Source organism: Macaca mulatta, chromosome 7 (genome assembly GCF_049350105.2).
Source record: "Macaca mulatta isolate MMU2019108-1 chromosome 7, T2T-MMU8v2.0, whole genome shotgun sequence".
In the NCBI taxonomy this organism is placed as follows: Eukaryota; Metazoa; Chordata; class Mammalia; order Primates; family Cercopithecidae; genus Macaca; species Macaca mulatta.
The window spans coordinates 7798442-7940609 of record NC_133412.1 but is presented as its reverse complement, the minus strand read 5'-3'; the positions used below and the strand labels follow the sequence as shown (position 1 = coordinate 7940609).

At 51.1% G+C, this 142168-nt stretch overlaps 2 protein-coding genes and 1 long non-coding RNA gene across 4 annotated transcripts; 1 reads left to right on the top strand and 2 right to left on the bottom strand.

Moving 5' to 3' along the window:
* Positions 1–74754: 74754 nt before the first annotated feature.
* LOC144329828 (uncharacterized) lies at positions 74755–83952 on the bottom strand. Its single transcript, XR_013395476.1, has 2 exons — positions 78607–83952; positions 74755–78278 (listed from the first exon to the last, which is right to left on the bottom strand). It is a non-coding gene; the product is annotated as an uncharacterized LOC144329828 (long non-coding RNA).
* A 7401-nt stretch (positions 83953–91353) lies between these two features.
* KLF13 (KLF transcription factor 13) lies at positions 91354–141958 on the top strand. The gene is made up of 2 exons (XM_028850658.2): positions 91354–92446; positions 136156–141958. Exons 1-2 carry the CDS (start codon positions 91870–91872, stop codon positions 136443–136445), a joined length of 867 nt encoding a protein of 288 aa, XP_028706491.1. The 5' UTR covers positions 91354–91869; the 3' UTR covers positions 136446–141958.
* Positions 127794–132987, bottom strand: LOC144329826 (uncharacterized). 2 transcript variants are annotated; one of them, XR_013395471.1, is made up of 3 exons: positions 130650–132987; positions 129515–130032; positions 127794–129276 (listed from the first exon to the last, which is right to left on the bottom strand). XR_013395471.1 is itself a non-coding variant. In XM_077939015.1 (2 exons), exon 2 carries the CDS (start codon positions 129560–129562, stop codon positions 129086–129088), a length of 477 nt encoding a protein of 158 aa, XP_077795141.1. In that variant the 5' UTR covers positions 129563–130032; positions 130650–132987; the 3' UTR covers positions 127794–129085. The 2 variants fall into 2 exon arrangements, 1 of the variants encoding a protein (XP_077795141.1); XM_077939015.1 differs by having other exon boundaries at positions 127794–130032.
* Positions 141959–142168: the final 210 nt, after the last annotated feature.

Below are 142168 nucleotides of genomic sequence, written 5' to 3'. Positions count from 1 at the left end.
CTATATAGAACATTTGTGTGAATAAAAAATAAAAATAAATTTAAAAAAAGAGACCTAACCTAATCTAGTGTAGGGCATGCACTAGATTTCAGAATCCACTTGCCTCCTGACTCAAGGGAGTCTTTGACTAGTATGCAACCTGTACAACTGTTCATGGCGCCCTGTGGTTGCCATAGTCATGAGAATTCATGTATGCCCCACAGCACCAAGGGCCTCTTCCCCAAGCCAGAAGAGCCTCTGCTTCAGACTCAGCAACTCTTTTCCCTGAGCAGAGCAGGCTGGACGCATTCAACACTGCGCTTCGGATTTCCTTAGGGTATGGGCAATAGTGAATTCATGTTGGTTAGTAAGTTCTCAGGGTAATGATTTTCAAGCTGTGTTCTGGGACTCCCGAGTGTTTCCAGGAGGAGCTCAAGGCTGATGGGGTAGGGGAGGTAGGCTGAGCAAAGAGAGTCCTGGGCCCTCACCCCTGCTTCACCGTGGAGAGCTCGCTTTTTCTTTCTGCCTACTTGTTGGACTGCTAAGTTAGAGCTACTTTGGAAGACAAGATGCAACAGAAAAACTGCCCTTAAAGGGCCACGTCCAAAATGTTCATCATGAGATAGGGACTAAATCATGTGTCCAGATGTGTCCATAGAAAAGTAACAGGAAATACAAGGTGACATCATCCGGACCCCAGTCTGGGAAAAGGAGCTGGTTAATTCAGACAAACCTGCCTACTGGAAACAACTAGAAATGTTAGAACATATTTAAAATATTCTTTAAAAATTTTGTATTTTGTTTATCTTTTAACTGACGTATAATAATTTTAAATATTTATGGGATACATAGTGATGTTTTAATACATGTAAGGTATGGTGATCAAATCAGGGTAATTAGCATATCCATCATCTCAAATATTTATCATTTCTTTGTCTTAGGAACATTCAATATCTTCCTTCTAGCTACTTGAAACTATATATTATGTTATTGTTAACTATAGTCATCTTACAGTGCTAGAGACCACTAGAATTTATTCCTCCTATCCAGATGTAGTTTTTTGTTTTGTTTTGTTTTGTTTTGAGACAGTCTCACTCTGTCACCCAGGCTGGTGGGCAGTGGTGTAATGTCAGCTCACTGCAACCTTCCCTCCCAGGTTCAAGCCATTCTTCTGTCTCAGCCTCCGGAGTAGCTGGGATTATAGGCACACACCAACATGCTGGCTAATTTTTATATTTTAGATAGAGAGGAGATTTCACCATATTGGCCAGGCTGGTCTTGAACTCCTAACCTCGGGTGATCCACCCTCCTTGGCCTCCCAAAGTGCTGGGATTACAGGAGTGAGCCACTGAGCCCAGCCCAGATACAGTGTTTTAATCCTTTAACAAATCTCTTCCCAGCCCCTCCTTCCCCTACCCTTCCCAGCCTCCAGTATGCTCTGTTCCACTCTTTACTTCTATGAGATCAACTTTTTTAAGCTTCCACATATGAGTGAGAGCGTGTGGTGTTTAACTTGCTGTGCCTGGCTTATTTCTCTTAATATCATGTCCTCCAGTTCCCTCCATGTTGCATGAATGACAGGATTTGCTTCTTTTTATGGCTGAATAGTATTCCATTGTGTATATACATCACATTTTCCTCATCCAGTCCTTGGTTGTTGGACAGATAGGTTGATTTCATACCTTGGCTGTTGTGAATAGTGCTGCAATAAACATGGGGGTGCAGATGTACCCTCAATATCCTGATTTCCTTTCCTTTGGGTAAATGCCCAGTAGTGGAATTGCTGGATATATGGCAATGCTATTTGTAGTTTCTGAGGAACCCCCGTACTGTTCTCTATAGTGGCTGTACAAGTTTACATTCCCACGAATACTGTATAAGAGTTTCCTTTTCTCCATAGCCTCACCAGCATTTGCTATAAAAATACTATCTTAAAAGTGCCAAAGAACCAGCAAGATAATGAAGAACTGCCAGGCCAGCTTCCGGGGAAAGTATGCATTAAAAGGGATAAGAATATTGGGGCCTTTGAAGCCCCTTTGGCTTTAAGGGACAGAGTTGAGGCTCAGGGGCCACCCAAGGTGGGGAGTCCGGGTGGAGGCCCTTCCCACACTGAAGGCCAACACCCTTGGGGTAAGGGTGAAGCGGCAGGCAGCCACCTCAGGCAGCAGTCAGGGGCACCTGCACCAGGTGCTTCAATCGAAGGTAACTGAAGACGGGGAAGCGGGAAGCAGGTTTCAGAGGGCTGAATTTTCTACCCAGGGAAAAATTTTTTCAAGAATAAGAAAAGTACAAAGACTGAGGGAGTTCATCACCAGCTGACTCTTCTTGCATTTCAGTGAGAAGGAAAGTGATCTCAGAGGAGGGTTTGAGGAGGAAGAAAGAGTGAAGAACAGGAAGTACTGAGAGGGTGAATAAAAGCAACCATTGATTGCATAAAGCAGTGTCTTAGTTTTCCATTGCTTAGAACAGAATACTTGAAACTAGATCATTTATATGGAAAAGTAATTTATTTCTTTCAGCTATGGAGGCTGAAAAGTCCAAGGTTGGGGACGGCATCTGGCAAGGGCCTTCTTGCTGGTGGGGACCCGTGGCAGAGTCCCAAAACAGCTCAGGGCATCACATGGAGAGGGGACTAAGCGCACTAGCTCAGGTCTCTCTTCTTCTTATAAAGCCACCAGTCCCACTCCCATGATAACCCATTAATCCATTAATTCATGAATAGACTAATTCTTTTATTGGAGCAGAACCTGCATGACCCAGGCACCTCTTAAAGGCCCCGCCTCCCAACACTGCCACACTGGGGATTAAATTCTAACATGAATTTTGGAGGGGACAAGTATTCAAACTATAGCAAGCAGTATTAATAATGTCTAGTGGAATTAAGAAAACCAAAAGAGAATTAAAGTTCTAGATAAGAAAACATATATTCCTGGCCGGTGACTCACGCCTGTAAGCCCAGCACTTTGGGAGGCCGAGATGGGTGGATCACGAGGTCAGGAGATCGAGACCATCCTGGCTAACATGGTGAAACCCCGTCTCTACTAAAAATACAAAAAAAAATTAGCCAGGCATAGTGGCGGGCGCCTGTAGTACCAGCTACTCGGGAGGCTGAGGCAGGAGAATGGCGTGAACCCGGGAGGCGGAGCTTGCAGTGAGCTGAGATAGCACCACTGCACTCCAGCCTGGGCAACTGAGCAAGACTCCATCTCAGAAAAAAAAAAAAAAAGAAAGAAAGAAAACATATATTCCAAGCACAAGTTACATGGAGTTCATGGGTTCCAAGGCCCTTCTACTATCTGAGTGGAGGGTAAAAAGGTATTAAGTTCAGCGTCTTATATATTAAGAATTCATAGTATATGTTAATACGTTATTGTAATTCTTAATTTTATATTTGGAATTCTAGCGTATTCACTAAAAGATTGGAGCAAGGGTATGGAGAAAAAAAAATAAGTATACTTAAAGAAGGGAGAAAAGATAAGCATACAAAGCAAGTATACAATTACAGGTTAGATTAAAATCCAAATATATAAACAATTACTTTATATACATGGACGAATATTCCAGCTAAAAGACTAAGTTGATCAAACTAGATTTTAAAAATTATAGCTATACACTTTTTTTTTTTTTGAGACAGAGTCTCTCTCTGTAGCCCAGGCCGGAATGCAGTAGTGCGATTTCGGCTCACTGCAACCTCCACCTACTGGGTTCAAGTGATTCTCCCACCTCAGCCTCCCACACAGCTGGGATTACAGGCGCCTACCATCACATCTGGCTAATTTTTGTATTTTTAGTAGAGACAGGGTTTCACCATGTTGGCTAGGCTGGTCTCGAACTCCTGACCTCAAGTGATCCTCCTGCCTTGGCCTCCCAAAGTGCTGGGATTACAGGCATGAGCCACCTCACCTGGTCAGCTATGAGAGACTTGTAAAACACAAGATTACAGGAGAGTTGAAAGTGAAAGGTTGGAAAAAACATATATGGGTTCAAAGAAAGGGGGTGTCATATTAATATCAGACAAAAGACTATTTTGGCATAAGCATTTTATTAGAGGCAAAGAGCCTCAAGTAATAACAATAAAAGACCCTGTTAAAATCGAAGCTCAGACGTGCACAGCCCCCACCATGACTCCATCCTCTATTGCACTAACACTCGGGTGGCAAACTTAGAGGAGGACTGGCATCTACTGGCCAAGTAACCTTGCCCATTTGATTACTCAGTGCCTCCCCCGGGTGGATTCAAAGATCCTCATACCCTGTGCCCACCCTCATACGTCTATCCACTGCCTCTTTCCTGAGCCTTTCTGTCCCCGAACTTCTGGTCTCCTCCCAAGCTCTTGACCATAAGCCCAGCCACTCCCCACTACCCATGAATCCGTGGATGTTTTTACCTTAGGCCTTGGACACATGAAGCGGATGACCACGTGCACCGCAGAATGCTCTGCCCATTAGGAAGATGTTCATCGTCAGTGGATGGTGACTATGCAGCAACCCTGCATGGTGCTGTGGTGCAGGTACTATCCATCTTTGTCTTGCCGTGACATACTGGATTGATCCATCCACGAACTGAGCTCAGGCTTTTTCCTCCTCTGTTGCCTGGTCACGGAAAGCTCACCACGAGGTGTGAGGCATGAAGTGCGAGATGAGGGAAGAGATGGCAATACCCAGAGTTGGATGACAGGATCTGGAGCCTGCCTGTGGTTCATCTAGCCCAAGAATCAAAGCACAGCTACAGAACAGGGCTCTGGCCTGCAGAGTCCCTTGTGGATCTGGGAGCCACTCAAAACTAGCCCAAACTAGCAACCTTCTGTGTCAACTGAAAAATGGGTCAGAGCAGTTCCCACATGCAGAGTATTATGTCTCTGAAACCAAAAAGCCCCACTACTGATTGCTTTTTCTCTTCTTAGACTTAGAAGCCCGAGGTGGAACAACTCACCCTTTATTTGCAAGTGTAACCCATCATGCCCTAGACTACTGGGCTCCTAGAAACACTACAAATGGGACAGGCCCCTGAATCCTTCTAGGGTTTATCTCCTACCCTCAAGAGATTGTGTCTTCCGTGGTATGAAGAGAACTTGTCACTTCCTGCTCTTCAGGTCTGGTTACCGTGGTATCACCAACACAATGGACCAGGGAGCTGCTCTGCGGAAAGCTCCTACAGCCCCATTCCCTTCCTGAAGACCATATTATATCAGAAGACAGCAGAATCAACCTAGCCCATGGGTAAAGCTCTGAATGTTTACTTTTGTCCACCACACGTGAATGCGAGCTGCTTCTGACCCTCCTTCTGATGGGTATGGAACAGACTGCGTTCACCAGATCAACAGCTACATACCCATACCAATGTCTGTGTTCATCTGCTCCGATGAAGAAGCTCCATGTGGCACAGCAGCTGCAACTGAGCTACTGCATGGGAAAGTTTATGGTAGTCCACTGTCATCCGCCATGATCGGTGCGGTCTCTGCAGGGAAGATACTAATGATTCAAATTCTAGTGAATTAAATGGGGGATAGGATGGGGACCACCACCTTGGCACTCTTGAAGTCTTTGATGGTGGTCCGACTTGCTGATAGTCCTCCATTCCACCCTCCCTGGGCATAATATCATTTTTTAAATTTTTTACTTTATTTTTGTGGAGATGGAGTCTTTCTTTATTTGTTGTTTTGGGTTTTGTTGATTTTTTTTTTTTTTTTTTTTTTTTAAAGATAGGGTCTTACTTTGTCACCCGGCTAGAGTGCAGTGATGCAATCTCGGCTCACTGCAGCCTCGGCCTCCCAGGCTCAAGCGATTCTTCTGCCTCAGCACCCCCAATTAGCTGGGACTACAGGTACGTGCCATGACACCCAGATAATTTTTGTACTTGTTTTTTTCCTTTCTTTTTTTGAGATGGAGTTTTGCTCTTGTTGCCCAGGCTGGAGTACAATGGTGCGATCTCAGCTCACTGCAACCTCTGCCTCCCAGGTTCAAGCAATTCTCCTGCTTCAGCCTCCTGAGTAGCTGGGATTATGGGCATGTGCCACCACTCCCAGCTAATTTTGTATTTTCAGTAGAGACTGCGTTTCTCCATGTTGGTCAGGCTGGTCTTGGACTCCCAACCTCAGGTGATCTGCCCATCTCGGCCTCCCAAAGTGCTGGGATTACAGGCATGAGACACCATGCCCAGCAATTTTTATACTTTTTGTAGAGACAGGGTCTTACCATGTTGCCTAGGCTGGTCTCGACTCCTGAGCTCAAGTGATCTGCCCACCTTGGCATCCCAAAGTGCTGGGATTACAGGTGTGAGCTACTGTGCCTGGCCTGAGAGATAGTCTTTTTATGTTGTCCAGGCTGGTCTTGAACTACTGGCCTCAAGCAATCCTCCTGCTTCCACCTCCCAAAGGTCTGGGATTACAGGTAGGAGCCACTGCGCCTGGCCCCATCATTTTTTATTTACCCTCTGTGTTCTCATCGATGTACGTGACGTTTCATGTGACAGATCAGTGCTTGTCACACGGATGCCACAGTACCCTGACTAGCCGGGGGGCAGCGATGAGGGCTTCCATGACCACTTGCCTTCTGCTCCCTCATCTCAGGGTGGCCTCTGAAGGCCCCTGCTCAGGTTGGGGGCTGCGTCCCCTGCAGCTCAGCGAAGGCACCTGTGTGCTGCTGAACGCCTAAGATGTCATGAACCAGGCTTTGTGGGGAAAGTGTCAGCGGGATGGTGGTGCAGTCCTGGATCTTGGAGGATGCTTTCCGTGAAATCCCCTCATTTTGCAGCTGAGAACCCTGCACTTTGGAGAACCCCAGAGCTGCTTTCCGTGAAGCATGGAGAAAATGAGAATGTGAACACAGGCCCTTGGACTCCCTCCAGAGCCTCAGTTTCCCTCCCCACTTCACTGAGAAAGAAAATATGAGGTTGACCGGGTGCGGTGACTCGCGCCTGTAATTCCAGCACTTTGGGAGGCTGAGGTGGGAGGATCACCTGAGGTCAGGAGTTTGAGACCAGCCCGGCCAACATGGCGAAACCCCGTCTCTACTAAAAATACAAAAAATAAGCCTGGCGTGGTGGCAGGCGCCTGTAATCTGAGCTACTTGGGAGGCTGAGACAGGAGAATTGCTTGAATCGGGGAGGCAGAGGCTGCAGTGAGCCAAGAACATGCCATTGCACTCCAGCCTGGGCAACAAAGCGAGACTCTCAAAAAAAAAAAAAATGAGGTCGGTTTGTGTAGATCTTTGTAAATGATAAATACAAATTTTAAACACATAGCTGCATTTAACAGCTGAAACAAGCCATTCTGAGGTTGAGAACACAGCCTGCCCAGGTCCAGTTGAACTTGATGTGGCCTCATGCCAGGGTCTGCTCTGAACAGCGGCCTTCATGGAGTTGCCTTGTCTGTGTCAGGTGTCCGCTTGGGCCTTTCCAAAGCCAAGGGGACTGATGGCGGCACCAATGGGCTGACAGAGGCAGACTGGGAAGCCTGGTGGCTGCACACGTCCCACAGACACCCACTCGTCTAATGACAATGCTTTGGGCTGACTAAAGCAGCTACCAAGAGGGACCCTGAGAGGCGGGAGGAGAAGCAGAGCAAGGTGGAGATGGGGGACCGCGTCTTCCAGGAGGCAGGGCCAGCCCAGCATGAGAACTGGGGGCTGGGGGAGGAAGGGCAGAAACCGGCCTAGGCCTGGCACACAGCAGATGCCATGCTGTCAACTCCAGGCTGGTGTGGACAGGCTCGGCCACTCTCTGGGGTCTCTCTCTGAGCCTCTGAGCAGGTGGGCCCTGCAGAGGCCCCCGGAGGCCACTGGGGTCCATGAACATTCTCCAGGGCCAGAGAAGACCATAGATTCAGCAGAAGCAGGAATGCCCTCCTTCCACCGGACGCCCAGCGCTCTGCAGGGCCAGAGGGCCATTATCGTGGTGTGGTGGTGGTGATGGTGACGATGATGACACCCAAATCCATGGGCTAGGAGGAGACTGTCACCTCACATACCCCCGACACCCAGCTGCAAGCCCACGCTTGAGATATGATGACAAAAGCTCTGCACTTGGGCTCCACAACCTTTTGCTCCCGCTAAGGGACAGCTCTCCCTGGGATGGGGACTTGTCTCATTGGGCTGGGCTCAGGGAGTTTCCTGAGGTGTGTTTTGCTGGGGAAGATGGCAAAGAGCAGGTCCCTGGGGTAAAACAAGGAGAGGGGCTGCAGAAAGCTTCTTACTGTGCCTCAACAACCTCCACCCCTCCCTGCAGCCAGCGAGGGCGGGCGGGAGGCCGTCGGCCGCCGGAGCCTGGCCTGTGCCTCTAACACTGCACTGTTCACTCTGCCTGGGCCGGGGCACACTCAGAGGGTGTGCCCAGCAGAAAGCTTCAGGAACACTTTACCTGCCCCGGGCCATTCCAGGCTGTCCTTTAGAGGCCAGGCAGACACAGGCGGCCCTGGGCCACTCTTGGGTAGCCCCTGCAGACTTTGAATTAAACGTTTGAGGATTTCACATAGCAGAAAACCTGTTTTTTACCTGCCAGGAGAACTGGATGATTTGGCATTCCCACAGGCTGCCACTGGTGGGAGTGGTGGGCTCAGGTCCAGGTTTAGCCCCTACAGCTGGCCTCGCTCACCCACCACACCCCTGCAGGCCTCTGAGTAAGGGCCCTCCACTGTGGCTCCATGCAGAGAAGTGTATTTTTTATTTATTGTTATTTTTATTTTTTTGAGACAGAGTCTCGCTCTGCTGCCCAGGCTGGAGTGTAGCTGTACCATCTTGGCTCACTGCAATCTCCACCTCCCGGGTTCAAGCAATTCTCCTCTCTCAGCCTCCAGAGAATAGCTGGGATTACAGGCGCCTGCCACCATGCCTGGTTAATTTTTGTCTTTTTAGTAGAGATGGGGTTTTGCCATGTTGGCCAGGCTGGTCTCGAACTCCCGACCTCAAGTGATCCGAGAAGTGTAGTTTTAAAATAAAGGAGTTGAAGCGAAGTTGTGCTCCTTTTTCAGCCCTCATGTTCATTCCTAAGGGCTGCATCACTATAGTGATGCTAGGACTCATTTAATAATGACAACATCAGACCCTAGATAGCACTTACCCTCTGCTGGGCATCACTGTCTCAGGAAACTGAGGCTCGGCGAACTTGAGATCCCTCACCTGAGCCCTGCATCTGGTGAGTGGTGGAGCTGAGACTCACACCCATGCCGAGGAACGCCAGAGCCTGAGCCCTCCAAGTTCAGGCAGATATTTTTCCAAACATTCTCCTCCACTCGGTCACTTCATGAGCACAAGGACAGGGTCCTCTGCCTGGGAACCCCGGGTGCCTGATCGTTCTCACGGCTCACAGCCTGCCCCTCTTTGTAGCTTTTGGGCTGGGGTCCCCCTGTGATCTGAGGCCGGTCACCTCTGCATCTCCGGGTTTCTGTCTGATTCCAGTCCCTTCCGGGGCAGAGGTGGTCCCCATGTTGAGGGGCAGGGCAGGGGGCAGCCTGGAGCCCGTGCTTTCTGCTGTCTCCATCTGCAGCCTGTGTGAAGGCCAGCAGCCTCACGGTCCAGTCACGGCACAGTGTGACAGTCACAGACAGAGAGGCCGAAAAGACACACAGAACAGACAGCTATCTTTGTTTGGGCTGCCTCCTTTCCAGCCCTGATTACTGCAGGAGGACTCTTGGATTGATCTGACATAACAGAGTGGTCTCCTTCTCTGCACATTCCAGTGGCAAGACAGAGTTCAGGCGATGCCAAGAGGCCAGCACCATCCATGACTCACTCCTATTTTCATGTAAAGACTAGTGTGCCAAGTATCGCCTAGATGTGAGTTGTGCTGTCCAGCATGAAGGTGAGACTCTCTAACCCCTAGCACCACCCCATGCCCAAGACTGGAGTCACTGACCCAGCCTGGGGCCAATGGCAGAAGGGCTGCCTGTACCCACACTTGACTTCTGGGGTCCTGAGAGAGAGGAGTGTCCCAACCTCTTTTTGCCCCCTTTGGGCAGAGGTTGGGCCCCAAGGTGACAGACAACCTCAAATCCTAGGCTCACTTGGGGTCCTGAGACGTGGGCTTCTCTCCATTCTGTTTTAGAAACAATAAAAGCAAAAAGGCATGATTTCAAGGCAGAGAGGAAGTCTTTGACTATTCCATGTTCTTTTCCCTTGTCTCAGGCATGCAGCCTTGCCTGGAAAGGGGCCTGCAGATCTTAGATGACTTGCTCAGTGCAATGGACAAGCAGCCCTGTTGTCGAACGCTCCCCATAGGAAGGTAAAATCAGAACCCATGGATTACCAGAGGGTCAAGCCTCTCCAGCGGGGCCTTGCCCTAGGAGCTGTGAGTGCAACCGCACATCCTTGCAGGCAGTTTCTTGCATATTTCCAGTTTCCAGCAGCACCCTGCATTACAGAGCCTGCTTCAGAGCAAGCCCCTAGACCCAGAGTTGGCTCCCAGAGGAACAGGACCACTAGAACTCATCAGAGCCCCAATAGAACATCCTGCCACTGACATGCCACTCCCTATCCAGAAAAACTTGAAGATCCTCAGCGAGTCGGTGCCCAGAAATCATGGGTTAAAATTGATTTTGGACTTCACAGAAGTTTGATTCTGAGCCTGCAGGACCCAGTCCTGAGCTGAGCATTCTCCAGGCTGGGACTCCAGTCTCCGTGTGCTCCATGTGCACTCTGAAAGGTGGCTTCCAGAGTGTTCCAAACCACCAAGGTTTGAGCAGAGCCATATGACCACATTTGTTTGCGTGTATCCCCAAGCAGTGAGAGATCACAGTGAAGGGTGTCTTTGGCTTCAGTCTGGGGGTGATGCTTTTAATCCCAGGAGCAGCTGAATTCTTCCCCCAGATCCAAAATTTTGGTCATGTCCCCAGAAGGCAGCCCAGCTGGGGAAAGTGATGAAGGTGGACGCTGGCTTCCTCTGGGGTCACAAGAACCTGCAGGTGACTGGGGGGAGGTCTCCTCCAGCCTGCCTTTCCACTGGTCACATTACATGCCAAATGCGTTCTCAACACCCTTTGTCTTCTCCATCAAATAGATGTCTCTGGGCTGGCTCAGTTTAGACTCAGTCAAGACCAGCTGTCTACACATACTTGCCTCAAGTTATTTCTCCACAACCCTGGCATGTAGGTAATGGTACAGATGAGGAAACTGAGGCTCAGAGACATGAAGTGGTGGGGGCAGGGATTTGATTCCAAAGCCCACGCGCTTGACTCAATTGCTATCTGCCTCCCTGCAGTGTTGAGCAACTGGCCCTGTGACAGATACAGCAGCAGCATCTCCAAACTGCACGACAGAGACTGAGCCCAGGGAGTTAGCTAATCAATTGGGATCACAGGGCTTATTAGGGATGGATCAGGATCCACCAGCTGTTAGCTGGCCCCGTGTTTGGTCCCCCATCCCCACTGTGATGGTTTTAAAATAGTCCACAAATGCTTTGCTGTTCCTCCCATCAAATCTCCTCTCCATGAGTGTGGGTTGTACTTAGTGACTCATTTCTAATGAATAGTATGGAGAGAAATGATAGTGCGGAAAAAATAGTTACTTACGTTTAAGGATTGTTCTCTCGCACAACGTGTGTCTATCTGCAAATAACTCGGAGCTCCCGGAGGACAGTAGTCGCGTCATAGTCATTTCTTTTATTCCCAGTACCTTACGCTCTGCCTAGCACACAATAGCTGCTTGATAATTATTTTAATACACAAATGAATTGAAAGAAATCATGCAAAATGTTGTCACTGTCATTTCTCCAAAGATGTTTATGGGTTCAGATAATCGGCGACTTAGAAAGGTTAAAGCTTAGATTTCACCGAGAGAAATCATTAGCAACTCTCTACCATGGTATGGTCAAAACTGGGGGCTTACAGAATACAATGTTCATTGTGAATCCTCTAGCTTTTCCACCTAAATCTGTGACAATTCCGGATGCTATCTTAAGCCAGAATTATTTTCTTCTTTTTCAGGAAAATCAAAAGATTTTTAGACTCACAAATACTATGAATTCAGAGTAAGAGATAAGTTTCCTATGAAGAGCTATTCCAAAATTTTTCTTTTTCTTTCTTTTCTTTTTTTTTTTTTTTAGACCGAGTTTCACTCTTGTCGCCCAGGCTGGAGTGCAATGGTGTGATGTCAGCTCACTGAAACCTCCACCTCCCAGGTTCAAGTGATTCTCCTGCCTCAGTCTCCCAAGTAGCTGGGATTACAGGCATGCACCACCACACCTGGCTAATTTTTGTATTTTTAGTAGAGACAGGATTTTGCCATGTTAGCCAGGCTGGCCCCAAACTCCTGACCTCAGGTGATCTGCCTGCCTCAACCTCCCAAAGTGCTGGAATTACAGGCCTGAGCCACCTCCCCCAGTCTTTTTTTTTTTTTTTTTTTTGAGACGGAGTCTTGCTCTGTCGCCCAGGCTGGAGTGCAGTGGCTGGATCTTAGCTCACTGCAAGCTTCGCCTCCCGGGTTCACGCCATTCTCCTGCCTCAGCCTCCTGAGTACCTGGGACTACAGGCACCTGCCACCTCGCCCGGCTAGTTTTTTGTATTTTTTTAGTAGAGATGGGGTTTCACCGTGTTAGCCAGGATGGTCTCGATCTCCTGACCTCATGATCTGCCCGTCTCAGCCTCCCAAAGTGCTGGGATTACAGGCTTGAGCCACCACGCCCTGCCTTTTTTCTTTTCTTTTTTTTTTGGTAGGGATGGGGTCTTGCTATGTTGCCCAGGCTGGTCTTAAATTTCTGACTTCAAGCTATCCACCTCAGCCTTCCAAAGTGCTGAGATTACAGGCATGAGCCACTGCACCTATCCTCAAATGTTTTAATAAACAATAAAGCATTTAGGCCAGGTGCAGTGGCTTACGCCACTTATCCCAGCACTTTGGGAGGACAAGGTGGGCAGATCATGAGGTCAGGAGTTCAAGACCAGCCTGGCCAGCATGGTGAAACCTTGTCTCTACTAAAAATATAAAAATTAGCCAGGCATGGTGGCTCGCGTGTGTAGTCCCAGTTACTCGGGAGGCTGAGGCAGGAGAATTGCTTGAACCCAGGAGACAGAGGTTGCAGTGAGCCAAGATCATGCCACTGCACTCCAGCCTGGGCGACAGAGCAAGACTCCGTCTCAAAATAAATAAATAAATAAATAAATAAAGCAAGCATTTAATAAAATGCTCTTTTAAGGGGGGGATTTCTTTTGTTATTTGCCAGAGAATGCTGTATATTAAATATTTTAAGCAAACATACTAACTTTAAAATTGTATAATAAAATATATATAGGCCGGGCGCGGTGGCTCAAGCCTGTAATCCCAGCACTTTGGGAGGCCGAGGCGGGCGGATCACGAGGCCAGGAGATCGAGACCATCCTGGCTAACATGGTGAAACCCCGTCTCTACTAAAAATACAAAAAGAAATTAGCCGGGCGTGGTGGCGGGCGCCTGTAGTCCCAGCTACTCAGGAGGCTGAGGCAGGAGAATGGCGCGAACCCAGGAGGCGGAGCTTGCAGTGAGCCGAGATCGCGCCACTGCACTCCAGTCTGGGCAACAGAGCGAGACTCCGTCTCAAAAAAAAAAAAAATAATAAAATAAAATATATATAATAAAATTATGCTAATGCAAAAACTTCTTATGAAAAGCCTGAAAACTAATTCTTATAATTAATGCACAATAATATATTTAGCTATATTTTGAGTTCATAAAACAAAATGAATCATTATAGCACTTTCATACTATATGCAGAAAATCACATTATGTGGAGAATATATGTATATATACATAATATAAATATGTCTGTGTCACTGATCCTTCATTGAAATTGAATTATCTTAGGCAGAAAATTCACTATGAAGTTGGTGTCAGTGACAATACACAAATTATGTTATGATATATTATTTATAAACAATAAAGTTCAATAAAACAACTTTAAAAAAAAGAATATGGCAGAAGTGACGGAGTGTGACCCTGGAGACTGAGTCCTGAAAGGCACTGTGGCTTTTCCTCCTCACTTGCCCTCTCTCGCCTCTCTTGCTCTGGAGGAAGCCAGCTACCATGTCTTGAGCACGCTCAATGGCCCATGGAGACCTCCAGCCAATAGCCCCCTGGGTAAGCTTGGATGTAGACCTCCAGCCCCAGTCAAGCCTTAGGATGCCTGCAACCCTGGCCGGTGTCTGGACTGCAACTTCATGCGATGCTGAGACTGAACCGCAGAGCTGAGCGACTCCCAAATTCCTGACCCTCAGAAACTTCATGAGATGATAAACGTTTGTTATTTCAGCTGCGAGGCTTGGGAGTAACTGGTTACACAACAGCAAATAGCTAATAAACCCATTCCACTTCCCCTTTTTATGATCTTCCGTCACCATGTGCTTGGCACCACTCCCACCCCACTCCAGAGAAAGTCCGTTCCATGAAGAAGTGAGGATGCTTCTGGACGTTCTTCTGCACAAGAGCATGGTACAACTGCTCAAGCCGTTTCTGCAGTATTTTCCAAGAAACTCACCTTCTTCCAAAGGAGGACGAGATCCCAAGGCTCCTCCAGGCCACAGCCTAGAGCTATTCCTGATCTTTTTCATCCCAGAGGACACTCCAAGGCTGTAAACTAACTGCAGTGAGTCATAAATGAGAGGGAGCCATGCCCAGGGTACTGGTCCCTCTGCCTTACTGCCCAGGGCCCAGGAGCCCCCTGTGAGGAGCAACAGCAGCACCTCCAGGTTCTGAAAAAGTGGACGAAACGGGGTAGTGTGGGCCGAAAGCTGGACAGAGAGCAGCGGCGGCCAACATAGCAGGCTCATCTGTGAGAGGAGCAGGGGCAGCTAGAAGCAGCCACAGCCCTCCTGGAAGCCTCCATCTTGGGTGACAAGTTGTGCCCCATTTCTGAGAAGAAACGCATGCTGCTACTGACAGCGGTTGCCTCTGGGGTGGGGGACTGGGTGGCTGGCTGGGAAGGAAGACACATTTTTTATTCTGTGTACCTGAGTGTGTCTACTGAGTGTTGTTCTGTGTGCGTGTGTTACCTCTTTAAAGATAGATCAATTACATATATTTAAAGTTATACCTAATCAATTACTAAACTCTGCTTAGGTGTTCCTAAAAAGGAGGAGTTTGTGGTTCCGTAAGTTTGGGGAACTGAGCTAATGGGCCCCTTCATGGAGTGACACCTTAGTGTATTCAGGAGCTGAGAAATTCTGTACTCGAGGATCATGTTTAATCTGCTTAAACCTGAATTTTCCAAGTTTGTTCTACCGCATAACTATTTTTTCATAAACTCTGTATAAATAGCCCTGACTATAAATAGCTAGTTGTGTGTTTTATGCCACAAAGCTCAGGTCTGGGCCGCTGACAACATAGTCCCAGTTACACACCCTTGGACACCAGATGCAGGGCCAGAAGGAAGGACCTGAGGGAGGGCAGCGTGTTGTGGCCAGATGTCGGGACGGGAACTTGAAGCAATCGAGCAATTGGGAGCTTGGAAAGGGGATCTCCAGAGAGAAAAGCCCCCAACCTACTCCACAATTTTCCCAAGGGCAGGCCTGTGAGTTTTCGTGCTGCCGCCCAGGCTGGAGTGCAGTGGTGCAATTTATGCTCTCTGCAACCTCCACCTCCTGGGTTCAAGTGATTCTCCCCCATCAGCCTCTTGAGTAGTTGGGATTACAGGCACCTGCCACCAAGCCCAGCTAGTTTTTTGTGTTTTAAATACAGAGTTTCACCATGTTGACCAAGTTGGTCTCGAACTCCTGACCTCAAGTGATCTGCCCGCCTCAGCCTCCCAAAGTGCTGGAATTACAGGCGTAAGCCACATTCCTTCATTCTTAATTCACGAATTCACTCAACATACACCATGTTTATGGCCTGGGCGGAAGTGAGCTTTGCTGTCTGCCCTCAGGAAACTCACCTCTAGCGAGGAAGATGTGCAGAAAATCAGCAGGCGGAGACAGTGCAGCCCCTGTGGGCCTAGGAAAGCCTCTTCCAGAAATGGCCTGTGTGCCACACACAGAGTGTGAGCTGCACTCAGTCCAGGGAAGAAGTGTGGAGGGCGTGCCAGCCACCCTAGGGAGCCCAGGGCTTCAAGGAGCCGAGAGCAGGCAAGTGGGGCTGCAGCCTGGTTGGGGCTGTGCTGGTGGCTGCCAGGGTTCCTGCCCACACCGGCCTCCTGTGCTCTGCTCTGGGGCTCCGGGTTCTCTGCATGTGCCAGGTGCCTCACCTGCCGGCTTCTGGTTAGGCCCTGTGGTAGCAACTAGCATAGGAGGTGTGGCAGGAGCTCCAAAGGCAGGAGAAGAGAGGAATGTCCATATCACAGCATGGCAGTTGTAGCAGCAGGAACTGGATGATTATGAACCCCAGAAGCCCGAGCACAGGCGGCACCTTTATCAGCAGTCACAGCTCTGGCTAAAAAGCTGCCTTCTCCTTGATACACAACAGCAGTGCCAGCTTCTCCCACAGCCCCGGCCTCTCCGCTGGGGCGGCAGCAGGTGCTGACTCTGGGCTCTAGCCCAGGGGTGCAATGGGTTGAGTGTTTATGTCCTTCCCAATTTCATATGTTGAAATCCTAACGCCTGTAGTGATGGTGTTGGGAGGTGAAGCCTTTGCCGGGGGTGATTAGGCCCTGAGAGCGGAGCCCTCATGAAGGGGATGAGTGCTCTTATACAAGATGCCCAAGAGAGACCTCTCGTCCCTTCTACTATGTAAGGATGCAGCAAGAAGTCACCGACTATGAGCCAGGAAGCCCTCACCAGACACTGATTCTGCTGGTACCTTGATTTTGGGTTTCTAGCCTGTTTGTAGACCACTCAGTTTATGGTATTTTGTTATAGCAGCCAGAATGGACCAAGACAAAGGGAACTAGTGATTCTCATCTGTGGGTACCTGCCCTTCTTCCTCTTGTTCTCTGGCCTGCTCCCTCCTTCTACTCCTTTATCCTTCCAACACCTTTGTAATCGGTTCTCTGCATGATGTGTGAAGTACCTCGCATGGTTTCTGTCTTTCTGGCTGAGTCGGCACTGCTTCAGGAAACAGACCCTCCAACTTGGGTCTTTGTGGGACGGTTGTTGACCTGTGTGAGTATGAGAATTTGAAGGCAGAGATAAACTCATTGCCCATGGAAAATAGGACACTGGTGACCTGTGGCACTGCAATTACTTCGTTGTCACCTGTGGTTGCTTGGAAGGGAGCATCTACTGAAGATAAGACTTGGGGACAGTGGCCGGGCACAGTGGCTCACACCTGTAATCCCAACACTTTGGGAGGCCAAGAAGGGAGGATCACGAGGTCAGGAGATCGAGACCATCCTGGCCAACATGGTGAAACCCTGTCTTTACTAAAAGTCCAAAAATCAGCCAGGCGTGGTGGCGGTCGCCTGTAGTCCCAGCTACTCAGGAGGCTGAGACAGGTGAATGGCGTGAACCCAGGAGGTGGAGCTTGCAGTGAGCCAAGATGGCACCACTACACTCTAGCCTGGGCGACAGAGCAAGACTCCATCTCAAAAAAAAAAAAAGACTTGGGGACAGCAAGTTGCCACCATACTTGACCCTTATGGCAAAATTGCTGTCCACAAGGACTGTAGGTGGATGGCTTCTGAGGTCACTGAAGGGATTACAAATAGGACAATAAAGACGAGGAAGAAGAACAGAATGAGGAAGAGGAGAGGAAGAAAATGGATAAAGTGGACTATATTAAAATGAATAACTAATTTCAAAAGATTTATTAAGAGAATAAAAAGAAAAACCAAACTGGGAGAATGTGACACATATATTGGATAAAGGACTTATGTCCACAATATATAAAGAGCTTCTAGAAATCAACAAGAAGAGAGAAGACAATCCAACAGAAAAAGTGGTTAAAGAGCAGTTCACAAGAGAGCATGCCCTAGTGGCCAACAAACATATGAGAAGGTGCTCAACCTCATTAGTCGTCAAGGAAACACCTATCAAAACTACAGTGTGTCAAAACCACAACGAGATATCCCCTCACACACAAAAGAATGGTTATACTTTTTTAAAAAGGAAACAAGTGTTGGTGAAAATGTGGAGGAATCAGAACCTTTATACATTGCTAGTAGGAATATTAAATGATGCAGAGACACTTTGGAAAGCAATCTGGTAGTTCCTCAAAAGTCTAACCTAGAGTTACCATTTGACCCAGCAATTCCACTCCTAGGTAGAGTTACCAAGAGAAACGAAAACATATGTTCACTCAAGAAGCTGGGCATGAATGTTCATAGCACCATTAGTCATGTGCTGCAATGTTCATTGGCTGCAAGGAGCCAAAAAGTGAAAACAATCCAAATATCTACCAACTGATGAGTGGATTAACAAAATGTGATGTGTCTGTACAACAAAATGGCATTTGACCATTAAGAGGAATGAAGTACTGTACACAGGCCACAACAGGAATGAACCTTGAAAACATCATGCTAATTAAAAGAAACCAGTCACAGAAGACCACATATGACCTGATTCCATACATATGAAATGTCCAGAATAGACCAGGTGCTGTGTCTCACACCTGTAATCCAAGCACTTTGGGAGACGGTGGTAGGTGGATGGCTTGAGCTCAGGAGCTTGAGACCAGCCTGGGCAACATGGCAAAACCTCATCTCTAAAAAAATACAAAAAAAAAAAAAAAAAAAAAAAAGCCAGGTGTGGTGGGGTGCACCTGTTGTCCCAGCTACTCAGGAGGTGGGAGGATTGCTTGAGCCTAGGAGGCAGAGGTTGCAGTGAGCCGGGATCATGCCACTGCACACCAGCCTAGGTGACAGAGTGAGACCCTGTATGAAAAAAAGAAAAGAAAAGAAAACAAGAGTCCAGAATAGGCAAATCTATGGAGACAGAAAATAGATTAGTGGTGCCTGGGATAGGGAGAATGGGGTGTTGGAGGTGATAGCTAAAGGTTATGAGGTTACTTTTGGGGGTGATGAAAATGCTCTAAAATAGATTGTGATGATAGCTGTATGACTCTGCATATACTAAAATCCATTGAATTGTATGCTTCAGATGGGTGTTAGAGCTTACCTGTAATAAAGAAAAATAAAGAGAAAAGGAAAGGGAAAGAAAGAAAGAAAAGGAAGGAAGGAAGGAAGGGAAAGAGAGAGAGAGAAGGAAAGGAAGAAAGAAAGAAAAAGAAAGAAAGAAAGAGAAAGAAAGAGAGAGAAAGAAAGGATGGAAGAAATAATAAAAAGAAAGAGAGAAAAAGAGAAAGCAAAGAAAGAGAAAAAAGAAAGGAAAGAAAGAAAGGAAAAGGGAGGGAGGGAAGGAAGGAGGAGGGGAGGGACAGAGAGAGAGAGAAGGAGAGAGAAAGAGAAAAGAAAGGAAGCAAGCAAGCAAGCAAGAAAGGAGGGGAGGAGAGGAAGGGAGGGGAGGGGAGAGGAGAGGAGAAGAGGGAGGGGAGGGGAGGGGAAGGGAGGGGAGGGGAGGGGAAGGGAGGGGAGGGGAGGGGAGGGGAGGGGAGGGAAAGGAGAAAATGCAATGCTGGCAGGCGCGGTGACTCACACCTGTAATCTCAGCACTTTGGGAGGCGGAGGCAGGCGGATCACGAGGTCAGGAGATCAAGACCATCCTGGCTAACACCGTGAAACCCCGTCTCTACTAAAAATACAAAAAATTAGCTGGGCATGGTCGCGGGCGCCTGTAGTCCCAGCTACTTGGGAGGCTGAGGCAGGAGAATGGCGTGAACCCGGGAGGCGGAGCTTACAGTGAGCCAAGATCAGGCCACTGCACTCCAGCCTAGGTGACAGAGCCAGACTCCGTCTCAAAAAAAAAAAAAAAAAAAAAGAAAGAAAATGCAATGCTACCGCCTACCCACTAGAAAGGCTAAAATGTAAAAGACTAAATCCCAAACATAGTTGAGGATGGGGAGAAACCATACTGCAGTGGGGAGAGTAGCTTGGCGTTATCACTTTGGAAGACAGGTGTATGACCAAAGTTGAACATGTGCTTGCCTATGACCCAGCAATTCCACCCTTACGAATATAACCAACAGAAATAAGTGTGTGTGTGTGTGTGCGTGTGTGTGTTCACCAAAAGATAGGTCCTAAGAATGATCAAAGCAGGCCGGGCGCAGTGGGTCATGCCTATAATCCCAGCACTTTGGGAGGGTGAGGTGGGTAGATCACGAGGTCAGGAGTTCGAGACCAACCTGGCCAATATGGTGAAACCCTGTCTCTACTGAAAAAAAAAAATACAAAAATCAGCTGGGCTAGTGGCGTGCACCTGTAGTCCCAGCTACTTGGGAGGCTAAGGCAGGAGAATCACTTGAACCTGGGAGGCAGAGGTTGTGATGAGCCGAGATTGTGCCACTGTACTCCAGCCTGGGTGACAGAGTGAGATTCTATCTCAAAAAAAAAAAAAAAAAAAAAGATCAAAGCAACACTTTGTAGTAGACAAACATTGGAAACTACCCAAATATTCATCAACAGTAGAATAGACAAATAATTGCTTTTATCCTCGTACGTGAAAACTTCATAGCTGTGAGTATCAACCATGCACAATCACACAGAACCACAGAGATGACTCTTAGACACAGAGAGCTGAGAGAAAGAAGCCAGGCCCTAAAGTACAGACTACATGAGTCCATTCATACAAAGTTAAATAGGCAGAACTGCTAGCTGGTGTTAGGGTCAGAGTGATGGCCACTCTAGGGGGTGGAGGGTAGGCCTTGGAGGGGCCCAGAGGAAACTGTAGGGTGCTGGCCATGTGCTTTTGGCCTGGACACTGTTACACAGATGTGTGCTTTATGTCCGGTTGTACACTTACAATTTGTGTACTTTTTCATTTTTTTAGGCAGAGTCTTGCTCCGTCACCCAGGCTGGAGTGCAGTGGCGCCATCTCAGTTCACTGCAGCCTTCGCCTCCTGGCCTCAAGCTATTCTCGTGCCTCAGCCTCCTGAGTAGCTGGGATTATAGGCATGCGCCACCATGCCTGGCTCATTTTTTTGTATTTTTAGTAGATGGAGTCTTACTAGATTGTCCAGCCTGGTCTTGAACTCCCGGCCTCAAGTGATCCTCCCACCTCAGCCTCCCAAAGCACTGGAATTTTAGGTATGAACCACGGAACCAAGCCCCTATAAGTAGTCCTGAGACCTGGTGGCACCTACAGCTTCGTGTGCCCTCCAGCCAATGCAGCTCTCCTTCGCCTTCTGCCTGCATCTCGGCTACTCGGGGCTCTTTACTTGGTGGGATCATTGAGGCTTCATTTGTGCCTTTGGTTGTTGCTGCACTTCCTCACTGACCTTTATGACTGGACAGCAGGTAATTGGAGGAACCCCAGAGGCCCCCTGGCTTCTAGACATTGCTTCTGCCTTGCTGTATAGCAGCACCCAGCTTCCCCTTGGTAATCAGGGTGGACCACCCCGGACAGTAAAGGGCCTCCCTTTTGGCCTCATGAGATTCTCAAGATGGCCAAGCGTCAGTCTCAACTTCCAATTCAGGGAACATTGGCTGTGTGTGCTGGTGGAGCAGTCCCTCCCTAGGGACTTCAACCTTCAAACAAATACAGCTCCAAGTTGCAGAGGTGGGAAGGAAAAGCTGGGCAAGGGAGCTATTAGATCTTACAATGAGAGGAGCCCCTACCACACATACCCCTTGATTCCTGGAGCTGTGTATTCAGCCATGGGAAAAACACCATCCACCTCTCGTGGGTTCAGAGACAGCACTGGCCCCACAGATAGAGTTAAACAGCAGAACTGTATTGTCTGGAGGCTGGAAGTCAGAGATCAAGGCGCTGGCAGGTTTGGTTTCTAGAGAGGCCTCTCTCCTTGGCCTGCGGGCAGCCACCTTTTTATGGCCTTTCCTTGTGTGTGTGAGCCCCCAGTTCTCTGCGTGTCCTAATCTCCTCCTCTTATAAGGACACCCAGTCAAATTGGAGTTGGGCCTACCCTAGAGACCTTATTTTAGCTTAGTTATCTCTTTAAATATTTTATTTCCAAATATAGCCACGTTCTGGGGGCCTGGGGGGTTAGGACTTCAGCATATCAATTTTGGGGGGACACACTCAGCCTGTAACAACCTGTTTGGCCCGCCGAAGGCCTAAATACCATGCTAGCCCAGGAAAGCACAGGACATAGCTGGGGTTGCAGAGGGGGACAGTAGAAATGGGAAGACGGTGCAGGCCCCGGAAGGCGTGGGGAGGTACAGTCTCTGCGGGGGGTCTGCTAGGTAGAGAATCGGAGAGGGCACTCAAGGCAGCAGGAACAGCACGTTTCAGGGCATGGAGCAGCAAAAGGCATGCACCTTTGGGGTAAGTCAGTGCAGCTGAAAGACAGAGCTTTGCAAGCAGCAGCGCCTGTGGCTGGCAGGGACCCAACCTCCCAGCTGTTGTTTGATGGGCACTGGGTCCTTGTCAGGATTCTAAGTCAGGAGGGACAAGGTGAGAAGTCACTATGTTCTGTCAAAGATGCATGGATGGGAGATGGGGCCTGGGATTTGTGTCCCACGCTTGCCACTGGCAACCCGTGCTCCTTTGTTGCAGAGGGAGGGCTTTGGAACCTCAGGGATCTGGTCTAAACTTCCTGCTCTGCCATACCAGTTGTGTGAGCTTGGGGACATGACTGAGCTCAGACTCCAGATTATTCAGGTGTAAAGACACAGGTTATTGTGGGGATTAATAAGATAATGTAAGTGACATATGGCAGAGTAGACACGGTTCGCCTTAGCTTCCTTTGGCTTATCTGGAAGTTGTTTTCTCTGTAAAATGAGGTAGGCACATAGATTTTCTAGGGGGTGCAAGAGGACTCGGATGGGCCAGTCCAGTGGGGAATCATGGGCTGGCTGTGGTCTCAGGGGCTGCCCACAGGAGTCCAGGCAGAGGAGGGTCTGGAGTTGAGAGCTGCAGGAGCCCTGAGCCAGCACCATGGGGCATCTTCACCAGCTCATCCCCAGCCTCTCCATGTATGGCCCAAAGCTGGCATTTCTGATTTCCAGGCTCTGCTTCCTGGCACCAAAGGTCTTTGCGGATCCCAGAGAGGCTCACCCTGGGACTCAAAAGAGGTGTGCTGTGGAGAGGAAGGAGGCAGAGGGAGCCTGGGGGAGGAGGGAAAACCCGGCATGGGGGGTATGAAGACCTGTTTATTTTTCAAACTGGTTCCAAAGATTTGTTCAGGAATTACTCCAGGGGAGGAGTCCCCCCTGTCTTTGGCGATGTCTCTGGAATGTTAAGCGTTTCAGGTAGGATTTTGCTTGGGGAAAAATATTCTGCAATAAACACACACACACAAACACACATACAGACACACACACACACGCAAAAACAACCAGGGACAAATTAATATCTAAGCTCTCTACTGCACATAACAGTGGCCTGTCCACAGTTCCCCCCAGATCCCGGGTAATCCCTTATGGACAGGGACTTTATTTTACATTGTACCCTCAGGGCACAGCCTGGTGTGGCAAGCAAGCCCTTGATAACTGTTTACTGTCCAAGCTGAACATCTGAAGGGGTCACACTACAGGCCAGCCTGGTGGACATTTGACAGAAATCAAGAATTTTATTTGGCCCTAAATCTGTTGCTGTTCATCCGTGTCACACTTATCACATATAAACAAGGCTGCATTGAGATTCTGGAAGGCAAACACACGGCCATATGCCATCTTCTCTGGGCATAGTAAATCGGGTTCTGGGGTGCGTGTATATGAGCCCCACACCTTCAGCACCTCTCAGCACTTTCCTGGGGTCTGCTCTGTCGGATCCACATGAGGTGACTTTGTCCCAGCCACACTGGATTAGCGCAGGGATGTGCACTTGACCCAAGCCAGGTCAACCAAAGCCCCCTCCTCAGGAGTGTGGAACTGGCCCCAGGAGATCCTAGCTCACTTTATGGAGACATAAACTTGGGGGGATTTGGGGCAGTCATTTTCCATGGCAGGGTCTGGGCAGCACAGGGCACCTGTCTGCAGAGGAAGGAGCTCCAAGCCAATGCAGAGGGAGTTTGAGGTGATTCTGCCGCACCCTCCCCCGGGCTCCTTGGAGCTCCAGTGCAGCTTCCTTGCCCCAAGTTCCTCTTTCGGTGTAAAGTCAGCTAGAATTGGTGACTTGCAAAAGACCTGAATCATGCACTGACTTTTTTGCAGGCCCTCTCTTGCTCTAGAGAATCAGGCCTAAGCACGCAGACCCTGGAAACTGAAAATGCTTTATCCCATAGCACGTGCATAGTTTTCGATGCATCATTTACCCAATGAGGCTGAACCCGGAATTGGACTTCTACCTGCCCGTCCTTTCCAGGTTTTAACTATGTCCTAGCTCTCTTGACTTGAGCTGGGAAATTCCCTATGCCACTTGGACTCTACAGCTCTGCTCAAAGGCCCTGACGTAATGCCCCCCTGAAAGCCAGGGCAATCCCACCTCCGCAGTGCTGCCGCCTCCACCGCGCTATCTTCCCGAACCTCTGCTCTCAGCTTGTCTCTCCCCAGCTTGGGTCCTGAAAAGGTTCTACTGAGCACAGTGCCTGCTCCCAGCCATCTGTCTTGGCCTCAGCCATGTGCCAGCCACACACTAGCCAGGCCCGGCCTGTCCTGCTCTCACCCTGTTCCCTCCCTAGCCGACTGGAACCCCACTCTCCCCTCCCCACCCAGCCGACATCTGCTGCTTCTGGGACCAGCCCCACTGTGTCTGGTCTGACCGTCACGTGCTTCTGCGGCAGCCCTTTCCTAGGTGACCCGTCTGCTGAGAGCAGAAACTGAGGTGGGCAGGCCTGCGCCACCTTCCCCTTGGCCCCTTTCCAGTGCTGAGTGTTCTGTCTGGCACAAAGCCAGGGTTCCGCAAATGCTGGTTGAACCGAAACCCACTGTGGTTGCCGGTTCCTGAGCTGGTCTTTCTTCCCGTTCCCATGCCCAGCTCCCAGCCACGAACTGCAGGCCAAGCCTGTGGCCAGGATCCCTCTCCTGTGGCCCAGAGAGTGTCTTTTGGCTGGGGGTGCTGCTGTCGGGACCCTGCTGTGCCTGCTGCCAGGCCCTCACCAGCCTGCTCTGAGCAGCTGGGCCACACTGACCACCTGCCCTGCCCTGCTTGGCAGTCAGGAAGCACTTCCTGTTTCTGCTTCTGAAATGGACTGCCAGCTCCCGGGGGCAGCAGGGAACTGGCCCCAACACCCCTGCCATCCACCTGAGTGGCATCTAGGCTGCCCTGCAGACCTCCCTCACCCCTTCTTGTGTCTCCTGCTATGGGTGGCCTTCAGGAAACATGCACTTAGCAGGCTGAGGCCTAAACTCAGCTATGGGCTTAGGGTCCAGAGGAGGAGCCCTGGGGAGCAGCACCTAGAACTTTTTGGCTTTGAGGAGGGGGATGAGGGGCAGGGGACAGAGGCGGCTGTGAGGTCCTGGGCTTGGGGACCCTAGGGAAGGAGTGAGGCAGCTTTAGGGACCCCATACAAAGGTCCCCAGGCCTCACACGAACCCTCCCCAGCACCCCCCATGACCCCCACCTCTCCATCCTGGACTGAGCACTGGGAGGGGCCTACTGGGAGGAGAGGCCCCACTGTGGGACATGGGGGAGTAGGGAGTGTCAAAGGGGCACAGAGAGAAGGCATTGCAGGAAGCACCTTCACCAGGGCTGGCCATAAATAACCCCCGGGCAGAGTCCATTCCAGTGGTTCTCACCTGCAGACCTGCCCCTGCCTCCTGCCTTTCCCTGTGCATGCTCTGAGCCAGAGAGGACGACTAAGAGAGTGTAACAGAGGGGCTTCAGGATGCCGCCTCCGTGGGCAGCGGGTGGGCTGTGGCATCCCTTAGGGGGTAACCCCACTTCCCAGACTGCTGGGCTCCAGGGAGTGGGGCGGCCAGAGGACACCCGCCCCCACCTCTGCACTCGGTGGTCCTAGGGTCCCCGGTCTGCAGGGTCCATTGGGACAGCAGCTAGAAAAATGTCTGGCTGCAAGGGACAGCGGCCTACCCCAGAGGCTTAGGGCACCAGCTCGTTTTCTGCCACAGCAAGAGGTTTGGGGCAGGCAGCTGTGCACGTTCAGCTCTGCTATTCGAGGGCCTTCCGGGGGGCCTCCCTCCTGGTGTGGTGCTCTAGACACTGGGCCACCAGCAAGGGGTGAGGAAGGCAAAGGCCTTGCCTGCTGCGGCACTGCTGATGTCAGGGAAGGAATAGACTTTCCCAGCCGGCCTTGGTTAGGGTCTCAGGCCACCCAAGCTGTGAGCGAGGCTGGGAGAGTGAAAGGGACTGTCGACATGGACTTTGACCATGGCCGCTGAACAACGCTCAGGGGTAGGCGGGATGTTAGGATATAGGAGGGCTCTACACAGTGGGGGCTCTTGGTGGCTGCCAAACAGGGCAGGGTCTGGTGGTGGGGCAGGAGGCTCAGGGACCTGGAGACTGGCGTGGGGTGGCCTGTCTGGGTGGAAGCTCTGAGGAGTCCCTGGGAAGGTCCCAAGCCCCAGGTCCAGGAGTCCCTTCTTAGGCTGAGGGGGTGTCCACACCGGGTGTGGGAGGCTGCTCAGGTTGGCTGGGCACACAGCTGTGAGGGCAGCCCTTTGACGCGCCTCGATGGTGCAAGGAGAGAGCTGGGTGGTCTTGCAGTCACCAGGCTGGGGCTCCAGCCCCACGTTACAGCCTTGCTGTTGCCCTCCAGTGACCCCTCGCATCTTGGAAGTGAGACAACATGTGGTAAACACCTGACACCTGGGTAGTCCTCAGAGGGGGCCACAGGGTCAGCTGGGGACGCGGAGGGGTGAGACGGAAGAGAAACTGGGATGGGGCTGACTTCCAGGAAGCCGGGACATCATGGGGCCCCAGCTCAGCCTGGCCCAGCTGTCAGAGGGGCTGCTGGTTCAGAGCCTGGGGCCTTCTCCAGTTGAGATGCCAGTGCCGGGCGGCTGGTGATAAACGTGGCCCCTGTCCCAGAGCAGTGCACGCTTCCTTAGGCATTGGCTGTGTCCTAATCTTACTAGAACACTCCTGGGCCAGCCTCTCCCTCCACCCAGCACCTCTGGGGAACACTGGGGCTTCCTAATGAGTTAATCGGCTCAGAAGGAGCCCAGGGAGTCCAGAGGCAGGCACAGCGCAGCACCCCCCACGCCCCACCCCAGCCCCCTCCACTGATGACACTGTTGACGCCGCGGAGAGAGAGGCCTGCTCAGTGGGTCGTTGTGCTGAGAAACGAAACATTGCCTAACCCCAGGGAGAAACCACAAAAAGACAAAAACACGCACTGTAGCTGCAGCTGGGCCTGAGGGCTCAGCCCGGATCCTGCTGTCTGCAAGGCGGGTGCAGCTGTTGTGTTGTTTGTGTTAAAGGCAAGAAAGAGAAGGTTTGCAGAGTGGGATCGTGTTCAAATCCCCAAAAGATACCCCTCTGCCAGAGGACGAGTGGCATTTGTTTAGGGACAGTGGGGCCTGGTTTCTTTGTCATTGAGTGGGTGAATTCCACTCTCTGAGCAGCCCTGACCGAGCTTCGCACCTGCGCTGGGGTCCCCGCTTGTTCAGAGCTGGGGCTGGAGAAGCAGTGCGTCCCTGTCCCCTTGCACGCTCTCCCATACCCTGCCCCTCCCCCTCCAGTCGTGGGACACTGCTATATTGCCGAAGGGATCTCAGGGTGCACTGGGACCTGCTCCGAGCAGCCCCCACAGGCATCAGGGCAGAACTGGGCGGTGAGGTAAACACAGCGACGTGCCAAGGCAGATGGCAGGGCAGAGGCAAAGGTGGCTCCAGAAATCAGGAGGGCTGGAAAGGAACTGCTCTCATCCCGCAGAGGTGCATGTCATGAGTTTGCAGCTCAGGTTGGAGTCCACCATTCCTTATCCTTTATGCACAGGTCCCCCACGGGCGTCCAGGGCCGGGGCTACTGACCGGAGGCCTGCTCTGGCTCCCCTCCCTCCAGAAGGTGCTCTGGTCAGGCCTACCCACTCCCACCCTCAGCCCAGGCTCAGATCTGTCTGTTCTCCTCAGAAGGCAAAGTTCTGGGGACTTGGGGCCACTCATGGGTTGGGGGCTGGGTTGGGGGCTAGAGGTACGCTTAGGGCCCAGCCTCCATGGCAGGGCCAGGAAGTGAACCCCAGCTATCACTGGGGCGGGAGCCAGGTGCCTCCCAGCAAAACCGCAGCCCCAAGGGCTCCTCCTGTCCCCTGCTGCCCTCTCAGGGGCTGCCAGACCAGCTGCCCCACTCCCATGCTGCCACCTGCCTGCACATCTCCTTTCTAGGCCCCGCCCAAACCCCTGAGTCTTGGAGCCCACCTGCCATGCAGAAGCTGCACTGCAAACAAACACACACACACGCAAACACACACACACAAATATACAAGCACAAATATACACCCACGTACAAATACACACACGCAAACACACACACACAAATATACAAGCACAAATATACACCCACGCACAAATACACACACACGCAAACACACACAAATACACAAGCACAAATATACACCCACGTACAAATACACACACACGCAAACACACACACACAAATACACACGCACAAATATACACTCACGTACAAATACACACACACGCAAACACACACAAATACACAAGCACAAATATACACTCACGTACAAATACACACACATGCAAACACACACACACAAGTACGCACAAATATACACTCACATACAAATACACACACACAAAAACACACACAAATACACACGCATAAATATACACTCACGTACAAATACACACAAACACACACACAAATACACACGCACAAATATACACTCACGTACAAATACACACACACGCAAACACACACACACAAATATACAAGCACAACTATACACTCACGTACAAATACACACACACGCAAACACACACACAAATACACAAGCACAAATATACACTCACGTACAAATACACACACATGCAAACACACACAAGTATGCACAAATATACACTCACATACAAATACACACACACACAAACACACACAAATACACACGCATAAATATACACTCACGTACAAATACACACACACAAACACACACACAAATACACACGCACAAATATACACTCACGTACAAATACACACACACGCAAACACACACACACAAATATACAAGCACAAATATACACCCACGTACAAATACACACACACGCAAACACACACACACAAATATACAAGCACAAATATACACACACGTACAAATACACACACACGCAAACACACACACACACAAATACACATGCACAAATATACACCCACGTACAAATACACACACACGCACACACACAAATACACAAGCACAAATATACACTCACGTACAAATACACACACATGCAAACACACACAAGTATGCACAAATATACACTCACATACAAATACACACACACACAAACACACACAAATACACACGCATAAATATACACTCACGTACAAATACACACACACAAACACACACACAAATACACACGCACAAATATACACTCACGTACAAATACACACGCAAACACACACACACAAATATACAAGCACAAATATACACCCACGTACAAATACACACACACGCAAACACACACACACAAATATACAAGCACAAATATACACCCACGCACAAATACACACACACGCAAACACACACAAATACACAAGCACAAATATACACCCACGTACAAATACACACACACGCAAACACACACACACAAATCCACACGCACAAATATATACTCACGTGCAAATACACACGCAAACGCACACACACAAATATACAAGCACAAATATACACTCACATACAAATACACACACACGCAAACACACACACACAAGTACACACGCACAAATATACACTCACGTACAAATACACACACACGCAAACACACACACAAATACACAAGCACAAATATACACTCACGTACAAATACACACACACGCAAACACACACACAAATACACAAGCACAAATATACACTCACGTACAAATACACACACATGCAAACACACACACACAAGTACGCACAAATATACACTCACATACAAATACACACACACACAAACACACACAAATACACACGCATAAATATACACTCACGTACAAATACACACACACAAACACACACACAAATACACACGCATAAATATACACTCACGTACAAATACACACACACGCAAACACACACACAAATATACAAGCACAAATATACACCCACGTACAAATACACACACACGCAAACACACACACACACAAATACACACGCACAAATATACACTCACGTACAAATACACACACGCAAACACACACACAAATATACAAGCACAAATATACACCCACGTACAAATACACACACACGCAAACACACACACACAAATATACAAGCACAAATATACACCCACGTACAAATACACACACACGCAAACACACACACACAAATATACAAGCACAAATATACACCCACGTACAAATACACACACACGCAAACACACACACACACAAATACACATGCACAAATATACACTCACGTACAAATACACACACACGCAAACACACACACAAATACACATGCACAAATATACACCCACGTACAAATACACACACACGCAAACACACACACACAAATATACAAGCACAAATATACACCCACGTACAAATACACACACACGCAAACACACACACAAATATACAAGCACAAATATACACCCACGTACAAATACACACACACGCAAACACACACACAAATACACACGCACAAATATACACTCACGTACAAATACACACACACACAAACACACACACACAAATACACACGCACAAATATACACTCACATACAAATACACACACATGCACAAACACACACATGCACACACACGTATGCACACAAGCACATACACATGCAGGCACACACACACACATGCACACACCCACACCAGGATCTCCATCCCTGGAGCCTCCCCTTCACATGGTCTCATCCTGCTTGTGCCAGCAAAGTCCTTTAAGGCCACACCTTAGTGATATATTCTGTGTCCCTGAGGGTGGTGGCCCTGTGGTTCCTGGCTCCAGTCTGGTCTGACTGACGCCCCTGCCCCCGCTCTGCTCCCTTCAACACTTGGCACCTTACGCTGAAGGCCCCTGTGGAGACAGCGGCAGCCCATCCACCCAAATAAGGGTAGCGATTGAGTCTGGCTGCTGTACCTATGACCTTAATCTTAACACATGCCGCCAGTCGCAGACCGGGGGAACAACGCCAGTGCAGCAGGAGAATGTCACCAAATGCCTGCTTCATGACAGAGGAGGTCCTGAGGAGCTGAGTTAGGTCCTGGAAAAGTTTTGTCCCACCACTGGGGACAAAATGGCATTGCTTTATGTATCACTAATCCTTGGAGAGGCTCCTTGAAGATAGAAGAGACGAGGGGATCTAAACACGGCCTGGGATGCCCAGGCCTCACTGGGACGCACCGTGGTAGGAATGAGGGTGAGATGCCAGTGCTGGCCTCTTGCCTCTCTCCAAGATCAACGAAGCTGGGCACTATTAAAGGGGTGAGGACAGGCTTTATTGAGTAAGAATGACTGCAATCGGGAAGAGGCGCCAGGGTGAACTGAGCTCAACTTCCCTGAAACAGAAGGCAGGGGGTAAAGGCTGCGTGTGCTCAGAAGACACTGGGGGTGTTAAGGAGGGTTGGTCCATGAGACTCAGCCACCTGGGTGTGATAGTGACTGGCTACCTGGGTGTGATAACTGGGCTCATCTGGAGGAGAAGCAAATTCCTTGTGTCTTTAGTGTCTTTTTTTTTTTTTTTTTTTTGAGACAGGGTCTCACTTTGTGGCCAGGCTAGAGTGCAGTGGCATGATCTCGGCTCCCTGCAACCTCCACCTCCCGGGTTCAAGCAATTCTCCTGCCTCAGCCTGCCAAGTAGCTGAGATTACAGGCACCTGCCACCATGCCTAGCTAATTTTTTATTTTTTTTGTTTGTTTGTTTTTCGTGTAGACGGGGTTGCACCATGTTGGCCAGGATGGTCTCAATCTCTTGACCTCACGATCCGCCTGCCTCGGCCTCCCAAAGTGCTGGGATTATAGGCGTGAGCCACCGCGCCCGGCCTTGAGTGTCTTTATGACAATGGTACAGGTTAGAGCAAGAAGCCCACCCAAGTCAGCCCTGTGGCCTCCCACAGGGACTGGGAGCAAAGCCAGAGTGAGAGCCTCTGGAAGTTCGCATTGCAGAGGCAGCTCCCAGGTCCTTGTGGAGACAGTTCTGGGTGGTGGCAGATTCTCAAGGGGCAGCGGAAGGATTCACAGCTGCCAGCTTTCTGAAGTGACTGCTCAATGAGAGGGTCCAGGGGCCTATCCGCCCATCACCAGGTTGTGGCTGTGACAAACAGTAAATTCTCCTGGCAGCACTGCACTCTCTCAGGCAGGCCCCTAAGGGTGACTGGGGGCATCATCCTAGGGACGTGGCTGTTAACAGCTATGCTGGTATTTTTATAAGTCTCTTAGTGATGGTTGGGGGGTGCAGGGGGAAAAAGTCATTTGCACTGAGTCGGCAGTTTTTATAGACCAGAGGTGATGCTGAGTGGAGAAGAGGGCTCAATAGAGGCTGACTGGTTTGGTCAAGGAGAGACTCTGCCAGCTCCTGCTGCTGCTGTATCTGTAGACTCCTTCCCTCCAGGGGACATCACCCCGGCTCTGCTGGTCACCTTCTAGGCACAGCTGTGCCTAACAATGCCTAATCAGACATTGTTAACATGCACAGGAGCCCATAGTGGTCAAGGGAGAGCTAAGAGAGCGTATCCTGGGCACATGCATTGGATGGGCCCCCAAAGAATGCAGTCTGGGCCCTGATGCTGGGTCATGGTTTCTCAAGAAGTCCTGAACCCTTTCACCGTTTTCCTGAAGCCCTGCCCTCTCCTTCAGCTCTGCAGGGCACACAGACCCACGTTTCTACCCCATGTGAGAAGTCATATTGCCTTGGGGCCACCATGCTGTGAGGAATCCCAAGGTAACCACATAGAAAGGTGATGTGGAGGACCACCAAGGCACTAAGCAGGTGAGGGACACCTTTGGGGACCTTCCAACCCAGCCTGGTAGCCAAGTGAACACAGCAAAAAATGTGTCTCTAGTCAATGCCGTGTGACAATAGTAGCCAAGATAAGCATGAGAAATAATAGATCACTGTTTGGGGAGGTGCAGCAATGTGTCCTCTGAACCCCAGCGAACGTCATCTTCCAGAGACGTTCTCATCATCATGAGGATGATGTGGCAGCTTTCGGGACCACATTGTGATCTTGTTTTCTGGATATTATCATCAGAAATAAGCTGTGAGGGAGAAGAGTAAGCTGGGGAAAGAGAAGGAGAGTGAGCAGGGGAATGGAAGTCGTGTTCCCTGGAAGCTAGGACCCCGAGCTCCTAGGGAAAAAGATTGGAATGACAGCAGCTCACTCCATGTAGAAGCCAAGAGAACCCTGGAGTCCACAGGAAACTGAAAAGGTGTAAACATGGAGGCCTCAGGCCCAGAGTGGCTCAGGGAAACTGTCCTAGAAGGTCCTGAAGCATTGTGTGTTCTTCCCCACTGACCAGGACCCCCAGGAAGGCAGGAGTCTGTGCTTCAAGAAGGGTAAAGGTGAGCTAAGAGAAAGTGATTCCAACTGCGGGGAGAGAGGAGGGCTTTGGATGCAAGTCCAGGAGGAATAGGAGAGAGGAAAGGCTCAGGATATGGTGGCCTCTGGAAGAGCCAGGGGAGCACTGGTTTAATGCCCAGATCTGGAAACATCTGTTTGGCAAACAACTCTATAACCAGTTAATTTCTAGCCAGGAAGACAGAAACCATCCCAGGCATTTTAAGCAGAAGGTATTTAGTGCTGGAATCGATGACAAAGATGTTGTAAAAGCCGGAGGAGCAAATGGGCCAAGAGGGTGTTACACAGAGATCTGAGGCTGCTCCTGCTCTACGCCTGGTTCAGGCTGATGTTTAGTGTAGGGGCCAAAGGTGACCTCAGAAAGCACCCAGCAGGCAGAGTTTGAGGCAACCCCATGGGCAGAGCTGGTGCTGAGGCTCAGGCCATGGGGCTGTGGAAGGGATGCAGGAGAGAAGGTTCTAGACCGGGGCTTGATACTTCACTCTCTGGAGCCACATGGGCTGAGGCTCGGGCATGCGTCCCTGGTGCTGATCTGCCCTATGGATATTAAGGTGCCTACTGTGTGCTGGCTGTGGCATCTGTTGTTCTGGGAGGTGATGGTGTCTTCTCTGGAGCCCCTTGCCCTGCCCTCTGCCCAGTGGCTCTGCCTCTGCCACGTATAGGCCTTCAGCTCCCAACAGGGGTGGAGGACCACAGCTGCCCATCTCTGCTGCCCCAGCCCCAGCCCAGAGTCTGGCAGGGAGTGATGAATGCTGGCATGCTGACCCTTGTTTGTGAAGCTTGATCAGGAGGCCCAAGTGGAATCTGGGCCAGCTTGGGACAAAGGGACATGATGGACACCTCAGGGGATCCTAGGCCACCGGAAAGGCTCTGGGTAGCCTAAGGTTTCAGTCCCAGCTCCTGCCTTTTTGGCTTTGGCTTCAAAATCCTCAGTTGCAAAAGGGAGCTCATGAAAACACCAAACCCAGGTTGGAGGACGAAATGGCATATGGCCCTGGTGGGGACTTCACCGGGGGGAGGCGTGGCCCAAAAGGCTTGGGTTGCGTCAATGATACCCGTTCTGTTTGCAGGAGCCTGGCATGAGCAGAAGTTCTGAACCCACTGGGCTGTGCAGTGGAGGAGAAGGTGGGCTTTCACACAGAGACTGGCCAGCTCGGAGCAGGGGCAGAGGGAGACTCAGGCTCTTCATTCCAGGGACTGCAGACAGCTTGGCAGAGGCCAGGCAGGCCCAGATGGGACGAGATCTGGCTGCCAGGCTGAGGAGTTTGGACTTGGAAATTTAAAAGCCCTTCAGGAAGCCTCTGCAAAAGACTGGCCTGTCATTGGTAATTAAAAGAAAAAAAATCGACCACAATGCAAGGCAAGGAGTGGCCTTTGGTAGAGGCCGGGCAGGATCCAGGGGGGTGTGGCCGGGCTCAGGCATGGGCAGGCCCAGATCCTGTGCGTCCTGCTCTCACTGCCTCCCACCTCTTTCCCCTTGACACCCGCCTCACCCTGGTCGTTTCCAAAGAAGGCCCAAGACCCCCACCGTGGCCCTGCCCTGACAGGTGGAGGAGCTCTGAGCCTCCTGTGGGAGCTAGAGCTTAGCTTGGGCCAAGGAACCTGCACCCGTGGAGGATAGTGGGCAAGCCGCTCTGCCCTAAGCGGGGAGGCTATTTTGGGTTCAGAACCAGGCTGGATGAATTCTGTCCTTCTGCCGGCAGCCCTGGGAGCTCCATCTGCTCCAGGGAACAGGTTGAGAGCTTCATCAGATGGTCCTTAAAACCCAGGCGCTCTGCGGAGGCCTGCCTGGGCCTGAGCCACTTCTGACCACGTCCTCCTGAGGAGAGAGGCCATTTCTTTTACTGTCTCCTGTCTCTGAAGAGAAGGAGGAAGTAAAAGTTGAAACACAACAGGAATGAAGTCAGTGGCAAAACCAGCCGGTGCCACTGATGACCAGGCCTGAGGTTAAAAGATTAACCCCCACTCTAACCACAAGTGCTCTCAATCTATCATGACCCTTTCACGTGCAACCCCTTAGAGTTGTAAGCCCTTAAAAGGGCCAGGAACGCTGCCTTCGGGTGGGGGAGTTCGGTTCTTGAGATGCGAGTCTGCTGGAGCTCCCGGCCAAATAAAGCCAAATCCTTCCTTAACCGGGTGTCTGAGGGCTTTTGTCTGCAGCTTGTCCTGCTACACTCCAGCTGGAATTGGAGAGAAATTCCAATTCTGGCATGGCCCAGACCCTCTCCGACCCGGGCTGCGCCACCCAGACAGCGTCTCCCGCCTCCTGTGCAGTGGCCAATACCAGGCCAAGAGCTTCACCTTCGTTACCTTGCTTCATCGTCACAAGACCCTGGGGGCAGCAGGTGCGATTTTAATCCCATCTTATAAATCTGGAAACTTCCATTTACAGAAGTGACAGGATCCTCTCAGAGGATGTGGCCAGCAGGCAGTGGAACAGGGATTTTGACATGAACTGTGACTCCCAGACGCCATGCAGTTGACCAGGCTGCCATCCGGAGCTTCCCTGGGGCCAGGAACTGCCTCTCAGGCCTGACGGGATTCAGATATGCACCAATGCACACATTGGAGGAGAGGTGAGCGAAGGGGGACCCCACGACCCTGAAGCCTGCAGTCTCAAAGGGAAAGAGGACCCTCCACCCACGTGTGGATTGGCGGGCCTGAGTGGGGCACCCTTCTCTGTTACAAGTGCTGCTCTACCCCCACAGCCATGGGCTGCACTTCCGTCCTTTGGGCAGCCTCGAAGGCTCTGGAACTCTCCCTAAAGACGCTAATTTCAGCCCCAGGGCCATCCAGGCTGGGGGAGCCTCTTGACAGAAACTTCCCATGTATGCGGTGTCTCTCACCCAGGCATCTTCCTCCTCCTGCACAGAGCCCTGTTCTCAGGGTTGCTCAGGCACACAGGTGACCTGGATGTTCTCTCCTGGATGTGACCCATTGTGTGTCTTAAGTGTCTGGGGCACAATCAAGAAGACAGCATGAGCCGGGCACAGTGGCTCATGCCTGTAATCCCAGCACTTTGGGAAGCCGAAGCGGGTGGATCACGAGGTCAGGAGATCGAGACCATCCTGGCCAACATGGTGAAACCCGGTCTCTACTAAAAAAAATAAATAAAATTAGCTGGGCGGGGTGGCATGTGCCTATAGTCCCAGCTACTCGGGAGGCTGAGGCCAGAGAATGGCCTGAACCTAGGAGGCGGAGCTTGCAGTGAGCCCAGATTGTGCCACTGCACTCCAGCCTGGGCGACAGAGCGAGACTGTCTCAAAAGAAAATAGAAGAGGAAAAAAAAAAAAAAAAAAAAGCATGGCTTAGCCTCCTAAACCTTTTGGACAAATAAACTTCACACCAACACTTAGAAGGGCAACAGCTGATGTTGAGGAAACATGACTCTATTTGTTCTCATAATCTTTATTCACAATTTCAATAAGATCTCCTTTGAAAACAAACAACAGAATGCTGTCCTGGGTGCGCGGCACAGTCAAGGGTTGCGAGAACCTGGAGTCCTCCACTTGCAGGGCAGCTGTTAAGGGCTTGGGACCCGCCCTCGTTCACCCCTGCTGCATGTCCCTTGGTTCCTGGTGCCTGTGAGGCTCCAGCAGACCCTAACCCAGCCTTGAGCATGTGAGGCCCTTTCTGAGGCCCTCATGGGCCAGAGGCAAAAGGGCTGTTCCTTTCTTCAGGCGGGGTTCCAGTCAGGGCCCCACAGGAAGCAGGTGGGCACATGTGGGAGGGGCACCCCTCCTCCCCAGGCACCCCCCATATCGAGGGGCATTTCCTGAGCTCCCAGAACAGCTGGAGAAGGGGATGATGCATCTGTTGGGGAAGGTGGAGGAGCCTGTCCACCGTCGGCCTCATTACCCACACTTCCCAGAGACCACGAGGCCTAAGGGGGGCGACTGGCTGGTTATGGATGCGGGGAGAACAGGCTCATGCCTCTGCCCGCTGGCCAGTTCACAGCGCCACAGGCTCCTTCCCTGCTCTTGGTTGGTTCTCAAAGGAAAAAGTGGAAGCATTTTTATGATCCTGCTATTTGGCTCTGGAATTCCCCTTTGGAAGGAGCAATGGCGGGATAAGGCCCCATGGTGGAAGGAGGATCCCGGGCACCTGGTTAGAATCGACTGCTCTGCTGCCCTGAGCTGCTCACAGAGTAGAATGGAGAGGATCGAGCACAGGGCAGGATTGAGGTGGGCACCTGCGTGTCTGAAGGTGTGCGGCTGGCCCATCCATAGCATCTGCTCCACTTGGGGACAGCACATGAGGGTCTGTGGCGGAGAGGGGCAGTGGCTCATGCCTGGACATTTATAGGGCAGAAGAGGGGCTGGAGGAACGTAAGCCTCAGAGTCAGTTGCAGTCTCCAGGCCATGCCCCGGGTACCTGTCGGCTCTTGGGTGCTTGGCACAGGCTCTGCTGCTGTGCAGGCTGAGTCCCACTCAGAGTCCTGCCCTTCAGTCTACAGGCAGGGGCTGTTTCTGATTGGATCGCAGAGTGGCCACATGGGCTGTGGGAGCTCCGCCAGGCTATCGCGTGCAGTGCTCCACTACTCCAGCCTGTCTCGGAGACCCTCCGGCATCTGCCCAGTTGCTGCCTAAAGTGATCCCATCTCCTAGGCCTGGAACAGTGCCTGCCCCGCTCCCGTGTCAAACACAAGCCCCACCCCGCTCCAGGTGCCCTGTCCTCTGACACGCATGGTGATACTCTCCAGCACCCCTTCCTTTGCCAGGTTCCCCTGACCTGGGGCTGGCCTCCAGTCCCTGAGTCTAGGGACCATGCCTGCCAGACTTGTCACCCTTCAGCTGGCTCCCACCATGACCATGGCACGAGTGATTCTTATTTTATTTTTTGGACTTGCCAAAAAACCACCACATCAGTGTGTGGTGAGCCTGGAGGACAAGCCATCTGCGGGTAGAACCCAATAGACATGAATCATCCATTCATGGAATGACCAGTCGGTCCAGGCTCCACTGGATAAAGGTGTGTTGTCCACCCAATGGGAGTACAAATTGCTTCTGGTCCCCTTCTTATGGGAATGGAAAGGACGACAGTCCCAGATGGATGGGCGCATGCCACGCTCCTGAGCTGCATTCTTCTGCTCTACCCTAGACACTGCCTCCGATGCCTCAGCTGCAATGGGCAGTACTTGCTTCAGTTTGGATGGTTCACTGACACCCTGTATCTGGTTTTTGTAGAAACTAGGCTTGTAAATTAAATGGGAATATGACAGGGACCACCAGCCCTGAACTACTGAATTTGTTTAGGGTGGCACTAATCTCTGCCGCATCCCCCCTGCCATGTGATACCATTTTTGATTTGCTATCCTGGCCAGGGGAGGGGAGACCCAGAGGCTTCCACTTAGCCCTCTTGCTCTCATAGCTCTTCCCCCACAGGTGGAGGAATCCATGTGGGTTCTACTGACTGCTGGGAATCTCCATCCTAAGCATATGTGCAGGTGGTGGAGAGGTGATCCCGACCACAGTGAGCCAGACCCAAGACCGGTCCCTCATGCTCCTCCCCACCAGGGGTCTGTGGAGATACTGGGACCTCCACTCATCAGTGTCAACTCAGATCCTGCGCCCAGCAGTCCCACAAATGTCTGGATGTCTCCCTTTCCCCTGTGCATGGAGATGTAATCCATGGCTGAGAAGCCCCTTGGGGAAGGCCTGGAGGAGTCATTCCTGCCCACACTTGCCATGGGTTTGCAGCTCAGTCTTCACAGATCTGGTATCTCCTTCAGTCTGGGTTCTGGGTCTGAGGACTGGCTCGCGGCCGGAAACCAGCCACGGGATTATGATTTGGGGGTGGGAGGTGGCTGCCCTCAGCCTCCTGGTCATCCATCCTGGGTACTGTTGATCACACAATTAAGCCATGCCCTTGGTAACCGCCTACCCAGCTTGCCTCTGTGGACTCTGGGTTTGAGGAAGCCCCTCTGCGGCTCTCTGCACAATAGGCCCCAGCTGCTACTCAGAGTGGCCACCTGCTGAGATCATTGCATCCACCTTGCTTCTGAAGGTTAAGCAGCACCATCTGTTCTCTATCCCATCGAGATCTTGTCATCATCCCTGTTGCTATTAAGATCCCTCTAGAAACCTCTACTGTCAGCCCTGACCCTCAGAGGACAGCACCACTGAGCTTCTCAACCACGAGCCACCCTCTCCCCAGTGCTCTTTGTCACATTGGTGTAGGGGGGGAATCCATCAGCCCTCCTGGGTTTTCCAGCCTTACTCAGAGCCTTTGGTCCTGAGCTGACCCCTCCTGGGCATTCCAAGAATCATTCTAGCTCACGGTAGCACCATCTCCTGGGGTCCTGGCTGGGCTGTGAAGTTCCGCATCAGGGATCTCCTGGGGTCCTGGCTGGCAGTGAAATTCTGCCTCCAGGCGGGTGTGCCCACACTGACAGGCTCTCCCTCATCCTGTGCTCTGGCATCCTCAGGCCCAGGCCCAGGCACACTCTACTGGTCTTCCTGGTCCAGCCTGGGCCTGCAGCTTCTTTGGCATAAAAGTCTTCCCTGCCCATGACCCAATTTGGATGAAACTTGAGGACATTATGTTGAGTGAGATAAGCCAGTAGCCAAAGGACAAATCTTGTATGAATCTACTTACATAAGGAGCCAGAGTAGCCAAATCCACAGAGACAGAGAGTAGAATGGTGGCTGCCAGGGCTGGGTGGGGAGGGGGTGATGAGGACTTAGTGATGAATGGGGAAGAGTTTCAGTTTGCGAAGATGAAAAAGTTCTGGAGATGGATGTGGTGACAGGTGTCAATGTACTTACTGCCACGGAGCTCTACATCCAGAAATAAGAACTTTTATGTTACATGTATTTCACTTCAAATTCTTTTAAAAAGCAAAACCAGGCCTCTACTCCCTTAGCAGGTCCAGCCCTCTCCAGTTGGGCTGCAGTGGGGTTTGACCCTTCCCATCAGTCTGGCTGCCTGGAGGAATGGTGGAGGTGGGTCTGAAGGAAGCACTGTCTTGTCAGACACCACCAGCTTGGGGCCATTGTGCAGTCTTCAAGCTGGCTAGGGGAAGGGACACTATTGCCTAAGGGGGAGTGTTCACTTCCACAGGCCCTGCATGTACATAGGAATCTGAAACTCTAGGTCCTCACTTGTACCTCCCCAGACTCTCCATCCGAGGTCTCGGGATCCCTTCCCTACTGAGGTCCTGACCTAGCTTGGGACACCCCTGGAGGCTGAGAGCTCCCCCACGCCTAGCAGTAACTTCTGAGCCTCGGCGTGATCCACCTCTCGCTTCCATCCTCCAAATCCCCCAAATGCCGGAGATCGGTTTCTCTGAATGCTCCAGGGAGGCTATCTGACTTTCCCATTTTGATTTCATTGGTTGTCATTCTCCGTCATCTTCCGAGTGGTGCTCAGAGCAGCCCCGTCCTCCGGTTCCAGGTCCCTCGCCCACCAGGATGTTGCGTCAGCTGGTGGGACCCCTTGCCCTGGGTAAAGTCCCCCTGGTTCACCGCCCATGCTCCATACAGTGAGGAGGGCGGTGAGAGAGAGACAGAGAGAGATAGGCTCATGATGCCCTCGCACCCTGAAGGGGCTGGGCCTCTGTACCAACAACATTGGCGGGTCACTGTCCCACTGGTGGCAGCATTGTCTCAGGAGGGACTTTCCCTGAGGCAAAGGACAATTACTGGGGAGGGACAGGCTGTGAACCAGTCTCTGCCCAGTGGGTGGGGTGGGCACGAGGGCTCTGAGGAAGGCATGGGGCGGAGCGCCTGGTGTCCACTCCCACCCTCCATTCAGCAGCCCTGGCTGTCTCCCCTCTCCTCTGCACTGTGGCTGCCTTGGGCTGCCTGGGGCTAAGGCTTGTCCCAAACCTCCAGTCCCGCAATGGTGCCCCGTCCCTGGCATGGTCCCCACTCCACCCTGCCCCAGCAGGAGGCTGGTTTGCCCTGGATGGGAAGAAGGCCTCACAGGCCTCACGGGCAGGGAAGGCTCCCATGCGTGCCACCCCTTCGGCCATGCCCTGGGGTTCCGCTCTTGGGATTCTTAATGGGTTTATCCTTGAATGTGTGTTTGTAAGTGAAGTCAATGGGACAATGGAGCGTCCTCCAAGACTCCTTTTCCTGCTTCCTTCCCACCCCCTGTTAGGCATTCTGGGCTGCCCCCTGCCCTGCCGCAGGCCCAGGCTGTCCAGCACGGGCACTCCACGGATGAGATAGAGCCCTGGGCACCTGGGAGGTCTGCACAGGCCCCACAGGGATCCCTGAGCCCAGGGCTGATTTTAAATAGCAGAAGAAAACACGCCTCCTGCTTTCTGAACAAGGGCCCACACTTTCATTTGCTGCCTGCCCTGCTCTCAGAGTGTCTTCTCAGTAGACACACCAGGAGGGCCTGTAAGCTGCTGACTGTGGCCCACACAGCCCACACACTGGTCCCCAAATCTCACCTTCTTCTCCCATCTTCCCTTCATCAGGAAGAGGCTCAGCCCCTTTCTCCCCGCCCAAACCTAAAAACACACTCCAGGGCCCAGCCCTGTGAACTTGGGGAGGGTGGGAGTGTTAAACTTGAGCTCATCAAAGATTTCTGTGATTTTCCGAGATTGCATATATGACCGATTTAGGAAAACTTGCAGGGAACACAAGCCACATCCTGCCCGCAGGCCCGGTTTCCGTAGCGCCTATGGTGACCAGGTTGGCACCAACACCCCTGTGCCACTGCCCTGTCCTGGCCCAGACATGCTGTCATGGCCTCGGGTGCCAGGCTAAATGAGGTCTGTCACCTGTCCCCTGCTCATGGAGCTGAGTGTGTTTGAAGTTCATTTACTGTGTATGTTCCCCTGGGGTGTGACTAATGAGCCCTACCCCCAGACAACAGTGCCAGAAATCCAAACACAGCTGGGCTCAATCCCATCTGCCTGGGGCTCAGGGAGTCCCTCTGCTGTCCCCAACACCCACTCCTCATGTCCCACACCCTAGCACATGGAACTGGAGCTGGGAGCTCACAGGCCCCTGGGGACCCATCTGCGCAGTTTGTTTGGGTGAGAGCTCTGTATTGACAGCAGCTCTGCCGGCAGCCCTTGGCAGAGAGAAGGCCGTGCCAAGTGGGTATCAAGCAACGGTTGGGCACACGCTCCAGATGACATGCGGGGGTGGGGGCACAGCCCTCCCCTACCCTGGGGAGCCACCTCCCGATAATCCCTCCCATGGCTCCCCGGGGAGGGACGGGAGAACACAGGATGATTGTCACAGATCATGTGCTGGGAGGAGAGCCGCGCAGACCTGAGGCCGGGAAAGGGGGCAATGAAACCAGCTCTTTGTCCAGGGCCTCATCTGCCGCACACTGGGCTTGTGTTTCTTGCTTTATGACAATTGGGCGAAACATTAGACTGGGCATCAATTATTCAGATTTCACTGTGAGGTCAGAACACAGCAGCTCCGTCCTGTCCCCACCCAGAGAGAAGGAGAATGCCAGGGGAGTCAGTTCCAGGCTGTGGGAATTTAGACAGACTCCTGGGTGGGGCGCCTGAGCCCCCTGCCCCCACGCTTGCGCCCTCAGATTTCAGCTGCCCAACCCCCACCAGGTCTAACCCTCCTCCACCCGCACTGACCAAACTGCTTTCCAGGTATTTGGGTGGCGTTGAACACCAGAAGGCATTTCTCCATTTTCAGGCAGAAAGTGCAATTGAAGGAATCCTCTGGTACTCAGCGACCTTCCACCCAAACCTGAAACACACACACACACGCACACACACACGTGACACACACACACACACGTGTGTGTGTGCATGTGCAAAAGGCACTGACATTTCTCTGGCTCTGTTTGCTTAGGACCCTGAGCCTGATCCCTTGCCTGGCCAGTTGCCCCTCATGTGCTGTCCTGGAGCTCCTCCCAAAGCGTCATTCACACACGGCTGTGGTCCTGGCTGCCACCCACCTTTCTCCTTTCTAATGTAAGTGTTTCGAGCCACACGTTTCCCTCCAAGCGCTGTTTAACTGTATCCAGAGATTTTGACAGGTTGTATTTTCACTACCATTCAATTCGAAAGACTTTGTAATTCTTCTTGTTATTTCTGCTTTGGCCTGTGGAATTTTCAGAAGTATTCGTTTGACTTCCAAATATTTGGGGGATATCCAGACATCTTATGTGATTTATTTCTACTTTGATTCCACGGCGGTCAGAGGATATTCTTGGTATATTTTCCAGCCATTTAAAATGTATTGAGACTTGTTTTATGATCCAGCATGGAAATAATGTGTCGTCTGCAGTGGGAGATAAAATATTGTGTAAATGTCAATTCGGTCAAGCTGGTTGATGGTGTTGTTCAATTCTTCTGGATCCTTGCTGATTTTCTGTCTGTTGGGTGTTGAAATCTCCCACTGTAATAGTGGAGTTGTCTGTTTCTCCTTTCAGTTCTATCCATTTTTGCCTCATATATTTTGAAGCTCTCTTATTATGTGCATGCACGTTTAACATGGTTAAACGTAACCGCCATAACAAAATCCCATAGGCTGCGTGGCTTAAATAACAGAAAAGTATTCTCAGAGTTCTGGAGGCTGGAAGTCCAAGATCAGGGTGGCAGCATGGTCAGGTCCTGGTAAGGGCTCTCTTCCTGGCTTGCAGACAGCTGCCTTCTCACTGTGTGCTCAAGTGGCCTCTCCTCAGTGCATGCATGCATGCACAACCCAAGGAGACTCCCTCTCTCTTCTTCTTTTTTTTTTTTTTTTTTTTTGAGATGGTGTCTCACTTTGTCGCCCAGGCTGGAGTGCAATGGCATGATCTCGGCTCACTGCAACCTCCGTCTCCCAGGATCAAGCAATTCTCCTGCCTCAGTCTCCCAAGTAGTTGGAACTGCAGGTGTGCGCCACCATGCCCAGCTAATTTTTTTATTTTTAGTAGAGACGGGGTTTCACCGTGTTGGCCCGGCTGATTTTGAACTCCCGATCTCAGGTGATCTGCCCCACTCAGCCTCCCAAAGTGCTGGGATTACAGGTGTGAGCCACTGCGCCCAGCCTCTCTCTTCCTCTTCTTACAAATACACTAATCCTTTCAGAGCAGGGCCCCATTTTTACAACCTCATTTAACTTTAATCAATTCCTAAAGGCCCTTCAAATAGAGTCACCTTAGGGGTTAGGGCTTCAACATATAAATTTGTAGGGGACACAGTTCAATCTACAGCAGATGGTTATACCTTTGGATGAATGGATACTTTTACTAATATGAATACTCCTCCTTATTTCTAGCAGTATTCCTTTTTCTGAAGTCTATTTTATTCGATATAAATGAAGTAATTTTTACTATGATTAGAGTTTACATTATACATTTTTTTTTTATCCTTTTACTGTTTATCTCCCTGGGATTTACATTGAAAGTGTATTTCCTATAGATAACATGCATTTGGGAGTTGTTTTTTTTTTTAATTCAGTATGGCCATTGCTGTTTTTAGTTTAGTTTTTCTTTTTTTAGATATTGAAATAGTTGGCTTTACATTTGCCATCTTGCTACTTGTCTACTTTTTGTCTATCTGTTCCTTTTTCTCTTTTTGTTTTTTTGAATTGTGTATTTTTCAATATTCCATTTTTATTTCCTCCATTGGCTTATTAGCTATATGTATTATCTTTATTCTTTTACTAGTTAATTTAGAGTTTACAAGATCTGTCATTAACTAATCGAATAATAGTATACTTGCTTACATAAGGTGGAAAACCTTGAAGTGATATACTTTCATTTCTTTCATCCTTTGTTTTCCCATTGTTAGCCTTCCATCCCACTGTTATAGGATATATTATGTCCATATATGTAATAAATTCCACAGCATATTAATATTATTATTGTTGTAAATAATTATATTTTTTTTGAATGAGAAAAATTAACAGGTTTTCTTCCACAGCACTTGAAAAATATCCACTTGACTGTCTCCTGCCCTGCATTGTTTCTGATGGTCGTTATTATTTTTGTTCTCTATACATAAGGTACCTTTTTTAAAAAGAAACATTACTTTTTGGGGTCACAGCAAAATGGAGTGAAAGGCACGGAGATTTCCCAAATGCTCCCTGCCTTTACATACGCATCACCTCCTCCCCATACACATCCCCTGCCAGAGCGGTGCATATGTTACAACTGATCAACCTACACTGACACATCACTATCACCCAGAGTCCACAGTTTACATTAGTTTTTATTCTAGACATCATTAATTCTCTGGGTTTAGACAAATGTATAATGATAGTATCATGCAGAGTAGTTTTACTGCCCTACAAAAATTATCTGTGCTCTGCCTATCTATCCCTCCCTCCCTGAAACCCTTGACAACCACTGATCTTTTTACTGTTTCCATAGTTTTGCTTTTCCAGAGTATCATATAGTTGGAGTCACAGTCTGTAGCCTTTCACATCAGCTTCTTTCACTTGGTAATATGCATTTAAGTTGCTTCCGTGTCTTTTCATGGCTTGATATCTCATTTATTTTCATCACCAAATGATGTTTCATTGTTGGGATATACCACATTTTATTAATTCACCTACTGAAGAGCATCATGATTGCTGCTAAGAATAAAGCTGTTATAAACATCCACATGCAGGTATTTCACACACTAATGAACATCCATGTGAACTAAAGTTTTCAATTCCTTTGGGTAAATACCAAGAAGCACAGTGCTGTATTGTACGGTAAGAGTATGTTTAGTTTTGTGGGAAACCACAAACTGTCTTCCAAAACGGTTGTAGCATTTAGCATTCCCACCAACAATAAATGAGAGTTCCTGTTGCTCCCCCTCTTCATCAGCATTTGGTGGTGTCAGTTCCTGGGTTGTGGCCATTCGAATAGGTGTGCAGTGGTGGTAGCTCACTGTTGTTGTAATTTGCATTTCCCTGACGACATGTGGTGTGGAGCATCTTTTTGTATGCCTATTTGCCACCTGTACCTCTTCCTTGGTGAGGGACGTAATGTGTCTCTTATTGCTGGCTGATTTTGAGATCTTCTCTTTAGCACAGGTTTTTAGCAATTTGAATATAATGATCTTGGCCATGATGCTTTTTGCATTAATTCTTCTTAGATTTCAACGCGTTCTTTAGAATAGTGTGTTTATATTTTTCATCAAATGTTAGAACATTTTCAGTTATCGTTTCTTCATCCATTTTCTCTGCCCTTGACCACTTCCAGGACTGCAATTGCAGATAAGTTACACCCCTTGACATTGTTCATCTTTAGAGGTACTATGCTCCCTAACAAGTTCATTTTTTTTCCAGCCATTTTTCTCTCTGTGCTTTAGTTTGGATAGTTCGAGTACCTCATCTTCCATTTTACTGCCTTTTCTTTTGTCATGTCACATCTTCTGTTAAGCCTATCTGGTGTTTTTTCAGACTTACATTTTTTTTTAAATTAATGTACACTACAATAAACTTTTATTTTTTTGATGTACCATCAAAATTGACAAGCTGATCCTAAAATTCATAGGAAAATGTAAGAAACCCAAAATAGCCAACGCATTCTTGATAAATAACAAATTTGGGGATTCACAATTCCCAGTTTCAAAACTTACTATAAAGTCATGGTAATCAACACTATGTGGAAGTAAAATAGTGATAGACATATAGATCAATGTAACAGAAATGAGAGTCCACAGATAAATCCATATATTTATGGGCAATTGGTCTTCAACAAGCATGCCAAGACAATTCAATGGAGGAAGAAATAGTTTCTTTAGTAAGTGATACTGGGACAACTGGCTACCCACATGGCGTAAGAATGAAGATGGGGCCGGGCGAGGTGGCTCAAGCCTGTAATCCCAGCACTTAGGGAGGCTGAGACGGGCGGATCACGAGGTCAGGAGATCGAGACCATCCTGGCTAACATGGTGAAACCCCGTCTCTACTAAAATACAAAAAAAATTAGCCAGGCGAGGTGGTGGGCGCCTGTAGTCCCAGCTACTCGGGAGGCTGAGGCAGGAGAATGGCGTCAACCTGGGAGGCGGGGCTTGCAGTGAGCTGAGATCCGGCCACTGCACTCCAGCCTGGGCGACAGAGCGAGACTCCGTCTCAAAAATAAAAAATAAAAAATAAAAAGAATGAAGATGGATCCTTAGCTCATACTATTTACAAAAATTAACTAAAAATGTTTCAAAAACCTAAATATAAGAGCTAAAACTATGATATTTTAGAAAAAAGCATAGGCATAAATCTCCATCGTTTTAGATTAGACAGTGGTTTCTTAGATATTACACCTAAGGCTTAAAAAGAAAAATAGATAAATTGGCATCAAAATTTAAAACCTATGTGTTTTATTTTTTATTTTTATTTTATTTATGTATTTATTTATTTCAGACAGAGTTTCATTCTGTTGCCCAGGCTGGAGTGCAATGGCATAATCTCGGCTCACCGCAACCTCTGCTTCCTGGGTTCAAGCGATTCTCCTGCCTCAGCCTCCCGAATAGCTGGGACTACAGGCCTGCACCATCATGCCTGGCTAATTTTGTATTTTTAGTAGAGATAGGGTTTCTCCATGTTGGTCAGGCTGGTCTCGAACTCCCAATCTCAGGTGATCTGCCCACTTCAGCCTCCCAAAGTGCTAGAATTACAGGCATGAGCCACCGCGCCCGGCCCTAAAACCTATGTGTTTTAAAGGGTACTATCGCAAAGAAAAAACAGCCCAATGGAATGGGAGAAAATACTTGTAAACAATATATTTGACAAGTGTCAAATATCCAGGAAAATAATATACATATACAACTCTTATAGCACAATAATTTAAAAAACTAAATTATGAGCAAGGATTCGAATAAACATCTCTCCAGAGAAAATATACAAATGATCAATAAGAACATGAAAAGATTCTCAATGTCATTACCCATCAGGAGAAATGCAAATCAAAATGATGAGATAACAGTTCACACCCACCAGGGTGGCTATAATCAAATATCTCAGACAGATAAGAGCAAGTGGTGGCAAGGATGCAGAGGTATTAGCACCTTCATACACTGCTAGTGGGGCTGTAAAATGGTACAGCTGCTTTAGAAAACAGGCTAGCAGTTCCTTAAACAGTTAAATATAGAGTTACCACATGACCCAGTAATTCCACTCCTAGGTATAGTCCCAAGAGAAATAAAAACATATGGCCACACAAAAACTTGTACACAAATGTTCCCAGTAGCATTATTCGAATAGCCAAAAGTGGAAACAGCTCATGAATGGATAAACACAATGTGGTATACCCATATAACAAAACATTCTGCAGCCATGAAAGGAAGTACTGAAACGTGACAACATGGCTGAGCCTTGAAAATATTTAGCTAAGTGAAAGAAACCACACACAGAAAGCCACATATTGTATGATTCCACTTATACAAAATGTTCAGAAGAGGTGAATCCCCACAGACAGAAAGCAAATTGGTGGTTTCCAAGGGCTAGAGGAAGGGACAATGAGAATCACTGGTAATAAATACAGGTTGTTTTTTTTTTAATCTCAGGAATGACGGAAATGATCTGGAACTAGGCAGTGGGAATGTTTGCATGTCTTCTGAACATACTAAAAACAACTAAACTGGGCACTTTGGAATAGTTTTATGGTGTCAAATTGATGTTATTTCTTCTGTAAGTGTTCGGTGGAATTCACCAATGAGCCTAGAAATTTCTGTTCCAAAACAATTTTAACTGCAAATTTAATTTCTTCAAATGACATAGGACCATTCAGGTTGTCTGTTTCTTCCTGGGTGGGTTTTGGTAGTTTGTAGCTTTTAAAGAGTTGGTTTGGCCAGGTGCGGTGGCTCACACCTGTAATCCCAGCACTTTGGGAGGCCGAGGAGAGCAGATCATGAGGTCAGGAGTTCGAGACCAGCGTCACCAATATAGTGAAACCTGTCTCTACTAAACATACAAAAATTAGCCAGGTGTGGTGGCATGAGCCTGTAGTCTCAGCTACTCGGGAGGCTGAGGCAGGAGAATCACTTGAACCCAGAGGCGGAGGTTGCAGTGAACTGAGAGCACGCCACTGCACTCCAGCCTGGGTGACAGAGTGAGACTCCATCTCAAAAAAAAAAAAAAAATAAAAAAAAGTTGGTTCATCTAAAATTTAAAATATAGGTATATAAAGTTGTACATGGAACTCCCTTATTATCTGTTTAATGTTTATGGTGTGTAGTGATATCCCCTCTTTGCTGATATAGGTAATTTGTATCTTTTCTATTTTTCCTTCATCAGTCTGACTAGAAGTTAATTGTACTGATCTTTTCAAAGAACAATTATTCTGTTTCATTTATTTTCTCTATTATTTTTCTGGTTCTGCTGATTTCTTCTCTCATTTTTATTGTTTACTTCCTTCTCCTTGCTTTGGGTGTATTATGCTTTCCTTTGTTTACTTTATTAAGGTAGAAGTTTAGATTGAATAATTTTGAATTTTTTTCTAATAAAAACATTAAGTGATAAAAAAATTTTCTAATCAATGCTTTATCTATACCCTCAAATTTGGATATATTTTCAATTATATTTAGTTAAAAATATTTTCTAATTTCCCTTGAGACTTCTTGTCCAATGAGTTATTTAGATGTGTTAATTTACAAGTGTTTGCTGATTTCCCACTTATCTTTCTGTTACTGATTTCTAATTTAACTTCATTATTGTCAGAGAACATACTTTGAATTATTTAAATTTTTAAAAATTAGTTAGGGTTGTTTTATGACACAAGATATAATCCAGCTTGTTGAATATTCCACATGTACTTGAAAAGAAAAAATCTGTGCTCTGCTATTGTCAGATCGAATATTCTAAAAGTGTCATTTGGATTCTTTTGGTAGATGGTGTTTTGTTCAGGTCTTCCAAATCCTTACTGATTTTCAGTCTGCTTGTTCTATTGGTAATTGAGAAAAAAGTATTAAAGTTTCAAATTATAATTGTGAGTTTTTCCATTTTTTCTTACAGTTTTATGAGCTTTCGCTTCATTTATTTTGAAGCTCTGTTGTTAGTTGTATATTTAGGACTTTTATGTGTTCTTAGTGAATTGACCTTTATATCATTGCTCTGATGTCTACTTTTTCTAATATTTATATACCCACTCCAACCTGTTTATATGGTATATCATTTTGCATCCTTTTACTTTTATCTTATCCATATAATAATATTCTAAATAGGTTTCTTATAGACAGCATATAATTGGTTCTTGTTTTCTAATTCCATTCTTATAATCTCTCTCCTTTAATTTGTATGTTTAAACCACTTACATTTAATGTAATTTTTGAAGTTTGGGTTTAGATCTACAGTTTCTCTGTTGGTTTCCTATTTGTTCCTTGATTTTTTATTCTGGTATTTTCCCCTCCCTTCCTTTATTTGGATTACTTAAATACATTTAGTATTTCATTTGTATTTAATTCTTGAGATTTTTTTTATAATATCTCTGTACTTTTTTAAGTGGTTACACTGTGGATTACAATATTCATTGTTAGATATATATTTTTTGTAGTCTACATAGAATTAGTATTTTACCACTTCAGGTGGAATTTTAAAATCTTTTTTTTTTTTTTTTTTTTTTTTTTTTTTTTTGAGATAGAGTCTCACTCTGTGGCCCAGTCTACAGTGCAGTGGCACAATCTCAGGTCTCTGCAACCTTCACCTCCTGGGTTCAAGTGATTCTGCTGCCTTTGCATCCCAAGTAGCTGGGACTACAGGCACATGCCACCATGCCCAGCTAATTTTTGTATTTTTAGTAGAGAAATACATTTCTACAATGTTGTAGGGTGAAACATGGTTTCACCAACAGGGTTTCACCATGTTGGCCAGACTGGTCTTGAACTCCTGACCTCAAGCGATCTGCCCGCCTCAGCCTCCCAAAGTGCTGGGATTACAGGCATGAGCGACCATACCTGGCTGAAATTTTAAAATCTTACTGTCATTTCCCTTTATCACTTTTCCCTTTATCATATAGTTGCCGTATATATTACATCTACCCACAGTGAAAACCACATCAGTGTTATACTTTGTACATTTAATGGTCATACATATTTTAATGAATTTAAGAGGATAAAGGTAGTGTGTTATATTTACCCATATATTTGCCATTTCTGTTTTTCTTCTTTAATTCCCAATGTTTCAAGTTTGCCTCTGGCATCATTTTCCTCCTATCTAAAAAAACTTCCTTCAGATTTTTTTTCTTAAAGGAGGTCTACTGGCAATGAATTGCCTTAATTTTCCTTCATCTTACAATGTATTTATACCATTTTCATTTCTGAAGAATATTTTCACCGGACAGAAAACTCTGGGCAGACAGTTTTGGGAGTTTTTTCAGTTTTTTTTAAATGCTGTGCCACTTTCTTCTATCCTCCATAATTTCTGATGAGAAATCCATCATCATACAAATCCTTGATCCTCTATTTAATGTTTCATTTCTCTTTGGCTGCTTTCAAGATTCTTTTCTTTGTCGTTGTATTTAACAATTTGATTATCCTGTGTCTGGTCATTAATTTGTTTAAGTTTATCTTGTTTGAGATGCACTGAGCTTCTTGAATGTATAAGTTTATGTCTTTCACCAAATTGGGAAATTCTCAGCCAGCAGACTCAGAAGGACTTCCTTCCTTCCTTCTTTCCTTCCTACATACATATCTTTCTTTTCTTTCTTTTCTTCCTCCCCTCCCCTTCCCTTTCTTCCTTCCTTTCCTTTCCTTCCTTCCTTCTTTCCTTCCTTCCTTTCTTTCCTTCTTTTCTTTTCATTCTTTTTCTTTCTTTGTTTCTTTGTTTCCTTCTTTCTTCTCTTTTCTTTTTTCTTTTCCTTCCTTCCTTCCTCCCTCCCTCCCTCCCTCCCTTCCTTCCTTCCTCCCTCCCTCCCTCCCTCCCTTCCTTCCTTCCTTCCTTCCTTCCTTCCTTCCTTCCTTCCTTCTCCTTCCTTCCTTTCTTTTTCTTTCTTTCTCTCTTTCTCTCTTTTTCTCTTTCTCTCCTTTTTCTTTTTCTTTCCTTTTCTTTTTTCTTTCTTGAGACAGGGTCTTTCTCTGTTGCCCAGGCTGGAGTGCAGTGGTGTGATCTCAGCTCACTGCAACCTCTGCCTCCCTGGTTCAAGCAATTCTCATGCCTCAGTCTCCTGAGTAGCTGGGATGACAGGCATGAGTCACCATACTTGGCTAATTTTTGTATTTTTAGTAGAGACGGGGTTTCACCATGTTGTCTAGGCTGCTTTTGAACTCCTGACCTCATGTGATCCGCCTGCACTGGTTTCCTAAAGTACTGGGATTACAGGTGTGAGACACCACACCCAGCCTCAGCCAGTATTTCTTCACATATTATACCAGTACCACAGTCTTTCTCTTCTTCTTCTATGTTTCAATAATACAAATATTAGATCATTTCATGTTATTCCATAGGTTCCTGATGCTCTGTACATTGATTTTCTGTCTTTCTACTATTCAATTTCTATTGCTCTAGCTTCATGTTTACTCACTCTTTCCTCTGCTCTCCATTCTGTTATTGAGTTTATCCAGGGAATTTTTAATTTCATTTGTTGCAGCTTTCAGTTCTAAAATTTTCATTTGGTTCTTGTTTGTATTTTCTATTTCTTTTTTAAGATTTTGAATCCTTTCATCTCAAAAGTTTCCCCTTACATATTGCAGCATGGCTACAATAGCTGCTTTAAGTCTTTAAAAATTCCAACATGTGTCATTTCAGGGTTGATGCCTTTTGATTATCTTTTTCCTTTTAGTTTGAGATTTTTCTGGTTCTTTAACTACAAGGCATTTGGGGTTGTACCTGGACCTTTTGGATATTATAAGGCTCTGTGTCTTATTTAAATCCCAAAGAGAATGTTGACATTGTTGTTTTAATACACAATTGACCTGATTAGGTTCGGGCTACGGGTTCTGACCCACCATCTGTGGGCTGTGGTTCCAATGTCAATTCAGTTTTCAAAGGCTTTGCAATACTATGTGAATCTGCTCTGCCTGTACATTCTCCATGGGCTTGTCTGGGACCTGGGGTTGTGGTCTACCTTTAAGCTCAATTCTCAAAGCTTGTGGTGTGCTATGAGGAACAGATCCATGCAAACGCAGCTCAGAAGTGAGCCTAGAAATTCATACACAATTCTATGGGATTACTCTCTTGAGACCTTTTCTTTCCATTATCTCCTGCTCTCTGGAGCCTCCCTTTCTCATCCTGTGGCCAGAGAGCCCAGGCTTTAGTTTCTCACTCTGCTGCACACTTTCCACAACTGTGACTGCATCCAGGGTCAATCTGTGGGAGAATCCAGGGAGAGAAAAAACAATGAAACATTGTCTCACACTCCTGGTACCGTGACTCTTCTGGTCAGAGAGAAGGATTCCTGTCCATTAGAGTTTCAGGCACCCTGCCAACAGCCACTGCCCTTGTCACCCCTGCTGCTGTGGGATTGCTTGAGGCTGGGAGGGAGAGGATGGAAAAATAACCAGGGCATTCCTCTCACTCTCTGACTCTCAGGAGTCCCCTTTCCTGCTCTTCAAGCAGAAAGAGAGGGCTTCTCTTGGAGTGCTCTTTGTCCACACCCATTGTACCCTCGCAGGTTTTAGGGGAAGAGGCTTTGAGTCCAGGCTGGGTAATACTGGAGGAAAGGTAAACGGGAAATACACCACTAATCTGGTGGCCCCTCAGCTTCTGGCCTCATTCCCCCTGTCAGCTTACCATTGCATTTTTAGAGTTCTCAGGCGGCTGCCCCTTGACTTCTGTCCACGAAGCATCATTTCACTCAGCGGAAAGGCAGGTAAAAGGTGCTTATTTCATCTCGCCCGGATCAGGAACCTACCTCCATCTAGTGAATTTTTATTTCAGATGGGGTATTTTTCCAGCTCTAGAGTTTCCATTTGTTTTTTGTTTTTGTTTTTGTTTTTTTCTTTTTGTGATTTTAGTGTCTCCCCTTGTTATGTTTGCATTTTTTAAAAAAATCCTTGAATATATCTATAATAGTTGTTTTAAAGTCCATGAGTACTAGTTCTATCACCTCTGCTTTTTCTTGGTCTGTTATTACTGACTCTTTTTGTTTGTTTGTTTTGGGTTACATTTTCCTGCCTTTTGCATGTCTAATAATTTTTATGGAATGCTAGACTTGAATGTATCTATAATAGTTGTTTTAAAGTCCATGATTACTAGTTCTATCACCTCTGCTTTTTCTTGGTCTGTTATTACTGACTCTTTTTGTTTATTTGTTTTGGGTTACATTTTCCTGCCTTTTGCATGTCTAATAATTTTTATGGAATGCTGGACTTGAGAATATTGCATTGTTGAATATCTGGATTTGGTTGTCTTCCTTTAGAAAGTGTTGCATTTTGTTCTGATAGGCACTTAATTTCTTTGTGCATCAACTTGAAACTCTCAAGACTTGTTTTAAAACTTTGTTAGGGCTTTATCTAGGGTCATTTCTTTCTGTGTTCTCTATTGGACTACAGGCACATGCCACTATAGAAGGGGGATACATTGTGAGAAATGTATTATTAGGCAATTGTGTTGTACAAACAACAGAGAGTGTTGAGTGTGCTTACGCAAACCTAGATGGCATAGCTTGCTACACGCCTAGGTTATGTGGTACAGCCTATTGCTCTCAGGCTACAAACCTGTGCAACGTGCTACTGAATACTGTAGGCAACTGTGACACAATGGTATTTGTGTATCTAGACATATCTAAACATAGGAAAGGTAATGTGTTGTATTATAATGTTACATGGCTACGATGTCACTAGGTGAGAGGAATTTTTTAGCTCCACTACAATCTTGTGGGACCCCTGTCATACACGTGATCCATCGTTGACCAAAAACATCTTCATGTAGTGCATGACTGTAATTTGGTATTCAGTGAGGACTCTCCCCTCTGGCTGACCAGAACACGAAGGCCTCCCAACCTGTGCAAGTTCTGGTCACCGCAATGCCTACAGCTGCCTCTACCTGTGCATTGTGGTTGTGTGTCCAGCCCCATGGACTCTTGCCCTATATAGGTACACATCTGTTTTCATCTGAGACTCAGGGTGACCCTGTGCAGATTCATGAACCCCCTTTTTTTTCTTTTTCTTTTCTTTTCTTTTTTTTTTTTTTCTTTCTTTTTTCTTTTTCTGAGGTGGAGTCTAGCTCTGTTGCCAAGGCTGGAGTGGAGTGCAATTGGTGTGATCCAGCTCACTGCAACCTCCGCCTCCTGAGTTCAAGCAATTCTCCTGCCTCAGCCTTCCAAGTAGCTGGGACTACAGGCACTCACCACCACGCCTGGCTAATTTTTGTAATTTTAGTAGAGATGGGGTTTCACCATGTTGGCCAGGCTGGTCTTGAACTCCTGACTTCAAGTGATTCACCCACCTTGGCCTCCCAGAGTGCTGGGATTACAGGTGTAAGCCACCATGCCTGGCCTATGAACCCATTTTTCTGCCTCCCCAAACTCCAGTTGCTGTTTCCTCAGCTTGGCAAGACCACTGTTCTCTGCTGGATCCTCTCTCTGCACCAGGGCTGGGAAATGCCTGCAGGCAAGAAGCCAGGTCGATTGGAGGGCTCATGCTTTCTGCCTAGCTGCTCTGAGGGATCATGTGCCTGCACTACCTGTTATTTGCAAATAGTTTTTTTTCATATATTTTGTCTGGTTTCCAACTTGTTTGCAGCAGGAAGGCTAGTCTGATGCCAGTGCTCTGTCTTAACTAGAAGTGAAAGTCTGCTTATTTTAATCAGAATTATTGAATTATTGGACTGCTTTGACATCATGTAGACAAAGCTCTAAGTAGCTTTTTAAATATGTTACCTGGTGGAGCATGATGGCTCATACCTGTAATCCCAGCACTTTGGGGGGCTGAGCAGGGAGGATTGCTTGAGCCCAGGAGTTCAAGGTTAGAGTGAGCTATGATTGCACCGCTGCACTCTAATCTGGGGGGCAGAGTGAGACCCTGTCTCTCAAAAAATACATAAAATTAAAATGTTACCTGATAAAAGAGATAGCCTCAGAAATTTAATTGAAGTAAATATTGTACAGCCTGATTGCATTTTCAGATTTCTGACACATTCCCGTGAAAGTGTCTTAGGGAGATCCAGGGAAGCCTGTTTCTTAGAAAAGGGCTGCCATACTCTAAGAAACAGCTCTATAATAGTATTTGCAAAGCAATTAAATACAAACTTGCACTCCTGATTGTTACTGCAAAAGTAATACTTATCCATCATTGAGAATTTAGAATGTAATGGCAAGTCCCCCAAAAGAATCACCATAGTCCCCATCAGTTAGTGCTTGTCACTCTTTTTATTGTAGCAGCTAAACATTTGTACTCTGTTATCAATATATCCACACAAATAGTCTTGTATGAAAAAATTAACTCATAATGTATGACTTCTACAAATGCTATATTTGAGTCTCCCTAGCAGGGTGGATCTGATGGAAGAATTAGGGAGGTTGTTAATGATGCAAATTTGCAAGCCAGTTATTTGCTGCACTGACCTGAAGTAGGCGTGTTGTTGCATGTGGATGGTGGCAGGATGGCTGTGGGATGGACGAGTTCACGAGAAGCCACCGAGGGCTGTGGCTGCTGGGATGGCAAGGGAGTGTCGCTTGTTTCCCCTGGACATGCAGTGAGGCACAGGGAGAATCGATGAACAGGGAGAATCGATGCACAGGGAGAATCGATCCATGATCCGACCAGCCCTGCCCCTCCTTCCCCCTAGGAGGTGGGATGGCAGACAGAGACATTTATGGGCCATCTGTCCCAATAGTCCATAGAAGCCTCCTGGAGTCATAAATTTGCTGTAAGTTTATCTTCATCTCATTTAAAAAATAATGTTGTAAACCAGAATTAAATAAAAGACACCAATTCAAGAAAGCTATATTGTGGAAATAATTTTTTTAAAGGCAAGTTATAAAAAGACAGGATAATTGTATTAAGAAACTTGAGACAAAGGCTTGTTGCTGTGAATAAGCTTAATTATTTAAATTTGACCTTCTTGGCAGTCAAGGCAAAAAAAAAAAAAAAAAAGAAAATAGCATTACAAAGCGCTTGCTATCTAACACAGTTCCATGATTCTTCATTAGAAACTCTTGGGGGTGGATGCTTTTCTGATTCAGAACATTTGGATTTTAGACCAGTAATCAACTACGTATGTATGTTAAGTAACGCCCTAATAGGATTAGGGTGGCAACTCGTTGCCAAGTGCATTCATACATTTTTGCAGTGAAACATGCAAATATTCACATTAAGACTTTAACTATCCTTATATCTGACCAAGTCAGGTTTTGCCACCAAATGAGTTTGCCACGAACTTATGGAAAAAGTGTTGGTTTTCAGGATTGTTTAGAATTTGGAACTGTGTGTTAGAGACTGCAGACCTGTAATAGAAGCTGTTAATTAATCTCTAGGGAGGGAGAAATGTTTTCCTACTTCACAAATGTTAATACCATGTGGACTTTAAAGATATTGCACAACAAAATGAGCAGGTTCACAGTGGATGTTTTACCAGAAAAAATGCATTGTGTCAACAAACTCTACTGAACTCTATTGGACAGGCATCTGGCCTGTCACCAGGATGCCGGGAGGGGCAGGAGAGGGCAGGACGCAGCCCTGGATGCGGGATGACCTTTGCTCTTCAGGTACACATTGGCGGGTGGTGTGCTGCCTCAGGAGGCCAGAGCACAAAGGCAGCGGGGACTGAGTCCTGGAAGGAGGCCAGCGACTGAATCAGAGGAGACGCTGCAGGGCAGCGCCAGGTGTAGGGGGTTTGTTTGGCTACAAGTGACAAAGACCCAGGATCAAGCTGAAGGAGCAATAGGGACTGAGGCTCTTGTAGCAGAAAGTACAGATGCGGGGTGGCAGTGGGCACCCTATGCCAGGCTCCAGGGTGTCTCCCTGGGTGTAGCCCTCCTCAGGGTGTGGCCTCACACTTGGCTGGTAAAAGATGTGATATCCTGACAATGGCAGACGTCCCGTGGAACATGCTAGACTATTTCTTCCTGTGGGTCTCTTTTATCAGAGAGGAAACCTTAGCCAGGAATTCCCAGCCAACTTTTGTTTATGTCTTATCAGCAGGACAGGGTCCTCAGTCCCCCAGCAAGTGGGGAGAGAGTCAAACAGCTGGTAGTGGCCAGCCAGGACAGTCCCCACGTCACTGGCAGGGAGGAGGGGGGCACATCGAGGTGAGCCTCAAACAGCGGGGAAAGGAGGGTCACAGCCAATGGACCAGCCACCCATTGAGCTCACCAGGGTTGGGGAGAAGGGTATGGGGGGACAAGACAGAGCTAGTGGGAGGTCAGCCTTAAAACCCTGGGATGGGTTGAAGGGCGTGGGTGATGACAATCAAGAGAAGTCCTGGACCTTGAGCTTGTGGGGAAAGGGGCCAAAAGGGGCTGGGTGAGTCTGGTCAGGGCTGCTTCTTCAGCATGGAAAGGCTTGGGAAAGCAGTGGGTTTGGGACTAGCAGAACTGAGGGGCCGAGCCCCAGCTCAGGCAGTGATGCAAGGGCCAGATCAAGGCACCTTTCAGGGCTGCAGGGCTGAGCACACCCCAAAGCCCACCGGCTCCACACCTGTGAAGGAAGGGCAAGCGGTGTGTGTTCTGTACCTGTGTGCACCACTCCAGTCCCTGGAAGTGTGGGCTGCTTCTCCCACACCAAGCAATGCAGTTCTCCAGTTCCCTGGATGCCAAACAGGTGTCCTACAGTGTAACTCAATTCTGACTCAATCTACCTAGATAGCATCAGACCCCACAGGTTAAGGGCTGAGCTCAGTCCCACAGAGCTGCCCTGCCCTGTCACATGCTGACTGCAGGTCCAGGTTGTCACCTGTGCTTCTGACAAAGAAGCTGTAAATCAGGGGTTCCCACGACTCCCTCCCTGGGTTCAATCATTTACTAGAATGGCTCACAGAACTTAGGGAAACCCTTTACTTATGTTTAGCGGTTTATTTTAAAGGATCTTATAAAAGATACAGATACACAGCCAGATGGAAGAGATGCGCAGGCAGGCAACGTGGAAAGGGGTCGGGGCTTCCAGGCCTCTCTGGGTGCCGCCCTCCCAGCCCCTCTGTGCGTTCAGCGCGGGGTTCTCCCAACCTGTCATTTCGGGTTTTTATGGAGGCTCCATTACAAAGACTGATTGATTACATCATTGGCCTTTGGAGATCAACTTGACTTTCAGATCTTCTCCCCTCTCTGTAGTGGGGTAGTGGAGCTGAAATCCCAACCCTCCAATTACTGGTTGGTTCTCCTGGCAACCAACCCCATTCCTGAATCTACCCAGGAGCCCCCAGCCACCAGTTGCTCTCATGAGCACGCACAGACACTTATGGCTTTGGAGATTCAAGAGTTTTCGAAGCTGTGTGCCAGGAAAGAGGGTGGGGAGACTACAAAAGGCCAAATGCATATTCTTCATGATAGCACAAAATCACAATGTCCTAACGTAGGAAAGTGATGGGTTCAGCTAAGGCACTGCTGATGGGATACCTTCTATCCATTTACCTTGACAGCTAAGTCTTCACAATGACTGGAAGGCCAGGCTCAAGTGTAGGATCCTGGAATCCATTCTGCACAGAAATGTGGCCAAGGCCCCACCTGTTCCCCTCGACTCCCACTCCTTGCCCGTCCCACAGCCCCGCCAGCCCAGACCAGCCCAGCCCATATGGGGATTATCACTGGAAACAGCTGTCCCTTGTGGCGCAAGGCCCACAGCTGTGCACCCCTATCAGGAAGAGATGCGGGGAGGCCCACGAGGCCCAGGTGGAGGGGTCTGGGGGGAATGCTAGGCCCCAGGGCCAGCTGCATGGTCTAGCAGGGGCACAGGTCTGGGTGGGCAGATCTCCTGGGCCCACAGGCTCTTCACCTGTGGGGAGGGCACCACCAGAGGAGGGCCCGGAATAGCGGCTCTGAAGGTGGCACTGGCCTCTGTACAGGGGGTGACAGGGGAATGCAGGGAAGCAGGAGAGGGAGGACTCTAGAGGGATACCGCAGCACCTGGCCTGGGCCAGGAGGAGCATGGTACCCCCTTCACCAACATGGGGCCTGCCAGGGAAATGGCTGGGCACGCATTCTTTTCATGTTTGTGTGGAGTCTTGGTATTTTTTTAATGGCATAATATTCCACAGTGTAGATGGTGCCCCATCACACCCGGGCATCCTTTTTACCCCAGGGTGCAGGCCGTGCTGTTGGGAGGTTTGGAAAGGAGAGGAACCCAAGGGTAGGCTCCAAATGGAGGGCTGTCTCTTCTCCATTTGGGGTGTTTCTTGTTGATTCGTATCCTTGTTTGTGGGAGCCCTGAGCAGGACGGGGTCTTACAGGAAGGCATGGGTGGCATGGGCAGAGCAGTCTTGCAATTTTTGTTTGCGTGAAAGCTGTGCTCCTGGAGACAGACCTCCGGGTGGCTGGAGGCCCTGAGTTCAGGGGCTCCCTTTTCTCCTTGCAGCCGAGTTGGCCCAGGCTGAGGCTGTAAGTCAGAGCCGTCCATCCATCACCTGCAAGAGAAAGGGAGAGTGTGGGGGCGCTGGGCTGGAGCAGAGACAGAAGGACCAAGGTCTGGGTAAAGTTGTGGCCTGGGTGCTGGCCGCCCCTGGAAGGAGTGCAGTTGGGGGCCCCTGGATGATAGCCCTCCTCCAGGGCACTATGACTACAACTCGGCGTTTGTTCGTGCCTCTGCCAGGCCCCAGAGCCTGCCTGGCCTGGCTCCTGCTATGTGGGGTCAGATGTGAGGATGCTGAGCCCTGACCAGGAGGAAGGCGGTGGGGCACACCCGCCCAGCCCACCACCCACCCTCTGCTGTCACATGTCTGCCTGCCAGGAGGAGGTCCACAATGCGGCTTTGTGTGGCAGCTGGCTCTGAGCACACGCAGAGTGTCTGGGGCAGTCCTGGCCAGCAGTGCCAGCCCTGGAAGCCAGAGATGCCAGGCTGGGGAGGGAGGATCCACCCTGCCCAACCCCTCCAGGGCCTGGGGCCAGGCGCTCTCCAGGAAACACCTGGGCTGGCCAGGCTTCTTCAGGGGACACCCAGGACCCCTGGAGGCTGTGTCTGGGGAACAGGAAACTTTCAACAGAGGCTTGGCTGTTAGTCCCCAACTAGCAGGGCCTGTGGGGTACCCTGGGACCACCAGGCCACCGGTTGGACCAACTCAGCCTGCCTTGGGATTCCCAACAGAGCTCCCTGGTCCCGGGTGAAATGAGAAAAAAGAGGACAGCTTTGCCCATGTCTGTAATGCTGAATGTTTCTATTATTTTTAATATGAGTTTTTTGAAATGTTAAAAAATTCTTTTTAAATGAAATTATTATAGTGCATAGAGATTGTTTTTATGACAACCTCCTTAATCAGCAAAACTAAAAGTCACCAACGCTATTTTTAGCCTTTATAAAAATGTGGCTCCTGAGGCCCCCAAACATTGACCCCTCGGTGCTGGCCGGGCTGGCTGGGCGCCTCGCGCAGGCGCAGCTGGGCAGCTGTGGGGAACAGTTGGTGTGCGGCAGCCGGGAAGGCACGTCTGGAGGGCTCTGTGTGGGTGCCCCAGAGTTTCCCAGAGCTGGGTGGGGGTGGGGGCTCTCCTGAGCTGGGACCTTCTCCCCTCTGGACCAGGGATGGCGTTGACCCTCCCTTCCCTGCCCTTCCCCACCCCACTGCCTTTGTCCACTTTAAGAACCCACACCTGTGCAACCCTGCATGGCTCCCCTCCAGCCCGTGTGGGACAAGGGCCGGTCCCTGGTGTCCAGCCCAGCTCTCAGGAACACCCTTGGCGATGCTGGGCAAGAAGCTCCTCCTCAGCTCTTCCCTTGGCAGATGAGGGTGGTGTCAATGGGCTCCCTACAGAGTCTGTCCTCTTTGGGTTGCCCTAGCATTGCTACAAACAGAGCATTCTGTAGGAAGGAACAGACCTTTTGCCCGAGTCACTTGGCCTGGATCTGAGAAAAACAGCCGTCCTTCAGCCAGCAGGGACCATCCCCTGCCTTGTGGGGATGGCTGCTGTGTGTGGGCAGGCGGGGACAGCCCATCTGCCACGGCTGCCCAGTGGCGAGGTCCCTTGGGGACCCTGCCGCCAAGTGAGTGCAGGGCCTTACTGTGACCAGCCCACCAGGAGATGTTATCGGGCCTGAAGCAGGTCACCAGGGGTTGGGCCATCTGGAGTGGGGCGGTGGCAGGGAAATTGCTTCTCTTTCACAGAAATGTTTAAGAAACAAATCCAGGGAAGGCCTGTTTTTTGAATGACACAGTAATGTGTCGAACTTAATTTAAGAAACACCCTCAGATATTTTTATTTCCTTTTTGCATTGAATTTGCATTGAGGTTTTCAAAAAATGCAAAAGGGCCTTTCTACTGGGCCTGAATCTTGCAAGATTTCTAACCCATTTCAGTCCTGTAAATAATTAGGTGCCATTGGTTGCTGAGACTGACTTTCCCAGACCAGTGGAGAAAGGCCCCGGCCCTGAGGGGCTCTGGGAACTTAGGGGACAGCACCTTATGGACACCCCTACTCAGGGAGGGATCAGTGAATTCATGCTTCTGGGCTTGGAACATTCCCCGCCATCTGGGCCTTTCTGTATGCATAGAGGGGACAGTGGGAACTGCGGGACAGAGGGTGGTCTGCACGCCCTCCCTGGACTCCATGAAGCCCATCTGGGTCCCCTGAGTCCAGACCAGCGCCCCAAGAAGCTCACAGTCTGGTAGGAAGCCGAGGAGGCAAACGAACAGGAACAGCCCTAAATAACTGCACAGTGCCCAGGCTGCCAGGAGAGTGTGTGGGCAGAGAAGGCTCCCAGAGCAGAAAAAGGATGCTCAGGGATGTATTCCAGGCCAGGGAGCAGCGTGTGCGGGGGCCGTGCGGAACGGCGCATTCTGCAAAATGCAGCGTCTGGCTGGAGGGCCACTCCGCGCTCCCTGGCCCAGCTCTGAGTCCAAGTCACCCAGGGATGAGCTTCTGGCTCTTCCCTGAGATGGGACGTCATGGCCCCAGGTGTGGCTGGCAGAGGACCTGCAGGCTAGGGAAGAGGGCATGAGGTCGGCAGGTTAGAAGTGGCTGGGGAAACACGCGCAGGTCGCCTCTCTGAGGCAGTTGTCTCTTCTGTGGAGTTGAGACCGGTGGGGGAGATAAATGCCAGGCACTGCAGATGCAGAGATCCCTGGGGAAATCGAGTGACTGGAAGCTCCTCTAGGAATGGGGGGCTTCTGGGGGGCAGTTCCAGGCATGGAGGGGGCTGAGGGACCATCCCAGGAGGCCTGAAGGTGACCTCAGCCCCCTCAGCTGCCGTGTGTGTCCCTCTGGCCCTGGCCCAAAAAGGAGATGGTGCATGCCTGTTTCTAGACCTCTAGACCCCTTGTGGGGGTCCCTGGGCTCTCTCTGCCAGGGACAGGCAAGAGGGCACCTTGTTCCCTTTACAACTCCCACAGTCTAGCGAGAGTTGGAGCTCACTGAGTGCCACATGCCATTAGGACCTAGGTGGGAGATGGGGGTGCCAAGGAGGGGAAGGGGACTATGGAGAAATGGATGAAAGGGGACTAAGCTGGCTGGACGTGCCGAGTCGTGAGTGTCTGAGCAGGGGCTGAGCCCACCCTCTTGAACCTCAGACGGGGCCACTGGGGCCTGGTGAGGCCCCACAATTGTCCCCAGAACCTCAGAGTGCCTACAGGGCGCTGTGAGAGGCAGCGCTGAGCTGAAAGGAGCGTAATCTCTAAGCAGGTGTAACCTAAAATAGAGCCTGATAGCTCAATGACAGATGCTTAATTTCTCACAATATTTCTGTCATTATGCTGGGACAGATATTCTTGGTTTGTTCAAAAACAAAGTCTTTTTTTTTTTTTTTTTTTTTTTTGAGTCATTATACAGCATAAAAGAGACCACACCCTGAACAAGATTGGGACAGCACTGGGCCCCTGAGCCAAGCCAAGAGGAATCACCCCGCCCACACAGCCACCCTGCCCACAGGCCTTCTGGTCCCAGAGCCCCAAGCCGCACCCAAGCCTGCCTGGCTGGAAGAGGGGCTTCAGGGACTGATTCCATTTGGGAGTGGGTGAGGGGAGGTGACCTCAGGCTCCTTTAAAGCCTTGCCTCTCAACTCCTCACTCCCAAATCCCTCCAAAAGAGATAAAATGACTCCTAGAAAGATTAAAGGTCATGCACCAGAGATCATGCATGTGAAAAGTGACAGGAACACAAATTCACGCGATGGGGGTCTCAGACTTTTGTCCACCGCCACCTGAGAGTGATAAGGCCCAAGAGGGCTCCCTGCAGAGCTGCCTGTATGAGATGTTGCTCTGCCTTAAAATGTCATGGGGATGATGTGTGGTATTCAGCATACTCCTGCGTTTGCTTTCCCTGGTTTTAAAAAGGCGTTTTCAAGCACTCACCATTGCCTATGGAGTGTGGCTCACCCTCCCTGCCCACCCCAGAACACAGTTTGAGAACTAAGCTATTGAAGATGGACCCTTCCCCACCCCAAGCCTAGCCCGTCTCCATTTCTAGCCCGGCTGAGGGATGCGACCATAGCCCCATAGCACTAGTTTGAGTGGTAGCCTGGGGCCAGCCTGGCTTGCACACCACCCCCTAGCCACGCACAGCCTGGAGTGGGAGGGCACTGCCTGAGAACCTGCAGGAGGAAGACCATCGGGGATGTCTCCAGAAACTGGCAGACACACAGACAGCGACCCTTCCCCTTGGTGAGGCCCTGAATAGCCTTGCTAGTTCCTTCCCCCTGTATAGCCTACAACGTCAGTCTCACCAGGGAAAATGGGATGCTGCATCCCAGGCCCATGGGGACAGAGGAGGGCTGCCGGCTGGGCCTGGCTGGGCTGGCTGGGGTGGCTGCACCCAAGGGTCAGAGTTCATCTGTGGCCCTTCTCTGCAGGGTCAGTCCTGGGAGGTGCTGGCCACCACGGTCATAGTCCAACCAGCTCAGCTAGCGATGTCCAGAGTGAGGCTGGCTTCATGCCACGGGACAAGGCCAGTGGTCAGGGTAGTGCCTTCCTGGGAAACTGCTCTCTGTTGGAGAGACAGCCATGATAGAATGACTTTGCAAACAGTTTGCAAGCTGGAAGGGCTGGGGTGGGGTTGGGGTGGAGGTGGGGGCGAGGGTGCTTAGAAAGCAATGAACAGCACCTGGTGGGGACTCACACCTGTGTTCACGCAGAGGGCACCTGTGGGCAGCTTGGCCAAATTACCCTGAGAGGCCAAGCAGCTTTCCTGCCCGGTGAAATGCAATCTGCTTTCTTCCTTTTCTCTAGTCATTATTTATTTATCTGAAAGATGCTTTTATGATAGAAATTCAGGGCTGCACGTAGGCGTCTCTAATGAGGGCATTTGGGAGCAGAGAAGGGGACCAGGCATCTCCCCTGGGCGTGCTGGGGGAGGCTGACAGCCTTCACGCTTTGCAGAGCCCTCTGCCTGCTTAAAAGCTCCTCCCAGCCTTTCTCAATTTCTCCTCCAAGGCATCACAATGAAACGGTGTGCAGATCAGATCCTACTTTTACAGGTGAAGTGGCTGAAGCCTCCATTCCTCAAGTTACAGAGGCACCTGCCCGGAGGGAGCCCTGCTGGTGGCCTGCATCTTCTCCCTGGGCTCTGGCGCAGCTCACAGTTTGAAAATTACAACTCCCTGTTGTTGCTATGGTGACTGGTTGTGTTATTCTATCCTACAGAGCTGTGTGCCCCACCTTGCCCAACACGGTCTGTTTTTGCAGGAGAAAGTCTCTATCTCCAAGTCCGTGTGTGTGTGTGTGTGTGTGTGTGTTTGAGAGACAGAGAGAGAGAAGAAAGAGAGAGAGAAGAAAGACAGAGAGAGAGAAAAGAAAGAGGGAGAGAAATGGACCCTGCACACTGCCCTTCCTGCCACCCCCACCTTTTCCCTGGGCCCAGTGGACCTTCTGTCCCTGCCCAGGAGGCTGCCTGGGTCCCCAAGATACTGGCCCCATTCCTTTCATGGGACACCAACTCTGGGCCACAGGCACTGGCTGTGTAGGGGGCCTTCCCTCGTGTCTCCTTGTGAGGTCAGATCCCTGTGTCGGTGCACAAAGGGCACCCCGTTCTTGTCTCGTCTGCAGACTACTCTGTGACATGGATGGACAGACCATGATCTATTTAGCCAGGCTCTCTAGATGGACAGTTGGGCTGTTTCCAATCTCTGGTTGTCACAAACAAATCTGTGAAAAATAACCTTGAACATATGTCATTTTGCACACGTGAGAATACGTGTAGAATAAACTCCTAGAAGTAGCGTTAACGGGAAATTAGTATATGCATTTCTAAGATTGGAAATTTTTGCAAATTGCTGTCCGTTGATATCATCCATTGTGATCCTAGTACATGCTGAAAACTGAACTCAACATTTTATCTGGATTATTTTATTTCATCTCACCATGGCCCTAAAATGGAGGTTATTCCGATGCTGGTTTTACAGATAAGCACACAGATGCTCAGAAAAACTCAGCAACATGCCAAATCGCCATCTGGGCTGGTGGGGTGGGGTCGGGATGGACCCTGAGTCTTCAGGCCCTTGTCAGGCCCTTTCCTAAGGGCATGCAGGCCCAGCCCTGGGGCACCTGCCCCGCCCAGGGGGCCTGGACCCTTGACCTGTTCTCCAAGCCCATTCAAGCATGCAAGCCTTGTGTGCCAGGAGCCCACGGACGGGCCCTTCTCACACCAGCCAGGCTCTCCTGGAACCAGTCACCAGCCACGCCACTGGGGCCTTAGGATGCACAGACCTTCTGCCCCCGAGGCTCTCCCCCATGAGACGCTGTCCTCAGCCGGGCTGGCTGGCCTGAACTTGGGAGCTTGGCTTGCTCGGAGGGGTCTCCCCACCCAGCCCTCTCCCAGCTCCCCGGTCTCCTTCTTCCAGGCCAGCTGGACACTTTGGGATGATGTCCTCTGGCCTCTGCATCTTTCCTCGGGTCTGGTCAACTCCTGGTCAGACTGTGAGTTCTGAGAATCAGGGCCTGCGTCCTGGGCCCAGCGTGATGCTCACCAAGCCGGGTGCAGGAGAGGACAATGGGAGAGGCAGGGCAGGCCCAGGGAAGCGAGGAGCCGCCGCCTTTCCCGGGAGGGCCCTGGCTTCCTCTGAAAGCGGTTAGCATGCAGGGGAGCGCGCCGGTCCCTGCCTGTATTTGCATGACAAAAGGGCCTGCCCAACGGCTCTCGGCGGCTTTGTTGAGAGCTGCAGCCTCGCTCAGGCTGAGCCTTGGGAATTGTTCCCCGACAGGGGTAGTTCCTGGGCTCCACAGCTACCACGGCCGACAAAAGCCACATTGTGGGGCTGACGGCAGCTGCCAGCACCTGCTCCCTGCACCGCCGCTGCCTCAAGGCTCTGCACGGCACCCGATGCCTTTGCTAGGGACACAGCCAGGGGCAGACGCGGAGGCCCTGGGCATCATCCAGAACACATTGTGAGGGGTGGGGTGGGTGGTGGCGGAACCTTGCCTGGTTCCCAAAGGGCCTGGGGAGATGGCCCGGGGCTGGCCAGTGGCAAGGTGAGGACTCCAAGGTCACCAGTGTAAGCTGGAAGAGAGGAGAAAACCATAAACCCCAAGTGTGTGGCGCCCACGCTGCAGCATTGCATTATTTGATGCTTCGCTCACAACAGGTGTTTTTCTTACTCTTCAAATGGGGAAACAGGCTCAGAGAGGTTCACTAGCCAGCCCAGCATCACACAGCAGAGCCCAGGTTTGAAGGGCCCAGCCCCTCGGGGCATGCTCCTCACAGCGGCCCCAGAGTTTCCCCTGGCCCTTTCCCCTTTCCCTTCTGAGCTTCTCAGTACTTTCTCTGTCTCCTCAATGGCCTCGCCACAGCATCCAGCTGCCTCGGCAGCAAGCACAGGGCCCTCTGCCCTCGCCACGCCCCTGGGGTGCCTGCCGTCAGCGGCATCCCCTTCCTTGTGGAGCACTGCCCTCTTCCTCGCTGGTCCCGGGGGTGTGTCCATGACACACCACTCCCTTGTGTCCTTTATGGATCCACAAGCTCCTGTTAGCCTGCCGAGCCCCTGTGCACTCCTCCTCTTCCCCAGAAGCCCCTCCTGAGCCCGGCTGCCTTCTCTCCATGTATGGTCCTGTGTCCCGGCTGTGAGAACCTGCATTTTGGCACCTGGTACCTAGCCCAGAAGCTCTACCTTAGCGCCTGCAATAAGCCAGCACTCATGGAACTAAATTGACTTCACAACTGTATTCCAAATGCAAACGCTGTCGCTACTGTGACTCACAGGAGAAAGGCTTAACTAGTGCTTGCCTCTGGCTCACCTGAAGGGGCTGGGGCGGTGCCAGCCGCAGGTGCAAAGGCCTCCGCACACCCGCAGGCAGCGGCCCTTCCTCAGGCCTTGACGGAGACGGGAACTGTGTAGGAAAAGCTGTGGTGAGGGCCATCCCCTCCAGATATCAGAGCAGGGACGGGGGCCATCACCACTGAGTCACCCTGGAGGGGGAAGGCTGTGCTGCAAACTTGGAAACAGCGTGAGGAGAGGGGCCCTCAAAGCCACCGCCTGCTCACAGCCCCCTGACTCCAGGGAAGGCTCCCTCCTTCTTTCTCCTGGGGATCTCCTGCTGGGACTCCCCGAAGTCCAAAACCAACCAGAGGGAGGTCAGAGGAGTCCATGATGCACCCAGTGGACTGGGGTAGAGGTGTGTCCTCTGAGGAGCCAGGAGCACAGCCCCCGGGGGAAAGCTTGGCCCAGCTGGAGGTGACACCATGACTGGAAGACAGGGCCGTGGGAAGGATCAACATGCAGCAGGTGCAGAAACCAGAGCTCAGGAGGAGAAAGACCCTGCAGCCTCGACAAGAAAGGGAGGTGTGGGGAAGACCCCAAGGACAGGCTGCAGGTGGGCTTGGCCAGCAGGAGAGCTATGGGCGGGACCTCAGTGTCACAGCCCAGGAGGAACTGAGCCCTTGCCTGGGCCCCACCCTCCCCGGCCTGCACCCCTACTGCACAACTATTCAGCTTGTGGGGGAAGACAGAGCCAGCTGCAGGCTGCGGGGGAAAAGGACCTGTGCTTGCCCTCCTTTTAGGTCCCAGGGACTCCCCCATCGCACCTGCGAGGAAGTTCCTGGGGGTCAGAGCCGCCTTGATCAAGCTTACGGTGAGCTTGAAAACCCTCAGACACACAGGCTAACCATCCTCACCAGGAAACCCTGGGAGATCTCAGAGAGGCAGAAGGGAGATGTGGAATTAGAAAATTTCATCCCCTGCTCCCCATCTACTGGAAAAGCAAAAGCCCACTCCTCAGGGCACGGGCATTTGCTGGGCACCCAATTAAACCTCAAAGGGCACTTGGAATTTGAATGAGTTCCCCAAATTGTCCCAAGTTATCCAACTGAATCAGAATTCAGGGTCTGTAGTAAGACCCCGGGGGTGGCCCACACCGGATGGGCTGATCCAATGGCTGTGCCCAGCCCCTCTCTCTTGCTGCCTCCCCTACAAGAGCTGCGAGGTCACAAACTTGCTTCCCCCATCTCCCTCAGTGCTGGCGGGCCAAGCACCCTGTGGCCAGTACAGTGAAACAGAAGTCTTGTGGAAAAGCATCTTCTTCTTAAGGAGGGCACAGGTCGCTGGCTTCTACCAGCCTCCCCGGGCTTCTGACTCCAGTTGCAGACCTGGAGCAGTGGCAGATGTCTCTAGAGCAGAAAGCCAACACTTTAAGGATGGTAGAGGAGCCGGGTCCCTGTGGGCACCCTTGAGCCACTTCCTGGGAAGTGCCCACCTGCCAACCTCTTATGATGGGAGACTCCTGTTTTTTTAACTGGCTGTTGACTGATCTAACAGATCAACAGACTCCAACGTAGGCCCCAGGCGTGGCTTTGTGTGGCTTTGTGTGGCCCACTGTGTCTCTCACAGCAGGTTTCCCTCCTGTGCAGTGGGCCTGATTCCTGCATCACGGAGTGTCTTATCAGCTCAGGAGGCTATCACAAAATAGCACAGACTGGGTGGCTTATTTCTCATAGTTCTGGAGGCTGGGAAGTCCAAGATCCGGGTACCAGTAGCAGGCTTTCTCCCTGGCGTGGAGATGGCTGTCTTCCTTCTGTTTCTGCACGTGGTGGAGATGTTCTCTCTCTCTCTTCTCTCTCCTCTCTCCTCCCTCTCTTCTTAAAAAGTCACAAATCCAGCTGGGCGCCGTGACTCAGGCCTGTAACACCAGCACTTTGGGACACTGAGGCGGATGGATCATCAGAGGTCAGGAGTTCGAGACCAGCCTGGCCAACATGGTGAAACCCCAACTCTACTAAAATCACAAAAATTAGCCAGGCATGGTGGTGAGCACCTGCAGTCCCAGCTACTTGGGAGGCTGAGGCAGGAGAATCACTTGAACCCAGGAGGTAGAGGTTTCATTGAGCTATGATTGTGCCACTGCACTCCAGCCTGGGTGACAGAGCAAGACTCCATCTCAAAAAAAAAAGGTCACTAATCCTATCATGGAGGCTCCCCACTTATGACCTAATCGCCTCCCAAAGACCACACTTCTTCCTACCATCGTACTGGGGGTTGGGCCTCAACATATAAATTTGGGGATGTGGGGACTAAATTCAGTCTGTGGGGATCAGACAGGAGACCGAGAAGCCTGAGTGCTTGGTGTCATGATGGGTGGACAAATGTAGATGATTTCCTAGTAATCACCAATTTCTTTCAGAGACAACCCCCTGCCTTCTGGATAGTACACTGGGGGAAGACGAGGAGTACTCTTTTTTTTTTTTGTCTTATCTCTAAGAAAGGATGGGATGGGCTGGGCGCAGTGGCTCACACCTGTAATCCCAGCACTGACTGAGGCTGAGGCAGGTGGATCACGAGGTCAGGAGATCAAGATCATCCTGGCTAACACAGTGAAACTCCATGTCTACTAAAAATACAAAAAATTAGCCGGGCGTGGTGGCAGGTGCCTGTAGTCCCAGTTACTCAGGAGGCTGAGGCAGAACAATGGTGTGAACCCGGGAGGTGGAGCTTGCAGTGAGCCGAGATTGTGCCACTGCGCTCCAGCCTGGGTGACAGAGCAAGACTCCAAAAAAAAAAGGAAAGAAAGAAAGAAGGAAGGAAGGAAGGAAAGGGAAGGGAAGGGGAGGGAAGGGGAGGGAAGGGGAGGGAAGAAGGGGAGGGAAGAAGGGGAGGGAAGAAGAGGAGGGAAGAAGGGAAGGGAAGGGGAGGGGAGGGGAGAGGAGGGAAGGGAAGGGAAGGGAAGGGAAGGGAAGGGAAGGGAAGGGAAGGGAAGGGAAGGGAAGGGAAGGGAAGGGAAGGGAAGGGAAGGGAAGGGAAGGGAAGGGAAGGTGACCAGGTGGGGGCAGGGCTACAGATGGCTGTGGGCCTGAGAACAGCCGCATGGCCTAGGGTCACTGAGAGTAGGACTGGAGGTCTGTGGTCTCGGAAGCAAACTTCTTTTCTTTTTTTTTTATTATTATACTTTAAATTCTAGGTACATGTGCACAACGTGCAGGTTTGTTATATATGTATACATGTGCCATGTTGGTGTGCTGCACCCATTAACTTGTCATTTACATTAGGTATATCTCCTAATGCTATCCCTCCCCCCTGCCCCCACCCACGACAGGCCCCGGTGTGTGATGTTCCCCTTCCTGTGTCCAAGTGTTCTCATTGTTCAGTTCCCACCTATGAGCGAGAACATGCGGTGTTTGGTTTTTTTGTCCTTGTGATAGTTTGCTGAGAATGATGGTTTCCAGCTTCATCCATGTCCCTACAAAGGGCATGAACTCATCTTTTTTTATGGCTGAATAGTATTCCATGGTGTATATGTGCCACATTTTCTTAATCCAGTCTATCATTGATGGACATTCGGGTTGGTTCCAAGTCTTCGCTATCGTGAATAGTGCTGCAATAAACATACGTGTGCATGTGTCTTTATAGCAGCATGATTTATAATCCTTTGGGCATATACCCAGTAATGGGACGGCTGGGTCAAATGGTATTTCTAGTTCTAGATCCTTGAGGAATCACCACACTTTCTTCCACAATGGTTGAACTAGTTTACAGTCCCACCAACAGTGTAAAAGTGTTTGTATTTCTCCACATCCTCTACAGCACCTGTTGTTTCCTGACTTTTTAATGATCGCCATTCTAACTGGTGTGAGACGGTATCTCATTGTGGTTTTGATTTGCATTTCTCTGATGGCCAGTGATGATGAGCATTTTTTCATGTGTCTGTTGGCTGCATAAATGTCTTCTTTTCAGAAGTGTCTGTTCATATCTTTCATCCACTTTTTGATGGGTTTGTTTTTTCTTGTAAATTTGTTTGAGTTCTTCGTAGATTCTGAATATTAGCCCTTTGTCAGATGAGTAGATTGCAAAAATTTTCTCCCATTCTGTAGGTTGCCTGTTCACTCTGATCATAGTTTCTTTTGCTGTGCAGAAGTTATTTAGTTTAGTTAGATCCCATTTGTCAATTTTGGCTTTTGTTGCCATTGCTTTTGGTGTTTTAGACACGAAGTCCTTGCTCGTGCCTATGTCATGAATGGTATTGCCTAGGTTTTCTTCTAGGGTTTTTATGGTTTTAGGTCTAACATTTAAGTCTTTAATCCATCTTGAATTAATTTTTGTATAAGGTGTAAGGAAGGGATCCAGTTTCAGCTTTCTACATATGGCTAGCCAGTTTTCCTAGCACCATTTATTAAATAGGGAATCCTTTCCCTATTTCTTGTTTTTGTCAAGTTTGTCAAAAATCAGGTGTTTGTAGATGTGTGGTATTATTTCTGAGGGCTCTGTTCTGTTCCATTGGTATACATCTCTGTTTTGGTATCAGTACCATGCTGTTTTGGTTACTGTAGCCTTGTAGTATAGTTAGAAGTCAGGTAGTGTGATGCCTCCAGCCTTGTTCTTTTTGCTTAGGATTGACTTGGCAATGTGGGCTCTTTTTTGGTTCCACATGAACTTTAAAGTAGTTTTTTCAATTATGTGAAGAAAGTCATTGGTAACTTGATGGGGATGGCATTGAATCTATAAATTACCTTGGGCAGTACGGCCATTTTCATGATATTGATTCTTCCTATCCATGAGCATGGAATGTTCTTCCATTTGGTTGTGTCCTCTTTTATTTCGTTGAGCAGTGGTTTGTAGTTCTCCTTGAAGAGGTCCTTCACTTCCCTTGTAAGTTGGATTCCTAGGTATTTTATTCTCTTTGAAGCAATTGTGAATGGGATTTCACTCATGATTTGGCTCTCTGTTATTGGGTTTTTTTTTTTTTTGTTTTTTTTTTTCGAGATGGAGTCTCGCTCTGTCACCCAGGCTGGAGTGCAGTGGCCGGATCTCAGCTCACTGCAAGCTCCGCCTCCCGGGTTCACGCCATTCTCCTGCCTCAGCCTCCCGAGTAGCTGGGACTACAGGCGCCTGCCACCTCACCCGGCTAAGTTTTTGTATTTTTAGTAGAGATGGGGTTTCACTGTGTTAGCCAGGATGGTCTCGATCTCCTGACCTCGTGATCCGCCCGTCTCGGCCTCCCAAAGTGCTGGGATTACAGGCTTGAGCCACCGCGCCCGGCCTCTGTTATTGTTGTATAAGAATGCTTCTGATTTTTGCACACTAATTTTGTGTCCTGAGACTTTGCTGAGACAATGGGGTTTTCTAAATATACAATCATGTCATCTGCAAACAGGGACAATTTGACTTCCTCTTTTCCCAATTGAATACCCTTTATTTCTTTCTCCTGCCTGATTGCCCTAGCCAGAACTTCCAACACTATGTTGAATAGGAGTGGTGAGAGAGGGCATCCCTGTCTTATGCCAGTTTTCAAAGGGAATTCTTCCAGTTTTTGCCCATTCAGTATGATATTGGCTGTGGGTTTGTCATAAATAGCTCTTATTATTTTGAGATACATCCCATCAATACCTAATTTATTGAGAGTTTTTAGCGTGAAGGGCTGTTGAATTTTGTCAAAGGCCTTTTCTGCATCTATTGAGATAATCATGTGGTTTTTGTCTTTGCTTCTGTTTATATGCTAGATTACATTTATTGATTTGCGTATGTTGAACCAGCCTTGTATCCCAGGGATGAAGCCCACTTGATCATGGTGGATAAGCTTTTTGATGTGCTGCTGGATTCAGTTTGCCAGTGTTTTATTGAGGATTTTTGCATCGATGTTCATCAGGGATATTGGTCTAAAATTCTCTTTTTTGTTGTGTCTCTGCCAGGCTTTAGTATCAGGATGATGTTGGCCTCATAAAATGGTTAGGGAGGATTCCCTCTTTTTCTATTGATTGGAATAGTTTTAGAAGGAATGGTACCAGCTCCTCTTTGTACCTCTGGTAGAATTCGGCTGTGAATCTGTCTGGTCCTGGACTTTTTTTCGTTGGTAGGCTATTAATTATTGCCTCAATTTCAGAGCCTGGCATTGGTCTATTCAGAGATTCAACTTCTTCCTGGTTTAGTCTTGGGAGGGTGTATGTGTCCAGGAATTTATCCATTTCTTCTAGATTTTCTAGTTTATTTGCGTAGAGGTGTTGATATTATTCTCTGATGGTAGTTTGTATTTCTGTGGGATCAGTGGTGATATCCCCTTTATCCTTTTTTATCACGTCTATTTGATTTTTCTCTCTTTTCTTCTTTATTAGTCTTGCTAGCAGTCTATCAATTTTGTTGATCTTTTCAAAAAACCAGCTCCAAGATTCATTGATTTTTTGAAGGGTTTTTTGTGTCTCTATCTCCTTCAGTTCTGCTCTGATCTTAGTTATTTCTTCCTTCAGATAGCTTTTGAATGTGTTTGCTCTTGCTTCTCTAGTTCTTTTAGTTGTGATGTTAGGGTGTCAGTTTTAGATCTTTCCTGCTGTCTCTTGTGGGCATTTAGGATTATAAATTTCCCTCTACACGCTGCTTTAAATGTGTCCCAGAGATTCTGCTATGTTGTATCTTTGTTCTCATTGTTTTCAAAGAACATCTTTATTTCTACCTTCCTTTCGTTATGTACCCAGTAGTCATTCAGGAGCAGGTTGTTCAGTTTCCATGTAGTTGAGCAGTTTTGAGTGAGTTTCTTAATCCTGAGTTCTAGTTTGATTGCACTGTGGTCTGAGAGACAGTTTGTTATAATTTCTGTTCTTTTACATTTGCTGAGGAGTGCTTTACTTCCAACTATGTGGTCAATTTTGGAATAAGTGTGATGTGGTGCTGAGAAGAATGTATATTCTGTTGCTTTGGGGTGGAGAGTTCTGTAGATGTCTATTCGGTCCACTTGGTGCACAGCTGAGTTCAATTCCTGGATATCCTTGTTAACTTTCTGTCTCATTGATCTGTCTAATGTTGACAGTGGGGTGTTAAAGTCTCCCATTATTATTGTGTGGGAGTCTAAGTCTCTTTGTAGGTCTCTGAGGACTTGCTTTATAAATCTGGGTGCTCCTGTATTGGGTGCATATATATTTGGGACAGTTAGCTCTTCTTGTTGAATTGATCCCTTTACCATTATGTAATGGCCTTCTTTGTCTCTTTTGATCTTTGTTGGTTTAAAGTCTGTTTTATCAGAGACTAGGATTGGAACCCCTGCCTTTTTTGTTTTCCATTTGCTTGGTAGATCTTCCTCCATCCCTTTGTTTTTTGCCTATGTGTGTCTCTGCACATGAGATGCGTCTCCTGAATACAGCATACTGATGGGTCTTGACTCTTTATCCAATTTGCCAGTCTGTGTCTTTTAATTGGAGCATTTAGCCCATTTACATTTAAGGTTGATACTGTTATGTGTGAATTTGATCCTGTCATTATGATGTTAGCTGGTTATTTTGCCTGTTTGTTGATGCAGTTTCTTCCTAGCATCGATGGTCTTTACAATTTGGCATGTTTTTGCAGTGACTGGTGCCAGTTGTTCCTTTCCATGTTTAGTGCTTCCTTCAGGAGCTCTTGTAGGGCAGGCCTGGTGGTGACAAAATCTCTCAGCATTTGCTTATCTGTAAAGGATTTTATTTCTCCTTCACTTATGAAGCTTAGTTTGGCTAGATATGAAATTCTGGGTTGAAAATTCTTTTCTTTAAGAATGTTGAATATTCGCCCCCACTGTCTTCTGGCTTGTAGAGTTTGGAAGCAAACTTCTTAAAGGAAGGAAAACCAATGGTGCCTTTGTCAGAGCTTAGCTGTATCTTTACAGACAACGATGGCAGTGAGGGGATGAAATGTTCCTGTCCCTGCAGCTCCCTGCTCCACCCTCACTGGCACTCCCAACACCCCCTGCAGAGGTGGGCAGGCTCCAGAAAAGCCTTAACATGGATTACGACCAGGGTGAGAGTGCAGCATTCTGAAGACAGAGATCTCAGTTTGGTTGATAAAAAAGAGATATTTAAGCCGGGTGCAGTGGCTCATGTCTGTAATCCCAACAGTCTGGGAGGCCAATGCAGGCAGATCACCGGAAATCAGGAGTTCGAGACCAGCCTGGCCAACATGGTGAAACCCCGTCTCTACTAAAAATACAAAAATTAGCCAGGCGTGGTGGCAGATGCCAGTAATCCTAGCTTCTCAGAAGGCTGAGGTGGGAGAATTGCTTGAACCCAGGAGGCGGAGGTTGCAGTAAGCCAAGATCGTGCCACTCCACTCCAGCCTGGGTGACAGAGTGAGACTCTATCTCATAAAAAAGGAGAGATATTTGGCTAGAAAAGAGATTAGGAGTCCACTGCAAAAATGTAAATATGGTCTGCATATTATACAATATTCATAGATGAACAATAAAGTTATTCAGTCCAATACAGGCTCTGTGGCTATCCAAGAGCAAGTCCTCCTTTTTGCAAATATGTAGGGCAAAGTGTTGTGAGGTCAGCAGCTTGCTTTCAAATCATTTCAAAACAATATAGAGATCTAGACAGACAGATGGAAAGAGAAACAAAATGAGCGTGGCAATCACTGAAGAGTTGGTGAATCAGAGTAAAGTGTGTTTATTGCACTACTGTTTTGGCTTCTGGTTGAATTATTATTATTATTACTATTACTATTATTTTTGAGACAAAATCTCTCCTTCTGTTGCCCAGGTTGGAGTGCAGTGGTGCGATCTCGGCTCACTGCAACCCCCGCCTCCTGGGTTCAAGAGATTCTCCTGCGTCAGCCACCTAAGTAGCTGGGATTACAGGTGCGCACCACCAGGCCTGGCAAATTTTTGTATTTTTAGTAGAGATGGGGTTTCACCATGTTGGTCAGGCTGGTTTTGAACTCCTGGCCTCATGATCCACCTGCCTTGGCCTCCCAAAGTGCTGGGATTACAGGTGTGAGCCACTGCGCCCAGCTGAAAAGTTTTGAAACAGAATGTTGAGGAGAAAAGCAGGAGCTGCTAGGCCCTCTGCTGCAGCCCCTGACTTTGAAGGCATATGTCCTGGACAGTCCTGGCGTTCTGGGCACTGCCCTCCCACCCTGCTCCAGTCCCGGGTGGGCATCTCCTGTGGATCAAGTGCCTTGCAGAGCCCTCTTCAGCGCCCAGGAGGTGTTTATGTGGCAGCCCCATGAGAGGCAGGAGGATGCTCCCCACTTTAGGATGAGGGCGCCAGGCATTTGGGGCAGTCCAGCCAGGACTCCAGCCCAGCCTCTCCCCGGGCACGGCGCACCTTGGGCAGCCCTTGGGGGCCACAGAAGCTCCTTGACTGCAGCTGCATGCTTCTCACCATGTTCCCCTGACAGACGGGACCTGAGATCTTCCCCGGGGCAGCCCACTCTGTTGACCAGGGCTGCAAGGTGGCCTGCTGCGAGAACCAATGGTGGGCTGCCAGCTGCCCACCAGATCTCCCCCAAGGGGTCTGTCCCTGAAGACTCAGAGAGTCGGCAGAGGGTGCTGAAGCTGAGCCAGGAGACTGCTGGGAGAGGAAGCCCTGGGGTGCTAAGAGCCAAAGGGGCAAAGCCAGCAGAGAGAGGCAGCCACAGCATCTGGAGGAGAAAGGATGGGAGCCAGGAAAGGGAGCTGCCCGTGGCAGTCACTGCCAGGTGGTCCTCCTGTCCGAGCATCCAGTTGTCCTTTCCCAGGCCTTGTTCCTGCAGGTCCCTCCAGCAGAACTTCCAAGTATGCTCTGCTCACTGCATACTTGCAAGGAGCTGCGCTGGGTCCAGACGTGGCACTGGAGAGGGCTGTATGTGCGAGGGGCAGCCCTGCTGCAGGAAAACAGGACCTCTTTATTCTCTCTCATAATGCAGCCAGAGGATGCAGCAGGGTGGGTGCAGCAGCTCCTCTGCCTGTGGGGGGCTCCTGGACTGCCAGCAAGGTTCTGGGTCCCGCGCAGTGGGTGGAGGGAGAACAGAAGGCAGCAAGACCTCCCAGTTCAGAGGTCTCTTGGAAATGACAGATATCGTGCTGGGTCCTTAGATCCTACAGACCCAACTGTGGTCTCGTGGCACACCCAGCTGCCAGGGAGGTTGGCAAGTCAGGGATTTTTATTTGTTTCCCCCTTGTCTCTGCTAAGAGGCCCTTGGGAAGATATACCTGCAGTGAAGCAATGCTCTCATGAGCGGTCATCCTCGATGTGTCCCTCTGGGAAGTGGCCTTTGGTTGCAATCTCTGGAGCTGACTCCTGAATCACAGAAATTCCTCCTCTGCCAGGACAAATTCCACAGCATGCAGGGTTCTAAAGAAAAGATACATCTCAGCTTGGCACTTGTGAAATTATAGCTTATTTTTTAAAAGAAAAAATCTCTATTCTCATAAAGAAATTTGGTTTCCTGGAAGGAGGTCGGGAGACTGGGTTGTGGTGTCTTGGGTTTCCCCAAAGTCCTTATGAATCAGATACCATCAAACGTCAGCATGGAGAGGGCTCAGCCCTGTCAGCTCTCTGTGGCAGGCTGTGCTTCCTAAAGAATGCCACACCGCTGTCTCCAGTTCCACAGGCTCCTCTAGTCCCTTGTAGTTCTTCTACCAAGAGGTGGAATCTACATCCCCATTCCCTTGAACTTAGGTGGGTCACTATATCTGCCTAACCCACGTGACTTCTGAATATCAGGTTGTAAAAATGTCACGCACTTCCACCTTGATCTCTTGAGACGCCCGCTCTTAGAACACAGCCCACCATACTGTGAGGAAGTGCAAGCAGCCATTCTAGAGGTTAAGGACAAAATGCCCAATTTCACAGCTGTGGCTGAGCTCCCGTTAAACAACTAGGACCAATGTGAACCCACCATCATGGAAGAGAGTCTTCCTGTCCCAGCTGAGCCACCCCAGCTGACTCTGCATGGAACCAAGATGAGCCATCCTCTCCAAGCCTTGTCCAAATAGCAGAGCTGTGAGCAAAATAAATGGCAGTCATAGCTGGGCACAGTGGCTCATGCAAATAATCTCAGTACTTTGAGAGGCCAAGGCAGGAGGATCATTGGAGTCTGGGAGGTTGAGGCTCCAGTGAGCTGTGACTGTGCACTCCAGCCTGGGCAACAGAACAAGACCTCATCTCAAAAAAGTAAAAATAAAAGTAGGCCAGGCATGGTGGCTCATGCGTGTTATCCCAGTACTTTGGGAAGTTGAGGTGGGTGGATCGCTTGAGTCCAGGAGTTTGAGACCAGCCTGGGCAAAATAGTGTGACCCCATCTCTAGTTTAAAAAAAAAAATGAAAAAAAATAAATAAATGGCAGTTGTTGTTTCAAGCCACTAGGTGTGTGGTGGATTTTACACAGCAATCGTAAGCCATTTCAAATGAGGAAACTGAGCTGTAGAAAGCAGAGGTGATGTGCATGCATTTCCACAGAGGGGTGGTGGCAGAGACATGGCTCCAGGACCCTGGACTGCAGTTCTGGTGCTCCAGGATGGCCAGGCAGGAGAGAAATATGTATTCTGGCTGCTGGTGGAGAGGACCAAAGACCACCTAACTCTTCTGGAGATGAGCCCTCAGAGATCAGAGGGGGCTGTATGCCAATGAAGGTGTTCTGATCTGCTAATTACCTGAGGGTCCTCCAGGGCAGGCCTGGACTTCTTCCAAAATGGCAAACTTGGAGTCAGGACTGGGCTAAGAGCTGTTCTATCCATTCCCTCTCTCACATCCTAGAGCAGAGCCCCTCCCTGCCTCACCCAGCCCTGTCTCCAGGCAGATATCAATGATCTTAGAGTATATGTAAGTTCTCTATACCCAATGGCCACAGCTGATTGGACTGGGGTGGGCCCCAGACCTCAAAGTTGGCCCATCTTTAGGTGGCCTGTGACTTAGTCTGGCACAAGAGGTTATGCCAAAATGGATTATGATGATTATATGGGTCAGTTTCCTTCAGCAGCTTAATTTATAGATATCAAGAAAACTAGGTCATTTGCAGAAGGACATGATGAAGGAAGAGGGCCTAGAAACACCTCCGTCTCCCAGGTTCAAGCAATTCTCCTGCCTCAGCCTCCTGAGTAGCTGGGATTACAGGCGTGCACCACTATGCTCAGTTAATTTTTTTTTTTTTTTTTTTTTTTTTTTTTTTTTGTACTTTTAGTAGACATGGGGTTTTACCATTTTGGCCAGGCTGGTCTTGAACTCCTGACCTCAAATGATTTGCCTGCCTCAGCCTCCTAAAGTGCTGGGATTACAGGTGTGAGGCACCGTGCCCGGCCTGGCTATTTTTTAAGACACTGCAACAACACTGTATGAACAATCTCTACCTTGAAGCAGGGGGTTCCTTCAGCTCAGCACGGCTGTGAACTGAGCCGAGGCTCAGGGGATCCCTGGTCCCTCCTTGCTTGCACTGAAGGTCTCCCTGAGAGCAGGGGCAGCCCCCACACCAGCTGGTCCTCTCTGTGTTGTGGGCATGTGGTGGAGCTGCTGTAGGTAGAGGTGTGTGCACACCGCTGGGGTGGTTACATTCATGGGCAGTTCCCCTGGATGTCTGTCAGCGGGCCCAGGAATCCAGGCTGCAGTCCCTGAGCTGAGCTGTCTCAGTCCAGGATTACTGCTTCATAACGACACCTGGGCAGATAAAGGTCTTTGAGGAGAGACTTCAAGGAGACCACAGATGTGGCTGGAGAGCTCCCCCATTGTCTGAGCACCTATTTCCTGAGTGGCTGCTCACCCAAGGCACTGGACACCGAGGGGAGATGGCTGGTGACTGATCCCAGAGCTGGCTGAGAGCCGTGGGCATTCTTACTCCACTGCAGAGGAGCTGTTTAAGGATCTACCTTGTATTCACCCACCAGACCCAATGCAGACCCCTCAAACGGTCCCAGTCAGTAGCTTCCAGTGGGAATGACTTCTGGACTTTTCGGAAGTGACTTCAGGTTGGAAATGGCAGCCTTGTGGTTGCTCTCAAGTTTCCTGTAATATGATTAAATCTGATTTTTAACTTCTTCTCCTTTCTCTTTCATTGAGGGGAAAACATTCTTTTATTCCTGGAATATTAACATCCCTCTTTGTACAGTTCTCTGCTCTACATAGGAAACAAGTTCACACCTCATACCAAATCAGACAGCTCCAGTTCAAAGAGGCTCAGACAGAAAGAACTCCTCAGACCTGTATCCCGAAAATATTTTAAATCAATTTGTCGAACTATAAAATCAGGTCTAAGAGCTCCTGACTCTTCAATACACTGTCCTACAAAGAAAGCCCAGAGCCCATAAAACTAACTGAATACATGAAGAACATGATAGATTGAGGATTCACTGCCTGCCGCCCCAGGTTAACAACAGACCATGTGTGCTCATTGCTGAGCTCCACCTGACCATGAGTGGCCTAGCAGTTCATTTCCAGCTTCACTTCCTGTGATTTGATGGTGCCTAGATGCTACCGACTGGTACTCACTTTAGCAGTAACAAAAAGAAAAACCACTTCACGTGTATCAGAACGGCTAACCCTTGCCATCTTTCAGCTCTAGATGCAAACAGCCCAGAATTCAAGGCAGTCATAGCCTACATTGTTCATGATAAATCCTCCCAATCCCATTAATGAGAACACTCATTAGACAGGATTCCCGTGACAGCCCAGAATGAACCAGCCTGGCTCTCCCTGAATCGATCTGGTAAGTCCCTGCGCTAATTGGCCAGCTTCCTGTAGGCTGGCAGTGGGGGCACCAGTGTGAGGTGAAAGGATTCTAGGCCGAGAGCCTGGGCTCTGCATCTTGCTTCATGTGGCTCTAGAAGTCTCTTGGCCTGACTGAGGCTCAGTTTTCTCACCTGGAAATGGGAATGAATGGCACCTTCTGTGTAGAGTTCCTGTGTGTGTCAATGTGTCTGGTGAGCACTGATGGGTGGGGGCTTATTGCTATTGACCAGAAGCTTGGCAGGAATCTCAGAGTCAATGGGATAAAATGCAGCATTTGACCCTGAGACCCAAGCGGGGAGGGGATCACCAGTTATGAATGGCAGACAACCAAGGAATGAGAGTGGGAGGGGTCATGTAGAATGGACAATTGTCATCAAGCCTGGAGATGTTCCCAGATCATGAGGGAGGGCAGGGATCCCGTGTCAGTTGTCATGTTTAGGAGCGGGAGCCATCTGCTCTGGCAAGCCTAGAAGGGATGGTCCGTCATTTTAACTTGCTTCCCTCGTACATTTGTTGCAGATGCTGTAAATACCTCTCGGGTGTTTCGATGGCTCAGATTCAGAAGCATTGCTGGTTTTAATCTTTCCCCGTGTAAATGTGCACCAGATGCGAAGTTGGCTTTTGTCCTTTAGAACTTGATCAATTATTTCGCACTCTGGACTACTGGGAGACAGGGCATAAAAAGAGTTTTCTACTCCAACCCCATGTCATACAACAGAAAATGGCTTATTCTTTGTAAAACGCCAAACCGTCAGTGACTGAGATGAGGTTTTTGATCAGAAGTTCTTCATCCAACAACCCCATTCTGACATGGTCAGGCTTGAGGGCTGTAAAAACTTTGGGGTCTAAGCCCTCCTTGGATGGAAGGCTTCCTTGGTGACATTATAAGTACGTCAGGACACAGGTCAAAAGCAGATAGGAGAGTGTGGGATGCGGGTGGGGGGTTGAGCACTTACACATGACTCCTGGGCTGAGGAGGACATTGCCTGCCCTCTGAGTTGGGGGGCACTGAGCGCTGACATTGAGACATCCTGGATAAACCAAACCACCCTCAGCTCCAGGCTGGACTCTGTGAGCAGAAGCAGGGCTTGCAGGCAATGGCTGCCCTGGGAAGAAGGAGGACAGTGCCCAGAGTGGGCATCTCACAGCCTGGCTGTCACCAGGAAGCCTAGAGAGCAACACTCCAGAAAAATGTCCAGCCCCATTCTACCTGGTACCTGTCGTTTTTCTTCCACCCCAGTTTCCACATTGATTCCGGTAGGCTAAGTCCCAGTAACAGGTGGACCCCAATGTCTACTGCGGCTCAAACACAGTGATGGTTCGGGAGCATGTTCTTGGCCAAAAGACTTTTGGGCCCAGGCTCGTTCTATTTGGTGGCTCCATCATCCCCTAGAGCTTTGTTGCCATAAGCATGTAGATGGCAGGCAGGGAAGGGAAGCTGCAGCATGGAGACCTGCTCTCTTAAAAGCCCCAGTGCAGAGGTGACAGGCAGCCCCTCCACCCATACTCCCATGTTGAGAATTAGTCACCTGGTCACACCTAACTACAAGGTATCTGGGAAGGCCGGGTGCTGTGGCTCACGGCTGTAATCCCAGCACTTTGGGAGGCCTAGGCCGGATCACCTGGCTAACATGGTGAAATCCCATCTCTCCTAAAAATACAAAAATTAGCTGGGCGTGGTGGTAGGCACCTGTAATCCTAGCTACTCAGGAAGCTGAGGCAGGAGAATCACTTGAACCCAGGAGGCAAAGGCTGCAGTGAGCAGAAATTGTGCCACAGTACTCCAGCCTGAGCAACAGAGCGAGGCTCCGTCTGAAAAAAAAAATAAAAATTAAAAAAAGGGTCTGGGAAATGAACTGAGTTGCAACTGTGGAAAGAGAGGAGAGATTTCACTGGGCAGCTAGTGCTCTCTGACCCCATCTTTTGATTTTTGTTTTTCCTTACCTCTAAGTTAAACATGCACATCACTTGAAGAGTCAGATAGTTCTACGAGGTTTGTTAGGAAACACAGCAGTCCTTCCCTCCTTTCCTCCACTTTCCCTCCCCAGAAATGATCTCTTTTTCCTCTTTTACCTAATTATTTCCATGACTCAAACAGCATGGGTATTCGTTTTCCACTGCTGCCTAACAGAACAGCACAAGCTTAGTGACTGGAGACAGCAATGGTTTAGTATCTCGAGGTTCTGTGATCAGAAGCCTGGGCGTGGTGCGGCTGGGTTTTCTGCTCAGGGTCTCACGAAGCTAAAATCAAGGTATTGCCCAGGCTGTGTTCTCTGCAGCTTGGGTCCTTGTGCAAGCTCCATATGGTAGGAGGTCTCCATTTCAGTTGACTGCCATCCGGGAGCCAGTGTCAACTACCAGAGGCTGCCGGAGTTCCTTGCCATGTGGCCCCTTTGTCTTTAAAGCCAGCAATAGACTCTTCCTCACTTCAAATCACTGTCATGCTTCTACTCTCTCTGAGCTCCCTGTCTCTGACCTTTGACCCAGATTGAAAGGGCTCATGGGATTATCACAGGCCCACCCAGATACTGTCTCCCTATCTTCCAGTCAACTGATTTGGGACCTTGATCACATCTGCAAAACCCCTCACAGAAACACCGAGTGTTTGACTAACTGGGAGAAAGAAGGTGAGCACAGACCACAGGCAGGATGCTGGGGCCATCTTAGAATTCTGCCAACCACAGCACGATTGCATCGCTGCTTCTCGGTTTTTCAGTTTGGAGCCGTGTCTGTTGACTTCCCATTATGTATGTAGATAGGGACTTCCCTCCCACCCCTCTGCCCTGTGTACACCTGAGTGCCCCATTCCCCTACCAGATCCATGCAGAAAAGCTTATTAGATCAGTGTTCAGTATTCATTATTACCATCACGAAAACACTATTTGCAACTGTGCCAAGTAGTCAACTATAACTGACTTTCCTTTTCTTTTCTTTGGAGCTCTTTATTGTCTTTTCTCTTCATTTAGTTTTCTATCTACTTATTATTTCAATCCCAAACCCCTCACCAGTTTTCTCAGTCTTCTCAAGTCAGATTGGGTATTGGAGAAACTCTTGATGTGTCCCTGAATAGCTCAGTTCCTTGCCTTCTGGGGACATCATGGGTCTACTCCTGGCTCCCTGTGAACAAGATGGTGTCTTAGTCTGTTCAGGCTGCTATTACAAAATCACCACAAACTGGGAGGCTTATGAACAACAAAAATTTATATCTCACAGTTCTGGAGGCCGGAAAGTCCAAGAACAAGGAGCTGGCAGATCCGGTGTCTGGTAAAGCCCTGCTTTCTGGTTCATAGAAGGCCATCTCCTTACTATAACCTCACATGGTGGAAGGGCCAGGGAGTACTCCAGGGTCTCTTTTATTTATTTATTTATTTATTTATTTACAGACAGTCTTGCTCACCTAGGCTGGAGTGCAGTGGAACAATCTCAGCTAACTGCAACCTCTGCCTCCTAGGTCCAAGCGATTCTCCTGCCTCAGCCTCCCAAGTAGCTGGGATTACAGGTGTGCACCACCAAGTCTGGCTAATTTTTGTACTTTTTTCAGTAGAGATGGGGTTTCACCATGTTGGCCAGGCTAGTCTCGAACTCCTGACCTCAAGTCATCCACCTGCCTCGGCATCCCAAAGTTGCTGGTATTATAGGCGAGAGCCACTGTGCCCTGCCTGGGGTCTCTTTTCTAAGGACACTAATTCCACTCATGAGGGCTCTGCTCTCACGACCTAATTACCTCTCAAAGATCTCTCCTCCAACTATCGTTACATTGGGATTAGGATTTCAACATATGAATCCTGGAGAAACACAAACATTCAGTCTTTAGTAGACGGTCCATGTGACCAGTTACGAGCAGAAATGATGTGTGTCACTTCTGGGCCAATGCAAGACCTTACAGAAAGTCCCTTTTTCCTCTGCCATGGTGACTGTCAGAGAGTGGCTGCTTTGTTGATCTGAGTGGTGGGGTGAGGATGATAGTGACAGAGAGCAAAGTCCCCATCCAACCCTCAATGTACTGAGAATTAGGCTTTTGCTATTTTAAGCCACTGAGCTTCAGGAACTATTTGTTACTGTAACATAACTTAGCTGATCCTGACTGATCCAGAGAATAGTAACCAGGAATGGGGCACTACTGCAACAGAAACCAAGATATGTGGCTGATCAAGCAGACAGTGGGAAAATGGAATCTGAAGGCTGGAAGCATGGCCATCCATGTATTCAATGGCATAATATTTGGTAAATTGTCACACTGGATAACTTAAAAGGTTCAGGGAAAAGAGACTAAGGGTGTTACTCTACCATCAAAGACTGAGAGGCTCAGAGGATCTGCAATCAAGTTGAGAGAGAGGCATGTCTTGAAAAGTACTGTGAGTGGATACTGACAATGAAACCAAGTGGAAGCAAAGAGACTAGGTAAGATGTTAACTACATTTTCAAGAAACTAGCAGTGCCCAAAATTAGGAGTAATACAACCTGTGGCTGGAACTTAAAATAACTCTTGGTCTCCAACCTTTTACAGGCAGAAAATGGGCTGAGAAAACTGCTCAGCCCGCAAAAGCAAAAGGACATATTTCCCCAATATCCACTTCATGTGCAGCCAGGGAGGATAACTGCAAAAGGAAAAACTTCCCGAGGGTAGAGCAAAGCCCCTTGTTGCCCCATCCCCAAACTCCACAGCAAGCACATTTGAGGCTATTCAAGGAGTAGTGTCACTTTAGGGCAGGGGCCATATCTGCCCAGCAGGGTTTCAGGATTGCTACGGATACTGTCTACTGCATGTCTCCCTCTCCTCCCTTTTCTGAATTAGGCTGTTTGTTGTGTTATTCTATCTCTTTGCACTTGCAGCATTGGGTGTGCATATGAGCAGCAGGGGCCCAGACAATTCATCTTTATATCATAGGTCTCCAGACCAAGAGGAACCACATGAGCCACATGAAGAAACCACTGTTCCTCTCACGGGGGTCCTGGGCTTTGAACTGGCTGCCACAGAATGTCCCTCACCTCAAATTCCTGTTATCCTGTCTCTGGCCTCTAGACCCAGATTAAACAGGCATGTGAGATGGGTCAGGCCTACCTGGGGAGGGGTAAAATGTATTTCGTGTATGGGAAAGAAGGGATAGCTAACAACCTTGGGTCCATGCTATCCCTTGTCTTCTGTGTGGCAACCAGCACATTCTATACAGAGGCTGCTCCATCAACCTGCTGTCCCCAAGTGCCTCCCTATGGACGCGCAGCATGGCCAGAAATAAACCTTTGAGCTTTGCAGTGTGGCCCAGCCTCTCCTGACTGATACAGGGACTCTGTTCATCTCATCTCTTGAAACTGTTCCTGGAGCTGCCAATCTGCTCCAGCCTGGGCTGCTGACCCTCTGCACCTGGCTAGGCAGCTATCACCTGGGACTTCCTTTCCCTTCCATCCTGCAGTGACTTCCCTGCTTTCCGGATCACATGTCTCCCACTTTCTTGGTTTACATCTTTGTTTTGATGAAGTATAATCTCTGGTGGCTTCCTACTATGAGAAAGGATGCATGGGAGATAAATTTTTTGAAATCTCATGCATTTGAAAATACTTCGTTTATAGTTTGGCTGGGTGAAGGTTGGAAAATAATTTTCCTTTTCATTTATTTCCCACGGCTTTGTTCCTTTCCTTCTAACTTCAATGGGTTGTTGTGGAGAGGCCCACGGTCATTCTGACCCGACTATTCGTATGTGACTTGTTTTACTGTCAGGACACTTTTGTTCCCTGCATTCTGAAACTCGCCAATGATATGTCTTGGCGTAGAGCTATTTTTTCCCACTGTGTAGGGCTCTCTTCCTTTCAGCTTATGTCCGTGAAGACCTCTCTTGAATTAATAATTCATCGATGATTTTCTCTCTTGTGCTTTCCCTGATCACCTGTTGGGGTCCCTATTCGTTGATCAATGACTTTTTTTGGTTGGTCCACTCATTTAGCTTTTCTCTATTTTCCTTTTTTTTTTTTTTTTTTATTTCGGTTCTACTTTCAGGGAGCTTTTTCACTATTACATTTCTGCTACCTTACAAACATCTCAAGAACACTTTTCTTCCCCTGAATGTTTCTGTATATATGTTCTCCCTTCACAGGTTGTATGTCTTTTAAAATTTAATGACATTATTGATGGTTTTGTTGATGTTTACTTCCTTCTGCATGGACTGTTTCTTCCAACTTGTTTTAAAACTGTATCCTAACTTTGTATTTCATGACACAGGGTTTCCTGGGATGCCGGTCAGCTCTGGCTGCCTGCTTGTATTTTGCCCGGGAGGGACTGAGAGACTGACAAGAACTTCTGTGCACATGAGTGGCGGTGTTAACTGTGGCCTTCCCTATAGGGTAGTTGGGCAGCCACAAATGTCAGAATGTCTGGGTGTTTCCCCTTGGCATGGTTGGCTCCCCCAGGAAAGACCCTTCTAGTCTCCTGGCTGCTTGCATTCTGAAATCCCAGAAGGGGGCTTGTGGGTCTCAGCATCCAGTATCCATGTGTGCATTTAATCGCCTGATCCTATTACCGTACCTCTGTCCTTAATTGTGCCTGGTGTCCACCCACCCCAGACGCTGCCTTTTACTTTTTTCAGGTCATAAATATCCAGCCTTTTGTCAGAACAAGGAAGGGGCACTTATCAGGCTGCATGAAATTGGGGTGCACATATGGGCATCTGAGTGTTCCTCAAGCAGACGTTCTGCCAACCTTTCACCCCGGTTTACTCTCACATTCAAAGGGACATAGTGCCACCCATTAGTGAACCTTCTGGGGGATTCCATGGAGTATATTCTTAGCTTTCCTTCCTAGCTACTATCTCAGGGTTTCATTTTCTTGAATCTGCTAAGTATTTTAGCTTCAAAAACTGTGTTGCTGTTACTTCCTCTCTTGTTCTCCCTGTCTTTGTGGATTTCTGCCTTCTAACAAATGCTCCAGAAGGAAGTTAAAGTCAACACATACTAACCATCCACCAACTTTACCCAGAAACTCAACCACCCTTTCAGCCTTTAGTCTCTATACTCCCCAGACACAGCTGCTCTGCTTTTCTGTTGCTTCCATTTGAAATGAGGCGGCCCAGCCCTCACATATACATAGGCCATCTCTGTCAAAATTTTACTTAGCAACGAAAACATGGACTCTTAGCTAAGAGATTTTCTCTGGGGAAGAGCTGTGTCTGTGCGGAAGACGCTTCCATGTAGGTTTGGGATAAAGTCAGTGAACACCATGACAATCATCAAACGCTTGAGTGGATTTTTGAGAAACCGGCCAGGGGGCTCAGTTTTCTATCCAGAATGCCACAGAATACAGTCAAAATTCTTTGGCATCCACATTCTTGGGAAACTCTTGGAGGGGGTGCATCAGTGCCGAGGACCCTTGGCCATGCAGGGCATCCCCTCACCCAGGGCAGGCTTGTTTTGTTCATGGCTGTAGTAGCCCAATACCTAGAATAGTGCACACTCTAGGAGGCCTACCACTGTGTATGCTGGCTGGGGTGACCCGTGGAGAGACGTGGCACCTTGAAGATTGGGGAGAATTCTGCTGGCTGGAAAGCGGCCAGGAGGGTATGGGTGGCTGATAAGCTGGTGTAGGACCACTCCTTCCTTAAGAAGTGACTGACTGTGACATGTGGTGGGAATGGAGGAACATTCCGAATCATTAGTTGGTCAGGACACACGTCTCTTAAATGTCATCAACACAATCTGCCTAGAAGAAACATGATTACTTTCTGCCAAGCACAGACCCTCCTAGAGGGACCAGACCCAGCCCAGCACCTTTATAGTCAGCCCAGAGGGGAGCAACTCAATCAGCGAGACGGCATTTTTGGGTTTTAGTTACACATACTGAGGGTGCTCAAACATCCATGCAATTTGCTGTTCACCATAACACGCAACCCGGAATGGCTGTTTCGGTCCCCCGTCGGTTACCTGAAAAGCGGTCTTACTGGGCCCCAACCCCAAATCAATTTGGTGAGAACCTGAACTCCGCTATTAACCTTAATTCTGAGAGAAGAATGACACCCCCCTCCCACTGCTGGGGTCCACTGAGGGTGAGTGCCCGGGCTCCTTCATTCTCCAGGCTCCTCTCAGAACACAGCGAGGGTGGCGGACTCCTTCCAATGTCCATTAAGCACAATGCACCGGGGAGAGGCAGTAGGCGGTTTGCTGAGCCCGGTTCCGAGGCGGTGGGAAGTTATTCACCGGCGTCTCCGAGGTCAGCCCAGGCCTGGAGAATGGCTGGGGCCGCGGGCTGGAGTAGGGGTTACCGGTGAGAGTCAAGGGCAAGTTGGCCAGGCCCGGGCCGGGAGGCGCGGGCAGGACGCAGCCGAGCATTTCCTCCGGGAGGCCCAGACAGCGGGCGGGTGGGGCGCGGTGGGCGGGGTCCTCGCAGTTGGTGGCTTTTGAAGCCCCCCCGACCGCGGTGGGAGAGGGGCAGCCTAGAAGAGTTGGCAGCGGGCCTGAGGCGGGAGGGGGAGGAAGGGGCCCCGCGTTCCCTCAGCAGCGGCGCCGGCCGCCCTGGCACGTAGTTCGCTTCTGGAGGCACAGGCCGCGGTGGGCGCGCCACCCGGGCTGCCAGGCTCACCGCCAGCCGAGGCCAGACCTGTTCGGGCTGACCCGAGCTCAAGGGTAGCGCGGCCGCACACCGGACCCCGGCCGCCAGGAACGAGCCCGAGGAGTCTGTCCCTCCCGCAGGAACTGCCCCGCCCGGACTCCCGGAGCTCTGCAGGGCAAGGGCGTGGAGCGGGCGAGCGGCCTGAGGCTCTAGGCGCGGCCACCCGGCAAACTGGCGGCTGAGGGCGCGGCGCGAGTGCTTTCCGCCCCCAGGCAGCCCCGCGCCCGGCCGAGCAGACACGCCTCCCGGCCGGCGCCCATCGCGGGAGGAACAAATGGCGCCCTCCAGAAAGCACTCCGCTCCACGCCGGGGGCGAAGGCTGGCCACCACACAAAAGCTCCGGCAGGGAAGTGCCCGCTGTGTCCCCACTGCGGGGGGTACGGGCAGCAGCTCCGCGCCGCGACTACCAGGCCCACCACCCCCGGACGTCATGCGTCAGCGCGCCCCGCTCCAGTTTCCGCCCCTCCTCCTACCGGCCCAGGGGACACGCCCACTGGCGCGCGCAGGCCCCGGGACCGGGCACGCCCCTCTAACGGCCCGGATTGGCCTGGCCGTGCACTCACGGACGAATGGCGTCCGTCCTGGCAATCGGCCACGCCCCCTTCCCCAGGCGCGGGCACGCGACCCCTCCGTTCCTCCGGTGCGCGCTCTGGGCTCCCCGCCCCCTCCGCGCGCGCAGCTCCCCGCGGCCGCCGCCGCCTGTAACCTGCGCCGCCAGGATGTGGCTGGGGGCTGACGTCGGGTCCAGATGTGGCCCCGGCCCCGCCCACCCCCGGGGCCGGGCCGCCCACACCGAGCCGCGGCGCGCTCGGCAGCTGTCCCGCCTGCCACAATGCGCGGCGAAACTGCGGCCGCGACTTGGCGTGGTGGTCCCTAACGTCGCCGCTCGGCATCCTTAGAAGCGGCCGCCCCTGACGCCGCGCGGGGACCCCAGTCGTCCGCGCCCCCCATGCGCTCGCTCTTCGGTGCCCGGCCGGGCCGGCGCCTCGCAGACGCGGAGCCGCGCGGGTGACGGCAGAGGCGGCTGCGCGCCCAGCCCAGCCCAGCCCGAGGAGAGGGCGCGCCGCGCCCCCGCCCCCCGCCCGCTCTCCCGAGGCCGTGGGTGCGGATGCGCGGCTGACGCCTCGCAGCAAGAGCACCGCCGCCGGCCCCAGCCCGCAGCATGGCAGCCGCCGCCTATGTGGACCACTTCGCCGCCGAGTGCCTCGTGTCCATGTCGAGCCGCGCGGTCGTGCACGGGCCGCGTGAGGGGCCGGAGTCCCGGCCCGAGGGCGCGGCCGCGGCCGCCACCCCCACGCTGCCCCGCGTCGAGGAGCGCCGCGACGGTAAGGACAGCGCCTCGCTCTTCGTGGTGGCGCGGATCCTAGCGGACCTCAACCAGCAAGCACCGGCGCCCGTCCCGGCGGAGCGCAGGGAGGGCGCCGCGGCCCGGAAGGCGAGGACCCCCTGCCGCCTGCCGCCGCCCGCCCCCGAGCCCGCCTCCCCCGGCGGCGAAGGCGCGGCGGCCGCGCCCCCCAGCCCGGCGTGGAGCGAGCCGGAGCCCGAGGCGGGGCTGGAACCCGAGCGGGAGCCGGGACCCGCGGGGAGCGGCGAGCCCGGCCTCAGACAAAGGGGCCGGCGGGGCCGAAGTCGCGCCGACCTCGAGTCCCCGCAGAGGAAGCACAAGTGCCACTACGCGGGCTGCGAGAAAGTTTACGGGAAATCCTCGCACCTCAAGGCGCACCTGAGAACTCACACAGGTCAGTGGGGCGGCGCGGGCGCCCGGATTGCTCGGTCGGGGTCAGTGCGAGCTGCCCGACCACGCCCCCGGAGCCGCCGGCGGGGCGCGAGGTAGGGGCCGGGCGGGCCGGGACGCCCGGGGCTTCGCCCCTTCCCCCGCCGCTCCAACCCGCTGCTGGCCCCGCGCGCCGTGCGAGGCGGGTCCTGGCTCTTGGAGCCGGCGCCCGCCAGGCGACCGCGCCCCCGCCGGGCACGCCCCCTCCCCGGGCGCGCTCGGGTGGGGCCGCGGGGGCGGATGTAGTCATCTGGGTCGGGGGCGGGGACCCCGCCCGGCCGGGGGGCGGTGTGGGCAGGTGCGGACAGCCTGGGTGTGGACCGCAGGCGGCACTCGTGACGGTGGGGCGCCCGGTAGCGGGGGCAGGGGACGCTCTCCGGGGTCCCTCCTAGTCTCCTCCCCCGCCGCCCGGGCGCGCGCTCAGGAGGGGAGGGGCCGGCCCTGGCGCGCGGCGGGCGAAGTTCACGTAGGGACAAGGCTTCCTTCGCCACTCGGCATATTCTCCGCTCTCTTCTTCCTGTAATTTTTCCAGCGCTCTAAGGTTTAATTTGTCGTAACCAGAGTCAGCGGCGGCGCTGGGCGATGCGGGGGGCGGTCCCGGCTCCCGCTCCCCGCCTGCGGCTCTTTGTGGGAACCCCCGCCCAGTCGGCCGGCGGGGGCGCGCCCGGCCCTAGGGCTCTTCGGCCTCGCAGCTCTCTCCGGAAACGAATGCCCTGGCTGCTGCCTGTCCTCCGTGCTGACCTCTCGCCTGCCCACCTCTCACCTGCCCTGGGCCGGTGCGCGGCGGGCGGCACCTGCGCCAGGGCGGGCGCTGAGCCTCCAGCCTGGGGATCACCGCCCGCCCCCGCCAGCCCAGCGGCAGCAGTTCCCACGCGCGGCCCGATACTTTGTAGTTGATTCATCTGTGGCGGTTCCCTCCCCCGCTTTTTGTTTCGTTTTTAACACAAAGATGAAAACGTGTTAATGGACGGCAATCCTCCCTCATTTTTGTGTGAAAATTTATATGCTTCCCCTGAGCTCACGTGAGTTCTTCTGTGACACTCACCTCTTCGGGGGGCAGGCTCAAAACCCATGTACTGAATATTGTTGCCTTGTGACCAAGGGTGGTAGTGTCTCATTTGTAAAATAGTTCACGTAGTGATTAAAAGGCATTAAAAGAACCTGCAGCCTTGGAGGCCGTAGAGCTGAAGGCCCCCTTTTTTCCGGTACATTTGGAACTGAAAGGGCCCGAGGTCTGCAGGTGAGGCATTCGAATTTCGGACTAACTTTCACTCCGGAGGCTGTTGTGGCCGCCCCAAACCGCGTGGCAAGTGATGGGCTAGAGAGAGAGAGCAGGGCCATTTCTAGGCATTCGGGGTCAGTTAAGGGTATGGGGGCTCAGGTTGGGGGTGGGGATCAGTATGGACTCAGAGTTCAGCTCGGGACGCGGCTGCAGGGTGGGTGTGGCCCTGGGGGAGGGGCCAGGCAGGGCTAGGCTGGGCTCGGCTCCAGGTGGACCCTGAGTATCGGGTCGGGGCAGCGCTTGGGGCGTGGCTGGGGTTGAGATCCGCTTTGGGGGAAGATGCGCGTGTTGAGCGGGATACTTAATGTTTGGGAAATTTTTCTACAGCCCCTGTCAGGGTGGTCTGCCACTCGGCAGCACTGGTAGCTGGGAATTGAGGAGGGGGGTGGCCGAGGGGAGGGGCTCGCCGTGGTGGGCGGGGCCGGCTCGTCAGGGCCTCGGCCCTGGGATGTCTTCCTGGTGGGTTCACCTCCGGCTTCAGGCTCTGGCCCCGCGCGAGCCCCTTGACTAGAATATTGGTGCAGGGGCTCTGGAGACTCGGGCCTCCCGCCGTAGGTGGGGCCAGTTTCCTCGGAGCGCCTGGAAACCGAAGGCAGGCAAAAGAGAATAGAACCAACCCTTTGAGCGTTTGCAGTGTGCTAGTGTCCATTCTTGAAGCAGAGAAACTGTTCCACCCTTCGGGTGTGCAGACATCAGAAGTGCTACCTCCAGGGTGGAAACCGGCCTCCATGTCGGGAGTGCACAGGGCTCCGGCAGCGGGGTGGCGGGGAGTTGGGAAGAATGCAGACTTTCAGGCCCCTGATGCCGACCCGTTCTAGCCTGCAGCTGGGAATGCATGTTACCGGTACCCCAGGTGACCCATTATGAGGGTTGCACTGCCCAGAAACCTGCCTCTGGAGGGAGTGTGGTTCAGCATCTGGCGGAGGGCACCCCTGGGAAGCCCATTTCCAGTTCCTGCCCAGATGGGCAGAGCGTAAGTAACTGGTGTTCCTCCAAGGAGAAGAGGAGCGTCTTGCAGAAGGAAGAAACCCAGGCAGCCCTCAGGGATGACTGAGAAGGCAGGCCACGAGGGGATAGCTTTGCTGCAGCCATGGGCTCTGAGGTGTCTGTGGTTTGTGGGCCTCTAGCAGCATTGTGGGGTCTCTGCAGTCAGTGACGGAGGTCATGCCGAACCCTGTGCTCCATTAGGTGTGGGAAGGTGCCCCCGCCGCTTCCTGCATCTCCAGGATCCACAGTAATTTCATGGCAGAGGGTGAATATCAAAACCAGGAAGGTAGCCAGCTGCTCTGTGCTTTTCCTCTGTGACCAGGGACCGGTTCCCAGATCTCCCTGCAAGTTGGTGATGTCTGCCCTGACCACCTGCAAAGTCTTCAGGGAAATGAGGTCAAGTATGTGAAGACCCTTTGGGAAATGCAAGGGTCAGCCTTGACTCTGGAGGCACTTGTGGTCCCTTGGCCGCGGCTCTGCTCTGATTTTCCACCCCCACTCTCTGAACAGTTGCATGCTGAGAGCTTTCTGTCCTGGTTAGCTGTGTAGCAGTGTGGTCTCCCAGTCCCACTCTCCCAGGAGTTATTCTGTGGACACATTGGTCTCTGTCACATTTAGGTAATTGTTGATGTTATAACGAATGCATAACACCAAACCTAGAAAAGCATCTTTGCAGCTCGTGCTACTTTGTTATTTGGCCAGTTAGAACTTCCCAGGCCAGATCTGGAAAGTTTGCTAAAAGGGGCATAGGGGAGCAGCAAGACCAGGAGCAGATTTTCTTGGAGCCTGAGGTGCTTTGATGCAGAAATTCAAGGACTTACCTTTGGATAGGTCAGGCTGGGGCCCCCTTGAGGGCAGACTGGTTCCCCAGATCCTGCCTCTGGAGAGGTCCTGCGTGTTGTCCTGAATGGGGAGACTTGGCAGGCTCCCAGCAGAATGGCCACTTGGTCTCTCTTGGCAGAGAAACCCTGAATACATATCTACCTATTTGTTCCCAAAAATAATTGTTTTCAAAACTGCTCTGTGCCCTGTTTTCCCTCCAGCGCTGGAGCCAAAACATCTCTGCATGCTGGGCCCTGTCTGGGTTCTGGGGGTTCCACGGAAAGGTGAGCATAGTGGCGTACACAGCCTTCCCTCCTGCAGAACCCGAAGCATGTTTGTGGTCCCCTGGCCCTGTTTGGGGTGGAGGAGGGAAGTAGAGCAAGATCACATTCTGTCAGCCATTTCCTGTGATAATTTGGGTGGGGTTAACCTGAAGTTTATCTTTACCCACTGAAGCGGGGATTTGATCCTGACCGATTATCGCGACCCCTCCCCCAAGGCACACTCTGGCTTTAGAGGCTTGTTTGCAAGCACACTGTTCCCTGAGCACCCTGCAGATGCTCCCTAATGCTGCCTCGGAAAGCAGAGCAGAGGACATCTGGGTGGGATCTCCTTTACCCAGGGTAAAGCCGGGCTTGTTGGTGGCCCGTGCCTTGTTCAGAGAGACACACAGGCCAGGGGCTCAGCACTTCCACCCCTCCCTCTCACACCTTCGCAGTCCCAGGCTACCAGTGGCCCTAGTTGTGAAACTCCTGAAACAATGCAGAAGTGTATGCAGCATAGGAGGTGCCAGCCTGCACCACCCCCAAACCACTGTTACCCCACATTGGTGGTTTTCTTTACAGACCTTCTAGATGGATTTGCACGTATGCATACATGTGTATCCACATAGACATTTTGAAACATGCATAAATAGGATCCTAGCAAACATCCCACTGATGGCATTTTGTTCGGTGTGTGTGCCTAAGTGAGGCATCTTCATTCTTTTTCCCAGCCACGTGGTGTTCCAAGATGTGGTTATATGGCTGTATTGTAACTTATTTACCCTTCGCTTATGGACAGGACAGCTACATTGCCTTTTTTGTTTTTCGCTATTACTAGTTGTGTTTCAGTGGACTCTGATGTGTGTGTGTCTTGGTGCAGGGGAGCTGGCATTTCTGTAGGATTGAGACCTAGTGGTGGTGTTAACAGGGTTGATAAGTGTTGGTGAAATTTGTTGTGGAGTTACTATGTTATGTTTTTAAAGGAAGTAGACCGCAGTTGTTGGTCCCCCCTCCCCTGAGGGAGAGACCTATTGTGTCACCACTCCACCTTCTTGAAAATGTTTACTTCTCCCAGTTCTCCTTTTTTGTGTGTGAGAACATTGAGAACATTTAAAACAGTGTCAGCAAAACCACTGTCACTCCCGCACGCCTGGTGGCTGGCTCTCCTGGCCATCTTCAGTTCTGGTTTTACAGAGATTGGATGGAGAGTGTGTGGTGGGCTCTCAGCCCCGGAGCAGTTGGGTGGGGGCTGGTGTGGTGCTGTGTCTGCCCCCGCTCCCCACTCCGCTGAAAGCGGGCTGGAGGGTGTGCTGCCTGAGCCAACTGATAGGAGGCAGTTCATTCAACCAGTAGCCTGTGTCTGGGGCTTCACATGCCTGGAACACAATCCTTCTGAATAGGTGCCATGAAGCTTACTTCTCAAGCTCTGACAGCCTCCTGCCCTTAGGTCCTGTTGGCTCCCACTTTACACATAGTTTTAATCTGATTGGTTACTGGGGAAGGGCGAAATACATGGATAGCAGCTAAAGGCAGGGGAGGAAACAAACCAGTAGGTTGTTAACATATGCATGTGTAAGTCTGTGTGTTTAAATGGGTCATGAAGAAGCCCCGCAGTCAGCCAGCACTGGAACAAGTGTGGGGCCATTTGTGGAGGGGCACATGTGTCTCTGCAGCAGTCCCTGAGGTCTGCATGAGAGACCCTGGAATGAATAACACTCTAGCAGGGATCTTGAGATACCAAGGCACTGTGAAGTGTGTTCAGTTTGTGTTTTCAGGAAGCAGTTAAAATAGTTTTAAAAATAAAAACTTCTAGAACGGTGCACTCAGCTCTCACAATCCTAAGACTTCCAGACTGTTTGCTCTAGGGGCCAGGCATCGTTCTGTTTGTATTAGTTTACATCAAGCTATCTAATCTTCACAAGGACCTTGTGAAGTAGGCTCTCTTATTATTACTAAATTTCAAATAAGCTAAGCCTTCGATGCCTTAGGAATCATGCCCAGGGTCACACAGTAAGTGAGGGTGGAACAGGGATTGGAGCTGGGGCTTGCGCCTGGGCAGGCGCTCCTGAGGTAGGTGTACCTACTGTGTCTACTGCCACTTCTGTCTGGATCAGTGTTTCAGGTGACTGCAGTGAGCAGGGCCCTGTGGTAGTAGGAACCTGGATGTCCCCGGTACACGGCTTCCCGCACAGATTTTTGCTGCTGCTGAAAGATTGAGGGAGTAGTACCGTGAGCACTCCAGTACTCTTCCCATAGGGTCATTGGGTCGTATTTTGCTACATTTTTCTCCTTTCCTCCTTCCCTTTTTCTTTCTAAAGAAAGAAAAATTAATTTCTTGTCTATATTTTTCTCTCTTTTCCATCTCGCGTCTCTCTTTAAATTATATATTATCTGATACACAGTCCCTATTCAGTTCCCCTGGTGATTCCTAAAATGTCCATTATAGGATTCAGGATCCAGTCAATCACACGTTGTGTTTGGTTGTCCTATTTAGTTTCCCTTAGCTTAGGATAGTTTCCCATCTTTTGGTCTTTTATTGTATTACACTGGCATTTGAAGACCCGAAGCCAGTTGTCTTGTAGAACAACTCACAATCTGGATTGGTCCGATTGTTTCCCATGATCAGGTCTGGTTTAAACAAATTTTGGTCCAAAATATGGCACAGGTGATGTTGGGCACTTCCATTGCATCATGGGGGCGGGGCATGGGATATTAGCCTGTCCCACTGCAGGACCACATGGTTAAGGTGGGCGGCCAGGCTGAGCCCCTTCCATCCAGCTGGTTGGTTTCTACTCCATCTTCCAACTTCCTTGACTGGACAGATGTTGGGGGTTGGGTTCAGCTTTGGAAGGCTTTTGAAGTCAAAGGACCAACTGGAGGAGGCCTGGGCGCTCCTTTCCCCAAACAGGCAGGGCACCCTGATTTTCCTTTGAATGAAAATGGCTCCAGGTGGTATGAATAGCCAGCGCAAGGGTAGCTGTGAGAGTGTTCCTGGTCAGCCTACCTGAATGCTGGCCCTGTGCCACAGGCAGCCTGTCTCCCAGGGCTGGGGAGGGCCTACGACGGGTGACACCCTCAAAGTCCTGGTCTTTATGTGCTTTCAAGAATAAACAAAAATGATCCTAAGTCCACACACCTGAGCCTGTTTTTCTTTCTTTTCAAAGCCCCAAATGGGATTATTTTCTTGAGAAGTCAACTTCCGGTCGAGATGGGAATAAACTTCTCTCCAGCTTGGCGATTCAAAAGCAGCCGCTGTGCTGTGTGGCTGGGGATGGGGTTATGGAGACAGCCACCAGTGCAGTCCTTGCGGTGGGAGATACTGAGTTCAGAAGGCTTTGGACACTTTTCTGGGCCAATATGATGGAGACTTGAACTTGTTTTACTCTTGGCATCAATTGGGCACTGGGCACAGAAGAAATCCTCACCCAACCAAAAGCTCTGCCATTTGGCTGTGAACACACACGTATGCCTCCATATCCACGTGCATGTGTATAAACACATATGGGTGTGTGTGAGTGGACGTGGCACCCTGCTCATGCTTGCCGAACAGAGGAGCATGCACACCTGGAACATAGTGGCTCTGTGGAACCTCTGATTTCTAGTTCAGTTTTAGATCTTAAGTCCGTCTTCACCCCCAGCCAATGTGGATCAGCTGTTTGTGAGTCAGGCTCTTGGGTGAGACGTGGAGTTTGCTCAGTTCAAACTGGGGCTGTGGTGAAGGGGCTCTGCCTTCGCACCCCGCTGCCGCACCCAGCAGAGGGACCGGGCTCCTGTGTCCTCCACACTGCTTCAGTTCCCCTCCTGATGCGGGGCCAGGCTGTGATCACCATTTGCAGTTAGGCATTGTGTGTGTGTGTGTGTGTGTGTGTGTGTGTGTGTGTGTGTGTGGTGGCAGGGGTGGGGTGGGGGGAGGGCACAGCATGGCACCAAGCACCAGAAACTCAGCCTTGACCAGTCCCTGGTTTTTACCAACATCATTCTGGACAAACAAGACAGAGAGAGCGTTTGGCAGGGGGAGGATTCTGTTTATTGTTCTCCGTTTTTGAAGTTCATCACAAAAACACTTGCTAACCAGAAACTTGGCTACACTCCGTGGCCATTGGCCAGTCTGTCCCAAGGTGACTTGTTTGGAGAAGCACTGAGGCTTGATGCCTCAGATTAAATGTCCTTGTGCTGGTGCCACAGGGGTGTGGCCTACTCTGCATGGATGGGTGACCCTGGGTCCCCAGGCACAGGGCACAGGCTTGTCTTCTTGAAGCTGGAGCCCACGCTGCAGCATGAAAGAGCTCTGCATGAATTGAAGGCCCAAAGCAAAAATCGCTCACCAAAGAGCATGTGGCTCAGAGCCTACCTCGGCCTCCTGTCTCAGGAGAAGCTTCTAAAGGTGGAGCTGTGGCACGTGCCTGTCTCCTGTGAGCGCAGGCCAGGTGGAAGGAAGCTTGGAAGTGGGGAGAGGATGATGTGGGCTCAGAGGAACCTGGGACTTCTCCCCCGACCCCAGCGTCCACGGGACACACATGGGAGGTGAGGTGATGCCTAAGCAGCCTGGCGAGTGGCCAGGGCCCTGGTTGGGGCCTCCTCACTCCCTTTTGGAGCACTGGCAGCTAATCCTTGGGGGTCTACCATCCTTTCCTGGTCTGGCCTCGTTGGAGGACTCATCTGCCTTCCTCCTGGAGTAGGGAGAGCCTGTGAACAGAGCAGTGACCCCAAGGCCTATGGCCACTGGGGATGGCAGGGGCCTTGTGCTTCCATATGTGGGTCCAAGCTGTGGATGGGGAGGCCAAGTGGTATGTGGGAGGTGGTCAGGTGCTCCCTAGAGATCTAACAGGTATGCATGGGTTAGCGAGATCTCAGAGTCCTTGGGCCACACCTAAGTATGTGCAGGGCCTGTGATACAGCCAGCATTTCCTCCTCTAATATTCTCCGAGACTTTCTACTTGTCTTAACTCTTTTATTGTCTAAATGTTCACTGTAAAGAAGAAGAATAAAGGGAACTTGGTTTAGGGCTATTGGTGGAAGTTAAAGTTAATGGCAGAGCATGAATAGGGGTGTCTGCAAGGAATTGTTAGAAAGGAGATTGGAAATAGAGCAAAGACATATGTAAGTTCAGAACCTGACTCCTTTGTCGATTGGGAGTGGGGCAGAGGGCATGGGTCCAGCAGGTCATTGGTCGCGGGTTACCAGAAAGGTGAAGGCTGTTCACCCGGGCCATTGGCTGGGGGTGCTGCTTAAAGCCAGGATCTGGGAGCTGGAGTCAGCACCTTGGGGTGCACCCGGGCATCATAGCAACAACAAACCCCAACACATTGTCATGGACCAGGGCAGATAAATGGGAGTTAATGACATGGTTGTCACACATCTGAATCTGGGATATGTAAATGTGACACACAGTGTGAGGGTTTGGCAGGCTCTCTATGGTCTTACTTTGCATATTTTGGCCTATCTGCTCTCCCAACTTAACTGCCCATTGTCCTCACCTGCATGACTGGCCATATCTGGTTTGCCTACTGGTCATTGAAGGCATCCATAGGGGTGCCATCTGCCCCCATGTCCCTTTCCTGCCAGGCATGCTAAGTGGCCCGGGGCAGGGCAGGCAGGAACTCAGATTCCCTCCATCCCATTGCTGGGGTCTTACTTCCTTCCTCCGCCCGCCTTACATGTGGAAGGATTCTGCTGTGCTCGTCCACTAGTTGTCGTTTTTGTCTCTTAGCAGGGATGGTGGCAGGAGGACGCCTCACACAGCAGCACGTGAGGACCCACAGGGACTCTGGCCCCTTGCAGCTGTACGTTCAGAGGGAAGATGCCCAAGGTTTTACTATCTTTTCCAGAGTGCCCTTTTTTTCTGCTTGCATGGCAGGCCCTTTCTAAAATTACAGCCATAGGTTGCTTAATGACAGGGGTGCGTTCTGAGAAATGTGTCGTTAGGCAGTTTCGTCCTCGTGTGAACGTCATAGAATGTACTTATTATGCACACCTAGACGGCATAGCCTACTGCACACCTAGGCTGTATGGTGTAGCCTATTGCTTCTAGGCTACAAGCCTGTACAGCATGGTACTGTCCTGAATACTGTGGGCAACTGTAACACAGTGGTAAGCATTTTGTATCTAAATATAGAAAAGGTACAATTAAAACAGGATATCATCTTATGGGACCAGCCTCTCATCCCATGTGGACTGTCATTGTTTGAAACGTCGTTATGTGGTGCATGGCTGTATTTTGCTGCTTGGCCTAAGGTGCCAGGGCATTCTCTGGGGAAGCCTGAGGGGCTTTGCAGGCTACCGTGTTTTATCAAGGTTGAAATTAGTTTTAGCACTTTACACTGTGTCCCCTTTGCGGCTGACAGAGCAGGAGACCTTCGGTGTCTACTGTCACAGGTGTAGAGCCGCTGTGTTGGCGAGCAGGTGGGTGGTTGTCCTGAATTACTGTCAGGCTTTAGAGTCTTACAGGAAATACAGCCTTGGCTACTTATAGCTTGTGATTTAGTTTCCCTAATGATGGGCTGGGTAGTACACTTTAGCAGTTTGCTTTGGACAAATTGTATCATTCTTAAGTTCACTCACATTACCCTTTGAGAAACTTCAAAGTTTGTTTCCCTGATCTTCCTAGTTGCCCTGGATTATGAACCAAGCGTTGGAATTCCTTTGCACATGTAGCACCGCACATGACCTTGGAAGATGTATACTTATGTGAGTGTGTGCATGTGTATGCGTGTGTGTGTGTGTATATGCCTGTATTTGCGTGCGTGTGTGTGTGTGTGTTTGTGTATGCACATGTACATGTGGGTCAGCCGTGCAGCCAAGTCTCAGAACAATCGTTCACTGGAAGGAACCCAGTCTGGAGGCGTCTGGCCAGGTGGTGCAGTCTGCAGCACGATGTTTGTTTCTCCCAGCCCCATGAACCCCAGTGGGGCTGCATCACTTAAAGGCCCGTCTCTACAAGAGCAGGGTAGGAAGCAGCAGTGCGTGCCCAGCCGTGGCTGTGTAGGCAGAACCAGCCTTCAGGATGGAGGGTGGGACCCTGGAGCCATGCCTGAAGGTGTGTACCATTAGTCCCTGATGGGGCACTCCATCTTGGGCCATTCTGCCCCCTGGTCTCTCTGCTCCTCCTCTGCAAACCAGGGGGGCCAGCAACCTGTTGGGATCCTGGCCCTGGCCAGATTAATGCATGGGAACTGAGCTCCTTGGCTGCCCAGCTGAGGTTCAGTGTGGCCCCATTCTCACTTCCTCTACTCCCCCTTGTACTCTGGGATCTCAGCATTTCTTTAAGAGTCTTGAGGGATTTTCAGGACAAGCAGGTGGGTGGGTATGCAGGGGAGCAGACCCCAGGGGGCCTGAGGAGAGAGGGGGAGGGTACCCCTCCTTTGTGCTGTCTGTAGCTGCTCAGCCTGGGAGACACTGTGGGGGAGGCTGTGGCTTCCTCCTTCCGCCCTCTGGGGATGCCCTGGCGGCCTGTCCCTTGGGGTGTTGGGAGGAGGTAGCTTGGCTGACTGTCCCTGCTCATGGTCAGGGTCCTCCTACACAGCAGAACTGGAGGTAAACACTGGGTTGCCTTGGCAACTGGGCTGTACCACAGCTCCAAGTGCTCCTGGCTAGAGAACTTCCCATTGTCTCAAGTTTCTAGGATGGGTTTCTATTTTGATTTTTTCCTTTTTTTTTTTTTTTTTTTTTTTAATTAGCAAGAATGACTAAGATACCAAAATGTCTGACCTGGTTTCTATAATTTCTTAATAAACATTTGTCTTCCCTTTATAGGAGGAATGTTTTAGTGATTCATTGACTTTTCTCTTAGACGGTGGCGAGGCCCTGGTGAGGCAGTGCGGGGGCAGCAAAGAGGGCCCCCCGCTGCCGACAGCTGGCACGGGAGGCTGGGAGAGCGCTGGCCACAATCCAGGGACCAGACGTTCTTACGTAAACACCACACCAGGATTTTATTGGCTTCGAGGCTAATTAAGTTCCATGGAAAATTTTGGGGAGATGCCTTTCCCCTGTTGGGTGTTCAGATACCCATAACTGGTGCTTTCAGAAGCTGTCTGAAGGCTGATGAGTCTGACTGAGCCCGAGGAGCGCCCTCCCACCCAGTGCTGGACTCTCCTGCCAGAGGCCTGGCCCCCTCCCTGCAGGTCAGGGCATGTGCTCGTTTATACCTTGTTGGTGGTTGCTGTTAAATTCTAACTGCTCACGTAGGTAGCCTGGGCTGGCTGCGCCCAGTGGATGGCCTCCCGCCCCCCCCGCCTGCTGTCTCGTGGGAGTGCCCCAGGTGGCACTTTGCTGTGGGAGATGCAGCAGCAGGCTCTCGCACAGGCCTGACCCTTCACCTTGGATTTCACTGGGCTTCCCTGCTCTGCCCACCCGTGGATTATCTTGTAGAGAGTCACCCACCCCAAGGAGGAGCCAGGTGAGGATCCAGGGAAGTGGCTTTGTTTATTTTACTATCAGTAGGGCTGACCCAGGTTGCCCTGGTGGGTGGTGTGGCCTGTGAGCCTCTCTGCCTCTAGGCCTGTTTCCAGGGTCTCGTCTTCATTGTAGGCCTGCAGGTCTATTTGGGTCCCTTCTCACGACTGAGGCAGGCTGAGGATGTGCTGAGTTGGGCTGGGCTGCCTCCTGGGTCCTCTCTCCACTGCCCTCACGGCCATCCTCAGGCATGAACCTGCCTCAAAAGCCTGTCTCTGCAGCAGCTGCCGTGGCAGTTGCCAAGCGAGCTCAGCACTAAAAAAAATGTTCAGATTTGCTGCATTTGTTATAGAATGAGTCCCTGGTGTTGCTTGTGCACACCCCAAGCCTCCTGGCCTTTCCAGGTTTCCCTGTTGAACAGGCAACTCGCCTGCAGTTGGGTGGCACAGGGCTGTGGCGAGGGCCCCAGCATCCATCCTCACCTGGGTGCTCAGCTCCTTTCTTGTCATCCTTTCTCTCTTTATAAAGCAGAAACAGTCCTGCTAACATCACCCCTTTCAAAGATGTATGCAGAATGTGATTGTTTTTTTTTCTGGAGAATATACTTTTTATAGTATTTAAGAAAAAACTCGTGCTGGGCATGGTGGCTCATGCCTGTAATCCCAACACTTTAGGAGGCTGAGGCCGGAGAATTGCTTGAACCCAGAAGTTCGAGACCAGCTTGGGCAACATAGTGAGACTCCACTGGGCATGGTGGTGCACACACCTGTAGTCCCAGCTGCTCAGGAGCCTGCGGGCAGGAGGATCACTTGAGCCCAGGAGGTGGCAGCTGCAGTGAGCCACGATCTTGCCACTGCACTCAAGCCTGGGCGACACGGGGAGATCCTGTCTTAAAAACAAGAAAAAAATCTCAAGTCGAAGGTATTGAAATAGTATTGGAACGTGTTGAAGGAGTCCAAAACATGAGCACACTTGGGAGTTTCTCGGGGGACCCAGCGCCCCTGTGCACTGTGTTCATCCTGACAATTTGGGCTCTGGACCTGGAGCCCCGAGTCATTGCTGTGTCTCTCTTATTGGACCACCTCTTGGAAGTTTGACTCCACAGATGTTGTGTTTGCATGACCTTCCTTGGGAGCCTCTCAGTGTTTTATTTTTCATCAGAGAAAGGCCTTCTTGTCTGATCGTTCTTTGTTATCTAAACAGAGGCACTGTGGCGTAGTGATGAGCCCTGGCATCGGAGAGGGACAGGCTGAACCCAGCTCTGGGTTTTCACTGTGAAGTGGGTCTGGTCATGCTGCCTCTAGGAGCAGAGGGGTAGAACGTGGGTGAGGCACCCAGTAGGAGGGATGTGTGCGTGTGTGTTCATGTGTGTGTCGGGTGAGGTAAGTAGTGATTAACTTGCAAGAGCAGAATTTCACCCCCTGCAGTATTGTTCATGGGCACCTGAATGAACAGACAGGTTTGCTGTCTTCTCAGACAATTCAGAACCTTTTTTCTTCTTTTGAGACTGGGACAAATCAGAACTTTTTTTTTTTTTTTTTTTTTTTTTTTTTTTTTTTTTTTTTTTGAGGCTGGGTCTCAGTCTGTCACCCAGGCTGAAGCAAAGTGGTGCGATCTTGGCTCATCACAGCCCCAAACTTCCTGGGCTCACACTATCCTCCTACCTCAGCCTGCCAAAGTGCTGGGACTCCAGGTGTGAGCCACCACACCCAGCCCAGAACTACTGTGTTAAAGCAGGTGCTGGGTCACTTTCCAGGATCTTCACAGCCTGCCCTGAGCCCCACTTCCCAGAGTCACCCTGTGACACAGCATGTGGGGTGAAGCTCCCAGCATCTCCAGCCTCAGCTTCTGTGTCTGTATCCTCCTGGATAAACCCAGACTGGTTGCAGGAAAGTGGTACAGTCTGTGAGCTTCTGTGAGCATCCTGTTGTTGCTATGGAGACCCTGTTGCTAGGCATCAAGCATGCTCAGACTAGGGAGTGGTGACCCCGTCTCAGGTGAGCCTCACGTGTTACCAGGTAACCAACCCCTCTCGGGTACCAACAAGCTGTACCTGGCCAAACTCTTTAATCAGCAGAAGTAGCTGAACGGAAACCTCAACCTCAGGGTGAAAGACTGAGTTCCCAGTCGTCAGAACAGTTCTGGACAAGTCCACCTGTCTGAGGTGGGCTTGCAGGTTGCCCTGCACCCTGTGTCGGCAGTCTTGGGCAGTCTCACAGGGACAGGAGAAACTGTGCCTGCAGGTGGCCATGCTAGTCCTGCCGAGTGACCCCACCCCAAGGGAAGGACTTTCTGAGACCAGGCAGTCTTGGGTGAGAATGCCGGCTGCCCTCCCAGGGACGCAGTGCCCTGCTGGGTGGCCCGCCTCCCCTCCCGAGGCCCAGGCACCATGATGGGTTTCTTAACTGACAGCTCTTCAGTAGAGAACAACAGAAATCTTGTTTGCAGCAAAACTTGCCTCACCCGACCGCTTTATAACAGCTCCTTCAAGTGGGGCGAGCTCATCGCTGCCGTCGGCATCTCAGCCATCAGCAGCCCAGAGAATCCCACTCAGGACTTAGGTTTGCTATTTTTGTGTCTTGCCTGGGCTTCGCTCGTTTCCACAGGCATTCCACTTCTTGTTTACAGGAGTAATTGCCTTCATGAGCTTTGGGCCATCTGCGGATATATGTATTTTTTCCTTTATTTTCCTTCTTTTTTGGGGCAGCAGTTCTGTGTTTGCAAATATGAGGATTGTTTCCTAAAGGGAAGCATGAGGCCTTCTTGAGGCTGGCCTCTTGGCTGCTGAGCCGGGCCTTTGCACCCCTTTCCTGCTTGATTTCCGTCTTCCTGTGAGTGTATTTGGTATGGAAGTGCTTCCTATGGTCGGAGGTGAACGTTTGGAGTGACTAAGGAGAGCGTGGCCTTCTTCGCTCTCCCGGCATCTGATTGCTCCGCGGACACTGTGCGTGTTCCCCAGGCAGGGCCAGCCTGCTGGAGGGGGTTGGGGCCTCTCCTGGCCATGGGGTTTCCACATCCGCCTGCTGGCCAGGCTCCTGTGCTTGGGGAAAGGAGGACACTGAGGCACATACTGTCTCGTGCTCTGCTCTTGTGGTCGTGAGTGGCCTTTTGTCTCTTCTGCTCTGCGTGACTGGGTGTAGAGTGGCGCCTGTGCTGGGGACTGTCCTGCACCCTTGCACAGGGCCCGCCGGCTCAGGTGTGCAGCAGACACCATCCTGGGAGAAACAGTGGCAGGGTCTGGGGTGGCCACATTTGAATGTTCTGCAGACGCAGATGCCTTCGGGACTTCAGACTTGTCCCCATCCCTAAGGCGGGACACAGTGCCTACAGACAGGCTGGGTGCACACAGCCTCCCGAACAGCCTCCTGCAGTCTTAAGTCTGCACACCTCCCACCAGGTGTTGGCCCCCAGCAGTGGGAAGGAGACCAGCCTTCAGGCTGCTCACCTGAAGGGAGAAGGCACGGAGGCGTGAGGGGTGCATCCAACCTTCAGTGGGGATCCACAGGGGCCCGGGTGCTGACGGGCCCTGGCAGAGTCTGTTTGCCCACCCTTGCTGTCAGTCTCCTGAACTACAGGAGCAAGAACTGGATTTCACGTTAGGCGATAATTTCCAGCTTCAAGAAATGACCTGGGAAAGTTTTCTACTTAAACTGCCTGTTGTTGTTAAGAGCTGGTCAGCTCTGGCTTTCCAACAGCGCACGCAGCCCTCAGGCCAAGCTGAGTCCTGGTGTGGGGATATTCCCACTAACTGCGGGTCACTGTGACTCCACAGGGAAGGTCTCCTTGGAGAGGTCTGAGGCTCTGGTGTACGAATTAACCTGCTCCTTAGTCTTCCCTGGGAGACCTCTTGATCCCCTGTCCCCACCCATACTTTTGGTCACTTGTCAGTCTTTGTATAATGTGTTCAGTGTTTCTCCCTGTGAGATCGCAGCAGAGACAGGAGAGCCACACATTGCAAGTCACCCGTGCCTGGTTGCTGCCCTAAATACTTACTCTGCACAAATGGCCTGGCTCTCGGGTGACTTTGGCCCTGGGGGATGTTCTCCAACCCCCTGGGGCAAACACCTGCCAGTACTTAGCAGTTACCTCCAGCTGGCTCTGGGTACCCATACCACCCGGGGCCTGTCACACCAGCTCCAGAGGTGGGGCTCTCCCCACACCTGTACCCATCTCTGTGCAGATGCAGACATCCCAGGTTCTCCCCTCCAGCCTGTGTCAGGATGTTAGTGGCCACCTAGGCTTGCCCCTCTTTGGGGCAGGACTGAAGGAGTGTCAGCAGAGAGTGGCCTCCTTCACCTGCCTTTTAAGCCAGGGCATACTCTGAAAACATGCCATGGCTGGACGTTTTCATGTGTCTGGCTGGCAGGGGCTCCAGGGGAGGTGGCAGGGGTGCCAGGCACCAAGGCCAGGAATCCCCAGCCACCCCAGACATTTGCCAAGCTTGGCTTCTCAGTGCCTTGGCTGGTGGCCTTTGGGGGTGACTTCACCCCACTGTCATGGCTGGCCCATGGCAAAAGGGGTCACCTGCTGCTTAGAAGCTGAGACTGGGCTGGGCCAGGCCAAGGGCCCTGTTTGTCTTCTGGGTTGTGGGGGTTTGGGCCAATGGGGAGGGAGAGACCCCCCAAGGGACCATTATAGAATTTGCTGTAAGAATGTGGAGAAGGAGTTCTGGTGCTTGGGTTTACAGATTTTCAGATTTTTATTCAAAACATAATGGAACCTTTCTTTTTACCAAATCTCCTGGAGTCCAGTGCAGAAAGAGCTGGGAGGATTGCCGGGTGGGGCAGGATGAGGGTGGGAGGGGTTTTGACTTTGTCCTGGGGCTGTGCGGGATCCTCCCTGGGTTCCCCAAGGAAGCTGCCTGAGTGGGGAGGGAGGGGCTGCAAGTAACCAGGAGCAGGCCAAGGTTCCAGGGTTCAGCCCAGGACAGCCAGGCTAGGTACAAGCCAACCCTGGGGGCTGGCCAGCGAGTGTGAGCTGTTGCAGTTTGGGGCAGGTGCCTTCCAGGCTGTGTGAGTCAGGGTCCGCTCCTGGCCCTTCTGAGGGTGCCACCCTGGCCTCCCCACCTTTGAGCAGGTTGGGCAGTGGGTCTGGGCTCCATAGGGCTGGTCAGGAGGAGGCAGCTGTGAGATCCCGGACAGAGCCAGGAGAGGAGCAGGGCAGGCAGGCGTGCTGCATCGGGCTGGGACTGGGGGGGGTCGGTGGACAGGGGTGGAGCGGGGTCTTGGGCGTTCCTCACTCCTTGCCTGAGTGTCATGAGGGGCCTGGCCTTGGCTGGTGTTTCTGTCCCTTGAGGGTGTGGTGTCTGAGAGCAGGGCCCTGTGTGCTGCTCTGGGGGCCTGGAGGCCTGTGTCCCCACCCCAGCCTGCCTTTGCCCTCCTGTACCTCTGGCCTGCGTCTTGCCCCTTTGGGTACCTGCCTGGAAAGCACTGGAGTTGGGGGCAGATCCTGCCTTGAGTGACCACCGCGTGCCCAGCAGCAAGCAGCAGAGGATCTCCAGGAGTGTAGCAGGGTCCCCTCCTGAAACTGACAGGAAATCTGTGAGTGTGAGGATTGGGTGAGGTGGAGAAAGCCCAGGAGGTGCACCATTCCTTTGGCCCCCAGCCCCCTCACCAGGGGACCCTGCCCTGCTCTTGTCTCCCAGTGGCCTGCGTGGGCAGCGTCGTGCCTTGGCTGTGGCAGTTGTGAGGCCGCAGCCTGAGACTGACCACGCCAGGGCTTAGTGTGCTTAGTTCTGACCCGGGTGTCTGCCCTGCCAGCCTGGTGTCAAGTCGTCAGATGCTGTGGGCCACACGAGGTCATATTTGCACCATCAGTTTACCGGGGGCAAATGACTTGCTGGGGAGGGCTGCAGCTGCTCCCCACCTCTCACCCCTGGTTGTCTCTTTTGCCTGGAGGGTACCGTTTGTAGGCACTATTAGGGGTTCTGGTTCTAGAGGGAGAGTATCTGAGCTCAGAGGGAGTGGGTCTCCACAAGTGTGCCCCTGTGCGCCAGCATCTGGCACAGGCCTGCGTGAGCCCCTCTGTACAGATGCCTGCCTCACGCTGAGAGGCCCACGGCCCAGGCATTTCTCTCAGGAGCCCCCGCGAACCCTGACGGGAACCCAGGGCTGTTCTGCACAGAACACCAGGTCAATGATCTTGACTCTGTTTCTGGGAAGATTACCCATCTGTGGCTTCCAGAAAGCACCTGTTCTTTTTTTCTGAAACTCACAACCTTCTCCCCCGACCTCCTGTCCTCTGCTTTTCTCTGAGGCCAGAAGGAGAGATTTCCACACGGGCCCCTCACCCTGGCCACAGGCCTGAGCTCCTGCACAGCAGCTGCTGTCCTTCCCCTTCTGGACTGGTCCACTCTGACCTGACCCATCCTCTTTGGTAAAGAGTATGATGGACCCCCCACCCCTGTTACCAGTATTCAGCCACCCTGGAACTGCGGCCACCCACACAGCTGTGGAAAGCCCCCAGGCCACAGCCGGGTAGGAGCTCCTCTCCGGGTTCTCTTCTTCCTCTTCACATGCTTCCAGGCCGGAGCCCCAAGGCCTCTTGCTGCCCCCTGCCCCAGCTTTCTCAGGAAATGGGGCGTCCCCTCGTTGCAGGCCCCCCGGGCTGACTTTTGTGTCACACAGCAGCCTTTACTTCCGTATCTTTCTTTCTCTTTTAAAGGCATCGCCTTCAACTGGAAGAAGAAATGAAAATACCACCTGTGCCTCGAAATCTTTCTGTTTCTAGACAGGGACATCCCAGGCACTTGGTGGTGGGGCTGGGGCTCCTGCTTGCCATAGGTGGGCTGTTGGCCCTGCAGGCCAGGCTCCTGCCTGCCACCACTCCGCACCCTCTGTGCTGGCGGCATCAGGGAGGGTCTGGGAAGATGCAGACTGGACGTGTGGGTTGGGTGGGCCAGTAGGGGAGAGGGGCAGCGTAGGGTCCTGAGTCTGGGGGCAGGAGCAGACTGCATTAGCAAGCATGGGTGAGGACCTTGGTTCCCCCACCTGCTGGCTGTCACCGGGGCTGGGACGAGGTCAGGTCTGTGACAGGGCGTGGCACCGAGCCCAAGCAGGTAGGAGGATTTGAGGACCTGTGAAGCTAGAAGGTCAAGCAGGGAATTCAGGGTTTGGACACCCTCCTGGGATCAGCAGGCATTCCCCCTTCATTGCTCTGCTGGTAGCACCAGCCTTCCCAGAAAAAGGCTTCTTTGGCAGGGCCTGGGAACCCCCTGGAGGGATCAGGGCGACCAGCTTCTTTGCTGAGCCCCACCAGGACATCACACCTCAGGAAGAGGCTGTCCTTGGTTCTCGTGGTGGGGAAGGGGAGCTGTGAACAGGCTTCCCCCTGAGGCGAGGCTGGGGGTGGGCAGTGGAGACTGGAGGCAGAGAGGAGCTACCCAGGCTTTGCGGCGCGTGGGTGGCAAGCCTTCTAGAACCTGTGTGTGCTAGCGTCAAAGGGGACCCTCAGGCTGGGCTGGGAGGGGCCCCACCTTGACTGTGGTGATGAGAGGCAGGATGTGGGGCCCAGGGGGTGACTCTGCCTTGGAAGTGCTGCTCATGAGGGATGGGGGTTCCTATAGCAGGCGCTTAGCCAGCGGAGCCGCAGGGTAGGGGAGAGAGGCAGGGGCAGTGTGGCTTGGGAAGTCAAGGCAAGAAATGGTTAAAGGAGAAGTGGGTGTCTCAGTGGCTGGGCCCAAAGGCCCCCATGCTGCCATCCTGTGGCAGCAGCTTGAGGGGGGCCCAACCTCTTATGTCTGCCCTCCCACGCCCTCCAGCCTCTGGGGCCCTGGGGCAGCATATAGGCTGCAGGGGTTGGGGTCTGCCTCTGTTATAGTGGCTGCAACGCTGGTGGAACAGGAAGGTGTGTTGTTGGCTTGTTGGCTTCTCCTGGACCACACCCCCTGAGGATGACACCCTCCCAACATGAGGGAGAGAGCTGCACTTCTCAGTGCGTTCCAGATCTCAGGCTTCATTGTCTCCGGCCTGGCCTTCTTGGCCACTCCACATGAGTCTCCCTCAGTGTGGAGGCTTCTTCCTGCACTTTCTGGGACTTTTTTTCTGAAGGCGGGAGGCAGGCCTCAAACCCCAGGTGTACTTGCTGGTGGAGGAAAGTGAAAAACACACAGGCTTTGTGGGAAGACAGGACGCCATTCCTCCTCCCGTGGATTGCCTGTGGAGCTGGGACAGGAAGCTTGCTACTCTTGTCAGAATGACTGTGGAGGGTGACTGGAGGGTGATGTCTAGAAGAGGGAGTAGTACACAGGAGTACAGGCGCCCCTCTTTATCTTGGTTTTGCACTAAAGGGGCGGCAGAACCCAGAGGGCGTGGCTATGTCAGCCCAGCCTCCAGTGCCTTCCGAAAGGAAAAAACCGTGCATGGTCCGTAGGCACACGCGCACGCCGCACCACATACTTTTTATTGAAGTATACATGTGCTACAGACCATTTAAGTACAGAAAAGCTAAAAGAAGAAATTAAGTGGCACCCACAGTTTTGCTTCCCAGACAGGACTGTTGCTTGGCCCTGTTCTCACTGAAAACCTGCCAACATGGAGCCCAGGAAGCCCCTCCTGGCAGCCAAGGGTGTGGCCCTGCAGTCACGGCAGCCTGCCTGCTCTGGCCACCGATGTCCGCATTTTTTAGACCCTGCAGTCCTGACTGCATCTCAGGCCACAGTGCCTTGGGCTCCAGCGGGGTGTCTCGGTGCTGGCGTTGTAGAGTTTAAGCACCACCCCAGAGCCGTGGCGGAGGCCCAGTGTGCTGCTGTAACAGAAATACTGGAGATGGGTGGCAAATAAACAACAAGTTTATTTTCGTGGTTCTGGAGGCTGGAAGTCCAAGATTAAGGCGCTGGCAGCTTGTGTATCTGGTGAGGAACCTCTTCCTGGTTCGTAGACAGCTGTTTTCTTACTATAACGTCACCTGGTAGAGGGGCGAGGGGATTCTCTGGGGTCTCCTTTCTTAGGGCACTCATCCCATAAGGAGGGCCCTGTCCTCATGACCTTATCACCTTCCAAAGGCCCCACTTCCTAAGGCCACCCATCACCCTGGGAGTTAGGGCCGCAGGGTGTGGGTTTCAGGAGGCACGGACATTCAGCCCACAGTGCTCGGCGTTCTTGCCTAACCACGGAGTGCAGATGGCGAGGTGCGGTGGGGTACTGTATCCTCTGCAGGCCTACTCCCCCCATTCATGGCAGCTTTTTTGCCCCTTAACTTTGTAGGGCCACAGCCTGTGACTGTCACTTCATCTGGGGGAATCCCACGACCCAGGGCAATGCTGCTGCCCATTTAGGGAGGGGAGGCTGACGCTGCTTTCCCTGTGAGCCACCTGTGCAGATTATGACGTGTTTCTCCGGAGCCTGGGATGGACTGACACTGGCTGGGCCATGTGAGAGGCAGGTGCCCTGTCAGGCGGCAGTGGTACAGCAGCGCTTTCCTCGATGAAACGGCCACCGTGCCGGGGACCTGGGGATCTGGAGGGCGCTTGCCTCGTTCTGCACTGACTCTCAACGTGAGTCTCTGGGACCCAGTCTGCTCCAGCTGGTGCCAGCCTGTGGTTAGTCACCTTGCCTCTGGTACTTCACTGTCTTGGCTACATCAGTGCAAGGGCAGTGCTCTGCTCTTAGTGCCTGGCATGCAGTGGGGAGGAAGTAGGCTGGTGTCTGCAGGAGAAGTCCTCCGGGCCCATGTGAGGTCAGTATGGGCCAAGCCTGTTGTGCCCCTGTGCCTGTGACCCATGCTGGGAGCAGGGGGCTTCAGGTCCTCAGGCTGCTTTAAGCCTGTTTCTCCTGGGCCTGGAGGGCTTCCTGGGGGAGGGGGTTCACAGCTTCCAGGTCCCCTCCTGCCAGTGTGAACTTCGGTGTGAATTAATGAAAAGCAGATGAGCTCAGATGTCCCTGGAATTCCACATGAAGTTGAATGGTGTAATGTAACCAGCCATGTGTTCTTGGCGGAACCAAAAGTACTCGGAGTGTTGCTGAAACTGCCAAGTCCTCAGAGTAGCCTAGCCTTTGCCGAATTTGTGATTCATGGGATGAATCCCATTTCATGAGATGATGTGCTTTTCTCCACCGAGTGAAGCCCTAGAGAAAATGACCCCTAACTCTCGGCCATTCCAGACTTAGAGAGTGGTACAGCATGCGGCCCCTGTTTTTAAGCCAATATGCCCATTACAGGGCAGAAAGGGGCCAGGGTCTGCCTCAGTCGTGGTAGGATATTGGGCACCCTAGACCCACGGATCCTGGACAGAAAGATGAAGCTTTGGGATTGGGGAGGGAGGGCATGGGCCAAGCAGGCCCCCAAGGGTGCAGGGCACCTGGATGCCGACCACATCGGTCCACTGTTCAAAACCTCGCCCTAGCTCTCTGCCTGGGCCTAATGAGAACGATGGTCTCTCAGCTGAGCAGGTGGACACCTGTGAACTTCATCTCATTATAGATCTCAGAGGAGGGAGTCTGTGTGGTTCTGGGCAAGGATGCTCCACTTTGCTTCCGTCTTCACCAAACTCTTAATATTTGAAATGTAGGAAATTATGCCCCTGCAGGGTTCAGAATAAAGGAAATGACACCCAAGCCTTGGTTCTTTGTGCCTGTTCCATCCACTGGGTATTTAGAGAAAGCAGCTTGGCATGTAGGGTGGTCTCTGGCCCAACTTCACCCCCTTTTTTGGTGAAGTCTGGGACTTGCACAATGACTGGCTCTTTGGCTCAGCTTTCAGACCTTGAAGGATCTGCAAGGAAGCTTTGGTCTGGGTACAGCCCTTGAGAAGCACCTTAGAGGTGGCCATGCCAGTGGAGAAGGTGAGGCTAAGCAAGCTCGTGAGGTGCGCCCATGGCCAGGCCAGAATGCAGGCCTGGCACTCTTTGCCCAGGCACCTTCTGGGCAGCAGCAGTTTTCAGTAAGGAGCTTAATGTTTAATGGCCTTTGTGGAAGAACATGATAATGACGGTGACAGCAGGGAGGCTAGGAGGGAGTGTGGATGGACTTCCGAATAAGAGTTCCCCAGTGTCTCCAGGAACCACTTGGTTTGTAAAATGAGCCAAATCCACCATCCCTGGACCTGGGGCAGATTCTGAGTTGGGCCACGGCCTGGGAAACCGGAGCTGGAGAGTCTTTGCTCAGCCCATATCATGGACTTGCTCTTGGTGCTCTGGGCTGGGGTCAGATGTCAGCGTGTTCCTGTTGTTGTAAGAAGTTGCCTTGCCAAAACGTCATCATTTGAGTGCCCCGGCACTTGTTTTTGTTTCTACTTACGAAAGTGGAACATGTTAATTAAGGATGATTTGGGAAACAGGAAAGTATCAAGAAACATTAGTAAAGAGGAAAATCATTAACATTAATCCCACCACTCACAAGTCAACACTGTTAAAAGGGTTTTGCACGCCAGGTGCGGTGGCTCATGCCTGTAATCCCAGCACTTTGGGAGGCTGAGGTGGGCGGATCATGAGGTCAGGAGTTTAAGACTACTGGCCTGGCCAACATGGTGAAACCCTGTCTCTACTAAAAATACAAAAATTAGCTGGGTGTGGTGGCGGACGTCTGTCATCCCAGCTACTCAGGAGGCTGAGGCAGAGAATTGCTTGAACCCAGGAGGTGGAGGTTGCAGAGTGAGACTCCGTCTCAAAAAAAAAAAGGGGGGGATTTTGCAGTGAACAGAAGTCACTGTTTAAGTAGAGTTTATACAACAGAGGGATCCCCAGGCTGCCCTGTACCTGGGAGCTTCAGACTCTTCCAAACAGGCCTCACCTGGACCCTCAGATCTTGGAGGCTTTGTGGTCCAGCCTGGGACACTGGGTCCTGAGATCTTGCAGTTCAGGGAAAAGTGAGATTGTCTCACAGCAGAGGCCTGGCCTGCTGCAGGCCACGCTCAGGGGTTTCTACCTCCCTCAGTCCCAGTGTCTGCCCCACAGGCTCCCTTGGTCCTGCTCAGAATGCACAGACCTGATGGCACCAGTGAGGACAGGCTGTGTGAGCTCTGCCTGGCCCAGATGTGGGCTGGCCATGGGCTCCATGCCTGCCTTCTCCATGGGCCATGAGGTCGGCCAGCAGCCTCAGCAGCTGCTGAGATTAGTGTCTCTGATGTGGTGCCACTTGGTGTGCCTCTGGCTCCTGGCCCTGTGGTGGCCCCATGGAAGGGCCTGTCAGCATCTACTCACTCCTGGGGACAGGAGCAGTATCTTCAGGGCTGTGGGTCTACCGACCTGGTCTGTGCATTTCCAGCCTCCTGTGTGCTTCCGAGCTCTGAATTATGACCACTGTGCTGATTTATTTCTTCTGACATTTGCAGACTGTTAGGTGGCAGAGATCAGTGAATAAAAACTTAATAAAAGGCTATATTTAATCCCATGCATCCTAGGCTGAGCCAAGTTCCCTTAGGACTGAGCATCACCAGATGGAACCCAGAGACCACTGGCATTGGGACCTCCAGGGTGGCTACCTGGAGTTTTTGTGGGGGAGGGCAGTTTCTTGACTGTGGAGCATGACGAGGCCAGACCCACCTCCCGTCTGTCTGCAGCCACCGTGCAGCCACCTAGACTGTGGGCTCTGTCGGTGGCAGCTCGGAGTGTGTGGCTTGCTCTGGGCGGGCCTTCCAGGGGAGGAGGGACTGCAGAGGTGGTGACAGGGAGGGGACCCTGGGCCAGGGGGCTGGGCTCAAGGGTGGCTCCACATCTGCTGACTTTGTGGCCTGATTTCCTGGTCTGCCACTTAGGGAGTTTTGCTGGGGCCTGTTAAAGGGGGAGTGCCTGGAGGTATCAAAGCAGGGGCTTGTGGCCCTGGTCATCCAGCAGTTACTGGGGGTGTTTACAGCCACCTGTGCCGGGCCTCCCTGGAGAGGAAGTCACACCCACGTTAAGTGCGTGGGAAACCTGTCCCAGGCATTCTGTAACCATAGCTGCAGGTGCTCTGGGTGTTGCCTTCCGGCTGTAGAGGGCCCCCTTGTGAAGAGGGGAGCCCCAGGTTGGGGGGTCTGGGCTGGGCAAAGTCCCTGCCATCTGGCCTGCCCACCTGGGGCTGGCCATGTTGGGCCTGGTCCCACCAGGGCTTGGGGTGCTTCCAGATCTGTTTTCATTTTCAATTCCCTTTATTGCTAAAACCACCTCGGGGCTGCAGAGAACAAACTGTTGTCCTCAGCTGACCTCAGATTCCTGGCCTCAATTGTTTGCCTCTTGCTAATTTTAGCTGCTGATCATTTCCACCCTTATCCTCCCCCCAAAGGGAGACACAGACCAAGAATAGCTGCTGGGAAGGGGGGCTGCGGTGGCTGTGGCCAGAGTTCCAACAGTGAGCTGGCAGGGCTGTGGGGTGGCTCGCAGTGGCCAAGCCTGGGGCAGGGGGCTCTCGGCAGGCAGCCCCCCACAGCCTTCCCTCTCTCACCGAGGAGCCTGTGTTGCAGGCCTGGGCCGCAGAGGAGAAGAGGAGCTCGCTGCTCCTCGTTTTAAATGGAAACCAGGCTGCTTCTGGGGGAAAAGTACACCCCGTGGCCCTGCCTAGCTTGAAGACCCCTGAGAGTCCCTGACTCCCCTGAGCCCTTCGGACTCCAGGACCCAGGTTGTAGTGTGGGGTCAGATGTGGCACTTGACTACAGCCAGACTCTGGAGACAGTGTCAGTGTGGAGGCCTCGGGCCTGTCCACTCCCCACCCAGCATGGCCCCGGAGCCTGGCGCAACTCTGCCCTCCCAGTGAGTGTCAGGCTGCGGTTGACTGACAGCAATGTCCAATCCAGGACATCAGCCCAGGCCTGCAGGATGGGACTTTGCCTGCCAGGGGCAGGCAGAGAAGCAGCTGACCAAACCCCAAACCATGGTGTGCTGGTGAGCAGGCCTGGGGAGAGCCAGAGGAGGGATGGGCTGAAATCCAGCTAGGAGGAGTGGCCTCCGGGCAGGGCCTCGGGTTGCAATGTCTGTCCATATATTAATAGGTTTTTGTTTTTTATTTTTGCTTTTGAGACGAGTTTTACTCCTGTTGCCCAGGCTGGAGTGCAATGGTGCGATCTCAGCTCCCTGCAACCTCTGCCTCCCGGGTTCAAGCAGTTCTCCTGCCTCAGCCTCTCAAGTAGCTGGGATTACAGGCACCCGCCATCATGCCCAGACAATTTTTTGTATTTTTAATAGAGATGGGGTTTCACCGAAATGTTGGCCAGGCTGGTCTCAAACTCTTGACCTCAAGTGTTCCGCCCACCTCGGCCTCCCAAAGTGCTGGGATTATAGGCGTGAGCCACCGCACCCGGTCACATTAATAGTTTTTAAACTTCTGTTTGGAGAACTTCAGACAGATGCCCACATCTTCAGGACACCCACATTTTAAGCACCTGCTAGGCCCCTGCAGTCTCATCTCTGCCCTCCCCCACCACTGTCCCCTCCAGTTGTTTTGAAGGAAATCCCAGAATCGATGGGGTATCAATTTCTCCATAAATATTTTAGCACCTTACATCTTCAAATGAAAGCCTGATAACGTCTAATTTTGATACTGGGCTAATAGCGTGGAGTGAAGAATCCAAAGCCTGAAGTCACCCCACATGACTTGGTATTGGGAATTGTATGGGTCCAGCCCTAAAACCCCCGAGCTTGGAGTTGGAGCCACCATTTAAAGAAGTGATAGAGCTCATCTCGCCATCCCTCAGCCTGGAGTTAAAACTAGTCTGTAGGTAAAAAGAAGGCAACCAGGACACAGGTGTTTATGAGATCAAAAGCAACAACAACCGAAACGATCAACAGTGCTACTGAGGTAACACAGATAGGTGAGGATGAGGCCAGGTGCTCAGTGTCTCCTGTGGACAGTCCCTCACCTCCCCTGAGCAGAAGGGCAGGGTGTCATCTCCACATGCCTTGGGGAGATGGCAGGGCCAGCACCCTCTAATGGCTTCTGAAGAGGAGCTACTAGGAGAAGAAAGTGATGCTCTAAGGAAAGGCTGGACTGGCGAGAACGCTACACCCATCCCATTTTGTAAATTATGTTAAAAATTGTATTATAGTAGTGCATGTGGTAATACACATAGCTTAAGGATCCAGTCATTCTGTACGCTCACTGTGATAAGCAGGTCACCCCCACCCTCTGCCAGCTTCTTCAGCTACTGCCTTTGGTATTTACCTTTCCCAGCTCGGTAACATGCTCATAGGGGCTCTTCTTGACAGTAGAAGAGTGTTGGGCATTATCTCCTGACTTCCCATGATGGCACATGAGTGCCTGCAGGCACCCTTCCCCCACACGTGTGATAATCGGATATTTAGGATGGAGCCAGCATGCAGTATTTTGGGGATCATGACAGTAAATGCTAGTTGCAGGTGACCCATACATTACGTGTGTTTCTTTCTCTGAGGCTCAATAGTTGCCGTTTCTGCTTGATTTTTCCAGTGCTGTTGTCCCCACACCCCCAGCCCCCAGGTGTCCCCACACACCCAGTGTGGCCTGTTCCATGTGGCCTGGGTAACATCTCTGCGGGGGTTGGCTGTCATCCTGGGACCCCTCCCTACCATCTAGGCCCCATTTCCTGGAGCCCCTGCCGTCTGCTTCTTGGTGGCGCTCCTGCTGCATAGCCTCCTGGAAGGGGTGCACTGGAGGCCATTTTTCCTTTCCTTCCGACTTTTATTTTAGGTTCGGGGTTACATGTACAGGTTTGTTACATGGGTAAATTACATGTCACAGGGTTTGATGTTGTTATTATTTCATCACTCAGGTAATAAACATAGTGCCGGATAGGTCGTTTTTCAATCTTTCACCTTCCTCCCTCCCCGCTCAAGTAGGACCTGGTGTCTGCTGTTCCCTCCTTTATGTCCCTGTGTACTCAGTGTGTAGCTCCCACTTATAAGTGAGAACGGGCCAGGCGCGGTGGCTCACACCTATAATCCCAGCACTTTGGGAGGCCAAGGCCTGTGGATCACCTGAGGTCAGGCGTTCAAGACCAGCCTGACCAACATGGTGAAACCCCGTCTCTACTAAAAATACAAAAATTAGCCGGGTGTGGTGGCGGGCGCCTGTAATCCCAGCTGCTCAGGAGACTGAGGCAGGAGACTCGCTTGAACCTGGGGGAGACAGAGGTTGCAGTGAGCCAAGATCGTGCCACTGCACTCCAGCCCAGGCGACAGAGCGAGACTCCATCTCAAAAAGTAAGTGAGAACATACAGTGTTTGGTTTTCTGTTCCTGCGTTAATTCACTTAGGAGAATGGGAGGCTATTGTTTTAAGGCTTACATGTCTGGAAATGTCTTGATCCTGGTCTGAGGTTGATTCACGTTTCTCTGGGTTGAATCATAGGTGGGAATGGTTTCCTCGTGGGGTTTGGAAGGCTTTGCTGCAGTCTCTGAGCTCTGATGTTGCTGTGGAGAAGACTGAAGCTGTTCTGATTCTGGCTGTGTGCACCTGCCAGTCTCTTTGCGTCTCAGGGCCTTTTGGGCTTGTGCCTTTACCCAGGGCTTGGAAGTGTGCACATGCATGGAGGTGCTTGGCCAAGCTCTGTCCTCTGCAGCGGGCCCTTCGGGTGGCATCTGGAAAACATTCTTGCCATTTTCTTCACGATCCACCTCACCTCCTGTGTTCTCAGGGCTGCCTTCCTGTGTTCTCAGGGCTGCCTGCAGTTTCTTTTATTTGGAGCTGTTGGACTGATCCTTACATTTTCGTATTTTTTCTCTCTTACCCATCCATTTGTATTTTTGCTCTGTTTTCTGTGAAATTCTCTCAGTGTTCTCTCCCAAACCCTGCTATTGGGATTTTTATTTCTGCCACATTTTTCCTTCTGTATCTTTACTTTCAAACTCGGGTTTCTGGGCCTCCCTGTTAAAGGCGCATGCAGTTCTTGCTTCCGTCAGGCCGTCTGTGCGGTGAGGATATTAGTGACAGCTCTGGAGGTCTTCTCGTTGCGTGGCCTCTGCTCCCTCCGCATCACCTGTCTCTGCTCCTTGGTCTGGGTCTCTCGCCCACCCACGTCAGGCTCTTCTGCGTTGTCTGCTGATCCTCGATGTCTGGTGACATGGCCCAGAGAGCCTTGAGCTGAGTGGGGGCTCCTGGGTGCCCAGCGGGCTCAGCAATGGTGGCCTCCTGTGGATGGTCTACTGGGCCATCTCCTTCAGCGTTTTCCCCCGAGATGAGTGTTCTGCTCCTGCCTGGGGGAGGGAGGGTGGTCCTGCTGCCGCACTGGGAGAGAAGCTGGGAGGCAGTACTCAGTGAGCGGGCTGTTCCTCACACCCCCGTGCTGGAGGCTGCCCCGCTCTGAGCTGGGTCTGGAGTCCTCGGTCCAGAGCTCCCTCCTGTGTGGACCCTCCCAGAAAGTCAGCCTCTGGTCCCTGGCAGGTGCAGGAAGGGCAGGCAGCCATCTGTAAGGTGGGGAGAGACCTTGCGTCCACAGCTGCTTTATCTGGTGTCCAGGTGCCCCCCACTAACTGCACCCCCACCCCCACCAGCGACTCCTGAGCCTTTGCGGGGAAACGTGGATTGATTTCTTGCCTTCTCTGCTGTCTTTCTAATTTCTTGCTTCCAGATTATTTTTGTTATTCTCTTTATATTTTGTTTTGTCTGCTAAAATCGACTTTCTTTCATTGTAGTGGGATCTGGGGCTGGAAAGGTGGTGGGTGCCGGTGCCTGACCTGCCATCTTTATCCAGAGTTCCTATTAGGCCTTTGGTCCAGTGCAGGAGGTCTGGGGAGAGATGAGAGGATAAGGTAAGCACTAGGCAGGGGTTCTTGCCCAACAGTGTTATCCAGGAGTTTGCCAGAGATACACCCAGCAATATCCTGGAAGCAACTGAAGGCAGCTCACAAGAAGACAGTTGTGCAGAGGAAGGAGAGAGTTCAAACCTAAGGTTGGCAGGTTGACTATAGTACAGTCACAATTGTCTGCATTCTTACAGTTTCCATCAAAACAGCGTTTCCTCGAGTGGCTGCTCAGCTCCCCCGTGGTTAACATGCTTGCAGCAGTGGATGAGAGCTCCAGTTGCTACACCAGCATTTAGTATTGTCAGTGTTTTGGATTTTACCCATTCTCGTAAATGTGTATAGTGATATCTCTTTGGTGTAATTTGAATTTTCATAATAACAAATGACACTGAGCACTTTTTCACACAGTTGTTTACCATCTCTCTTCTGTGATTGAGTGTTCAGATCTTTTGTTCATTTTTTAAATTGGGCGTTTGCTTATTGTTGAGATTGAGTTCTTTATGTATTTTAGATACAAGTTGCTTTTACTTTTGATCAGCCTCAAATGAAGAGCATTTTTACCAGCTAAATAAACCTGGCTCTGTAATTGTGGATTCCAGCCTCATGTTCCTGTCTTGCCTTGGTGCTTCAGAAAATCTCTGAAGAGGTGGATAGCAATGTCATCTCTGGGCTGTCACCAGCCATCAAGGCTGTGTTGGTGTACAAGCAGTCACATTGCCTCCCGATGCCCAGAACGAGGGTGCTAACCGCACACTGGCTCCTGAAGCCAGGAAACGTTCCCTTCAAGATGGCAGAGGAAAGGTGGGGGCAGTGGGGGTCAGCTGGACGTGCGTCACCCCACTGCGCTCAGGGAAGATGCTCCTGGCTTCCCTTGGGAGGCATTAGTGATGAGGCTCTCACAATGGAAAGGAAATGGAAATGTCTGTTCTTTGGGTTCAGCTCTCGAGTCCAGAGGTAGCACCATTCATCTGGAGAAGGCCTTCACTTGCAGCAATCCATGATCTGGAAGCTTCTGGGGCAAGAGGCAGATATACCTCTCCCTACATATTCCTTCAGGAGCAACAGGAGTTGTGACTCAGGGCTGTGCATGAAGGAGAGAAGCTCCAGAGCCCTCGTCTCAGGTGGCTTCTGGCCTTCTGTTGGCAGAAACCATTGGTGTTCTATTAGTGCTGTTTTTAAAACAGACCTTGAGAACGGAAATTTGCAAATGTGTTTTGTAACCCTTAGCAAAAGGAGAGCAAACACCTTTATGAAATTCTGGCATGTGGTCCTTTTAACCTTCCAGGCAGTGTCCTGGTGCATGCGAACTAGCGCTATTCCCTTCTCAGGAGCTGGGGTGCTGGGTTCCGTGGAAGCAGTCCCGGTGGTGAGCTGGAGCTTGGGTAAAAGGTATGTGTGTGTACATACACCACTTTGTTATATAGTGTTATTGCATTAATTCCAACTGTCCAAATGGATTCATTTGATGAAGACAGAAATGCAGAAAGGAGAGTCACACACAAATCCCATCTTCCTGAGGTAACCTCTGTTTCCTTCCTGCAATGAGAGCTCTGGCATATGCATTTCGTGTGTGCATTTGAGGGCGGGGCTCAGCCACTTGGTAGTCTCTTTTCTTCCCTGTCCACGTTCCCAGGGGCTGTTGATGAGCGGCTCACATCAGTGGTTCAGAAGAACATTCGAGAGAGATAGCTGGGCTGTCTCCATGTGCTTACTCTCCCTCGTCCACCCCATTCAACAGATTGTGAAGCCTGGTTCCAGTGACCTTGGGGACAACCTCGAGGAGCGCCGAGCCCTTACCCGCCATGTTGTGGTCCTGGGGGAGGGAGGCAGGCAGGACACAGGACAGTGTTCCTGCCCCAGTGGCTCCTCCCAGCTCTTGCTAGCCCTCCCTTGGCATCAGGCAGACCTAGGTAGCCTCAGGTCTTGGAGTCCCATACAGAGCTGTTGCAGAGGGGGTCACTCCAACCTTGAAGCTTCTGGGGGCCTAGCCACGGGATAGTGCAGAGTGTGGTACTGGTTTTCTTCCTGGCTGGTGTCCCTGGGGTCAGCTCCCTTAAGGTTAGGGCCCTGTTCTAGGCTAGGACAGGGAAGGGCATAGGAAAAAGGGCCAGCAGGATGCAGGGAGGAAGGTATGGGCACAGACACGCAGTGGGCAGGCCTGTGCCGGGAAGAGGGTGGGCTTTGTCTCCCGAGGAGAGGTGGCCCCCAGAGCACTGATCTCCCCACATGGCAGGCAGTGGGGCTCTGTTTCAGGCCAGCCCTCTCTCCAATGCACTTAGGCTGCGACAAGCCTGGGCAGGATGTAGGGGGCTACTAGACCTGTGGGCAGGGCTGAGGGACAGGGCCTGGATCTGCCAGGTCACCTGTTCTCTGCTAGAGGGTTTTTGGACACAAGGGCTTTCCCAAAAGATGGGGGCAACTTGCTCCCAGTGAGAAGATGAGAGAGCCCCTGGTGGCTCCATGGGCCTGGGCTGCTGCAGGAGAGGCCTGGGGGCTTTCTGGCTCCTTCCTGGGGGTCTGGAAGTTGCTAGCAGAAGCCCCTGGCACTGTTCACCTGTTCCAGAGAAAACAGATCATTATCCCATTTGTTGTTGTTGTTGTTTTGCCTCAGCTCCCTCAAAAACCAAAGGCGTTTTTTAGGCCCATCGTCCACATTACAAGCTCATTGTAATTCGGATGTATTTGCTTTGTGAAACCAACCCTGAAGAATATATTGTTTTGTTATATTCTGCTGGAAACCTTGCCACATTTTTCCTGAGAAAACTGAGCCTGCTGTGCACCTGGAGCCAGCCAGGTGGCAGGTGCTGGGCCTGGAAGAGGAGCCCGCCCAGGCTTCTCCAGCGCTTCTGAGTGCCATTGTTTTGAGTGCGCTGCCTGGTGGCCCTTGGCCCTTCCCAGGGAACTGCCCGGCTCGTTCCTTAGCTGTGGCTTCCTGCTGCAGGGGAGCTGGGGACTGTGGAGGTCCCCCACAGGTCCTCAGGCCCAAATGCCCCCAGCCTGGGCAAGCCTGCAGTGAAATAGGCCCGTAGAACCTGACTCTGGGGGCCGCAGGGACCCCAGGGTGCAGAGGGTAGCCTCACTGCACAGTGGGTGGGTGTCCCTGCTTGCTCCTCCTGGAACGTGAACGTGGGCAGCAGTGTTCCTATTCCATGCTGGGGAGGGGCTGTGAGAATGTCTTTCTTCCTGATGGAGCCTAGCCTCAGGCCCCACTCTCCTGGGTGTGTTACTTTGGTGAGGTCACTGGTTCCTTACCTCTGACATGGGTTTCACATCAACACTTTCTGTCTCTCCAGGTTGGTAGAGTCCAGTGAGCCCAGTGCAGGCCAAAAGTAAAAGCTGCACCCCTGTAAAGAGTGTGCATGCATCTGTTTGTGCCATTGAGTGTCTATAGCAGAGCTTAGCAGGGTGGGGTCACTGCCAGCAAGGTCCCCCCGCCCCGGGAGACACAGAAGGAGAGGGCAGGGGGAGGAAGTGAAGGCTGGGGGAGGGGAGACACAGGAAGAGGAAGTGGGCCACAATGGTTGCCGAAGGCTCTGCAGACAGGGGCCCCTCCCTCAGTTGCCTAGATTGCCAGCCGGGAGCACGGGGCCCTGGGGTGCAGAGCTGGGGCTGGCTGTGCAGGTGCTTGTTCATGTCAAGGAGCAGTTGGACTTCTCTGTGAGGTTCTGCAGATCTCCTCTGTGACTGCCAAGGCTGGTGCCCCCCACCCCCGCCCAGACGTCACAGCCAGAGGCAAGCCCAAGAGGCCTTTCCATACTGTGTCCCTTTACCTACCCACCACATGCTCTGCCCTCTTTCTTCCCTCCCTCCCTCCCTCCCTCCTGCCTTTTCTGTTTTGGTGCAACAGAAACCCCTTTCCCAGTAATCCACAGATTCCCTGGTTCCCACTCCTCACGAGCCCCTGCAGCAGCACTTAGGGTCTGCATCCTAGTGGCCAGATGGACTTGGCTGTCCTAGCTGCCAATACCTGCCCCATCCACCTGGGCTAATTTTCAGCCCACAGTGGTGTCACAGAGTGGTCTTATGGCAGGAGTGTGATATTCAGAAGCCTGAAGGGAGCTTCTGACGTGTAATTACAACCCTGGAACTGCTTCTGTTTAAATCCTTTGCTGAATATTTGTCACCCATAGCCTTTTAAGTCTGACCTGTTCTAAACTGCTGGGCCTGTCAAACAGTTTATCAGGGAGCACCCTCCTCCAACAGGACAGTTTGCAGTGTGACCCAGGGGCTCTCAAGCCCCAGAGCCCTGCCCTGGGAGCATCTCCTACAAAGCTAGACTGGACTTGATTGCTATTTTTGAGTTTCTCATCCTGGAAGCCACTGCCCAGCACATTCTGAGGAGAATCTGTCTGGGCGACCATTGTTATTTTAGGAGAGCTCTTGGGGTAATATGAGGAAATGTGCTTTGAAACAGGGAATACAGAATGGGGCCGGTAATGTGCTCAGAGTGTTGAATATCTGCTTTTTAAATTGGCATTATTGATGGCTGCATTTTCTAGTTTGCTATGAATTTTTTTGTTTTGAATTTAACTTTTTGAGTAGGAAACGCATGTATGTGTTTCAGAATCTGAAAGATTTAAGTAGTTTCCCCAGGGAAAATTCTGTCAACCTTCCTTGTCCTCCATCTGCTCAGTGTTCCCTTGGGTGATCTCTGTTCTTACTTTCCTAGGGACCCTCTCTCTGCACATACAGGCCAAGGCACACGTAGATCCTCGCTGGTCATCTCTCCTCAACCTTGTTTTCTTCACTCAGCTTGGAAATCTTTCCATATCAGTTTGCAAAGAACTCGTTCTACTTCTTTGCGATAGTATTCTGTTATATGGGCGTTCCATAATTTATTTGACAGGCCCCAGTGGAAGGACATGAGTTGTTTTCAGGCTCCTGCTGCATTGACTAATCAGGACCATATCCCATTTTGGAGATGTGCAGATGGGTTTATAGGCTAGGATGTCAAAAGTTCAGATGTGGGATAAAAGGGTGTGCCCATTTCTCCTTTTAATAGGTATTGCCAAATCGCCCTCCACGGAGGTTGTAGCAGTTTGTACTTCCATCAGCAAAGAATGCCTGCTTACTTGCAGTCTTACCGAGGTGATGGCTACCAAGCTGCATTTCAGTGTGTTTCGTTTGCTGTTACATACTGCAAACGTGTGTAATGGATGAGGTGGAGCATCTTTTCAGGCACTTGAGAGCCATTTGTAGTTCCTTTTTTATGAATCGGCTTTGCCCATTTTTCTGCTGGATATTTTTCTTTTTAAAATTCCTGTGAGCTCTTTCTGGTTTGGAGATCAGCCATTTGTGATATGAGCTGCAAATATTTTTTCTCTCAGTTTTGTCAGTTATCTCTTGCCTTTGTTTATGATGACTTTGTTCATGGAGAAGTATAGTATACTTTTTTGTGCAGTTGATTGATTGATTGATTGATTGAGACTGAGTCTCACTCTGTCACCTAGGCTGGAATTCAGTGGTGTGATCTCGGCTCACTGCAACCTCTGCCTCCCACGCTCAAGTGATTCTCCTGTCTCAGCCTCCTGAGTAGCTGCGATTACAGGCACCCGCCACCACACCTAGCTGATTTTGTATTTTTAGTAGAGACAGGGTTTCACCATGTTGGCCAGGTTGGTCTTGAACTCCTGACCTCAGGTGATCCTCCTGCCTCAGCCTCCCCAAAGTGCTGGGATTACAGGCATGAGCCACCACGCCCAGCCTTTAGTCTTTTCTTTTATGGTTTGTGGACTTTGATTCATAGAAGGAACTTCTGTCTTACAGTTTTCTCCTAGAATGTTTGTGGTTTTATTTTTCACATTTGAATCTTTGACCCATTTAGAACTTATGCTGGTATAGGGTGGGAAGAATGAACCCAACCTTTCCAGATGCTACCGAAGCGTCCTGATATGTGTATTTGTAGCAGGAGAAGCCACAGACAAAACTCCTCAGACACCGAGTTAAAGAAGGAAGGGCTTTATTCGGCCGGGAGCTTTGGCAAGACTCACGTCTCCAACAGCCGAGCTCCCCGAGTAATTCCTGTCCCTTTCAAGGGCTCACAGCTCTAAGGGGGTGCATGTGAGAGAGTCGTGATCAGTTGAGCAAGCAGTGGGTGTGTGACTGGGGACTGCATGCACCGGTAATTAGAATGGAACAGAATAGGACAGGGATTTTCACAGTGCTTTTCTATACAATGTCTGTAATCTATAGATAACATAACTGATTAGGTCAGGGGTCGAACTTTAACTACCAGGCCCAGGGTGTGGCGCCGGGCTCTCTGCTTGTGGATTTCATTTCTGCCTTTTAGTTTTTACTTCTTCTTTCTTTGGAGGCAGAAATTGGGCATAAGATAATATGAGGGGTGGTCTCCTCCCTTATATTGACTGCTCCCTGCCCTAGGGGTTGGAAATGTCTCTCCATCCTATGCAGTTATCACTGCCTTTCGTTCTAATTCTGCCATTTCCTCTGGGCTTCACTGGCCAGTGATCATCTTACGAAACTGTGTTGAATCCTGGTGGTCTCGTTTCCCCACGTCATGGTTTTGCAGGACTTTTTCTGGCTATTCCTGTGTGTTTTTCTGTGTGAATTTTTAGGATCAAGTTATCCTATTCGAAAACAAAGCAAAGCGACAAGAAAAATGCCTACTGTAAAAAATATCTTCACATGCATTGTAGAAATGTAGACACACATTTGCCCAAGGAGGATTCTCTTGTTGAAGCAGCGTTCCCTCCGACACTGTGGCGGTCTCCAGCCAGGCTTCAGCACCCTGCCAGCTCTTGCATGTGAAGAGTGGATGGTAGTGTGTGATCAGCGGCACTAGACCAGAGCGTCCTGGGATGGGGCACACGTGCCCCCCATGTCCTTTTTACTGCGCGGCTCACGGACATGCTTCCCGGGGCCCCTTGGCCCATAGGTGATAACATTGTTATCTCCTCCAGGCACCACTGTGCAGCAGGCATGTGTCCCGTGTATTCTCCCACTTAACCCTCACAGTGACAGAAACAGGCTGGACGACAATCCCTGAGGCATCAACAAAGGAGTGGGGGTGGGGCAGGCTGCTTCCTTGCCACAGGCAGATCCCAGCTGTGGCTCTCGCTCTGGCGCCAGCCAGCTGAATGACAGCTCACTGTCTCCTCTCGGGCCTCACTTCCCTTACCTGCTCAGTGGGTGGGTAAGAGCTTCCAGCCTGGACTTCGTTGGCGGCCATGTGCATGTCAGCTCCATGTGGCTTAATAAACCACTACTAACATTTCTAGAGACGAAACAGGGCAGCCAAATGGCCTTCGAAGGAGTTAGGAAGTCCACCTCCCACCACAGACGCCAGACCTTTCTTTCTGCCACCCCTGAGGCCGTATGCCTGAGTTTCATTGGAGGCCAGCAGTTGATCAGCCCCTGTGTTTGACTGTGTGCCGAGCTGCTCCAGCAGGAGGGGAACAGGCTTCCCTGGAGTGAAAAACATGGCAGTCTTGAGGTTGGGAGCTAGAAGTGGCCCCAAACCAGTGCCCACAGGGCAAAGCTGTCCATCGGTGAATGACAGCCCACTCACTGGTGGGGAATAGCTGGAGACTGGGGGCAGTGGCCTGGGAGCCCGAGGGGAAGCAGTTTCTCTTTGGAAGGCTCTCCCCATGCCTCCCTTTGAGTCTGACCAGCCCTGCCCCTGCCATTGCCCCCAGATACACACCCACGTGGACCTTCGCGCTGCAGAGGTCTGCTGTTGCATCCAGGACATCCCTGTGAGGGTGCCAGCTCATCTGCCTTTCCAGGACCTCCCGGTAGGAGGTGCATTTCTTCCCTTCTCCCTTCCATGAAGGGGAGCTCAGCGAGGCTTCCGAGAGAAGACCCAGCAGGAGGCCAGAAGAAGAGGCCCTTGCAGCAGATGCTGCTCTGGCCCTAGCTTGGTGCTGGGCATTGAGAACATTGGAAAAATGACCCCTCAACAGGCTTCCCACAGGAGGTTCACAGACAGATCTGCAGTGTGGTTCATACAGGGGTAGCTAGAGCTGGGTGGAGGGCGGGGTGGCCCACTCACCTGTGGGGTGGTGGGTAGGAGTTTGGCTAAGGCTGGATCACAGGAGATAACTTGGAGCGTGCCCTTTGCGTAGGTGAGCAGAGTGGAGTCCGCGCCACGGCCCGAGTCTGAGCTCAGGCTTTGAGCTGGAGCATGCACACTCCTGAGCTGGCTGCATTTGCACGTGGCTGCTGTGGGGGAGGGGGGAGGTGGCTGCTGAGGTGGATGGGGGGCTCAGCTGAAGGAGAGAAAGCCCCTGCGCTGCCCTCCCGACTGGCTCTCTGAGGGAACACGCTGTCCCCGCCTGGGCCTGCGGCTTGGGCAAGAGCAGCATGTGGGACGCTGTGTTCCCTGATAAGATGAGGCAATTGCTCTCAGTCGGCGCTGCTCCGCTCGCGGCCTCGCTGTGGCGCCAGGGAACATTTATGTAACGCGCAGCCCTGAGCAGCTGCCCCGCCCAACCTTACTCCAATCCCCACCCCCTACTCTCCGGCAACTCCATGCGGTCCCCTACCCTGCACCCCCCGGCCATGCAGCCTGGTACCCGAAGAGTCCCCCACTACCTGGCACCCGTAGGACCCCCAAACCCCAGCATGGCGTAGCCCCTCCCCCAGCTCCCCACAGTTCCCCCAGCCCTCTTACAGCCTCCCTTCCAGGCTCCAGGGCACCTAGCGCCCCTCCAGGCTCCACCCCAGCCCCCTTCCTCTCACCCAGTCTCCTCACAAGGCCTAATCCCACCTTGTCTCAGGCCCCCCATCCCATGCACAGGCGCAGGCACACACAGCCAGAACCCCTGGGGCCCTCCCACCTGGGGAGCTGGAGTGGCTCTGGGATCCGGCAGGAAGGCTAGGAGCTCCTCCGCAAGAGTCTAGAATCTCCTACCGATTCTCTTGTCATTTTGGAGCTAGAGGGAGCCCTGTCCTGTTGAGTCCCTGTCCTGCTGTTGCTGTCTCCATATGACATGCCCGGCTGGAGGCAGATGAAGGGTTTGAGCCAAGCAAGGAGGGTGCTTGGGTTTGTTTAGTCCGATGGGCCCCCTTTGCCGTAGAATGAGAGGTGGGCGCACTCCCTGAAGGGCCAGGCCTGGCTGGCCCCTCACCTCACTGGGTGCCCCCCTGTGCTCACTTCACTTGGCTGCACACAGTCCCCCTGGAGTCTGTCCCCAGAACAGCAGTTTTTAGAGTGAAGCTGGACACCCGCAGGTGTCTTCCCTTCACCAGGGCCATGAGATCAAAACTGTTTTCATAACAATAGCACTGTTTGCCTCATTCTCCCAAAAGAGTACAGTAGGCTATTGCAGATGCTACAAGATGTGTGACAGCACTGTCCCTCTTCAGTGACTGGAATGCATGCTTGGATTGAAGACTTCGTTTCCATTTTAATTTCTAATTTCTAATATGATGAATAGCAGGGGCTCTCACCCACATGCACGAAAGCTCCTGGGGCTCCTTGCGACCGTGTGGGTGAAAGTGGCCTGGGGCATGTTGCTCCCTGTTCCCGCCCCAGCCTGTTCTCCCTTCTCTGAGCTGTTCCTTGTCAGCCTCCTGGGTGCTGCCTGAGTGTCACTACCAGGGGACCCAGCCAGACCTGGTGCTGCTGCTCCTTGCTGGCCTGAGCCATAACTCCTGTTGTGGGCCAGTTCACCACTGTCACCTCTCTGCAGCGGGCTGAGGGAGGAGCAGAGAATGGAGCCGTGGGGCCTGCATCTGCCTGGGTCAGGACCGTGTCTCTGGGCCAGGCACCCAGTATGTCCCCTGTCAAAGCATAAAGCTCCTGACGTACAGGGAGGCCAAGAGCTGTGTTGGTGGAGTGGCTGCGCCAGACACCCGCCTTCCTCCACTCCAGGCTGCCTGGCACCAGCGCCCCATCCATTGGATGCTGCATTTCTCTGCGGCCCCAACATCGTGTGGCCCATCTGTAGCTCTGTGTACCTCACATGCTGCCCCGGCCTGCAGGCAGAAGGAGCTAAAGGGCAAGGCTCCTCACAAGAGCTATTAGGAAGCAAGGCTGAGTGTGGCTTCCCCCCACACCAACAGGCGCAAATCTGGGGAGACTCACTTGACAGGGCTAATGACTAAGAGCAACAGTAACAGCTGAGATTTCAGGAGTGGACCTTTGGAACGTGCCAGGCACTGTGCTGAGGCCAGTCATGCACCGCCCCTCGGGATCACTGTATGGACCACCCTATGAGGATGGGGCAGTGTGCTCACTTCCTGTGGCTGCTGTTACACATTACCACAAACTGGGTGGCTGAAAAGCACCTGAAACTCACTGTCTCACAGTTCCAGAAACCAAGGTATTGGCAGGGTTAATTCCTTCCGGAGGCTCTGAGGGAGAATCTGCTCCATGCCTCCCCTTCCTTCCCCTGCCCCCTTTCTCCCCCTTCTCACTTGCTCCCTTCCCCCTCTTCCCCACCCTCCACACTTGGGAACGCATCTCCAGATCCTTACCTGATTACATCTGCAAAGACCCTTTTTCCCGATAAGATCACATGCACAGGTTCTGGGGGTTATGGCTTGGCTATATCTTTTTGGGGACCATTATTCACTCTACTACAGCCAGCAAGGAGCTTGTTCGAGGCCATAGTGTCACAGCTAGGGAACAGGGTCTGAACCTCATCTGTCAGACCTGACATGGTTAATGCTAAACCATTTAATGCTGCACTTTCCCAAGCTTTTGATGACTAGTGTGCGACGTGAATCTCCAAGAGTGGAATTACCGTGCAACATTTTCACTCTTTGGTTGACAAAATTTTTTATTCTGGAAGCAATGAATAGTTTTATACAATGATAACATTTCTTTGAACATGTTTTGGGAAATATTGGACTAGATATTTAAGGAACTATATTTAAACATTTCTTCTTATTGTTATGGAAGAAACAAATACATAGAATTTTTTTTTTAAGACCCAAGGCGGGCGTGTGGCTCATACCTATAATTCCAGCACTTTGGGAGGCTGAGGAAGACGGATCACTTGAGGTCAGGAGTTCAAGACCAGCCTAGCCAACATGGTGAAACCCTGTCTCTACTAAAAATATAAAAACTAGCCAGGCATGGGTGGGTGCCTGTAATCCCAGCTAGTCGGGAGGCTGAGGCACAAGAATCACTTGAACCTGGGAGGTGGAGGTTGCAGTGGCAGAGCAAGACTGGCTCAGATTAGATAGATAGGTAAATAGGTAGAGATACCCATAACACAGAGGAGCTTGCAACAAAAAAAATCCTCTCACCAGTCTAGCGCCACTCCTTAGAGAGCATTTCTTTTCTGATTTTAGTTGTCTTGATGGTTACTGCTATAAATGAACTGTATCTTATTGCTGTTTCTTGATTTATCAAATTTAGATATTCTCTGTTATCCCTCCTGCCATGAAATTTAAGGATTTACCTCACTCCTGTCCCTCCCCTCCAACTCTTCCTAAATTGATGGATGTATTATTTTACTTATTTTGACTATCTTTGTAATTTTAAATCTCTGTGTTTGATTTAGGTATGTTCTTTGCACACTGTGTGCATTCCGACTTTTCCCTTAAATCCATGTTCTCTTCTGGGCCCACAAGTCAGTTGTATGGCCTTTGTTTATAGGATTGGTTCTAAACACTGACAACTAGTGCTAAGGTTAGTATGACCACAGCTGTGTGAAGTTTGCTTCCATCAGCAGGGCTTGTGCTGGGATTACGTTTCTTGCCACCACCTCATGGAGTTGTGAAGAATAAATAATAGAGCATAGGAAAAATCCCTAGAACCGAGCTTGGCTCGGAGCTCTTGACCCATAATCATGAGGCATTTTCGTTTACATCTAATTTGAACCACAGTTTTTTTATATGTCTTTTATTTTTCCTGGAGTTTCTAATTGCCTCTTTTTTCTTTTAAACAAAGAAGAGTGATGTGTCTTTACTGTATCCTGAAGTGTATCCAGCCTTTTGATGGTACTCTGTGGTGCACAAAACTCACTTTCCTCCTGGAATTTTCCCCCGTGAGCCCCGGTCCTGTGCTCCAGTGACCTCCCAGGTCTCTGCCTCGCTCTTGTCATGAGGTGGCCCTTTACTATACAGTCATGTCCCTAGCTCCTTGGTCTTATCTCATTTTAGCTGGAGTGTGTGAGACATTAACTTGGAAGACCCTGTTCCTTTGTCTTCAGGATCCACTGTGACTTAGGAAAAGTCTGGTGTCTGTCCCAGCCTTGTTCCTTTGTGGATGACCTGGTGTTTGTTTCTTCCTCCTCTCTCTATTAAGCTGTGAGAGCTCCTGTTTTTACTCAGTGTTCTGACATTGCAGAGCTTCTCACAGCAGAGATCTTAACTCACTTACCTGGTCCACCTCAGTGCAGCCTGTCTCATGTTAGTCTCCTGTCTCCTTTTTCTTTTTCTTCTTTTTTTTTTGTACTCTTTGACAGAGACTGTTGTTATTTCTTTTGTAATTTCTTCTCCGTATTTTCTGTTTTCTCACTTGATTGTAATTGTCATGTATTTGGGAAATCGTGGTGCTACTTGATTTTGAATCCCCCCAACACCTTTTCCTCCAAAATGTAAAATCAATAAAGAGAACAAAGGCACCCACACGTGGCCCCTGCTTCAGCAGTGCCAGGAGACGGAACACATCTTTTCCAGAACTGTTTTTTGTTGTTTTTTTCTCATATATTTGCTTTGAGTGTATTTCCAGCTTTTATATGAAGGTTTTATATGGACATAATGCTGTTTTCAATTTCTAAATGCTGTTGTTTTGCTGGGTTGTTTTTTTTGTGTTTTTTTGGAGATGGACTCTCTCTCTCTTGCCCAGGCTAGAGTGCAGTGATGCAGTCTGGACTCTCTGCAGCTTCCACCTCCCAGGTTCAAGTAATTCTCCTGCTTCAGCCTCCCAAGTAGCTGGAATTGCAGGCGCACACCACCACACCTGGCTAATTTTTGTATTTTTAGTAGAGACGGGGTTTCACCATGTTGGCCAGGCTGGTCTCAAACCCCTGATCTCAAGTGATCCACCCGCCTCAGCCTCCCAAAGTGCTGAGATTATAGGCATGAGCCACTGTGCCTGGCCGTTTTTGCTCTCTGAACTTCCTTTGTATTGTACTCTCTTTGCTTTTGCATCAAATTTTGTCTCAGATTCCTCAGAGAATACAGAAGTTTCAAGTTAAAATTGTCTTCTGTTTCCTGGCTTCACTCTTTTCCTCTAGAGTTGGTGGTTAAATTGCGCTTGGCCTTTCTCTTCCATGCTGCTGGTTCTCCTTGGCTGTCTGGCCATCCCTGGGTGTCTGCTTGTGTTTAAGGTGGGTGGGTGAGTGGGTTTCCTCTGTTGAACATGGGTAGACCAGCTTCAATGACTGGCAGTCACTTTAGGGTCTGTGTGGGGGTGAGAGGGGAAGTGACCAGGTAGGAACGGGAGCCCTGCGGCCACCCCTAATACCAGAAGGGCTCTTTTCTGGGGTGCCAGAGCCCCCCCGCCCCAAGCCTGGTTCTTCCTGAGCCGTTGATGTCATTTTTGTGATTGAGAGTTTTGTGTGTTAAGAGTTTGCCTGGGTAAATGCTGGCCTGTTTCCCGCTCTGAGTGAGGGATGGGAAGGAGGGAGCAGCATCCAGACCTACCTTGATTACCTCCCACCCCACTGTGTTCTGCCTCCTCCCCACCTGCACAGGCCCCTAATGGGGTGCGCTGGGCTGCTGCCCTTGTGTGTCACCGCGCTTGGGATGCAAGAGCCTGTCTCATTCTCCTGCTCTACCAGCCATCCCTGGTTGGCCACTTTGGGACTTCTGTGAGAGAAGGAGCAGCAGACTGTTCGTAGAATTCTAGGCCCAGGAACTCACCTAGGCTGACCCTCTCCTGTTACAGACTAGACTGAGGAGGGTCAGAATGGGAATTGCCTTCCTGCCCTGCAGGGGTCCAGAGTGTGGCTCCCATGGAGCAACATGGGCAGCTGGGCTCCCGGAGGCCTGTGAAGCCAGGGCGTGGGCCTGCAACCCCAATGCATTGGAGACTGCTGGCCCTGCATGGGTGTGTAGTGCAGCCTGCTTTGTGGTGTATTTAGGGGGTCCACTGCCAGGAGCCTGGGGCCCTGACCGGTTCCTACCCATGGGCCCTGCAGCTTTAGCACCTGAAATGCTGTTTTATCCTAGGCCGTGTCCTCTGCCTCCATCCCAGGCGTGGGTGGGAGGGCAGGGGCCACCTTCATCTCTGCGCTGATGGATTTGTCACAGGAGCCCTTGGAGGTGGGGCACATGGGAGGGGTGATGAGAGATCGGGGTGTTGGGTGTTGCGGGTCCTTTCCCAGAGAGGGTGTGAAAGCGGGGCCAGGTGCGGATACTGACGCTCTGCCCCTGTGTCCACAGGTGAGAGGCCCTTCGCCTGCAGCTGGCAGGACTGCAACAAGAAGTTCGCGCGCTCCGACGAGCTGGCGCGGCACTACCGCACGCACACGGGCGAGAAGAAGTTCAGCTGCCCCATCTGCGAGAAGCGCTTCATGCGCAGCGACCACCTGACCAAGCACGCGCGCCGCCACGCCAACTTCCACCCGGGAATGCTGCAGCGGCGCGGCGGGGGCTCGCGGACCGGCTCCCTCAGCGACTACAGCCGCTCCGACGCCAGCAGCCCCACCATCAGCCCGGCCAGCTCACCCTGAGCCCGCCACAGCCATGAGCAGCCGCTCCCACCCCCTCGTGAGTCCCTGGCCTTTCCTTTTGTAATAAGAGAGAAGAGAGAGAACTTGATGTGAAGTCCACGAAAAAACAATTTTTTTCACCTCAGGTGTCAAAGTAAATTTGTTAAAAAAAAAAAAAAACACAAAAATTTCAAAAAACACCACCCACCAATTGCACAACAGATATACCCACAAAGTTGAGATTCAGCGGTGTTGAACCCCCTTTCTCAGGGATGGACACGTTCCACGAGGTCAGTGAGGACACCCCTTCCTGCCGCCTTACTCTGTACATAGATTTGCACTCTGGAGTTTTCTGTTAGGTTCGGGAACACGCTGGGGACAGAGCAGGCCAGCCAGTCTGGTGGAGCTCAGCGTCTGGCTGGCTGGCCGGCCAGCCTGTGGGTCTGTTGGGAGCAGATGTGGTCCCTGACGTTTGTGCCTCCAGGGCAGATTCCTAAGCAGCGGGCCTGACCTTTTCCTGCCTGGCCCCCCACCCAGCCTCTGGCCTCTGCCCAACAAGCCTGGCCGGGCTTGCAACGCAGCTGATTCTGAGACAGGCCCTTGCAGAGGGATGCCTTAAAGCTGTCCCCGGCTGGAGGAGCACTCCACCTTGGGGACAGTGGAGGGGGCCTTCAGCCCTCTGCACCCTGCCTGCCTCACACCCGGCCTCCGGGAACCCTCTCTTTCGGCGCTAGGGAGCACTGGAAGCAGAGGTGCCAGCCCTGGCTGAGCGTAGCACTGCACCGTCCGACCTCCGAGTCAGGGGCCGGGGTCACACCTGCCAGGACTCCGCTTCTCCGTGTCCCTGCAGAAGGCACGCAGGACCCTGTCACTATTATACCTGGGCCTCTGATGGGGAATTCTGGTCTTGTAAAAAGATGTTAGAAATTCCTGGTGGCACATCCAGTTCCGGAGTCCTCCCGCATGGGCACGTGTGTTGGAAACAATGGGCAGGTCACGGGGCCTCCTCGTCAGATGGCCTGTGTGAGCGGCTGTGCCTGTGGCAGCGCATCGTGCTTCACAGAGACTTCTGTAGCAAGAGACCGGAACATTGTGACTTGGACCTTTTCAGGAGTGGCGTGGATGTTACAGGAAATGCTGTCGGAGAGCGCGCATTCTATTTCCTCCCCAGGGAATGCCAGATGGAAAGTTGTGGGCCACACTTTTCTCAGACCCACCATGTCCCCAACTCAGACTTAGCAAACCTCCAGCCTCTCCGTGTCCCCGGACTCCTCCTCCCTTTTCCTCCTGCTTCTCCTTGTCCTGCCTGGAGGCTCCAGGCCATACCCAGCTGGTGGGGCTGCTCCAGTGCCCCATCACCAGCCTTCTCCTGGCAGGAGAGGAGGAGCAGAGAGCTGAGTCCTGGGTTGGGATTGGAGCCCTGGGCTGGGTCAGTCAAGCTGTGGTCCAGCAAACTCCTCTGCAGATAGCTGGAGTGTCGACCCCAGGCTTGTGGCCCAGGTACCACCTTCCCTTCCTCCTGAGAGTTGGGGCCTGTAAATATAAGGGCCCAGGACAGAGTGCGTGCGTGCACTGTGAGCACACACGCGTGTGTGTTGGGGGGTGGGGGGATTGGGGTGGACTCAGGGTGTCTTGCCAGAGATACCTGTTTTGATGAGTACCTATTTTGATGCAAAGGAGCGGCTCTGGGACCTCAGAGGGCCGCAGATGGGCTTCCTGGGCCCAGCGTGCCTTGGTCGTGGCCATCCTGCTTCTACTCAGTCCTACCATGGTATGGGGTGCAGCACAAACCCGGGACCCAGGCCTAGCCACTGCCCACCGCTGCTGGCCACTGTTGTGGCTGGCTCCAGAGTGGACAGGTATCCTCTGTCCACAGCAGCTGCTCAGGCACAGGATGCTGCCGGGTGCCCGCTTCTCACCACTGTGTGCCAGCTGGGAGTGGCCGACAGCGTGGTAGTGTTTTCTAGGTAGAACGATGGGCCCTAAATTGGGCAGTAGCATTGTTTCTGCTGCGGTGAGAACTGGCAGGGAGAGGGTCACCCCCACACTGGTTGGATGCGGAACTGGCCACTCTGGCTGCCATGCTGTGTTAGGCTCCCTGACAGCCCTGCTTGCGTCGGGTCTGGGAGAGAGAGTGGAATATTCGGTAGGGACCTTGACAGAAGAGAGCCCTGGGTGCTTGTGGGGCAAAGATCTTCATGCCCAGTTCCAAAGTGAGGTCCCTCCCAAAGTTGTTTTCGTGTGAGGCAGAGAAAGCCACACTCTGACTACATTTTATGTCTCAGGAATTCACATTCCAGGTTCAGGAATTTTATTCCAAAGTCCTTTGGTGCACTCACTGTCCACCGTTCCCCAAGGCAGGGAGAGGGAACGGCCCATCCCTGGGAGGCTGGCAAAGCGCTCTCCAGGGAGCGGTCAGGCGTCCTTGTGATCTGCCCAGGGTGTCATGGAAGGAGATTTTCTAGCTCCACATCTGTCTGCACATAGGAAGGAAAAGATAGGACTCTAAACCTAGTCATCTTGGAATAAAAAGAAGAGCTGGTTTGTTTTAGAGCAGGGCGGGGGGTGGGGGAGGGAAGCGGGTGTTGGCTGTTTCCAAAGAGAGCACTTAATTTAATTTTTCCTTTAAATGACCCAGGGCTGTTCCGTCTGATAGATGGAAGGGTAACATTGCCTTAAAACAGAAATATGCAGGCATTGGCTATTTTTGGCTTAAGAGTGTGTCTTCTTTCCCAAAGTGGTTCTCGTTTAATGGCAGGGTGTGGTCCTTAGGCCCCGGCCTGGACTGGGAAATGGGGGCGGGTAGGGCACCAGGAGAGAAATCCTGCTGGGTACTCCTGGCCAGACCCTCCTGAATCATCTGGGGTTTTAAACTCATCTCACTTGAAGGGCGGGGAGAAACCCATGAATCTCAGGCACAGTTCACAGGGGTCCTCAAGGGCAGATGTCCATCTCATCATGAAGTGAGGGATTCCTGTGGAAGAGGGTGGTGGGCCTTGGAACGCTGCCTCCACTGAAGTGGGCACACAAGGCGGACCCTCCTGAAACAGGCTTCATTTTCTTCAAACATGCAGAATGTTTTCCCAGACTGCATCTATTTCAGGGTCTTCCATTTTTGTGGTTTATGGCCATGCTTGCCAGTTTTGGTGGGGTTGAGGAACCCATAGGACTCATATAAATAATAGTGAAAACTCAAACCCTTGTTCTGGGACTTCAGTTCTAGTGGTCCATAGGGGCAGAGATCTCAGAATGAAGTTCGCCTGAGTGAAGGGAGAGTTCCCCTATAAAAGGTCTAAAATTGATTTGGGGCTCAGGCATCAAGGGGCTGGTGTTGCTCATGTCCCAGACAAGGAAGCCCCTCTTTACATCAGCCATATTAGGGGAACGGTTGTCAGCTCCCCAAATGCCTACTGGATCCTACAGCCATACAGGAAAACAGATGGACACAGCCCTTTCCTCAAAGAGCCCTGGGATCCTGTCCTGCAGGGTGCTGCGTAGGAACGAGCAGAGATGTCCTGGATGGGAACATGGTCCTGGAGGTGCCCTACCTGCATCCTGCTGCGCCCCCACCCACGACACTCGAGTGCAAGATGGCTGCACTCCTAATCCTGACTTTATTCCCAGGCCCCACACCAAGGCAGGTGCAGGATTCGCCATGGTGCAGCCTCCAGGTACAAAGATCTGAGGCAATGGCGATCCCAGGCCTTGCTGCACCCTGAACACAGCTCAGACCGGTGAGGGGTGATTCAGAGGTGGGGATGGGCAGAGAGGGCTGGCCACTCTGCCTCAAGACTTGACCTCAAGTCTTCTGTCTCCTGACCTGGTGTGTCCAGAAGACCATCCTCTTTCTTGCCAGAAGCAAATGCTAAGATGGACTGCACAGGGCCCTGGTACTCCCTAGGGACCCATTCAGGATCTCAGCTGGGCAGGGGTGCCACCCAACAGGAAGATGTGATCTGAGCAATAGTGTGGCCTTGTTTCTCCACTTCTGGTTGTGGCTGTGTTTACAGGGCTACCTGACTATTTTCACCTCTGACAGGTGTCACTGATTTTCTTTCCCCCATTTAAAAAAGGTCATTTAGTCAAAGACACAGTGCTAGAAGGTTTAAAGGGTGTGATGTGTTGGTCACATCACAACCAGTAAGAAACGCTTTGTAGGTTATCCACATCTTTTGCTGACTGTTTCCATATACAATTCTGGTAACCGTATTTTCCAAAGCTAAAATCCGAGGCGTGGGCTGATGGTTTTTGAAATCAGGATTACCCCAGGGAGAACCAGGTCCTATTACTAATTTTCCTAATTCTGAGGCTCTGAAGACTTGTCTGAGACACATTCCAGAGACCTTTGTACCAGAACTTGGATGCACAGTCCAGCTTACTACTGACACACACCTGAGTACCCTTTAGGGCGAGGTGCCGCCGCCTGCCTGCCGTCGTGTCCCTCAGCATCAGAAGAGTTGAATTCGGCCGGAGACGGGAGCCCGGTGTCCATGAGGGAAGAGGGGCCGCGCTTGGTTTCTACGGATTTCAGACTTGCAGTGCGGCTACCTGGCCCTGCCCTGCCTCTCTCTTTCTCATACAGCTTTAAAACTTTACTACTTTTATTTAAAACCGAACTGGATGGGAGAGAAGTAGCTTCCCCTACCCTACAAGTCACACATTCCCGAGAGGGGGTGGGGGGTGGAGGCAGGAAGTCCGGGGGTGGGGTGGGGGGCGAACAGCTTGCTTAAGGCCTCAGGGTCCTGCTTTCTCCAGCCTCTTCTGAAGGGCCTGTGGACAGGCCACAGCGCCTGCTTATTTGGAAACCAGGTGTGTGAGCCGAATGCCTGCGAGGCCACACACTCAGCACAGGAGCCCCCCTGTATCTGGCTGCCCTGAGAGGAGCAAGGGCCACCTCCCATGTGGCTCTAGACACCCCGCGGGCCCATCAGCCCCAGTGTCTGAGCGGGCTCCACCCCGGTGCCGAGTGCTGGGGCCTCTGGGGCTGGTCGGCCTCAGCAGGAAGGAGGCACTACTGAGCAACTATGCATTGTCATTGTCGGGTTTGGGGCTTGCGGTGGTTCCTTGGTGACTGGGAATTGCTTGTGTGCATGTGTTGGGTGCATGCTTCCGGGCCTCAGCTGCCTCAGGCCCGCACAGGCAACCCTTTCCCATCCAAAGCCATTGGTGGAGCTTCTCTGGAATCGTTTGCCAAAAGCCCAAGGCAGAATCCAAGGGTCCAAGACCATTTCCATGGAGCTCATGTTTTTCTTTTCTGTAGGAACTTTTTTTTAACCAGCACCCACCATAATTCTGAAGGCCATGTTTCATCTTCCTGGATCACTACAGTGAAGTATTACAGTTGTACAGTTCCCAGTCTGGCCTTGGCTTGCTCGGATAAAACTTTGTATGTATTTTGTATGGCATAGATTCTATATTGTAATGATGTCCTATGCAAAAAGAAAAATTAACGAAATTGTAAATTTTATTGTTTTAACGTGTATGCATGTTTAGTGACGTTTACATTTTGAAATAAAATTTATGATTCATTATTTTATTTGCTGGAGCTAGTCTGTTTGAAGAGCATGTCTTGCAGAGGCTCTGGGATGGGAAGGGAACTGAAATGGACAAAATCAAGCAGTCGCAATTGACTGAGGGGCTGAAGCTTGCCTGGAGCTTGGCGGGTCCTGTTTCGGAAGGAAGGCCTTGCAGAAGAGCTCTTGCAGCGAGTGGGTGCTCGTCTGGCCCCCTCCTGCCCATGGGAG

Coding starts and splice junctions, on each gene's coding strand:
- KLF13 (XM_028850658.2), top strand. CDS start 91,870: ATGGCAGCCGCCGCCTATGTGGACCACTTCGCCGCCGAGTGCCTCGTG. Junction 92,447..136,155: donor GCACCTGAGAACTCACACAG/GTCAGTGGGGCG, acceptor CTGTGTCCACAG/GTGAGAGGCCCTTCGCCTGC.
- LOC144329826 (XM_077939015.1), bottom strand. CDS start 129,562: ATGTCCTGGATGCAACAGCAGACCTCTGCAGCGCGAAGGTCCACGTGG.